General features: G+C 33.5%; 1 protein-coding gene across 1 annotated transcript; it reads left to right on the plus strand.

Moving 5' to 3' along the window:
* The first annotated feature begins 23,067 nt into the window (after positions 1-23,067).
* LRIG3 (leucine rich repeats and immunoglobulin like domains 3) lies at positions 23,068-80,280 on the plus strand. The gene is made up of 19 exons (XM_052000786.1): positions 23,068-23,629; positions 29,517-29,588; positions 29,885-29,959; positions 57,493-57,624; positions 58,326-58,469; positions 59,409-59,552; positions 59,926-60,069; positions 60,525-60,668; positions 61,995-62,075; positions 64,087-64,158; positions 66,312-66,383; positions 67,275-67,438; positions 70,524-70,844; positions 71,705-71,986; positions 73,384-73,836; positions 74,779-74,934; positions 76,509-76,652; positions 76,759-77,034; positions 78,546-80,280. Exons 1-19 carry the CDS (start codon positions 23,379-23,381, stop codon positions 78,773-78,775), a joined length of 3,357 nt encoding a protein of 1,118 aa, XP_051856746.1. The 5' UTR covers positions 23,068-23,378; the 3' UTR covers positions 78,776-80,280.
* The last annotated feature ends 63,899 nt before the right edge of the window (positions 80,281-144,179 follow it).

Raw genomic sequence — 144,179 nt, forward strand, 5'->3', positions numbered from 1 at the left:
TGAGATCACAGTTGAGCAAAAGAACTTATCCAGAAATTGTGCTACATCTGGATATGAACTGGGTAGTACTAATGCTATCTAGTCTAACTGAGTTATGTTTTGAGCCTACTCCCCTAAACACCATTGTGTGTAGGAGAGATGTTAGGTGTTAGTCTCTGACCACCTAACAAGAGGGAAAACAGGCTTAAGCTAATGTTAATAGAGAAAAAACAAATCACAAACCATTAAGGGTACTGGAACCCCTTAAGGGTATGTAGTCTGCCTGGCTTTAGTGATGAAAGCCACAGCAGGACTATACAAAATCAGTCCTGAGACTTAAATAACCCACAAGAAAGAATGTTGGACTTCACATAAATGGAATTATATTCTGTAGAGCATCTCTTTGTAGAGAGTCACCATGGAATAGGTCACTTGCAGAGAAAGTCTCCTCACCACATTGCTCTTATCTAAATAGCTCAGTCTGAGTCAAATACTGGCAAGGATAAAAATCTAACTTAATCCAACCACAAGTGACCTGAAAATAAAAACTTATCTGAGCCATGCCTTTGACTCAAGCTACTTATCTTCAAAGAGTTAAAATTTGAAAGCACTGTGTGCTTATTCTGAAGAATAAATTAACATTTTCTGTTTTTGATCATTCCCTTATTTTAATTTTTGAAGCCTTTTGTCATTTAAATGAAGCATATGAAGTTTTTCAGAGCGGCAACATGACCTAGTGATGTAGAGCTGACCTTAGAGTAAGGAAGACCTGGATTCCAGTCACACTTTACTTACATACTAGTAGTATGACCATGTACAGATCCTTTAATTTCTCAATGCCCCTATATAAGTCAATAAGTTTCCTTATTATACACTGGTGCTGCAACTTGCAGAATACTTCTTGAATTGCATTGGTGCAGGAAGTTTCCTCATTGATATGTTCCTATACCAAAGAAATCACAATTTTGTATACATGTCAAAAAAGTAACATTTTATTCTCTGATATTAAGCAAATTCAAACAATTTGAGGTGTTTCTTTCAAATATTCTGAAATTCAAAAAGCACTATTTGCTCACTAATATTTTAGCATTGTACTACAATGACAAGAAGTAGAGGGTAGAAATGAGAGAAAATTGATTGAGAACCAAGGAAGTCCTGCTTCAAGATCCATTTCTGACATACTTGCTGTGTGATCACACAGTCACACACAATTGGCAAATCACCACTTCTCAATACCCTCTTTAGTTCTCCAACATCACAAAATGCAGAATAAATGCCCATATGCCTTCAAAAAGAGAGAATTTCTTCACCAAGGAGTCCCTACAATTCCTATTCTAAAACTCGAGAGAAAATACTGAGATTTCCTATGGTTCTTTGTAGAATTATATCACTCTTCGTAGGACACATTGCTCAGAATTTCAAGAAAACATCCATCATTAAAACTCAGTCATTTTAATTCCACATCAATGACATCACTGGGAATAAGTGAAATGCTTTTCACATGTGAGAAACAGTTGCTTGTGTAAGTGAGTTTATCAATATTACTGGCTCAGAAAAAAAACTATAGCTAAAAAAAGCAAAGGATTAGCTTTTAGCTATCATAAACACTTCATTTTTCTAAAAACAATTTGAGTAAGATTTTCAAATGCCAAAGTCCTCTTCCTTCTCTAGCAGAGTATTGGTATTTTCTTTAGATATTTAGAAGACATAAACATTCTAAACAGACTAGTAAACCTCAGGGAAATTTCTTCATCTATTGGCTAATTTTTTCCACTAATAAAAATCCAATAAATTTTGCTCGAATTTAACATTTTGTACACTGGTTGTGAGGCACACAATAGTCAAGATCTAATTCAATGCCCTCTGGGAATTCTGTAAAAAATCTGAAATTGGAGCTGGGTTAAGGTACCAGTCACAGCCAAAGGCTGGTTTACTGATGGAAACAATTATCCTCAGCTATTTAGAGAGAAGAGGAGAGTAGAGATTGGAATAGTGAGAAAAGTAAAGCAGATAAGAATTACTTAAGTGCCTGAATATCATATACTATGTAATTTCTTATGTCCAAATAAATTTTGTGATTTCTTCAGCATTATCTCATAAGTCAAGTATCTCTTACTAGTTAATGTATATAGATCAACCCCTTTCCTTCCTTCATCTATATAGCATCATATAAATTAAAAAGATGAAAAAGATTATCTATAAGGTTCCTTCCAAATTTTGGATCTAATACCTTTGTCCCAAGAAGTCTCTAATGAAGCCCATTCACAGATATAATGAGAGCAATGGCAGGATTCCAGCATGAAGGGAAAATACAATTAGGAAATCATAGATACTTCTTGACTTAAGAATTTACTATATCATTTTACTTAAAGGGTTCCCTTCAGTGTACCCTTATCAAAAAAAAAAGTATTATAGAGTATTGATGAATGGATTCTTTTGTATTTATTGTTTGTACCATCCTTTTAGTTTATATAACCTGCTTGGCTTTACAAGTTACCTTGTATGGCAGCAACTGTCTTGTTCTTCTCCCATAAAATCATAGTTCAATATTTTAAACCAATTTGGTGACACTGAAAGACCATGAGACTTGAAATAAGAAGATATTGATTTAAATCCCAACTCTCCAATCTTTCACCCTAAGAAAATCACTAAAAAATAAAACCACCTACACATAATTGAGATTTATATTTTTTATTGCTTAGTTGTTTCAACTGAATAGTCCGATATCAACTCTTCATGCCCCATTTTGTTGGGGATTTTTTTTTTTGGAGGGAGGGAGACAAATACTAGAAGGGTTTATCATTTCCTTCTCCAGTTTATTTTATAGATGAGTAAAGAAGACAACAAAAGTAAAGTGACTTGCCCAATATTCCACAATTAGTAAGTTCCTGAGACCAGAACTGAACTCATTACAATGAGTTTCTGATTCTAAGCCCCAGGTTCTATTCACTGCACTACCTAGCCTCCTGATACTAGATAATGGATGAATTACAGAATTTGAGAGTAGAAAGATATGTCAGTATTAATCAAGTCCAATCCATTTGTGAAAAAAAATTCCATGATAACATCTAATGTAGTCTCCAAATTAGAAATAGTCAAAGGCATGATTTGTAATCAAGTTTTCTTTATTTCAAGTTCAGTACTATATCCATCGTACTATGTTGATTCTCCTCTAAACCTCAGTTTTTTCATCTCTCTTAACCATCTCAACTATATAAAGTATCTATGCCATACTTTCTAATTGTGGTATTCTGTGATTAAGATTCAAGGATTCAAGTTTTTATTAGCTTCTTTTGAGACTTCTTTCACTTCTATAAAAACAAAATTATAACTAGAATTGGGCAAATATGGTTTTACCCCATAACACTGGTCTCTGGAAGTACTTACATTACATCAATACGATAGAAACAACTGAATTTAGCAGTCAGTAACAGCAATTAACGAAAATTAAAAATTACTTGTAATTATAAATCTCATATTCTTCCTTTCCTTTGACAAGTGAATTCATCTTAGGGTTCATTTCATGCTACTTGATGTAGTATTACAATTACTAGTTAGGGTTTTGCTAATAAATAGTTTCTTAAATTGCTCTTAAAGATATTTGTGATCTTATTGAGCTAAAGATTGTGATCAACAATGAATCTTGCTTATCTTGTGTAGCTTCCAGAACTCTCCACAGAGGGTTATCCACTCTGCAGGAGGCCTTTCTTCCAATATCACAAGAATAATAATGGAGCACTTTGGCTATCCCTCTATGATCCTCCATTCTTGCCACACGCAAGCAGACCATCATTTCTTCCTGTCATCCAATTCTTTTATGACTTGATTTACTGCTATTCTTTTTCCATTTTTCTTCTATTTGTAGTACTCCTTCACATTTACTCTTGAATGCCCTTGGAATTACTTTACTAGGATATCTTGCCAGACTGCCTACTTTATGAGATGATATTTTACAAATAAGCTAATATTCTAATCCAACACTGCCTTTTATGAATTTATATTCTATATCATGAATTACTATATCACCAAAAAATGATAATCAAATCTCTTGTGATAAGCTTCTATAAACTTACTCTAGATACTCTTCCAACAACAAACTTACAGTTTATCACTATAGCTATACTAAAAACCTGTACAACTTAGAAAGAGCTAGTATATATGTTTGTGTGTATTTACATAGATATGTGTATATATATATATGTGTGTGTGTGTGTGTGTACACACAAATGCATACACACACATATATGCATGTATGTACAAATATGTATTGTATGTATTTTTTTTAAATCAAGAACTCAATACCATCCTATATCATGATGGAGAGTAATATACTATACAAAAATAAATTCTGAGGATCAATTAGAGAGTTCCTAAAGCTAGCTAAAGGTAGAAATTTTATTTTCCATGCTAATTTGTGCAAAAATGTTGCTCTAATTTATAGGAAAGTTTGTGTTGGAAAATAATAATTAATACACATAACATCTTTTTGTTTTGTTTTGTTTTAGATTCATCCTGACTCTTTGATCTATATGTCAGGTTGCCCCAAATAGGCAAATACTTTGAAAGGTTTCACACACACACACACACACACACACACACACACACACACAGAGCACAGATACAGGAAGGCTGGTAATTCTATTTCCTTCCACAGACCAATAATGTAACTGAGAGAAAACTTTTCTCTCTTTCATAATTCTAATATGAAGGGGAAAAGACTGAATCATTCCACATTATGGGATTATAGTAGATACCAACAAAAAGAGTTGAAATCTATTTTGAAGATTTGCAGAATTTAATTTGCTCTCACTCTTTGAACTTTCAGAGTTCTAAAGGCTGATTGTTTTCATTAACTTGCTATATAACTTATACTTTTATGTAGAATATGTTGTGAAGATGTTAGGAATAGTTACCAAATATGGGTTGCCTGAGGATATTTAAGTTTACTTGTAATGGAGATAAACATTCTGCATTTGAAAGATTTCTATAAAACTTGAGAATTGTTTCTGCCTTAGGCAAAACTTTCAGAAAAGTGTTTGTGTATCTGTAATCAATGTACTTAAATTATGCATAATTTTGATTCTATATTTTGAGTCTTAGATCACAAGAAGTCAAGTATAATTACTTTCAAAATAGGGAACCTGACATCCACCTTGGGAGGTGTACCATGCATTTATTAACACACTAAGAGAGAGATCAAAAAATATGATGAGATTTTAAAGTGCATATTGCTTCTTGCAAATCTTCTAATATTAAAATCTAAACTAAAAAAAACATTTTGGGGGAAGGGGGAAAGGGAGACTACTGACTCACTGATAGTAAATGTAATTATTAATGGTTCCTTAAACTTATCGAAGAGTATTTTTGTTGAGTAAACTAGAAATATAGCTTGAAGATACATTTTGGTTTCTAAACTATTCATGCTACAATAAATAATGTTCTTCAGAAAACTGACCACATAAGCTTTATTTCTTTAATAATGTATTTAATAATTGTAACTTTAAAAATTTATAAATCCCTTATGCATATAGCATCTTAAAATGAGAAATAGAAAACAGTTGGTATTGCTGTTGATGTTGAAAGAAAACTCAAGCTATGGGATTTTTAGCAAAGAGAATGATATGAAAGATTTCCTTGGAGAACATCTCATTAAAGGTAAAAAGGAGTGCCAGAAGAACTAAAGATTTAATAAAATTACACGGGAATTCTAGTGAGTTCATCCAACTAGTTCAGGACAGAAGATATCCAGGAATTCTCCAATATTCTCATCAAGTATATGATAGAGAGGCCTGAAGTCGGCATGCACTTCAGTAAACAGAGATTTAAACCAGCAAGATTGTAATCACAGTTTATTGGAGCTACAGCTGGGTAAAAGTCAATTTTTTTGTAGATGGCCATACATGGAGAGACAGAGGTACCTTTGCAGCATGCATCTCAAGGACCCCTCACCCTGAGGAGTCCTAAATTACAGTAAGTTCAGTCAGGGGCATATCAGGAGGCAAATCAGATGCCATTAAGGTAGGGTGCAAGAAGAAGGAGATGAAGATGGCCATGGGACGGTTGGTATGTCTAAAGATAAGTCAAAGGAATAAGAAGATATGTCAAGAAAAAAGTGACACTATAGATCACTGATCAGGGAGATAGAACCCATCGTGTACTTATAAGAGCTGTGGAGAGCTATACTAGAGGACTCAATCAACTCCACACATTGAGGCTTAAGGCCATTGTAACCTGCAGTTTCCTACTGGGGCCTTCAGGGCCATAGCAAGGGATGGAGGCAATTTCTAATTGGGGAAGAGGAATCAGCCAAGTGAGATCAGCCAAGACTATAACTTGCAGTGTAGCATCTAGAGACTGAGACAGAAACCAAGGACTGAGGCAGAGGATGAGCTGGTACAAGCCATCTCATTCAAAGTGGGCACAGCAGCAGCTAGACAACTGAGAAGAAAGGCTCCAATGAGGTCTACCTATCCCATTCAAAAGTACTGAAGGGGACTGACTTAAATCCCAAATCGCAATCCAAGAACTGAAAATGAATATATTAGTAAACAAAAGAAAATTCCCATTATTATGAATAAATACTATGGGCTAAGAAAAGCACAGAAAACAGCAGTTCTACAAACATATAAACAAAGTCTCAGAGAGGGGGGGAAATAGCATACTAAGGACTTTACAAGGAGCTGGAAAAAGTCAGGCAAGAGCGAAATAACCTCATAATGAATTAAATGAGAATTTATGACAAAAAAATTAAAAAATAAATAACCTGGGTGTTAGAAAACCAAAAGCATAGAAAAAAGAAGGGAGCAAACATAATTCAATGATAAAAAGAAAAATTACACCAAAATCAAATGATTCTTTCCCCATCTACTTTTTCAAGGTTAAAAAAAATAGTATTGGGAAAAAAGGGAGGAATTGAGTCATATGAGAAGGATGCTTCCCAACTTTTGGCAAAAAGGTGATGGAAATTTTGTGCAGAAATGACAAACATTTTCATACATAATGTGTCAATGTTTTTCTTAACTAGTTTATTCCAAAGGAAGGTTTTTTTTTTTTTGTTTTTGTTTTTTTTTGTTTTTTAAGGAGAGGTTTTTGTAAAAGAGATTAAAGAGAGTGATAGTGATTAAAAATAAAAGAAAGAAAAAATTAATCAATACATTACAAGATATATGCATGGGTAATTTTTCAGCATTGATAATTGCAAAATCTTTTGTTCCAATTTTTCCCCTCCTTCCCCCCATCCCCTCCCCCAGATGACAGGTTGACCAATACATATAAAATATGTTAAAGTATAAGTTAAATACAATATATGTATACAAATACATTTTCTTTAAAAAAACAAGCAAAAGATAAAGTTCATGTGGAGGATACATAACTGAGAATTAATTTTTCTTAAAAAGCCCATTAAAGAAAAAATAAAAAGCCCTAATATACACAAGAATAGAAATTGTGAAACCTAAAAAAAGATGAGCAGAATTGAAAACAATGACAACAAAAAACATTAAAATGTAATTAGTTAGGAGATGGATTTTTAAAATTAAAACAATAAACTGTTAGCTAATTTGTACCTCTTAAGAGATAATGAATTATCAAAATAGAAAATTAAAAAGAATTCAAAAGAAAGATGCAAGGAAATTGTTAGAGACTATCTTCCCCGATTGTATTCCAATAGACAACTTAAACAAAATGAATGTAGACTTATGAAAACAATAGTATAGAATAACCTAAGAAGAAATAATTTAAACAAATCAAATTGTGGGGGGTGAGAAGTCAACAATTCATAAATTAATTCCCAAAGAAGAGAAAAAAGTCCACAAGTCTAGATTGATTTAAAAACAAATTTTAGCAAACATCTAAATAATAATGACTTTCAATGTCACAAAAATCGTTTGCAAAAATAGAGAAATCCAGTATCCTACCAAATTCCTTCTATAAGACTAATATGCTTATGATACAAGTACATAGATAAGGTAAACCAAAGAAAGCAAATTATTGGACAATGCTATAATAATAACAATAAATGGCTAACATTTGTATATTGCTTACTTTGTGTCTGACACTATGATAAATTCTTTACAATGATTTTTGAATTTGATCTTCATAACATCCCTTACAAAGTAGATGCTATTATAATTCCCATTTTATATTTAAGAAAACTAAAGCAGACAGAAGTTTGATTCAATTGTCTAGTATTATACAGCTAGCAAGTATCTCAGACTAAACTTGGACTTGGACCTTTCTGAGTAGGCCTACCACTCAATATATATTATCACCGAGTAGCCTCAATTAATATTTCTATTATGAAAAGTCATTATGAAGACTAATTACTGTCTCTTCTGTTGGCCAAAGAAGCTTTTGGGGTTTGAAAGAAGAGATAAAAGGGATGTCTGTTGACTGGGGAATGGATGTAAACAAATTATAACGGAACATTAATATAAGAAATTATGAGCTAGATGGTTTTAGAAACATGGAAAGACTTGCATGAAATAAGGAAGAGCAGAATGAGCAGAGCCAAGAGAACACTGAATGAAGCAGTAGCAATATTGTTTTGAGAACAACTTTGAGTGAACAGGTGATTCTGACTATTATAAATATCCAAATTAGCTATATATATAGTTTTATTTCTTAAGTTCAACATAAAAATGAAAATAAGTAAGTAAATAAGGTGACAATAAACAAGGAAGAAAGGAAGAAAGGGGAGGAACTTAGTTTTGCTAATAAGGAAGTTTATTAGTGAAAAAAATATAAATAAATGTTATCTTGGAAAAATAGCTGTAGAAAGATGAAAATCATTACCTCCTCACTTTAGATGTTCTGTTTGGGGATACGTAAGGTGATCTTTCAAGATTCCCTCCCCACCCCAACAACCAGAAATGCTACAAAGTCTGAATATAAGACATTTGAAAACTTGGTAAGAAACCAGGGATTCAGGGCAGTTAAATGGTGCAGTGGATAGAGCACCAGTCCTGAAGTCAGGAAGTCCTGAGTTGAAGTCTGAGTTTAGACACTTAACACTTCCTAGCTGTATGACTTTGAGCAAGTCATTTAACCCCAATTGCCTCAGGGGAAAAAACAAAAGAAAGAAATCAAGGATTCTAATTTTAAGAATGAGTATAAGAGAGTGGAAATCTCACATTGAAACTGTTTCCATACCTCCAAAAATCTTATTTTTAAAAATTTTTTAATGATAATTCTGAAAACATACTACTGCCTGGTAGCAGTAAGAAGATATAGAAGTATGAACAGAATTGCTTCAACAATGGATTTGGCCACTAGTATTTTACGAATCAGATACCTTACTAATTTGGTATTAAGATTGTACAACACACAGAGATACACAATAGCATACAATACAATACAATAGCAATAAATAACTTCTTTGGGGTTTTAGAAGTATAAATTCATTCTTAGACAAGAGTTCTGCTCAAGTGTGCATTCAAGAAATCTAGAAAAAAACATTCCATTGGAAAGTCTTTAGAAGAGACAGGATTTTTGGGTAAATATGCATGGTGATTCCTTTTGACCTCATGATATAAATTCTAACAGACTTAGCTATATTAGAGATAATGTAGTAGAAATTTCTTCAGTGAAATTTGAGGCAAGGATTATCTGCAAATCCATATCACAGTGACATTACACTTGGATTTGAAAACTGTACTCATCGGCTTACAATTTTGTTAAGTTTTGTCAAAATAAATTGTCAAAATGTAGCTCTACATTATAACAAAAATGATTTTATACCATTTTGAGCAATCCTTAGTGAGATGTACTATTATTAAATGTTATTATAATAGATGGACTATTGTATAATACTGCTGGCTCTTTGCAAGGAGGGATTATTTTATTAATTGCATAGGCATCCCTAATGCCTAATATAGTGCTTGGCATATGATAATTGATTAGTAAATGTTTGGTTATTGATTCATTTTATTCCACTAAATAATGGAAAGGAAATAGCTCCTGTTAAAAAATGCTTATTGTGTAGAATTTGTATTTCTGCCTTCCTCATAAAGTGATATGACTATGGAAAGCTCCAAACTGAGGAGAGAAATAACCTTAGGCTATTTGGCACCCACTCAAGTCTATGAATCCATTGAAGCTAACTGAAGATTTAGGTTATTGAAAGTTCCTAATGGCTATAAAGGATACAAGAATTAGAGAAAGCTCAGAGAATCTGTAGCAAGGAAGGGTTAAAAAAGGGCCAAGACTGGTTCCTAATAAATAAATGAGTATAAGGTACCTTGTTTTATCACATTCCTGAAAAGCTTCTAGTCTATCCTGGTGTGTGTGTGTGTGTGTGTGTGTGTGTGTGTGTGTGTGTGTGTGTGAATATAGAAGGTGAGAGAAAAGGAGAGGATGGGGAGGGAAGAGGAAAAGAGAACAGGGGAGGAAAGGAGAGGAAAGGAAAAGAGAAAGGAGGAAAGGAGAGAAGAAGAGAGGAGATGGAAGGAAAGGAGAGGTGAGGAGAATGAAAGGGAAGGACAGGGGAAAGGAATGAAAGAAGAGAGGAGGGGAAGGGAGAAGAGGGGACAGAAAGGGAAGAAAAGAAAGGTGAGAGAAAGAGAAAGGGGGAAGGGGAAAGGAAGAAAGGAAAAGGAAAAGGAAGGGAAGAAAAAGGAGGGGAAAGGAATGGAGGAAAGGGAATAGGGGAGGGGCAGGGAAAGGAGAGGCAGAAGTGGGAAAAGGAGAGGGAGAGAGAGAAAGTCTAATTTGGATGCTACAATAACTGTGAATCATAGATTATAGCTTTTATTATCTGCATTTTAAACATGAAGAAATTGTCTCAGAGATGTTGTATAATTTGTTCATGGTTACAGAGCTACTTAAGAACCAGTACCAGGATTGAAACTCAGATCTTCCTGCTTTAAATTTAGCAGTCTATTCACTATGCCAAGCTCACCATATGCTTAATTTGTGTTTAAGTGAACATTCAGATAACTGTGTTTGTTTTACATTCGAGTAATATCACAGTTGTACAGCTTCATGAAAACAGAAGGGTGGTTATCTTAATCTATCTTTGCTTCCTTTATGTTGCTTAAATTTTCTAATTTTCTACCTCTCTTTCTACCTCTGCCACCAACCTGTGCAAACACACAAACACTCACACACACACATACACACACACACACACACACACACACACACACACACACACTTTATACTTCAGTTCAGAGGGCTATTTTAAAACGCTTTAATGAACCAGTTAATGCTATGGTTAAGGTTACATGGTCCAGCAGCTTTGCTTTTGGCAACCTTATCTGGACTTTTTTGTGCTTTTCTTCCTCTTGCCTTATCACAGTTACCTTTTCTACAATTCACACTTTACACAAATGGTAGATTTTGTAGCAATGTTCTAATGACAAAAGAAAGTACTAAATGTTTTACTTATTCCTTTCCTTAGATGTCTAAACTGACAGCTTAACACTTCTCTTATATTTTATCTGTGAGTCATTGCCCTTGCCAACACTCAAGATAACAAAGAATCATTCATGCCAGAAGAAGAAAGGCAGACCAGACTGGGAAGGAAATAGGGGCTGTATTATAGAGTAAAATGGATTTTAACATTCTGTTTTGAAAATGAATATGATATGTCACTCATGTAGACAAAGATATAAATGAGAAATGTCTTAGAGATCTGAGTTACTTCTGTTGCAAAATAAAATTAAACTTCTAGTTAGCCATTGGAATGCTCAAAATGATTCTGTGTGGATTGTGGGAATTTTCAAAATATTATTTCAATCCAATTGAATAAACATTTAAACAAGTGCCTATGGTCATTGACCATAATTCTCCATGTCACCTTTGTTTGAAACCTAGGTATTATCTTCAACTCTTTATCCATACTCACCATACATATACAATCTGTGGCAAGTGCTATAAATCTCTCATTTGTGTCCCTTTTTCTCTATTCACATAGTCACCAACTTTCTGTGGGCTCTCTCCATTTGACATCTGGATTATTTTTTCCAGTTGTTCTCTCTGCCTCGGATATCTCTTCTTTCTAGTCCATATTTCATTCAGTTGCCAAAATGATGCTAAATTACAGATCTGACTATACTATCCTCCTATTTGATAAATTCCCATGGTTTCCTATTACTTTCAAGATCAAATATGTTCTCTGGCATTCAAAGCTCTTCATAACCTATCCTCTCTTTCTTTTCCAGTCTTTTTATACCATACTCCTCTTCATATAATCTACATAATATAATGTAGTGACACTAGGTTCTTTACAATTGATGTAAAAACATAGTCTGTCTCTTGACTCTCTTTTCACTAACCCCCGTGATTGGAATGCTTTCTCCATATCCCAAATTCTATCTTCCTTGGTTTTTTTTTTCAAATCTCAACTAAAATCTCTCCTTCTTCAAAAAGCCTTTCTCAGTCTCCCTTAATGCTAGTGTCTTCTTTCTATTTATTGTTTCTGGTTTCTTAGCTATCTTGTTTGGAGATAGTTATTTTTATATTATCTTCCATATTTGAATGTAAGTTCTTTGAGACAGGGACTGATTTTGCCCCTTTTTTTTGTATTCCCAGCACTTATTACAGTCTTGGCACACAGTAGGAGTTTAATAAATGCTTTTTGAATTGACAACATCACTTCTTGAATATTAGACATTGTCCTAGAAGCTAACAACAACAACAAAAGCAAAAGTGTTCCTACCCTTCAAAAAACTTGCATTTGACTGAGCATATATTGCTTAATTTCAATCTATATATTAAAATATATTCAGTAAAGAAATGTGTCTATATGCATGTATATGTGTGTATGGAGATTACCCCTTTTATTTTGTTAATTTGCTAATCCAAAGAGGCAAAAACAAAAACAACAAAGGTGATATATATATGTACATATATATAAATACACACAATATATACATTTTTACGTATATGTGTATTTGTGTGTTTGAGTGTTTGTGTATGGTATGTGAAAATACTAAGAAATCTGCTTTTAGAGACAAGGTATTTATTCATGATAAAGATGATTTTAGCACTATGTTTGACAGCATCTAATATCCACATAACTAAGACAAGTCCTTTGGAAAAAACATGACCTCTGGTACTCTTTTGTGACTATTGGACAAACATACACGAGCTTAATTATGGTTTAGCCAACAGGAATGAGGATTTTGTTAATTATCTTAAGGCTGAAGTGAGATTTCTCAATGAAGTGACTCTTATTTAGATCAGAATATGGGTCGAAGAATTCAGAGGTGACTGGAGACATAAAGTCTTTATTGCCCTTCTCTTCTCTATAATGCCAACTATTGCTTTGAAGATTAGAAATCCTTCATTGTCTAGATAAGGAGCCAAAGTTTAAAAACTTTTCAAATTCCCAAGTATGTATCTCTATTCTTTCTGGAAGAATGCAGCACTTCTTAAGCAGTGAAGAGACATTATTAACTGGCCTAACTGATAGGTGTTGATCAAAAGAGAAGTGGTTTTTCCCTGTCCAACAGAAAAACAACCCATCCAACACTGGGATCATACCCATTTAGAAATGTTTGTGCTATTATTCTTGAAGAAATAATAGGGTCCAAAATTTCAAAGCTGTGAATTACCTGTGCAAACTCAAGCAAATAATGTTCTCTATTTTTCTCCTTTTTTCCCCTTCCAGTTCTCCTTTTTTCCTATAAAATGCATGGATTGGATTCATTGACCTCTGAGGTTCCATCAAGACATTATGGAATACTAAGAATGAGAAGTTGTATCACACTATGTTTATTATTATTATTTTTCAAAAAAAAAAAAAAAACTACAGTTCAGGAGGCCTGCCAAGTTCAGAGAAGCCTTGGTTAAGTCCCAGTTCTGCTATCAATTATGTTTGACCTTAATTTGAGCAAGTCACTTAATCTCTTTAGGCTGAGGTTTCCTCATCTGTATAATAAAAAAGTTGAATTAGGTGATTGCTAATTTCTATTGAATCTCTAATTCCTAGGATTTTAAGTTTTTCTCTGATTTATCTACCAAATTTGAGTGACTGGCCTAAATTTCCTTACCTATCTTATCTTTTTTCTTTTGATGACTATGGGATTTGTACTTTCCAAAATTTCCATCCTCATTCCTCCTTTTTGTTTTCTTATGTACCATTTTCTTGGACTATTCCCCATTCTTAAAAATTGGGTCTCTGGGTTGGGCAAGCAACCATGGATTCAAAGATGATATGTGGACCCACATATTACTATATTTCTAACATGATAATCCTAAAATTACCATATCCTAAGCCCCTACAACTGTACTTGCTTTTAATAATAATCTAGTAGAGCACAATTAATGAGGGAGAGGACAGAAGGGTGACTTTCTCTTAGTATTGCTGGCAAGATTTTTGCCAAAATCCTTCTTATTAGCTGATCTTTCACTTGGAGGATGATTATCTACCCAAAAGCCAAAATGACTTCAAAAAAGGCCTAGGAATAGTCAATGTTGTACTTCCTGCCCAGCAACTGCAGGAGAAATACTAGGAGCAAGACCTTTGATACCATCAGTCATGAGGAACTTGTGGAAGATCATGATGAAGTTTGGTTCATCAGGGAAGTTCATCAGTATTATGTGTTAATTTCATGATAGTATGCTCACACAGGTTCTGGATAATGAATGATGTTCCCACACTTTCCCAGTTAACAACAAAGTGAAGCAAAGCATGATGTTGTCAGACAACATCAATGAGGACAAAAATGGCATCAAGATTAGCTATTGCAGTGATGGTAAATTATTTAAGTTGAAAAGGGTAACAACAAAGACTAAAGTGTAGGGTGAGCTGGTGTGTGACTTTTCACAAATGATTGTGCATTCAACATAGGCTCTGAAGTTGAAATGCAATAGAGTTTGGTTCTATTCTCTGCTGCTTGTGCTAATTTTGGCTTGATAATTAATCAAAAACTAAAACAGAGGCTAATATCAATAAAAGCACTATGCCATCCATCTATGCAAATCGAAAAAAATTCACTTACATTAGCAGTGTACTTTCCAGGGATAGCCACATAGATCAAAGCTTCTTAATCTGTGAGTCATATGGGGTCACATAACTGAATGTGAAGGAGGTGAAATTATGTATTATTAGTAAACGAACTATTTTATATACTTATGTGCCCAGAGTCACATAAAAATTTCTTGGGTGAAAAGGTATCACAAGTGGAAAAAGTGTAAGAAGCCATGACCTAGATGAGGAGGTAGATACCCTAACTGCCTGAGCTAGCTCTGTGTTGGGAGATTCCAAAGAACAGTGGGGGGAAAAAGAGATATTAGGCTACCTATAAAACTGAAATTCTACAGAATCATTGTGCTGACCTCATAGTTGTATACCTGTGATATTTGGATAGTATACCAGCATCATGTCAGGAAACTGAATAGCTTCCATTTGAATTGTCTTAGGAAGACTCTGAAGATCACCTGGAAAAATAAGATCAAACACTGAGGTCCTTTCTTGAGCTATAATGCCAAGCATTCAAACTTCATTATAGAGATTGTAACTTCAATGAGCTGGCCACATTGTTCAAAGGCTAAACAAATGTTTGCTTAAAAGACTATTTTATGGAGAACTTATACAAGGCAAATGTTCACACATGGATCAGAAGAAGGGATACAAGGATACTTTCAAAATGTCTCTAAAGAACTCTCTAGAGAACTTTGAGATTGATAGTGAGACTGAGAGAGACTGGCTGCATGTTGTGCCCGCATCAAAGAAGGTGCTGTGTTCTATGAGTAAAGCCGAATTACAGTAGCTCAAAAAAAATGTGAGACATGCAGATTTAGAGCCATTTCCAATTGAAATATACGTAAGAACTATTGCTCTGTGGTAGAATTCTGAATGTTCCAATTAGCCACAAGTCACACTGTACATTAATCCCCCATCATGATGCCATTTTGGTCCTCTTTGAATATGAAGGAAAACAACCAACTAACCAACTATGACTTTTTGGGAAGAAATAAAAAAATAAAAAAAATCTCTTCCCCATCCAACAACTATCTATATATTTTCTCCAAACTGTTAGAGGTATATTGCCCAACTTCTAATTATGCACACATGAAACTCACATAAAAAGAAATATCTCAGGACTAAAAATAAACACAAGCACAATTAGCTTCCTCAAATTTAACTATCATTTCTACACAAATGAGTTCATGAATCTATATATCTAGCCCAGGTCTTTCTGCTACACTACAATAACATATCTCCAAATGTGTCTTGGTCATATCAAACATAATTAAAACATATCAAACAAACAAAGATGTCTTATAGATATCTTAACAATCTCCATGAGTTAGCAGTGAGATGTGGTAGCCAAAATATCTAATGGGATATCTTAAGAAGTGCATAGCTTCCAGAAACATAGCCACTGTACTGTGCTCTCATCAGACTAAATCTGGAATATTTTGTTCAGCTTTGAGGATCATAGTTTAAAGAAAATGTTATTCAAAGGAGAGAAGAAGATATCCCCATAAAGAGCCTTAAATCTCTGATATGTGAGGATCATTGGGAGGAACATTGTTTCTCCAAAAGAAAATTCAGGAGGGACATGAGAATTATTTTCAAAGCTTTGAATAACTTCCACAGGGAGAAGAATTCAATTTATTCTGTTTGGCCCAAGAGTAGAGTATTTAGAAATTACAAAGATGCAAACTTAGGCTTAATGCCAGAAAAAACTTCCTAATAATTAATACTGTCCAAAAAGGAAATGGATTCCCTCAAGAAGTGATTGGTTTCCCCTCCTGGGAGGTTTTCAAGAGGTTGAATATCCAGTTTTATGGGACTGTTATACTGGGGATTGATTCCATTTTTGTATGAGTTGGAAAAGATAGACAACTGAATTTATCTTCCAACTCTCAAATTCTCTGATTCTCTGATTCTGTGGTTAGATAATATGAATAAAGCAGGTCAAGCTAGTTCCCATAGTGTCCAAGCATTACAGAAGAAAATTTCCAAAGACAGTATGTAATTACTAGTCCCTAAGTCCTTTTCTCTACAAATCTAGTACTTCAAAATATAGGTTAACACCCAGGGCACTGAACATATGCCCAGTTTCCTTTTGAGATACATTGGGGTATTGAAAATATGCCATCTTAACCCATAACAATAGAACTGTTTAAATTTGGTAAAAAAAAAAAAAAAAAAAAAAAAAAAAAACTATAACTGACATGTAATTAGGGACTATAGTGACTAAATGGCCAAATGTAAATGACATAGTTTAAATAAAAGGCTTTCATTAAATCCTTTTCAAAGGACTCAAACTCTTCTCTACTACTTCAAGAATGAACCATCATGCTCCAGGGGGCCCTCTTTCCCCAACTGTTACAATGTCAGCATGCACTACAACTCTCTGAATATTCTTCACTTTTCACCAACTTTGAACATTATCCCCTATCCCACTCCAGGCCTCTTTGGATCTTTCTTCAACCAGAAAGACTTATATCTATTTTAATTTTTTCTCTAAACATTTTCATTTTGTTAAATATTTCCCAATGATAATCAAAAAAAAATTAACAACCATCTTTTAAAATTTGGAGTTTCAAATTATCTTCCTTTTCTCCACTATTCTCCCTTTCCCTGAGAAAGCAATCAATTTGATAGTGATTAGATATGTGAAGTCATACCAGAAATAGTTCCATATAAGCCATATTGCAAAAGAAAACATAAATAAAAAAGTAATAAAATTAGGAAAGAAGTATTTTTCAATTGTATTCAGAGTTGATTAGTTCTCTCTCTAAAGCAGATAGGACTTTTTATTAGGGGTCCTTTGGAATTGTCTTGGATCATTGTCTTGCTCAGAGTACCTATGTTATAGTTGATTATCCTTATAATATTACTACTACTATATACAATGTTCTCTTGGCTCTGCTCATTTCACTTTGCATAGATTCATGTAAATCTTCTTAAGTTTTCCCAAAACCATTCTGCTCATCATTTCTTATAGCACAATGGTATTCCATCACAATCATATACCAAAATTTTCTCAACCATTCACCAATTAACAGGCATCTCCTTGATTTCCAATTCTTTTACATCACAAAATGAACTGTTATAAACTAGTTTTCTATGAACAGGTCTTTTCCCCTTTTCTTTGATATCAGTACTAGATTATTGAGTCAAAAGGTATGTATGCACAATTCCAAATTGCTCTCCAGAATGCTTGGACTAGTTTACAACTCTTCCAACAAAACATCCCTTCAGCATTTGTCATTTTCCTTTTCTGTCATTTTAGCCAGTAATAGATGTGAGGTGGTATCTCAGAGTTGCTTTAATTTGTGAAAATGTTTATGTATTTTAAAAGAAATTTTCTTTAAAATTTCATCTAAAACATAAGAATAGAAATGATTGTTTTCTCACTCTAAATTTCTTCTAAGCTCTAAAATTCGAATTTTGAGTTGTATAAAAAGAAACACTCTAGGGGCTACTGAGAAAGAGCAAATGGAATCTTTATATATCACTTACTCACTTTTTTCATCTTTTTTTAGTTCCTTGTTCCATTAGCAGAAAATTCCAAAATTTTATTCTGTGAATTATAAGAGAAAACATCAAGAGGCAGGAAAAGTTTAAAACAAAACCAAAAACTTTAGTATTATTTATCTGAGAATTAGCACCATCATTCAAAGTTCCTGGCCTTCTCTTCTGGATCAGGTCTAATTCAGTCCAGTCTAGTGGTTCATGCTCAGGACTGAAATTTAATGAAACATGTGAAAGAATGATATATCACAATGAAATGTTTATTTAACAAGGTAAAGCAAATTCAATAAAGATATAGCAGTAATTCAAGTGACTCAGTACTTCATTGTGCCTGTATTTATTATAGTGACAGTGTCTATTTAGAAAGATGTTTGATTCATGAAGTACTAGGGATTCTATCAAGCCTGTGGAGTGCTGACTTCATATGCTGGACAACTCAGGCAACCAGGAATTTGTAGGCCAAAAGCCAGTTTCCCTGGAGCAGCAAAGGCCTAAAAATTGTTTCCATGCTTTTAGGGAAAGCCTATACAAAACAAGCCTATAAAAAATAAAAGATGTTCCTACTATATTCAACCCTTTGGTGGCAAGGCCCTAAAAAGCTGCTAAGTGAGCTTCCACCACTTCAAGACCTTATGGTCATTACAAAGTAACTCTGACCTCAGGGATGTGATTGTCTAACATAGAGTTGGAGGAGGAATTTAGGGCAAATGAAAGGGGGAAAAGAAAATATCAACAATCTAATGGCCTCTTAAATAAAACAATATATTTCACAGAACTGATATCAGGAATCAACTATAGCAGATATCATGAAAAAAGATGGTAACAATAATGGGAACAGCAGCAAGATTATTAGGGCCATTGCCCAAATAATACTACTTCAGGTACAATAACCAATCCCTATTTAGTTTTGGGGTCACCTGGATTAAGGTAGATTAGAAATCACAACCCTCTTACCCACAATCTATCCCAGGGTTTCAGTTGACCAAGAATTTGCCTTATACTATTGTCTATGTGGGTGTTCTCTACCTATCAAAGACTTCTTCTCTTTACAATGTGGCACAAGATTTTTGCCCTGTTAGAGGATTTTCCTTCTTTTTTTTTTTCCTGACGCCCTCTTCCATTGAGTAAAAAAGGAATCAAAAAGGAGATGGCATGTAATATTATAACATATTAATCTTTCAAAGATAGAAATTCCACAAGGGACACATTTTTTAAAATAAAAAAATTTGCTTAATTTTAACTTAAAGTGATTATATTATCCCATGTTCAATTTAACATGGGATTATAGCAAAAAGATTGTTTAATAGAATATGTAGGATGTTGCTGATATGTTCCACAAACAACTATATTCTGTGAGAATCATCTAGAAAAGTTCCTCTTTTGGTCCTGATACCAAAATAGAGTGCCCTTAATTGCTTAATCTTGTTCTATTTAGGCTCAGGCCAGTAAATCAGATCCAGGGCCACTACACAGGCAATCAGGAGAGATGACGATCTTATTATTACAGGTCCAATTGCATATATTTTTCTCCTATTTGGGGAAATGACATTTCCTAAGAGCTACATTACTATAGCCAAGGGCCACTGACTAGGAGAAAAAGCAAGGTAACAAGCCAGGGATTCAAGGTCTCATATCTTAGTCAATTTTAACCTCTTCATGAAGAATATTTGAATGCACAATTCTCTTGAAAAAGGACCATTTTCCCTACCATTACTCTACAAATTTCTTAGGGGCCTTAAATTCTATTTTAGCCATGAACTGAACATAAGCACAAATTCTTTTAATTAAGTTTTCTCCCCAATTAGGCTGTGACTGTTTCAATTTTTATATGTATCTCCAGGCATTAGCATAGTGCTTAGCATATAGCAACTGCTTAATAAATACATTGCTCTCCTCCCCCGGCTCTATCCATTTCATTACAGCCTACTTTTAAAGAAATGCAATTTCTTGTAAAGGTATCATTTGGTGATTTTAAAGAAAAACTGTCCTAGTTTGTGTGGGAATGTACTGGAAAGAGCAGACATGTGAATGTGACTAAGTTAATGGATGCCATCCGGACAGTTATGTGGGGAATATATATTTTCTATATTGAATCCATAAGCTTTCTATCTTCTCCTTGGATTTTAGTAGAATAATGTCAATAGCTTATTATGTACAATATTTATGTCTTTTATATTTTCCCCATTCACTATATTCTCCCAAACTTATCTCAATGGACTGAATTCTAAGTTTTCTTAGGATTTATCTCACTTCCTTTATCCTTCACATGAATCACTATCTAATCTAGAGCCTTTTCCACCATAATAATCTCTACTGGTTAGTCAATATTTTTTCATTAGTGCAGTGGGAGAGGCTGTCAAATGTTCTTAGGAAGTGAAGGGACACAATCTGTGGCAGTTATGAGGAAATTTTCAGGATGATTAGGACATCCTCAACTCCTTTTGCAGGTGAAAATAAATAGTGCCTAACTAGCCTCAGCCACAGGAAAAGAGAAAGGTTTTTAATAAGATTGATAGCCCACTGCCCTCACTAAGGCCTTGGTTACCTGGTCAACAGCATTGATGAGGTCAGGAAAGGATACAACAATCAACATAACAAATATATTCAACTTCCTGTAATCCAGTGTGGGCTGTCAAGTGCCATTAGTCTTCTTTACTCTCTTTTTAAGGGAATTAATTGCACAAAGTACTTTAGTCATCTTCATCTTCATAATTAAGGAGGAAATGTCTTCCACATTCACCCTATCTTGGACTCAGTAGTTTAATGGTATAGCATGGGCAATTCTAAGGGTTTGTAAATTGGTCTTACCTACAATGACCAGTGCAGAAATTGCTGTTAGATGCCCATACAAGAGCAACTAGGTGGTACAGTGGATAAAACACTGATCCTAGAGTCAGGAATAACTGAGTTCAAATCTGCCTTCATACATTTAACACCTGCTATGATTTTGAGCAAGTCACTTAATTCTGACTGCCTTGCCAAAAAAACAAACAAAAAAACACACCCCAAAAAAACAAAATAAAAAAAAAAACCTAAAGCAAAATAAACAAATGTCCTCATACACTTAGTCATTCTCAAGAGTTTATACAGTTCATACCCAATATATACTTATCCTGATTAGTACTAATTACTGAAATGGCAATCCATACAAAAATCTTTCATTCACCTTTATTTGCATAAAGATATCCTTTATCCTTTCCCTTGGTTATTTGTTCCTATAATTCCCAATGGAAACTGAGATGGTCCTTATGAATCCTTTGAGGGGTTGGTTGGTCTTATACACACACACATATATCCACATAGATGGATATACACACACACACATACAGAGAGAGAGAGAGAGAGAGAGAGAGAGAGACAGAGACAGAGAGACAGAGAGACAGAGAGACAGAGACAGAGACAGAGACAGAGACAGAGGTTTCTCTCCTTAGGCCATCATGATTCTCTTATATGGGTTGAAGTTCCTTCATGAGGCTACAATTAGAATAAATTGAGCCTTGGTGAAACCTCAGCCTTTTCTTCAAGGCAAGGATTCTTATAACCTGGGTCCTGTGAACTTTAATACACACACACACACACACACACACACACACACACACATTTTGATAACGTCAATACAATTAATTTCTTTTCCTATGAATTTTGTCTTAAGCTTTAAAAAAAAAATTCTGAGCTATTCATAGCCTACACTAGACTGCCAAGTAAATGTATATGATAATAAATAATTATATATAATAAGGGGTCCATGGCATACACACAAAAATTAAGACCCCTACCCTAAAGGTAGTCATCCCATAAGTACCTCAGTTCTAGATACAAAGTTCCCAGTGGGTCAGGACTACCTAGTGGAGTCAGGACTTTCTGCAATGGTCTAGGTCAAGCTTAGAGGCAGAAGGGCCATTCATACTCTTATTTTCTGTCTCCTCTATAAAGAGGTCCTCCATAGGAGCCAAAAGCTAAACTTAAAAGTATTTTCTCCAGGACACCAGGGTGGGGCAAGTAAAGTAAAAACCAGAGTATGGGAAAGGAACCTGACCCTCTCATTAGAGGCCAGGTTCTCCTAGGACTGAATCTAGTCCAAGCCAGAACATGGGGTCAGAGAAGATAGAACTCTTAGAAGGGTGAGAGATAGTGCAGTGGACCATTCCTTCTGAACTGCTAATCAGTGTACGGTTGCAACTTACTTTACTGTTAAATATAATAGAATAAAGTTACTTTGTGGAAACTAGCTTCGAGTTTTCTTTGAGCTGGAAATGGAGGATTTTCTGATTAAAAAGGCAGCACTGATGTAGGAAGATAACTGTGTCAAACAGTCCAGGCAAAGTTTAGAACATTTATTTTTGAACTAACTTCCTTTGGTCGGTTCTAGTGAGTGCCCCATCTCCTTGTTCTTTAGGGCAATTCGACATTCCACAAAATAAGGAATAGAAGCAATTCCCCGGTCAAACTAGAGACGTCTCGCCCAGGATGCCAGCAAGCATCGCTTGGAATTTCCTACAATCTCAGCTCCACTTTATCCCTTGTCCCCTCCCTTTTAGCCTTGTTTTTGTCACGTGGGGGCTCTCTTTGGCCAATAGGAAGAGGTGCCTTGGTTCCTTTGGCTCCCCATCTTAGCTGCTCAGGTTTCTCACGTTGCTGTAGGGTAGGGAGGGGGAAAAAGTTTTCTGGGGGAGGGAGCGAGTTTTGGAGCGCGTAGAAAGCTCGGAGTGCAACTTTGTAGCCCTCGGAGGCTCTGTCTGCTTTTTCTTGCCAGCAGTCCGGAGGCATGAACGGAGTTCGTTGTTTGGAATAAAAGAAGAAAGTGTGAGTGAGTGGGGGGCGTGCGTGTGGATTGTCGAGGGCGCAGGAGTTGTTGCTGAGTCCGTGGCGTGCGTGTGTGCGTGTGCTTGTGCTTGTGTGTTAGTGTGATTGTGGGGCGGGGGCTGTTGAAGCTCTGGGCCAAGCGGCACAGTGAGCCCCCGCGATGGGCCACTCGAGGCTCCGCGCTGCCGCCGCCTTGGAGATGGGACTGCTGCTCCCCACTCTGTTGGGCTTTATGGGTTCGGCCGTGGGGCAGAGCAGCAGCAGCCAGAGGGACGGCGGGCACCCACCCCCGGGTGTCTACACTTCCCCGCCATGCCCTGCTCCCTGCCGATGCCTCCGGGACCTGCTGGACTGCAGCCGCAAGAGACTGACTGGGCTCCCGGAGCCTCTGCCGCCATGGGTAGTGCAGCTGTAAGTACTTATTCTTCCGGGACTCGTCCCTGATCGCATTCCCTGGAATGCGGCTCCAGCCCAGGTCCGTGCTGGGACCAGTGCCCGGGAAGGCGCCTAGGTCTGGGCTCACTTTCCATCCGTCGTCACTGGCAGTCTGCTGGATGCTTTTATTGGTACCTTCTGGCTGGTGGTGCTGCGGTTGGGTAAGGAACCCCTTCTCTTGGGCTCCCAATACTGATTCTCCAAGTAGAAACTTAGCCAAGAGGACGGGGTCCAGAGGCAACCTGCCGCCTCCCCAGAGTTACTGTTTGATCCGGGGTTGGGATCCTGCGGTTAAAGTTGATTTTCTGACTAATATCGCGCCCTTCTTGGCCTCTCCATTTGCCCAGTTACCAAGTGGGCTCCACGTTGCAATTGGCAATTTGCGCAGTTACTACGTGATCCTTTCTAATAGTTTTCGTGCAACAAAGGATCTGTTTGTTCTTTGCCCCTGTTTACCGTGCTATTAGTTCGGAATTTTACATAAGGAAGCCTTTAGACTTCTCTACTCTTATGGTTCTTAATTCCTGGTTAGTTTTTTTTCATGATGGTAGAAAATCAAATGAAATTAAGGAGGGCCTGTTGCTTAAATAGGTGAACTGCTTTTAGCAAGAAGTGTTTGAAGGACATGGTGGGTTAAAAAAGAAAGGGGGATCAAGAGTTATATGAATTGGCCTACAATTTAGGGATTTGACATTTGAAGGCAGCAAACCTAATACTGGTCCACATGAGTTGCAGAAAAAGAAAGAAAATGTTTAGTTATTTGGAGATCCTTCCCAATTCTTCTCTCTTGGTTTTGGAGACTTTAAGGCCTACTTTTTTTTTTTTTTAATAGGTTACTATATTTTAAAGTAGTTTTCCAGGCTAACGAGAAAAAAAGTGCAGTCTTAAGGATTGAAATTAGGCCCACCAGAGCTCTGTGTGGTGATCCCAAAATTAGTTTTAGTTTAAATAACTAAAAATAGTTACTTTTAATTTTGAGAAATTACAGTAAAATAAAGTATTACACTTTTGTCCATCATGTTTCATAGTTTTCTAGAAGTGGAAATTTTAATTTGGTTGTTTAACACAATAAATTATTTTTAAAATAATGCGTTGTGTTTAACAAAAGCTTAGTCCATAGAGATTTGGGGTGCATTGGTATAATTTGTGTGTGTATACATATGTATATATATGTATATATATATATTTTTCATCTTTGCCATCAAGAGGACTAGACTAGCAGTTTTATTGATTTCAATTTAGGTGCAAGGTGCTTTCCTAGGTTATGGCAATCAAAAACAAAAATGAAGTCAGCACCTGCCCTCAAGGTGCCTTCATTTTATTGTTCAAGAATAAGATTTAAGTTCTTTAAAAACAGGAAGACGTCCAATTAGTTGTGGCTAATTCTGTTCATTTGCCTCATCTGGAGGTCATGTTGCCTCATTCATGAAAAGTGAATGGCTCTATTGACGACATGTGGAACTGAACATTGAAATGGTAAAAGGTGGGCACCAATGAAAAACCCAGACTTTAGAAAAACAAAATAAACTTCTTTTTTTGACAAGTAGGCTGAAAGTGTTTTTCTCACTCACTGAATCTAATTAACATAAAAGAAATTCTTTTAATCCAATTTAAATTTGTAGCTGTAATCCATTTTTTTTTTGGGGGGGGGGAATCTGGGAGGGAAGGGGGAGGGTAAATCTGTAGAAACTCTTAAAAAACATCTGTGTCCCTTGGTTGTAAGTTGTTAAACCAAAGGGAGTTCAATAACAATTTAAGCATTGTCTTAAAAGTGCACTGACCTAATTAGGATTTTGTTTTGCAGATAATTTGGTGGTGCACTAAAAACAAATTGCAATTTATTTGGTTAGTGCAGTCTTTGATTACATTTCCGGCCTGTAGTAAATTGTCTTTCTTCAAGTTCACATTCCTGAAACTTATGTGAAAATAAGTCCCACTTGTATAAATAAGCACAGGGTCTGTTGTCAGAAACCCTGCTGTGATCACTCATTGGACAGCTGTGTCATTCTTGTACTTCTGTGACTTTTAACCATCTTTGTAGGTGTCACCAACCGTGTGGTCCAAATTCTTTCATGTAAATGCTTCTTTTGTTTGTGGAGAAAGCTTTAGGGGGGCCCTCTCTGCACTTTATAAAGCAAGGGAGTGGGACAACATGTGGAATTGGTCTTTGCAAAACCTTTTCTATTTTCTCATTTGAAAGTCTTTGGCAGGGTGTAAAGAAGACACCTACTGCTTATATTTTGCATAATTAGAAAAGCTTGGAGAGGGTATAGAGATAAATGTTTTGTTTCTAAGTCTGAGAAGTAAACAAAGAATTCTTATTGTTTCTCTGCATTTTATACTTAGTGTGAACAAATTAACACCTTTTTTCCTTAGGGGATTGAACTAGTGAAAGTTTGTCTTTTCATGAGTTTTTTTTTCTTCTTTCCCCTTTAGAAGACTTACAGAATAACTTTGATAGTTATCTTTTGTTTAGAAAGTTGCTATCTAGTGAATTTGCAGTTGTTTGTAAATGATGACATTTTTAAAAAAAATTGCTCAATTGTAGTTTTGACCTGTTATAATATTGCCTTAGAAGCATCCTATGAAAAGAGAGGGACCAGTTGAACTGAGATCGTAAACAAGAGTGTTTTACTTAGTCTTTCTTACAGAAAGTAAAATTAATATTTGAATGAAAGTGGTTGTTTAAGAATTAAAAACTGATAAATATTTGGGACAACTTTGTTTACAATTTTCTTTAAAGTTGGACTTCAATTTACTTCTAAAGTATATGCTTCCAAAGTGCTCTGAATCTTGTTAGAATGAAGGTTTCATAGCCAGGAGGGGAAGAAATTGTAGCTTTGCCAATCTCAAGTATTATTAAATTCTCACTGGAATTTTAGAATTATTTACTTTATCACCTAGGAATTTTTGAGATCTACTTGAGGCTCAAGTGAACATCCAGAAGGTAGTCTCTCCTAATGTTACATCTTCAGTTTGGCCTCTTTTGCATCCACTCTGTTTTTATGAGGATTGTCAAGGGGGAAATGGCCTTTATGGTTTTCACAGCTGTTTTTCTGTATTTTCCAGACTAAAACTTGAACATAGCAGGCTGATTTATGAGTCACTTTGGATCACTGTCTTAAAACAGCTACAGCCTGGCTTTTTGTTTTTTAGCCTTACAGATTTCTGCTGAATTAGCAGCTCTACAGGCCCCTGTGGGATTGATTAAGAAGCTGTTGCTGGATTTGCATTTTAAAATTTGACTTGGGAGTCAGGTTTCTGAATGCTAAAAGGAAGAAAAATCTAGCTCTAACAAAATGTTGTAAATTAAATATTTTCATCTTGTTCACTCTCTTGTAAAGTGTGAGGAGAGAGACTCCTTGAAGAGGCTCTCCTATGAGAGGTCTTGATTTTAAATATTTTGCTCTTTAAGATCTTAGTAAATATTTAAACTTTCTTTCCACCTGTTTCTCTCCCTCCTCAACTTCCCCCAACACACACACACACACACACACACACACACACACACACACTCCTCATTTTTTTCCTTCTCATGTGTTTAAAAAATAGTTGACACAAAGAAGAAATGTTATGCCTTTTTGAGAAAGAATTGAAATTGCCGATAGAAAATAATACTGAATTCTTTATCTTAAAGCTATGTTTGAGTATAGTTTGGCTATAATATGAGTTTACAGTGAAGAGAATGTGGCCTAAGCTGTGAAATAAGAGTTTCTAAATCTAAGCTGTAAGAAAGCTAAATTTAGGTACTTAAAAGTTTCTTAGCTTTAAGTCTTTAGTAGTCTTAGACTCAGAAATAGAACCTCAGGAATGGAAATATTGGACAAGTGTTCCCATCTTCACCTGGATTAGAGATAACTTTATCACTTGCATGTGCTCCAGTCCAAAAGAAATGCTTCGTACTTGAGAAGCCTGTTGTTGGGGATCTCAGTAATTTATTGTCATTTTAAAGTGACCTTTATTCCTCATCATTTTTGGTTGTGCAACATTAGTTAATGTGAAAAGATTAAATTATTTTTTGACTAGTTTTTCCCCTTTCCTTCAAAAAAAGAAATAATGTGAATTTTTTAAGGCACTCAATACTCTCAGACCCATGCTTATAAATTATGATTCTTCTAGTTGTGTTCCCTTCTCTTCTCCTCATTTAAAATTTCAGAAGTAATGAAAAATACAGATGTATAGCCTAATCATAACTGTAGTCTTCATTTTGACAAGCATTTTTCAATACCTACTATGTGCATCATGACATTTAAAGGTTGTGACTATAGAAAGACAGTTAAATGGCCTTAAGAAGCTATATATTGACTTTAATTGGCCTTGCAGGTAAAGCTCTGTTTTCTTTGATGTTTTTTTTTTTTTTGGAAAATTCATGGGAAATCAGTGAATATCAATGGTGCTAAAAACAAGCACAATTTTTGCTTGAAACATAATGTGAATTGTTCTGCTCACGGTTCTCTTGATCGACTCCAGATGGATGTGTGCTTGAGCTGTAAGTGAAAGTGTCTGGCTCCACTATGGTGATCATGCACAGCAGTGGTTGTAATTGCAGGATTTTTATAGTTTAAATACTCTGCCAGATTTTTTTTTCATGTTATAACCCTAGCAGAACAAATCTACTCATGTCTGTTACTGTCTGGTAGGTCCTTAGGCAAAAATGTTTTGAATAAAACCTTAGTGGAATTTTTGAGGTGAAATGTAGAAATCTAGTATTGCTAATTCTGTACTGGTAGGTTTGCTAATAAGGAATTTGACATCCTTCTTAGGATTTTGAATGTTTCTCATATGCCCACCATAAATGAGTAGTATCTTCTACAACAAACGTTAGTTATCTACATGGTTAATTAGTATTTTAAACATTGAAAGAATTGATCCTTTACAAGCTGGTTAACCTAAATTGGAGGGGAACTCCTCCTCAGACTAATTTCTAGCTTGAATTTTGTGGCTTTCATAATCTGTTCAGTGGTTCTGTTTCTTCACACATGTTGAAGATACCTCTTTAGCATGTAGTCCTTAAATCTCTTTGGTTCTTAAATATTAAAATGACATCCTACAAAACTATTGAATTTTGTATCAAAAGTAACAATTCCTCCTTATCTTTTAATTGTTATAGAAATAGATGCTATAAAGAATCTTAAAATTTTTAGTAAAGAACTTTTTTTTTCCTACTTGAAAAACCCACATTTTCTTTTAACAGAATTTTTACAAATCATTTATTTTATTCAGTGAGTAATACAGTAGGTTGTTTTCCTCTTGTTCAATCTGTGCTTAACTATGAGGTTATAAATAAATAAACAAATAAATAAGGCTGGATTGAATAGTCCTAGGAAAGTAAGGACTGAAAATTTTCAGTTTTTTTTTTTTGCATAAATGCTGAGACTGTCAATAACAAAATAAATGAACTCAAGCAAACAAACATGTTTGTAAAGCAACGTCTATTTTGTTTGGCCCAACTAAGTGGTTTAATACTTAATTTTATGGTAATAAGATTTCTTCAGAGGCTGCAGTTTCAACAACCTGCCTAATTAGCCACTTTTTGAATGGCATGACTTCATCATATCAAGGAGAGGAACAACCGGTTCACAAAAGCTTGTTCACCAGGTGCCAAGAGCCATCTTAAAATTTGTGGGTTAAAAGCATTTTAAATTGCCAACCTTGTAGACTCATAGTTAGTATTTTTGTTCTCATAGTTAGTTCTCATATGTTAGTATTTTTGTTGTAAAGTAGTTCATGGAAAATATGTGAGCAAGTTTTATAAATTCTATCTAATGTTGATGGACATACCCATAATCTCAATGTAGATAGTTAAGCTCTATTAAATATGGCTAGATTTATTTATCCTAACTTTATTTCTGTTACTTCACAGGGACTTAAGTCACAACAAGTTGTCTTTAATCAAAGCAAGTTCTCTGAGTCACCTTCAACGACTTCAAGCAGTGTAAGTAATGTTAAGTTCTAGGTTATTTTAAAATTAGTGTCTAGATAAAGTAATATGACACAATTTGTGCATATATGTATAGACAAAGCTATATTTTAATTTATATATGTACATGTATATAAACACATGCATGCATGTGTGTGTGCATATATATATGTGTATATATATATATATATATATATATATGTACTTAAATAATGTTACTTGAAATTTGGGGGGATCATTTAAAAAAGTTTAGATAATCTTCACCATTATATGTTATCATTAGACTGATTTGCTCTTTATGGAATTCCTAGGAAACTGAATAACAATGAATTTGAGACCATACCTAATCTGGGACCTGCAGCAGCGAATATCACTCTTCTATCTCTGTAAGTTAATACACTGCTCTTTGATGTAGTAAGGTAATGACCTTCTACCCAGAGGTATCAGTGCTTAAAGTTGTAGAAAACAATAGTTTGTGGTAGTTGAGCATATTTAATCTATGACATAATAGACAGGTGCAAGTAGTCAATATATTCTGTTTTTCAATCAGATCATTGTGTTTTAGAGCCTGTGATTGTATAGTAGTTAAAAGTGACCTAACATTGTCATCATGCAAACATATTCTTGTTCTGGTCTACAGTCATTCAAATCACCTTCAGCCTTTATGTGGACACATTTGATGATGTATATATAAACCAAGGGCTTAATTCCAGTGGTGTTTAGTGCTTGGCATCTTGCCTGAGGACTATGGATTACGTCTTTCCTAGTGGAGAAAGATCAGCACTGTTTTTTGAAGAGTAATAGGACTTAGTAATAAGCCATCATATGTCTCCCAAAGTGGCGCCAGTAATGAAAGTCAGGATTTTGTATATAGATTTGGAAACATTGACCCAAAATATCAAGTTATCAAGTTAAAATTGAATATGTGGTTGAGAATATAAGTACTTTTGGCTACTCTGTTTTCTGTATAAGTTTTTCATTAAAATTAACAATATTTTCCAGTTTCCAAACATCTAGGCCAGAGTAAGTGTTTATAGTTGTACTTTTAAGATTGGTTTTGGTTCACTTTTAGAGGTATTTTAAGATAGAATCTTTCAAATGCACATACTTTAGTTTTATATAAATTCTAGAAATGAAAGTCAGTAAACAAATATAAGAAACCTGAATCACTTTAAATTATCTTTTAAAGCAGTGAAATTAGGAAAAAAAGAAGTGGAGTTCCTCTTTTAGATATATGTTAGGAGAAATAAGACATTTCTACTTGTTTTTCCTGGGAAAAGTTGAAGTAATGCAGTAAATTTCAAGGAAGCTGTTCAATTAATTAAAATGATTACTCTTCAATTGCTTACATCTGGTGATTTATAGAGGTTTGTTTTTACTGTGAGCCTAGGTCAGCTAAGTCCCTGGTGCAGCCACTGTGTCTGCAATCTTCTGTTTGAATAAGAACTAAATGACATCTGATACTGAGGTGGTTTTTCCACAGATTCAAATCAGAAAAGAAAGAAAAAAGCAGATGGTATTTTACCAATAGCTACTAAATTTTAAAAGGAATGTGTGTGTTTGTGTGTGTGTGCACGTGTGTGTCCACACTAATTTTTGTTACTCATTTTCTTTCTCTTTCACAATAAGCTAAGAAAGACTTTTTTAGAACTTTGTAAAATCTTACTTTTTGTCTTTTTTATAACTTTAGGCAAATTTAACTCCTGGGAAGCTACCATTTGACTCTGAAATCCTTGCCAAGACTATGGGTGATTGATTCCTTTAGATACTCCTTGAGGTCACCAAATACCTTATGACTGTTGTTAGAGGAACAAATCCAAAAAGAAAATTGGCTGTAGAGAAGATCAAATGTGGAATATTGTAGTCTGCATGGCAGTGGAGGAAAATCTTTTTTTCCCAAAAATATTAACTAGAGAGACTAGTATTATATTGGGGAAACACCAATGATTTTGAAGATATAATTAATAATCAGAAAAATAAGGATTGCATCTGAAAATTAGATGCTTTGATTATTTTGTATTTCTGAAGTCTTCCCCCATACATAAAATAAATTGAGATAAACATTCTCTCACCTTAGTTTTACTATCTCTTATGGTCTCATTAATTATTTCAATGATTATTTGCTCAGATAAAGAATTATGAAACAGCTCCACAGAAGCCAAGGATAATTTGCTCTCATGTGTTGATTTTAATGTAATAAAATTACCTGAGTACTTTTACCCTATTCCCCCAACTTTGAAAATTCTGAAAAATCTCCTTGTCTGATCTATTTTATTCACTGCCTATAAGTTTCATTAAATAATTTGCAACACATATGTTCTTTAAAAAATTATAAAACATCTTAACAGGTAAATGAGATGCTTCTTTAGAGGGAAGCACCTTTTCTTTGAATGGGAAAATTGTAGTTGGAAAACCCAAAGGCATATTTATTTCAATTAATAATGTGTTTTGACAAAATAAAAGGTAGTCAGTAAATAAGAGGAATACATAGGATTACTTTCAATCTCTCCTTTCTCTACTTTATTCTCTACATACCTGCCAGAACAATCTTTTAAAATATATATCTACCTGTTTCATTCTCCTGCTCAAAAACATTAAGGGGCCCCCCATTGCTCTAGAATGAAATATTAATTTTTAGCATGGCATTTAGGGCTCTTCCATTATTGAGCTGTCAAAATCTTTTTCCAAATGTATTTCATACCACTCCTCTTTATGAACTCAATACAAATTTCAGTTCTAGCAGAGATTAAGCTGAATTATATCTCACATATAGGGAATGGCTTTCCTAGAGACTGAAGGGTTGAGTTTCCAGAATGGGGAATTAGTATGCAATACTGGAGGTGTTTAGGAAGTCAGAGACAGTTTTTGAGCTGAAAAATGATATGAGTAGAAGTTGGGTCTTTAGAAAAGGTCTTTGGCAAGCATGGATTGGAAAGAGTAGACTGGAATTAAGACAAATCAAACAGTCTGTGTAGGAATTTGGGGGTACAACTGGATAGCGCATGGATAGAGTCCTGGGCCTGGAGTCAGGAAGACATTAGTTCAAATGTGGCCTCAGAGACTTGCTTTGTGAACCCAGACAAGTTATTTCTTATTCTCAGTTTCCTCATTTTGTAAAATGATGTGGAGAAGGAAATGGTAAATCACTCAAGTATCTTTGCCAAGAAAATTCCAAATGGGCTCAGGAAGAGTCAGACATAACTGAACAATAATAGGAGTTTTGGAAAGAACTGATGAAGGATACTGTTTGTTTAGAAGTGCTGAACAAATGTAAAAGAGATATGAAGAGCAGGGTGATGTTAGTAGACTGCATGTTGGATTTAGAATTAGAGAATCTGACTTCCAACCCTCTACCACTCACCTGGGTGAACATTTAGCATATCATTTACATTTTCTTGGCCATAGTTTCTTCTATACCATGAAGGGAATTATCTATAATCCCATGATATTGTGAGATAGAATCAATAAGACTTGAGAATTAACTTGAGAATTATAATCATGGGGTGGGGTGGGGAAGATGAGGTCAGAATCAAGGATGACTCTGTTGTTACAAACCTTAGTAACTAGGAAGAGAAGGGTGCCAGAAAAAGAAATAATGATGTTTGAGGAGTAATGGGTTATGAGTTATATAGTCATTTCTAATTTGGACATAATGAGTCGAGATATCTATAGGGTCTCTAAAGAGAAATCTCCAGCAGGCAGGTGACCAACTGGAACTGGAGTTCAAGAGAAAGGACAGACTAAAGATTTGGGACAATTATTTGACAAAATATTTTTAAAAAATGTTTTTGATGACTGCAATGAGTGCATTGGTGTTCAGTGGCATGAAAATTGCTACAGTTAGAAATTACCATTAAGTCATTAATAAAGATGATATGTAACAGAAGTTGCTTTTGTGTGTTTCCCTCAGAATTCAGAGACACACAATATAATTGTAGGTAAAATGCAATTTAAGTAATATTCAGATATGTTTTTACATCTACTTCCTCATTAACCTTTGTTGATATTTAGCTGTTCACTTTCATTCGGTGAGCATCTTCTGATCCACTTACTAACAGTCAAATTATTTTTGAATACCTGCTTTGGGCCAGCAATAAGTTTAAGTATTTTTATTGTAGAATAATATATAGGTATTTTTCTTAAGGAGCTTATTCTATATTTGCTATATCAAAGCATATGTATAATAAATGAGATATATCAGTAAAGGATAGAAGGGATGATTCTTCCAGGTTTGCATGCTCTTTCCCTATTTTTATGGTAAATTTTTATTTTTATGCTTTATATTTAGATCTTTACATATCTGAATGTTTCTCCCTGCTGTTTAGAGAGCCATCTTTTAAAAGGGGAAGGGAAAAGTTCAGTAGAGCTAGCCAACATATCAAAAAATTTTGACCTCATTCAGTGTTTCGTTCTCACACTTCTGCATAGATTCATAGAGTTAGAGAGAGAGAGACAATGATTTTTATCTACTTTCTTTGGGGACCAACTGGGTATCTACAATTAATTTTATAGCATTCAGTTTTGATTATTTTGAGTTTCTTGAGGATAGGGACTTTGTTTTGCCTTTCTTTGCATCCCTAGCACTTAATATAGTGCCTAGTACATAGTAGGTGCTTAGTAAATGCTTATTGACTGAATTGTTTCCATTTTCATTGTTGCAAAAATATATGTCATTTTTGTGTATCTATTTCATTTTGAATGAGTTCCCATACATATTTCCATGTATCTCTGTATTCAGAATTTCTTGTAGTATAGAAATAATTCATTACAAAACTGAAAATTTAAAAATTTAACAATTAAAAAAAATAACACTTAGTTATTTCCCTATTGATGGGCTTTGACTTTCCAGTTTAATGCTCTTACCAAGCAAAACAAGCAATAAAAACCTACTATAAATATTTTTGGTATATATGGGGTCTTTCTTTTTGCCTGTATTTTTACTTACAGTACTATGCTTTTACCTCCCTCCTGACTCCTCTCCCCCCCCAAAAAAAATCCACTATATACATTTTGGTATCTCTGGTTCTTTTCTTTATGTCCTCCTTGGGACATAAGCCTAGCAATGGAATGTTTGAGTATAGGTATTTTATTTATTTCTTTTGCATAATTACAAATTCATTTTCAGAATTGTTAAGACCAATTCACAGTTCCATTAACAGCGTATTAGTATTTCCTTCTTTCAACAATTCTTCCATCAGTAAATATTCTCTTTTTTTTTGGTCACATTTCCCAATTTGACTGTATATATGGTGAAATTTATATTTCTATCTTTTAATGGTGATTTGGAATATTCTTTTGTATGGTTTTTAATGGTTTGTTTTTCTTTTGAGATTGTTTATTCATATCCTTTGGTTACTTATCATATGAGGATTTTCTGTTTCTTGAAATTATATTGATGACTTTGTCTATACTTTGATTTTGCTTCTTAGAGTTTATGTTGTTTCATGCTTCTTCAAGCTCCCACCACCACACACACATATCCCTTATAGAATATAAGACCCTTGACTCTTTCAAGTTTTGTCTTTATATCCTTGAGAATTATCTTGTACATGAAATAGTAAATGTATTTATTGAGGAATTTAAACAATTGAATATGGAAATAAAATTGAAATATATTTGAAACTACATATTGAAATTCATTGTATTAAACATCATAAAAATATGAACTCCCATATTTGGCTTATTAAATAAAGAGACATCGTAGTATAGACTAAAGAATCCCAGAACAGAACTGGGATACCTGGGTATTCTGTTTATCTTTCTGATCTTATACATGTCACATGACTATTTTGAGGCTAAGTCTCAGGAGAAAGAACAGTGGATTTAGGATTATAAAACCTCACTTCCTGTAAAATCTTGAACAAGTGACTTATTACCCTTACTGGCCTTAACAACCAACTAAACATGAAGGTTTAGATTATATCGCCTCAAGCTTTAGCGCCCTTTCAGATCTCAATTATTTAATTCCATGAAAATGAGAGTTAAACTGTCCCCCCCTGCCAACCTCCTCCCATATGAGATAATCTATGAAAATAGTTTGTGAATTTGAGTTTATAAATGGTAAAGGGTAATCTTTTCATTTATTTATATATTCATTTATTTATCTAACTACAGAGTTTCTTGAGTGTAGGACAAAACAGGAAACTTGGAAGCTGAGACTGTGGATAACATGAAATTATTGGGGTTTCCTGAAGATTGCATAATGAAAGCATGTTTTAGAAAAATTATTCAGTAGGCAGCTTGGACATAGATTGTGGAAGGGAAACCCTGTAATCCTAAAGATCAGTTAAACTGTTTAGTAATACAGGTGAGAAATGATGAGGGACACTAGACTTTGGAAAAGAGAAAAAGCTGACAAAAGCTGACAGTTGAGTGACAAGCTATAGAAGACAAAAGAAAATTGACTCTAAAATGACCATTACTTTTTGGGGGAGGGGGAAGGGTGCTACAGATAGAATGGTATGCCAAGAGCAGAAAGGAAAAAGATAGGGGAAAAAAGAGTTGGTCTGAGGGCAGTTGTCTGAGAGATGCCATAACAGAAGGGAAAGAGAGCTAGCTTTGAAGTCAAGAATTTCTGGGTTATAGACCTAAGACATACTGTCATTGTGACACTGGGCAAGGAACTTAACTTCTCATTATTTTGATAGGCAACTTTAAGGCTAAAAGTTGAAAAGAAGGCACAGACTTGCATTAGTGGAGGTATTTTCGTCATCCAAGAATTCTCTATGTCAATGAAATTTCACCCTAGTGTAATTTTTAAAAATCCAAATTTGTTACTGCATCAGTGTTGTAGAAATATATCTTTACTAATGCAGATGGGTAATTCATTTATAATTTAGTTTTTGAATTGCCTAGGGACACTGAGAAATCATATGATTTGTCCATGGTGACCCAGCTAAGATGGATATCTATACCAGGTTTTTTAATGCCAAGACTGAGGGTCTTTCTACTTGCCTTACTTTTAAGATAATATATAACATAGGACATTGATTATTTAAAATTTTGAAGGAAACAAAAAAAAAGATGCTTTCTACCTCTGATTTTCCTTTTGGCCACATTTTTAGCTTGATTGATTCAGGTAACAATTCAGTCACAAATAAGGGCTAATTCAGGGACACTTTTAGCCTAAGCACACTCTTCTTACATCAGAGTACATTTTGTATGGCTTTTGAAATAGAAATAAAAAGAAAAAAAAGCAGGAGAGGATATTGGGAATGGTGATATAAACTCTGACATCAGAGGACTTGATTTCAAATTCAGCTTCTTACATTTAGTTGGACACATCTCTAAAATGAGAGGTTTGATCCTATGATCTTTTTTGCTTTGTGCCCCCTGACTTTGCCTTAGACTCTGCATTGAACATATGATCAACTTCTCTGAATGTGTATTAGTCATTTTCTCTCTCAAGAACAGTTCTCTTCTTATACTAAGTCAATGGAGGAGGATATAAGAAGTTTATATAGAGAATATTGTTTTCCAATCAAGTTTTTCAGATAATATCCATTTTTATTACCTTTCTTCCCTTTATACTTCAAAAGTGAGAGTGAGTAAGAAATGCTTTGAGACAAGAAACATTAGACAAATAAAATTTCTCCTCTTGGTTATAACTAAACTTTTTTGACTAAAAAATAATGTATTTTCAAAGGGAAAAAAAAGCACAAAATATTTATAGCTACTCTTTTTGGCAAAGAATTGGAAATTGATGGAATTCCTGTAAATTAAGAAATGGCTGACCAAGTCATAGTATATCGTTGTGGTGGAATATCATTGTATTGTAAAAAATGATGAGCAGAGTACTTTCAGAAAAACTTGGGAAGACTTATATGAATTGATACTGAAAAACTGCAGAACCAGGAGAACATTGTATATAGTAATAATAATATATGATCAACTATGAATGAAAATAAAAACTAATAAATTAAAAATAGTTAATTTTGATCAAATTTCATTATATTATAATGGTAATTGTGTTGTTGATAATGACACTTTTCATTTAGCTGAAAACATTGCAAAATAAGACAGTTTTAGGAGCTCAAAAGGAAAGATTTTTGGTGTTTGCTAGTCATTCTCTTACACTGGGAAGCTAGATGTCTTGCTACAGTTCCAATGGAAGTCAGAGCTACTACAGCTCTTTCCCCCATTAGTGGGGAAACTTGCCACAGGGATAGAAACTATAGTAAGAATTGACTGGGTGTGGATAATGGCTGGCATTGGATCAGGCAGTTGAAGTCAGAAGTATATGATATTCTGCTATCTCTGCATTGCATTACATTATCTCTGCATACAGTGAATTTTATTAATTAGCATACATTTCTGATATTATTCCAACATAGCATACACACACACACACACACACACACGTGTGTTTGTGTGTGTGTGTGTGTGTGTGTGTGTGTGTAGTTTGACAGAGAGATGGATTTTATTGATAATAAGACAGTTTTTTTAATTTTCTATACTTTAATCAAACTAAAGTAATTTTTCTTGTTGGATACTTTATATTGATGGAGCCTCATTTCTGCAGTATGGATGCTTCTTCTGCCATGCAGATCAGTCTCTTCATTGTCTTACTATAAATATCCTTCAAAAGGCAAGCATAGATATATCTAGTTTAGAAGATAAACATGCATTTTAATTTATTTTTAATTTTATTTTCCATTCCAAATTCTCTTTTTTTCTCCTCTGTCCTCCCCTGCCCCTGCCCAGTATGAAGGGGGAAAAAAGCCTATTAAAAATATCTGTAGTTATGTAAAACAAATTCTTGCATTAGCTATGTTCTCCTATCCCCCACAATAAAAAGAAAGAAAAGAAAAGAAAGCATGCATTTTTAAAGTGAAGGTAGATTTTGAGAAAATAGTGAATATTTATTTTTTCTGTAGTTAAAAAAAGTAAGCAGATATGTGGGAAGACAGTGATGGTAGTGAGGAACTATTGCAATTTTTATAGTAGCTCCTACAGGAAGAATCAATAATCTTGAATCTATGCTCTCCCCACTCCTAGAGGAGGCTAGAGTGAAGATGAACCAGTATGAAAACATTACCATTGATGGAAACTCAATTTGGAAATTGAGACCCCAGTAATGATGAATCATTAGTTTCATCTGTATATACAGTGAACAGTATTTGGTTAGGAAAATAGCAGCCCTTCAGTTAAAAACAACAAGTGTTGTTTTATTTAACTAAAACAACAAACATATATTCTGAATATTTCTCAATAACAAACATAAGTGCTTCTAACAAATAGGCTAGTATTTCAAAATTTTAATTAACATGTAACTTAAAAAATACAAAAGTAGCCAATTTCAGCTTGGACAATATAATAAATTCTTTTTGTTGTTGTTGTTTCTTTCTTTATTCTTAGACTTTATTCTTAGAAAATAAAAGATGAATTTTCTAGGTTTTGTTTGTTTATTTGTTTCTTTAACAGTCTCTCAACTTAAAATGAAATCAGTACCCTAAAATATTTTATATATTTTCAGGAGAAGCTACTTTTTGTCCAGATCTCTATGTCTATGATGACATGTGTGATTAATTTCCTGAGGACGTGTGTATATAATTTCAGAAGATCTTTTAGGGAAAACACATCATGACAAATTTAAATAATTTTTAATTTGACCTTGGAAGACTGCGTTTGAATATCTGCATTGCTGCTTTTACCTCTTTTTAAACCTTTTATGAATCACTTATGTCTCTAGGATTCAGTTTGTAAAATATAACTGAGATTATCTATGACTATTCCCTGTTCAGTCTTTTTTTCAGTAGCATCTGACTTTTCATGGCCACATTTGAAGGTTTATTAGCAGAGATACTGGACTTTGCTGTTTCCTTCTCTAACTCATTTTAAAAGACAAGAAACTGAGACAAATATTTAAATGGCTTGCCTAGGATAAGTGCCTGAGGCGAGATTTGTGCTGAGGAAGATGAGTATTCCTGACTTTTAAGTCCAGAATCCTATCTACTCTTCCACTTAGCTGCCCCTGATTATTCCTTACAACTATAAAATGTATGATAATACATTTGTTCTTTAATTGTGGACAAATTACTTTTATTTCAGGAATCTCAGCTTCCTTACTACTAGTAGTAGCATTATTGACTTCAAATGAGGTAGAAGATAAGAGCGTTTTGTAAACTATGCCATCAATAGGCAAGTGATATATTTTTTAAAAATCCAGTTGAATAACCTTTTGGAATCCATAAAATTATTACTGATGTATACCACCATCTGATAGAACTTTTCAGAGAGTTTGTGTTGTGTTGTATCTCAGCTGCTGTATTTAGAAGTGTGTTTTATTAGCTTAAAATATTCCCTTCCCAAAGTCATAATACACAATTTGAAGGGGAAATTTTTCCTTATTTGTTTTTCTTCAATTTTTACTAATTCATCCTTCTCCCTTTCCACTTTAAAATAGCAGCCTTTGCTGGCAAAATGTTTTCATTAAGTAGACTATGCTTTGTTAAGAATGAGACCTTTTTTTTTTTTTTTTTTCATCCCTTACTTTTTAAATGCTGACCTCTAAAAATCACATAAAATCTTTATAGTAAAGAATTGCTTAAGGAAACAGAGACATGTTAGGAAATCTACATTCCAGTTAGCTTTGGCACTAATTACTTTGAAACTTGGAACAAATCATAATTTTGGGGAATTTTGAAGATTAATGGAGGTGGTCAGTGTGGGGAGTGGGAAAGTCTAGACTAAAATCTGTGCTTGCATAATTTTCATCAATTTTACAACAAAATATTCCTAACTGAAGAAGAAATAGTAAAAAAAAATGGATTATTACTTTTGTCTTTCCCTTTGTATGTTTGGTTATAAATACAGATCTTTGTTTTCACATAATGAGTGTGTGGGTGGCCACCCATGCTGCAGTGCCTCAAAGTTTTCATACAAGGCATATTGACACCTATTTACTCTTTAGTTTGGATTTACTTTCTTCAACCTGCTCTCAACATAATGAGGTTCCCAAAGTTTGAAGTCCCTTTACCATACATTTACATTTAAAACTCTCCAAATCCCACTCAGCCTGTTATGAGGGCAATAAAATCATTCTGACTATTACTTTAATTCTTTAGCCCCCTCCAGTATATTTCAATTGTATACACATCTGACAGTGATGCCATTTTTAATCCTAAACATAATCATTTCTTTAATAATAAGGTAAAAGAAATAATAACAATATCACAAGTACTCACATATTAAAGTAACTTCAGGAATAATAAATATATCATAGTTCATACATAAACTTAAGTCACATCAGTCAGCATTTAAGGAGGAAAGTAAGCATGAGCACAAATTTGCTTAGCAAACACATGAGTAAGGAAAATCCATCTGCTTGGGTAACTAACAACCGTGGAATTTTAAATTTCTTTGTCCTCTTTGTGTCTTAGTAATTGTCCAGAAATGTTGCTTGGATTTGGGCTAAACAGATGCATCCACTGCTAAGCTGATCAGCACTGTTTTCAAATAACATGATATCTCAGTCTCACTAGTTGATTTGGGTTAACTATTATCAGGCTATACTTAGGTTATGGCTAGTAGTCAAATTATCATCTACTTTCTATAACCAGATAAATTCCATTTATCCTATCATCTTATAATCATCCTAGTGTCCATATTTCCTCAATTATTTTTGTTTAAGTTCTCTAATTATCTATAAATCACTGAAACATATAATGTTTTCCATTTATTCCAATTAGTTACATTCTCCAATTGGTTACATTCTCCAACTGGTTACATTCAAGATGATCAACTATTGTTTCAGAATTCTTAGACTTTACTGAAATAATTCTTTTCTTAGAACACTGATCTATCTATACTCTAGAGAAGGGAACTCTCAATTCCAGCTTAATTCAATAATTGCTTTTCCCAGAAGCAGACCAGTGGCACAGTCTAGTGAGTCATTACTAGCTTACACACATACAAAGGTACACATGCTCAGTGTTTGATATTTTCCCATATGTTTATGCTGTATATTATATATTATACCTAACTAGAAGATATTTATATTCTATAATGATCTTTTTGAGTTGTAACCCAGAGCATCAAAGAATTTAGAAGTATAAGAAACCTTAAAAGTCAATTGGTATAGGTTCTTTTCTGAGAGTACTCTCTGATGTACATTTTTCAATATGTGTTTTTCAAATTGCAATGTGTTAAATGCTGGGGAGACAAAGATAAAACAAGATACATAGCTGTTTTTAAAGAGCTTACATTCCAATAAACAGTAAGATAAAGGCAAAGATAATTATATTAAAAGTTACAAAATGGAATCTAAACAGAATTGAATAAAAAATTCAGGAATGAGGGATTGCTTATAACTGATGGAATATGGAATCATGGAAAGTGGTCCCTGAGCTATGCCTTTAAGAGGGGAAGAGTCTCAAGAGGTAGGGGATGAAGATTAATCTAAGCATAGGGTTGAAGCTTGACACAAGTTACTATGTCATATTTAAACCATGTTATAGAGGCTTTCTTATATATAAACATTTTAATTGAATTTAGAATGAAAGTCAAATACTAAAATCCATTTTTTAAACAAGTTAATGGCTTGTACTGAAAAGGGTCCTAGAGTTATTGTCTAAAGATCTAAGTTTGATTCTTAGCCCTGCTCTTACTTGACAGATGTTTCTATATGAAATATCTATATAGAAAGAAAGAAAGGAAGGAAGGAAGGAAGAAAGAAAGAAAGAAAGAAAGAGAGAAAGAAAGAAAGAAAAAGAAAATACCTAGATAGATATCTTAGATATAGGACTTCTTAAATTTTGTTTTGCTATCTTGGGATCTCTTTAGCATTGTCTAGTGAAGCCTATGGATCCTTTCTCAGAACAATGTCTTTAAACGCATAAAACACATAGGATTATAAAGGAAATCAATTATATCAAAATGTAATTATCAAAATTTTAAAAAGTTCACAGATCTCCAGTTAACAACTCCTGGTGAAGAAAGAGTAAGCTTAAGCATCTCTCTGAATCAGCTTCCTCATCAGTCTTTGCTCCTACAAAGGGAAACCAGAATTTGTACTGCTTACTCCATTACTAGAATATTGTGAGGGAAGTGCTTTGTAAAATTTAAAGCTTTGTATGAATATAAAATGCTCTTATTTCAGGTTCTAGAATTAATGTCGTACTAGCTCTTAGTAACCTTTTTTTCTAAAAAGGCCAATGTTAAATATTTTATAGAGCTAGATAAAATAGCTGGTAAATAATTATTCAAAAATTATATGTCCTTCAGCAGTCTTATTCACTTATGTCTTTATTTTATATAAAGGACTAATCATTTAATTTTACGCTTTTATATCAAAGGAGAGTCAGTTGTTAGATGTACTTAGAGTAGCCCTTTGACCCTTACCTTTTAAAGCATGATTTGATTGACATGTGAAAACTCTTTTGATTGTCCCTAGAAGTTCAGTATCAAAACTGTAGATGTCTTTATTGTGCATATGGATGCTACATGATAATTATCTTTTGTGTTAACCTGGCTTCTAGTTGAAAGGAAATGGAATTGACTTCTATTTTTACACATCTCTTTTTTTAAAGTACCCCTTGGAATAATTTAAATCCTAATCATGAATCTGGCTCCTTTGCAGAGGTTTCCTCAGTTGGCAGCATTCTTTGATGCCATCAGGCCAGCCTAAACAAGTTTTCTTTTAATGAGCCTTTTTAATTGTCTTTAAAGTGTAGTAAAGGAGAGAGCTTATTTTTATCTACTCTAGAGAGGTCCTTTCCTTCACAAATCTCTTTATTAAAGAAAACTCTTGCTACTTTGGAGACAAATAGCTTTTTTTCTATATGAATTTATTTTAGGCAGAAATTTGCATTTGATATATAACACATATCCCATAAAAAACCACACACATATACATATGTGTATACACACATACATAATCTTATATGTGTGCACATGTATAGATACACATATACAAAAAAAACTTTAGTGTAAACATGCCAAGTTTAATTTCTTTAATAATTTTTAATGCTTTTATACATAGTGCAACTTATGTAGAGAAAAACAGCATTTTCAAATAAGCCCCAATTTCAAATCTGCCCCAATTTAAATGTCCATTGTATTTGCAAGATATCAGTTTATAAAAATGATCATTGACTTTACCAGTTTATAATTTGCATTAATTATTGGACTTAAGAGATCTAGCCAATAGATTCTAAAACGTGGAATATTAAATGATGTGACAATGCCTTAACATGAACTTTCTGTGAAAACACACACACACACACACACACACACACACAAACACACACACACACACACACACACTTTAGAAGGGTGCTATATGTGCACAGTTCCTTCCAAAAAGCTAGAATTGCGCATCTTGGCATGTTACAGCTAAAAGGCCTAAGGCTGTGTCTTGTCTTGTGCAATAGGTATGAGACAGTTGCCAGGTGTTGACAGTTATTTCTTATTCATATAGATGCTGTAATTTGGTTGGTTAAGGAATGTCTTTGTGAAAAAACCTGACATTCTAGTTCTTCAGTAACAAATGGAACCCTAGATTCTTTGCTTTCTTCCTGGGGTACCCATAAAAAGAGGTGATCATTCATTTTCATCTGAATACTCCACCTAAGAAGGCTTGGAAGACCTGAAACAAAAAAAGGCCATTTCATGCTTTTTAATATTTGATGAGGAGTTGATGGAATAATTGCTTCTGCAAGTTCAATAACTGGGAAAATAGATTCATGATGGTTCTTTTTAAAAAAAATTAGCTAGTCATTTATACCATACAGTAGTCAATATAGGTGCTATTGGAATTCCTAAATTAGAAGACATTCAAAAGAATAAGAAAATATTTACATAGGAGAGTACCATACCAATCCATTTTAGGTAGTGATTATCAGAAATTGATTTTTAAGAACTGACAAAGCATCTCTTGCTTCTTATTGGTTCTGTGCTCTTTGATGAGTTCTCAGATTTCTCTGAGTAGTATTTTTCCCATTTATAAAATGTAAAAGTCGGACTCCATAGTTCCTTCCAGATATAAAATTCTATAGTTCTCTAGAATTGATTTGTATTGCCAAAGGGTTTTTAATAGAAAGTGCTAAGTCATTGTATTTGTCTAGCCTGAACTACTTCTTAGTCAGGTCTTTTACTGGTTCTTTGAATGTGACCTTGAAACACCATATTTTCTTTGGGCTGTTCTTCATTATATAAAACCAGCATTGTGATTTATCCAGTGATACTTGTGTGAAAGTAATGTTTATTTGCCCAAATTGGTCTTGAAAATATGTGATTTTTTAAAAACATTTGGATTTTTGGTAAGATAATACTTAAAAAGTTTTGCAGAATGCATGCATTTATAAAATTCAAATGTGAAGACATAACTTTTAAAAAGAGGTTATTAAGCCATCACTGTCAAGTCTTCACAATGTTGGTTTGCCATTTTTATGACTTTCATATAATGTATATAAGTATATATTTGTTCTTTAGAATTTTGTTATTTCAAGTATCATCTTGCCTTATTGGGAGTTGTAAATGAATTGATTTTATTTATTTGGAAAAAAATATATACTCAATTTATAAATAGTGATATTAATAGCAGTATAGATGATTGAATGCCTTTTTCCCCTAGTAAAAATATTTGTATATTGGAAGTTTATTCTCTTATTCCCTATATATAAAATTCCAAAACTCATAAATATTTTTTCCTTTTGATCTTTTCTCTGAAAGAACAACTCAAGGCCATCCTTTTCGCATTTGCCACACAATTCAGGGATAGAATAGCCCCTGAAGACTTGTGTTCATATTAAATGGTTCCCATTCTGTTTCTTTATGTAGATTGAATTGCCTTTTGCTTTTTTTTTGCTTTCATTCCTGACACCGGCTGAGAAGAAGTGGCTGTCAACCCAATGCCTGGAATCATAGATTGATAGTCAAACTGGAGAAAACTAGTAACCATACCATTTCCATACTCTCATGCCCCTAAATCTATCACTGTATTACTGTACTCAAAATCTGAAACAGAAGTGGTGGTTGACACTTTGTTCCTCATCAGTCACTTTCCAGGAATCTGGATGGAAGCGGGGAGAGCATCTGACCATTTTTGAGAGAACTGTCAAATCATCATCCTAGTCTGGAGGCAGATGTAGAGAACTGCACTGCAGCATCCTCCTGTCTCCCAAAGGAGATTAAACAATATCATAATAAGTCTCCTTTGGGCATGTGAGTTCATGTATAGATATTCCCCTTTTTTCTTCTCTTGTGAAGATATGAGGTTTTCCTATAATTGTTCATGAAGTAGATAGGGGTAATTGATCAAGGCTCCTAATCATTTAAAATCTGAAGAGCTTATATTTGCTTATAGTTGTTCCAAGTGCTTCAGTGAATTAAAGGAGTTGAAATCTTGGGAACATTTTGTTTTCATAGAATATTTTAGTTGAGTTCATTTTTCTTTCAGTTTTTGAGAATGAATATGCTTCAGAGGAAACAAGGAACTAGAAGCTATTTTCAAAGTTACATTGGGAAGCAAATTCTCAGAACTTATCCTTTACCCTGCTGTTTGGTTATTAAAACTGCTTTCAACTTGAGGTGACAACTTATCAGAATATTTGGCCAAATAGGCATATTCATTTAATTTTTTTCTAATACATAATGTTTTATTTTTCTTTCTTTACATGTTAAAAATTTTAATTTTTTTTTAATTTTGAGTTTCAAATTATTTCCTTCTCCCAACCTCCTATAAATGGTAAGCAATCAAATATAGGTTATATGTGTGCAATCACAGAAAAAAATTATTAGTCATGCAAAGAGAAAATTCCATTTAAAATAACCATAGACAGTATAAAATTCTTGGGAGTCTACCTGCTAAGACAAACTCAAGAACTATATGAATGTAATTACAAAATACTTTTCATATAAATAAGGCAGATCTAAACATTTGGGAAAATGTTAAACTCATGAGAAAACTGAACTAATATAATAAAAATGGTAATTCTACATAAATTAATCTATTTATTCAGTTCTATACTCCATAATTTTTAAAATAAGAAATTCAGTTTTCTTCTGGTCTCTTAATTTTATCAGTCCTGGTGTTGCTCAGTTGGCTAGGGAACATTTATATCAAATAAATTTTCTTTTGATTAAAGGTTTCTGAGAAGTAAATCCTTGCCACCATTTTTAATGTTAGGTTCCCTGTTTTTGTTCCCAGAGAAGGTAAGTAAAATAGTAAACCATGAAGTAGCATATGTATTAGAAGTATCACTTGACAAAGTTGGCCATAAAATGACCTTTTTAATTGAAAGCCCCATTTGTACATTGACTCCATTGTGAAATAGGAAATAGGAAATAAAAATGGAAAACCATTTTTAGGGAACCTGCTTCTTAAGTACATTGAGTACATTGTGAAATGGAAATAAAAGTATCAGGGAACCCACTCTTTAATATATTTTGCCTGTCTCAGAGTTGCTTTTCCCTCAGCTACTTGAATTCACCTGATTCAGGGCTTCAATAAAAGTGTTCCCCAAACTACTGGCTCTTTGCAATGAGGCACTATCCTCTTGGCAAAATTTGTAATTTTTATTTGTTTTCTGAAGTGCTGGAGCTGATACCCCATTAAGTGTGAAAACTTGTTTTTGATTAGTGTTTATAAAATTTACTTCAGTCTAGAAGATTGATTTTATGTATCATTCAGTGTATATCTTTTTCATTAAAATAAAATTCTATTTGGCTTACATTTTTTTCTCCTCTATATGTCATTGGAGGACATATTTTTATACTATAATTTTCCCCCTGTTTTTCTGTGCATCAGGAAAGGTGCAATTCTTTCAACATGGAGCTTTTTTTATTGTTTTGTTTTCCTATTATAACTTTAATTTTTAGCTGTGGGTTGTTTTTTTTTTTTTTTTTTGGTTACAAAGGTCTTTTCTTGTAATATATCTCTCACAGTGTTAACCACAATCAAGGTCTTGTATATGATAGGTGCTCAGCACTGTTTTTTGAATGAATAGATGAATTCTGTAGATAGATCTTTTTAAATCTGTCTGTTAAAGTACATCAGTTGACATAAATTTGCCTGCTCTTTCAAGGTATTATGTTTTAATGTAAGTGTTTTGAATCTGTCATCTGCAAACATTCTTTTCCTTAAGGGAAAATTATTTTAACAGCTATTTAAATAAAAATTAATTTTCTTTGAAATGTTATACATTTTATGTATTTAAAATGTGATTTCAAGATGTATATAGATTTTCTTAGACTATCAAGAGGGCCCATGACACAAAAAATATTAACAATGCCTGTTTTAATCTATTTTAAAAATATTTTTTTGAGAACTTGTTCTGTTTCAGAGAGTTATCTTTTAAATATGGGTCTTTAATGTCATGTTTCAAGCCATTGGTTGGGAGAAATCTTGGGGAGTGAGTCAATTAAAAAAACAGCTAGCCATCTCTCAGTTATTTAGGAAAAAAATTATTCAAATTGTCCATTGACATTTGTTTGGTCATTATCCCAATTTCTTCTTCCATAGAAGTATATGTCTGTGTTAAACAGCAGAGGAGCAAAAATTCAGAACTGATAACATTTGTTGCTTGTTACCAGCACTGCTATGTTGCACAAGTTCAAATTGTTGGTTGAAGGAAGCTCCTTTGATGAGTTCTGAATTTTATGAATTATTTTATTGAGAACTGTGACTTAGCATGTGTAATTGAAATGCTGTAGAAACTAAAACAGATATTCAATGGACAGTTGAATGTAGCATCCTAGCAATTTTTCTTGTTTATGCGTATCTTTCTCTTACAGCAGTATGATCAAATTGTGTGGTGGATTGCAGGGGAAGGAAGGATTTATCAAGGAAAACCTAAAAGAAATAGGAATTTTTATTATTTCTTATTGCATTAGAAAATAGGAACTTCCTGTCTTCCTCGGATATCCTTATCTATTCCCCATTTCCATCCCAATCATAATATTTGACCATCAAAGGATAAATATAATGTTTTTTAGAAATTAATTAGAACTTAATGTGCTTCATAAAATCAACAACATCAAAATATTCTTGTCTTTGGCAGAAGAATTGAAACACTTGCCTAATCATGTCTTGAATAAAAATAATACAATTGTTTACATGACATTTGGTATTATTGTAGCTAAGTATTGAATATTAAATGTTACAAATGGTAAAATTACTGAGCTTTTAAAATATGTTTCCAGAAATTTAAGTTAAGGATTTAAGTGTTATTGTGGGAGAAGTAATGTGGTGCACTGAGCTGGATTCAGGTCTATGGGAGGTAGCAGTTATGTGAGGCTTGTAGGTAGCACATTGGATTAAGCTCTCGATCAGGGGTCAGGAATACATGGATCTACATTTGGTCTTAGATTCTAACTAAACTGTGTGATCCTGGGTAAATCACTTTAACTTCTGTCTGCCTCTGTTTCCTCAACTGTAAAATGGGGATTTAAAAAGCACCTACCCAACAAAGTTGCAAGGATCAAATGAGATCTGTTAAATGCAATAACTATAAAAATGTCTATTTTTATATAATTGGAGAACTACATCATGAAATCATAGGAACTCTTATTGCTTTGTACTTTGGGGATTTGAGAAACTTTGATCTTATCTTCTTTATTTTCCTCTTGCCCCCCCTAATGTGAAGCAAGGCTCCTCCACATACCCCATTTAGTTAGTCCATGTCAAGGGGCATCTTGCCAATTAGTTGGAAAAGTAACTTGAAGCTAGTGTTTGGACTTAATTCCATTTCATCAAGACAAACAAAAAATTTTGTGATACAGGGACCATTCTCCTGTTAGTTTTAAGGAATTTTTGTTTTATGGGGCAGAGCTGACACAAAGACAGCCCTGTGTAAGGTACGTCTATAACTGAACACTTTCACACTGCAAATTAGGAGGCGTGCAGTTCAGGAAATTGTTGGCTTTGGCTGGAGCACACTTTTACTGCAAGGAAAATTTTATTCGTCACTCAAGTAATTGGCAGTTTTAATAACTTGTTAATAATTACCTTATAAATAAACTGATGTATAAAGTAAATCTGGTATGACCTGTTATCTACCTTGTAGCCTTTATTTGGCCATTGCGATAGACACCTGTGTGTTCTTTTTTCTTTCCTCTCAGAATACTAATTTTTGCATTTATCATTGAGAAAAATACTTTTAATTAGACATTATTATGTTTTTATTATTGTTAGATAATGGTAACTATACTAGCTGAAGCCTGGGGGCCGAAATCTGCCCAAAACTTGAGAGAAGAGAATGGCTGGAGAGATGTTTTTAAGTGTGGATATAATTAGGATTAGTATTTTGCATGTTGAAGGACATTCTGGTAATATAAGTATTTGAATTACATATTTGAAAGAGGAAAAATGGTCTCCCCCCAAAAAAAATCTGGTTATTTTAACCAATATCTACTGACCCCAAATCCTGTGGCTTGTCTTTTGAATTGAATCCATTTCACTGGCATCTAAATTCACTAATTGTATCAATCCTATTTCTCCATACCTCACAACTAGATCAAGGAGGCTCATTTCCTGGCAGAGCCAACTCTGAAAAATAGGCAGAATTCAAACAGGTCACAGCTGGCATTCATTTACACTTGAATCTAAAGAAATATTTGTTTAGGGCTTGTCAAAATCTGAAGGTCTTGATAATATATGACTTTCACTTAGTACTGTGCTGTAGTGAGAAATGGAAGAGTTGTGGAATTCATTGAAAATGTTTATATATGCCTTTTATTTTTATGTCATATTCATTTCTAAATAGCTACCTTCCTCTTATTCTTACTGAAAGAGCCCTCCAGTTGTGATGTTGTCTATGTTTGGCAGACTTAGGGCATTTGATACCTATTGTTCCCAATCTCTGATTTCTGGGTTAGAGCTTTGTTGGTCATTAAACTTACACTTTTGGTTCAGTTTTGTTTTATTATTCTTTCTGTTTGCATTGTTCTAGTTGTGTATATTGTTCTCTTAGATTTACTTAGGTACTTTTTGAAATGCATAGAATTCTAAGACAAAGTTCTTAGATCATGAATGTCCATTTAGATAGAGTTTTCAACTCTTTTGCCAGTTGGTATGACTTAGAATCAATTTTCATCCAGCTACAATTTTGCTGCTATTTTTAAAGATAATCAGAGAAAATTCTGTCATCTTTGGCAATATGTTTCAGTATAAGTTCTTAGAAAATTATTTTTCTGCAAGTAATATATCATAATTGCTTATGTTTGATTTCAAATTCATTTCTTCTTTTTACCTCTCAATTCTAATAGTTTCTTACAAGGGTTTTCAAACTTTTTAGAACATACATCCTTTTTAAAAAAATTTTTGTGCATATAGCCTAAAATAAAAAAAAGATGGATAGATATAAATCTATCCATCCATCAATCTATCTATATATGCCCCATATACATGTACAAATGTCTTAATGTTATGAACATATACATGCATGCAAAATAGAAACTAAAAGGATGAGATAACTACAAAAGCAGTATTTTTTTAAAAAATTGTTATTTTGTTTTAATAGTATAAAAATGCTTGGCTCTCACTAAAGATTAAAAAAAAAACTAAGAGCACTGTGATTATATACGGTTTCATTCTTGTTGAAAATCCTTATGTGATACTTTATGATATTTTGAAGGTCAGTTTATTTTGATGTATGTTTGTCATAATTGGAAAATGATATCTCCCAGAGAATCTGAGATTCACAAAGAAGATGTGTTATGCTAGGCTGTACCAAATAAATCATGATACTTATATTTTCAAACACAACAACCGTTTTTGTTGAAATTCAGCTACCAAATGTCCATCTTCACAGCCACTGGGAAATAATAATAACAATAACAATAAATGTCTGACTTTTTATAACATGCAGGAACTTTGCTAAACACTTTACAATTATTATCTCATTTGATTCTCCCCAATGACCCTGTGAGTTATACGTCATTATTATCTCCATTATACAAATAAGAAAACTGAGGCAAAAAGAAGTGACTTATTCAGGGTCATGTAGCTACTAAGTACTTGAGACCAGATTTGAACTCAGATCTTCCTGACTGTCGACCTAACATTTCATTCACCATGTCACTTTCCAGGAGGTTATATTCTGAGATCTGGAACTTATCATAGCAAGAGCACAACATGTCAGGGTAGACTGTGTTCCAGGTGGGAGACATTAATTTGATTTAAGTCTTATTTTTAATTAATTTAAGTGGAGAGTCTCAAGACTAGGGTGTTACATCTGAGAGCTGTTGAGACTTCTTGAACATTGGCTATAGAAATTGCTTTCACTTTTTGCTGTTTGCTGCTGTTTTGTTTGCATTACTGTTGCTGCTGTATTATTACTGTGCTTCTTGGCAAATCCTCCAGGGCCAATAAAACCCACTTATGTTCTTCTAAGGGTTTGCTTGTCCTACTGCTTGATATAGGCAAGGGGAAGGGATGGAGGGTTGGTAAAAAAAATAACTACCTGCCCTTCTGACTGACTTGGAGGAAAAGGGACAGTTGACTACCCAGTGCAGCACTTATAGAGGTGAGGGGATAGAGAGTCAGAGACTAGCTTAAATACTGTGACTTGGTTGCTTCTACCTGCTTGCCCATGTGTCCATATGTCAAGGGACCAGCAGGCATGGCTGAAAATATAGCATAGCTCACATGGACTTCTTATGTTTTTCTTTCTATTGTTTTCCTCCCAAATAATTATGTATTGTCTGGAATACTCCCAATTGTGGGATCTATGGGGTGTCAGATAGATATGAAACTAGAAGATGAAATCTGCAAAATGAGAGGGACTTTGACAAATTTGGAAAAAGTTAGCACTCCTTCTAAGGTGGCACTGAAACCTGTTGCTGAATTATGTTTGGTTCTTTTGGCCATCGCAACCTTATTATTCAAAAACCACGTTTCTTTTATCCTTCTCCTTCTGCAACATGATTTAACTATTTCTAACTAAACTACTAGGTCTTCCTCAAATTTGTCATGTTTCTCTCACTTCCACACATTTGTATACTCCCTGTGCTTGTTACTGACTTTATTCTCCTCTCTATATTGGATCTTTTCCTTTAAGATTCATTCAAATATCCTCTTCTTTGTTAAGCCTTCTCTAAGTTTTAGAACATTTTGTGTGGATATTTACTTTCCTTTTCCCCTTAACTTCCCCTCCCTCATCTCACCCCACTAGCTATCTTTTTGTAATTATGTTTATGTGGTATGAAAACTACCCATGTAGCAGGGATAAATGGTTCTATAGAGTGACCACACATACTGGGAGTTCATCCCTCTTCAACCTGCCATTTCAACTCATGATGATATAATTTACAATATGAAGTTTTATAGCAATCTAAGATTATAATGGATATTTTATTTCTTAATAAATTTGCAACATTTTCTCATTAGCTAAATGTAAGACCTATTCTAATTTATTAAACATTAATTTTTCATTGAACCTCCTTTCCCGTTTTAGTAATATTACTCATTTGTCTGTTTAAATAAATATTAGTTATTATATATATGCATATGTTTTTCTCATTATTTATGCTTTTGCTTTTTACATTACATATAATGAAAACTATAATAAATAAAAATATAGTGATATATTAATGTTCACAAAATTCCATTTTTAATCAATTGTATTGCCATAGGCATTGCATGCCTTTAAAATACTTATATTTGATCCCACTTTTCTGGAAACTCAGTCCCAAATTGTTCCTCTCTAGATAATTTTATTGTTGTTCTGTTGCCATGAACCCATTTGTTGTTTTCTTGGCAAAGATAATTGGAATGTTTGCTGTTTTCTCTCTAGCTTATTTTATAGATGAGGAAACTGAAGCAAACAGGGTTAAGTGACTTGCCCAATATTCCACAGCTACTAAGTGGCTGAGGCCAGTTTTGAACTCAGGAAGATAAATTTTCCCAAATCCTGACCAGTCTATTAAATGAATACAAGAAATAGTCTTTCTAAAATAGGCTATCTTACTAGACTTCCCATAGAGCCTTCTTAAAGTACTTTACTACAACACTATTAAAATAGTTCCAACAGGGAGAACTTTCTCTTTACTCTCTTCTTCTATTCACTACAGATTCGTGTCAATTCATTTTTAACTGGTTTTTCTACTTAGTTCAGCACAATTGTTCTCTTATTATTTTCTCTGCTCTTGAAGTTAAATTAACAGTAGCTGAACTCTTAACTGTTTCTAATAGAGACAATAATAGTTTCCTTGAGAGGGATTAACATTCACTTACCTGTAGATGCTGTCATCTTTGCAATAAAGATAGGGATATTTTTGTTATTTTTCTTTGCATCCTCAGGGCATTACATATAGTAGGTTCTTAATATATATTTAATTGAATTGAAATGGAACTCTTATTACTGTTAAAGCTACTTGATAGTAAGTAATATTAGACACAAAGGGCAGATAGGTGGCCTATCTTCCTGAGTTCAAATCTGGCTTCAGATATTAGCTTTGTGATCCCTGTTTGCCTCAGATTGATTATTTATGAAATAAGTTGGAGAAGGAAATGCAAAACTACTCTAGGAATTTTCCCAGAAAACCCCAAATAGCATCACAAAAAGTCAGGCATGATTGAAGTGATTGAAAAACAAAAATATTAGACACTAAATATTTTCAAGACTTTATATCCTTTATTTCAGATTTTTTTCTTTATCATCATTATAGAACTACATCGTTTCTTCTCTAGCATGAATTTGAAACAGACTAAGAATATTTAGCTGTATTTTATTTGTAGGAGAAAGAGGCAAATGATGACTACATTCTAAGTTATTTATATGCATTACATATGTTCTGGGAAAAGAACTGAGAGGTCAATACATACTCACCACCATCTCTTATACCATCTGCATGTACAGTTCTATACTGTACTTTGAGAAGATGTGCTTTTTAATGATAACCATCAAGCATTGTAAAATTATGAATTATTGAAAATTGATGATTTGGGCATATTCACTAGTCTTAGGTAGTAACATAGATGGATATATATATATACGTTAGAAAACTTTCAGTCAACTGGTTTCAAATACCAGTTTTCTAAATTTTCTTTTACTTGAGGTTTTATTATAATCCTAATTCCTTTAGCAATTCACATGTGACTACATGAGATATGTTTTCAGAGTCTGTCATTTTTATCGGTGTAAGCAATACCTTTTATCAATGTAGATTAAAATTGTATCTGAGGAATTAGTTTCTAGAGTATATCTAAGACACAGAGAAGTTAAATGATTTACTTATTTTCATCGTTTCTAGAGTATATCTAAGACACAGAGAAGTTAAATGATTTACTTATTTTCATCTTGCTAACAAACATCCAAGGTGGGGTTTGAATCCAGAATTTTTTGGCAGCTTTTTCCCTTAAAAGTTGTTCATTCCTGGTGATTTACCTTTGTAAATATGTTGGATCTCTCTTAAAAATGACATCTTAGCTAATAGAACAAGCTCTTTCCCTACTTGAATTCAGCCAGGCATGATAAGGATGAAACATAAATCAGTCTGATTTCCATGTTCCACTGGGTTTGTTTTGTAAGCTGCTCCACAAAGGAACTGGGTTAATGATGACTTTCTGAACATTTTTACTTCAGTTCACTGCATTAGCATACATAGTCTAGTGTTTAAATCTTTATGATTGTTAATGTCGTGAGTGATTTTTTTTTTTTTGCCTGCTTATGCTTGGCAAGTTAGGAGACTGTGCTTTTCTGGAATGCCTTTTGAGCAATTCCTAGTGTGCACCTGGTAGTTCTGAAGAAAGATGTAAAATGGCAAAGTAGGAACATGGCTGCTTTCTACTAATACAACATTTCACAAGGAAGAAATAGCAAAGGAGGCATATAAAAAGAGTTAAAACACAAAAAAAGCCAGTGGCAAAGTCATATTTTCATTATGCAAATTTTAATTATTCATAAAAGCAATTTATTTAATACCATAAATCTTAGCTGTAGAACCAGGACAGAAGCATTAAAGGACATTTACTGTAATACCCTTATTTTAGAATTGAGTAAATTGATACTTAGCTGGCATAAGTGACTGCCAAAACTTATCTAGATAGATTTGAACTCAGGTTCTCTAATTCCTAATCTAGCATTCTTTCCATTATCCCACATAACCTACCTCTCAGTTGCATGGGTTCTCATGGTCATATATTCCAATTCCTATTTGAACAAGAGTTCTTTCATAACATACCAGATGAGTGGTCAACCTCCCAACTTTTGCTTAATAACCTCTGATAAAGTAGAACTGAGCTCCTCCTGAGATAGCCCATTCCATTTATGAATATCTCATTGTTAGGAATTTTTCTTATATGTCAAATTTGCCTCTTTGTAGCAAATAGCAATGACTAAGTTTTGCCTTCTTTGGCCTTGGAATAGCCCTATCTCAATCTTTTTTCCAGTATAATTATCCCTAATTCCAACAATTGATTATCACATGAAAATTTGAGGCCTTGTTATATCCATGGTGCTTTCATTGAAATAGTCTCTAGCTTACATATACATTTATATAATAGTTTGTATTTAATAAAGCATACTTATATATTATCTCACATATTCCCATTTTATAGATGAAGAAATGCGGACAAGTTGCATATGTTGTCTAAACCTAGGATTAAATAGCTTTTAGGTGGCAAAGTTATTTAATGTTGATCCTTTGAATCCAAACCCAGTATTCTTTCAGATACAGACCACTAGCTAGAGAAAACATTTATTAAAGTCTGAGTTGCAAAGCCATATTGAATTTAACTGCAAACTAATGGGCTTCATGTAGCCCTAGGATCCTATCACAGTAGACTATGGGAAATGATTGAGACCAAGAGACAAGAAGAAAAGAATGAAAACATTGTGAAAGGTATAGAGTAGATGAGTCAGGTTTTATCTTAAAGTTAATTACTAGGTTTTAAGAAATATGAGTTTAGGTAATAAAAATTAAAAATATGGTAAAAATTTGTGAAGGGCAAATCCGTGTATCTTGGATATTGGAAATTTTCCTATTTTCAGAATGTTAACTATCAGTATACTTTCCTCCAAGAGCAGCATTGAACTGCTTATTTCTGACTTATAGCTATTCGTATGAGGCAGTGGCATATAGCTTAAGAAGCACAGAACTTGTTTAGAAAACCTGGATAAGATGAGTCTCAGCTCTGTCTCTTGATGGCTACAGAATGTTGAGCCTATTACCTTGAACCTTTTGAACTTTAATTTCAAATGTAAATGAATATGATGATATTTGTACTAACTACTTCAAAGGTTTTTTTTTTATTTTGGAGGAGAGAGGGTTTTAAACTTGAAATCACTTTATTAACATGAGTTATTAATATACCCAGTATGGCAGTGCTTCATGATCTCATTCAATACAGATTTCTACCTATATTTGTTTTCTTGTATAATTTTTAAAGGATTCATATCCTCTCATAATTATCTTCTGATCCATCCAACATGAGATTGTGTTTTCCATTTAAGATAATTTAGCATTCTTTTGGTACTAGTTTGTAGATTTTGTGCTGCCCATCCTCATGTTCTCTCTAATAAGTAACCTACCATCTTTTCCAGTGATGTTTCCTGAATTGCATAATTTAAGGTGCTTCACCTGTAAAATCATCATTGCTAATGTTCTTCAGCCATCTTTGGCCCACGATGTATCTCTTTATTGACATTTAAGTCATCAACAATTTCAGTTCTTTTGAAATTATAATCTGGACAGTAGAAATTCTGTATTTTGGTTCTTCATATTTAGGTTGTTAGACTAATCTCCTCTGAGTATTGATGAGTCCCTGTATTAATCCTACATTATGAAAACAGGAAATTCCTAATATCAGTAGACACCAATATACCAGTTAGTTGACCATAATATAACTCAAAAATGATAACATGATAATGGTGATAAAGGGAACAGGTATGTTAAAAGTTTTGTTATTTCTAACGCATCATAAGAATGTGAACAATTAATTACATCATCATCAACTATGATATTTTTTAAATTCTAGGGCCAATAATAAAATTACTGAAATTTTACCTGAACAACTAAAACCATTTCAATCACTGGAAACATTAGATCTGAGTAGCAACAATATTTCAGAGCTCAAAACTACATTTCCTGCTTTACAGCTTAAATATCTGTAAGTATTCTTTTGAAGTTGTTTTTTTTTAAATATCTAAAATATAATATTTGTGATAATTTTGGTACATAATTTTCTACTATTATAAGTGGTTTAATTTAGATTTATAGTAATGTGAAGGCCATCAATTGATTTAATTTTGAAATTAATAAATTTCTTATAGACATCCTTACCCTTTTTGGCTAAGAGAAAGCAACAGGATTCAAGTAAATCCTATTTTGAGAGTGAGAAAAATCTTCACAATTTTTTTTTATTCTACTACATTTGATTATACTAACCTCTGCATATTGTCCTGATCAGTTTGTATTATTTCATGCTTTCCAGAGTATCAAATTGCTTTTATTACAAAATGTTGTTAATTTAAGATTTCTTCTGCAGCTAGTTCTCTACCTCATACCCAGAATTTGGCTAGTTCTCAAATGAATGGTTCTCAAACTTTTTAATCTTAGAATCCTTTCCTTAATTATTGAGGACCCCAAAGAGCTTTTATGTGAGTTGCATTATATTCACTGTAATAGAAATCAAAACACCTTAGTATCATTATGAAAACAGTTTAGACCAGTAGAAATGAACAAATGTCTATTGTGTCCAGGGGCAGAAGGCTTAAATTCTACAGTAATTCTCCTTACCTGGAGAAGACTCTTTTCTTCATGGACAAAACCAAAAGAAGGGAAATTCATCTACAAACTTACTTTTAACAGGTATATAAATAGCAACCCAATCAGATCCATGGAAGCTGGTTCCTTTGACAATTTGGCTAACACTCTTCAAGTACTGAAACTGAACAGGAACAAAATCTCAACTATTCCCCCAAAGATGTTTAAACTGCCCCATCTGCAACATCTGTAAGTATAATGTACCTTTTAGTTTTATTTTTGTCCTTGCCAGTTCTCAGAGCTTCATGAGTCGATATTACTATGTCCAAAATGTCTTAGATGTCAAGAGGTAGACTAAAGAATAGATATTGTCAATACTGACCAAAGATAAAAACACAAACAAATAAAAGAAAACCCCAAAAAACAAATTTCAAGTCTTCCTGTTGAAGAAAACAAGTTCTATTAAAAATGATATTTGATTGTTTAAGTAATTGAAAACATCTTTCTTGCTTGCTTATTGTCATAGCATTTTTTAAAACTGGAGAGTAATTAGTGACCTAAGATTTGACTAGATAAGCTTGCTTGGTCCAGGGGGCTATATGGAATAATTACAGTGTTTTAATTTCAAACCCAATTCTGAGTTGCTATTTTTAGCAACCATTTTTTAAAAACCATTTTTGGTTTTGAATTTATTCTCAGTGGACCAAAATTTAAAAATCAAGGAATAAGTTATATTTAATGACATTTTGTTATAATTTAATAGATTTTATTGTGATTACAAAAGAAAATTCCTTTTCTTATAAATTCTTAATAAAAATGTTTGGGTTTTTATTTAGTATCTCAAAGAATCCATGATTTCATCATTGTTGACACTTTCCTCAACTAACTCACATTCAAATTTTTAGTCAGTGGTTTATGGTTTGTTGTTATCAAAGACTTATCACTAGCTGATAAACATTCTCCAACCATCTGGGGAAGTCTAGACTGGGTCCTTGTTGTCGATCCCATATCAAGATTTGTAGACCTTGTGGTTTATCAAGCTATCCTTTGAGAACCCAGCACCAAGTTTGGACCATAATAAGGAGCTGGAATTGATCTTTTGTAAAGGGTGACTTTCTTATTGGTGCTATATCACCTATTACTGATTTTGATCTTGTCAATTAAATATATAACTTATATTTTTTGTAGGGAACTGAATCGAAATAAGATTAAAAAAGTAGATGGACTCACCTTTCAAGGACTTGGTGCTCTGAAATCACTGAAAATGCAAAGAAATGGGATAAACAGACTTATGGATGGAGCTTTCTGGGGACTTAGCAACATGGAGATCTTGTAAGTATAAATGATTACAGTTTCCTTTTAGAGTTTCTAATCCTAGAATCATTGAAGACAATTATTAGAGCTGGAAGGAAACTTAAGAAATATTCCAGATCTTTCCCAGAGGGCATTATATTGAATGTCTCTTGATTATTTTGTTTTCAATAATGTTTCAATTACTAGTAAAGAGAATTTGTAAATATATCTTTTCCTCTCCTTTGATCTCTTGATATCCAAACTCTTTTTTTGCATCCTCAAATTCCAAGTACCTAACAATAACAAATATATGTGATCTGTTGTAATCATATATGTCTCTAATATGTATATGACAAGACAGATGACAAAATGGATATTTGAGTTCTCTCTTTGATTTTTATTTTGGATGTAGGCAGTTGGACCATAACAACCTAACAGAGATCACCAAAGGCTGGCTTTATGGCTTGCTGATGTTGCAGGAGCTCCATCTCAGCCAAAATGCCATTCACAGGATCAGCTCTGATGCCTGGGAATTCTGCCAGAAACTCAGTGAGCTGTGAGTTGACTTTTATTCTCTTCACTATAGAGTTCATGCCAAAACAAGAGCTTCTTAACATTGATCTGTGAGCTTTCCCTCACTAAGTTTCCAAGGTGACAACACCTACCTTCTCTCCCCTCCTTCTTTCCCTCCCATCATCCATATCATCCATCTTTTACTACTCCTTTGTTTCCCCCCTCCTTTCCTCAATTGTATTGGGATAAGTTGAAGCCAAGTGTGTCTATTTAATTGTGCTGATACATGTGCTGAAATATTGCCACGGTCATTTTCAAATGAAAAGAATCTCGTTTGTTTAATTTGCTTGGATCAGAGATCATGCACAAGTTCAGTATTATTAAGGATAATTTTATGAGGATTATTGTTATAATAGCTATTCTGCAAAAATAAAACATTGTTTTGAATTGAATAAGGAACATGTTATTAACATTGACTCAATTATTTTGCCTTTGCAGTGACCTGACTTTCAATCACTTAGCAAGGTTAGATGATTCAAGTTTCGTTGGCTTAAGCTTACTAAATACTCTCCACATTGGAAACAACAAAGTCAGCTACATTGCTGATTGTGCCTTCCGGGGGCTTTCCAGTTTACAGACATTGTAAGTTACACATTTTGCTTTCAGAAGATGAATTTAATTGGTTCCTAAATGTGCCCACTTATTTCCAAGCAGCTTTTCTTTGTTGTGAAGGAAATGTGAGCAACCTCAGAAATAGTGTCTTAATCTTTCCCAGATCAGATTTATATGTATCCATATGTGTTTCTTAAAAAGATTAAATAGGACAATGATGAGAGTGTTCTTAGTGATTACAATGTTGTCATAATCTCAAGGAAGTTGATGTAAATGTCTCAATAGGAAACAATTTCAAATGAACTAATTTTCCTTTATAAGAATTATAGATGAAAAATAACTAAAGGCATAAATGTTATGGGACCACTAAAAAAAGGGTCATATATTGACAATATATTTAAGTTTATTTCTGTCTTTAGAGAGAAATGTAGCTAACTTTATTAAGCCTTTTAAATATATCAGGAGTTAATTTACCTTGCATAATTTGCTTTTGTCTTTTGCACATTAGAAACATTTTGTTCTGTTCACTATTTGAAACATTACCTAATTGAAAGCTACTTTGTATGCTTTGGCATACACTGGCTTGTGTGGTTGGAACAGTGGTTTTAATGTTTAACCAACTTTTTGGAACATCTAGGTTTTTAGTATTCACCTCGTCATCTGAACCTATCCACATTAATAGGGGGCTGGGAAGCTCCTGACTGACCTTGCTCTGGTCAAAGGAATCAGTAAAGTATTTAATATATATAACTGTGATATAGTAAGAACAGTGCTGGTTTTGCTTTACATTTTTGTTACTCTAGGCATGTCATCTGATATGCCTACCTCATTTCTTTATTTATAATGTAGAGATAATAATTATTATATCTTGGATTCTTAAAAGGCTCAAATGAGATACTATCTACAAAGTACTACCATGATATTAATATCATTTATATAACTAATATCATTTATATAATAATATATATTAAGATTAGCAAAATCTTAATCTCATTTGATCCTCACAACAATCCTATGAGATATGTATTATTATACTCATTTTATGGATGAGGAAAGGGAGGCAGAGAGAAATTAAATGAAATCATTAAGTACTTGAGTCAAAATTCAAAAGGTCTTCCTGACTCCGAATCCCATAATGAATCTACTTTGACCAAAATGTTAGTTGTTCTTTAAGAGCAAGGATGTGTTTTGTTTTGTTTTGTATCCTTAAATTTAGTAAATACATAATGGATGCTTATTGAATTAAATAGCCTTTGATTTGTAATTAAAAACCTGAAGATTATAGCTCTTTCTTCTTGATGTACACATGTGAGTGATTCTTCCATCTCTCATTGTAAAATGCTTTGTTTTTCATAGGGATCTAAAAAATAATGAAATCTCATGGACCATTGAAGATATGAATGGTGCTTTCTCGGGACTTGACAAACTTCGTAGGCTGTGAGTCTGATTTCTTTTCTGAGTTGTCTCAGTCTTTCATCTTAAGAAATTTATTATTAAGTGAAGTCACATAATAAACATCTGAAACTTAATTTGTGACTGGTTGCTTATTGTTTTTTTTCCTTCTTCCCAGAAGAATTTTAGACACAATTAGGGGAGCATTATATATTCTTCTTGTTAAGTTCAAAGCAAGACAATATCAATAGCATTTTTTAAGCATGTCTTCCTATGTCATATATTCATATCCCTAGAAAATAATTTGATTGGGAATATTATCTTTCACGTGATGATTGCCAAAATAATCTTCCTACTGTCACTCTTCTTCAAAAGCATTCAGTGACTTTTCTTTATTTTATAAAATTACCTTTCCCAGGCCCTGTTCTCTCTTTGTAGGCTTCTTCCCTACTCCTCCCATCACAAACTATTTTCAAACTGTATTGTAAGTTGTTCCCCCACTTTCTGGGCAACTATCCAAGTCCTTTCTTGCAGTTAGAATGCATACCTTAACACATCTCCACACATCAGAATTCTCGTTTTTTTTTTTTTTTTTTTAAGGCCCAACTCTGGTGCCATTGTTCTCTATGAATCCTTTTCTGATCTATTCTTTTCTGTATCATCATCTCATGCCTTCCCCAAGAAACTGAGTGGTTTCTGTTGTCTGTACTCTTGTAGGGGATGTCTATAGGCCCTATTTCCTTAAAAAAATTTAATGTGAATTTAACATGTCAGCATTAACCAACATGCATTTTTTATGTAAAAAGAACAAGAAAGGAGATTGGATAGGAAATTGAATTTCTGTTACCTATATTTTAAAAGTATATCTGAGTAACTTTTACCTACACACATAGAGTTAAACAAATCACCTCACCCCTATCAATGGAAAACTGGACCACTTCTAGAGAGACATGCAGTATCTGGACATCTTTATTTGTACCAAAGCCAAAGTGAGTTTCATGTCATACATTCATAAAGGAAAAAATAAAATGCAAGAGAAGTTCTTTCTCTTTTAAAAGGCTGCTTCATGGGTGGCTCATCCTGGCTCAGTGGTCAATATCTGATTTGCTTCATTATCTCAAAGCACAAAGTACTGCAGGTGATGAGTCAATGTACTTAGCCCAAGGTTACATGGATCACTAGTTTCATTACATAGATATGAATGCACACACATATACATACTCACAGTTTAGTAAAGTAGAAAAAAATTTCACGTGTGATTGTAACTTTGGTTTTTAAAGTTCATATGCAATTAAATTGCTTTTTATTTTAGGGAGGGTGTGAGACAGAGAAAGAAAAATTTAGAACTCAATCTTATTAAAAAGAAATGTTAAAATTGTCTTTGTATGTGATTGGAAAAAATAAGTCTATTAGAAATAGATTTTATATACCATATCTCCCTCTTTTCCCCACCTTTGGGTAGATTATAAACTTTCTTAGGGCTGAATAGTGGTGTCTTTTATCTCTGTGGCTTCAATACTGAGTAATATTTTGCACAAAGCAATTATCTAATATTATCTATCAAATTTAATTTATATAAAAGATTATTAATTTTGAATTTTGCAAATTTATCCATAATGGGATTGCTCCAAAGCGTCAGGGAGTTAATTGTCAGAGTACAGAACTATGTTGCTCCCAGCAAGGTTTTTAAATAGCAATCCAGTAAAACAGCATAAGATGATATATGATGCCTTTACATGGAAGAAAATGTTATATATATGAAATTTCTATCTTGTTATTTTATTAAGCATTAATCATCAAGTTTGAGAGCCCACACCAAATTTGTAAAAATATTTATTAAATTGTTTTATTTTAAATTTATTATTTTATTATTATTATAATTTTATATTTATTATAATGGACATAGCAGATGAAATGACATTTGTTTCAGTGTTGAGAACAGAATTGGGGAAAATTATTGGGAACTTAGCTAAAATTAAAAAAAAACATTTTTGTTAGGATTCTCAAAATAATTTTTATTGATTGTTATTCTGTTTTGTATCATATTTGTTTTCAGAGTACTCCAGGGAAATCGGATTAGATCTATTACAAAAAAAGCATTTTCTGGTTTAGATGCACTGGAACACCTGTAAGTAAGGAATCTTGTAAATTTCTCACTGTTGGGCATTTTAAAAGTCAATTATTTCTGATTCATTTTTACAAAAAATCCCAGAAAGATAAATTTCTCTCTATATTAAAATTGTGACTGTAGGCAAATCCCTTGATCTTTCTAGCTACCATGCTTTTTTCTGTAAAATGAGGGTTTGGACTCAATAGTCTCTAAGTTTCTTTCTAGCTCTAAATCTCAGAAATATTTATTTGTATCTTTGTTCTAGCTATTTCCTCAGGTTATTATAAGGATATATGTTTTCCAGGAATGGTAATGTCGATTTTTTTAAGTGCACTTTTTGTGAATTTTATGCAAAAGGTAAAATATCTAACAATAAGTGAAGTATAGATTGTCACATTTATTTACTCCCACTTGTATGACAGGTCTTCAGATTCACTTTACTAGGCAAAAAACATAATGTAGAAGTCAACTGGAGAAAAAGAAAAGGATTGGGTGCATGTTACAAAAAATAATTTGCTGTTCTATTTGTTATTCTGTGTTGTACAGCTGTGTTCATATAAGCTACGTAGCTAAGCTTCCTTTACTCCTCCACAGCTCAACAGTTTAGTTGAAAATAAAATTGAACTTGCTTAAAAGCAAAAGAAGGCTGGCAGTAATCGTTCCATTTTTTACAAAGCCTAAAGAGCTACAAGGAACTCTTTTTGGTTCAGCTTTAAGAAAAATCTCTGTGTGCTATTGGCTGAATTATATAGCAATTCCCAAGAAAGCCTATGCTGCTTTTGTACAGCTGGAATAGTTAGGAAGCTTTCCCTTATCTTAAGATGAAATCTGCTTCCTTGTCATTTTCCTCCATTCATCCTTGTTTTTGGCTTTTAAAGACAAGCAGCACCTAATCTTTCTAGGCCTTCTTCTGCTTAGACTATCACATATTTTAAAGGTCCTCATTATACCTGTTGAATCTTCTCTTCTCCCAACTAAACATGTCCAGTTCTTTTACCAAAACCTGTATGTAGAGGTGTTTTAAGTTTCTTGATTCTGGAAATCTCTCTGGAAATTTGTTTCTCTGGAAAAACATTGATTTATCTTTGTCTTTAAAATCTGGCACCCTCACTTTAGCACATAGCATTCTAGATGTGGTTTGAATAGGACAATAGAACAAATATCCATGACCTCTTGCTTTGGATGCTAAATTAATGAAATTTAAGATCATATTATCTTTTGACTGCCATATTGTACTATTGACTCATGCTTATATTGGAGGCCTTATTTAAATCTCTGAGTTGTATCCTAAACCAATAGTTCCTTCATGCCTCCCAACATTGCCTTCATCTTGTTAGTAAAATTTTTGAAAACTAGTACAGGTAATTTCAAGTTAGTCCCCTTTCTTTTCATTATTTTATCCTACTATTCTAGCCTGTTTCTCTTTTTAAATATCATAATTATGTCATTTGGTAAATTATAATTGAGTGCCAGCCCTGAAGTCAGGAAGAGTCATCTTTTTGAGTTCAAATATGAATGTATGACTACAAGCAAGCCATTTAACCCTCTTTGCCAAGAAAACCCCATTTGGGGTTTTGAAGGTTTTGAAGAGGTTATGAAGGTCAGACCTGATTATAAAAGAAATCAATTAATAACAAACTTGGTACTATTTGCAAATTTGAGAAACTGGCCTTCTCATTCTAAATGCTTGTTAGAGATTTTGAACTGAGTCTAGAACAAATTTCTGTTACTCCACTTGGGAAATTCCCATACTGCCATCCATCTATCCAGTCCATCTCTATATTTTATACATAAGGCAAGATGGTAGCACAATGGAAAGAGTACCAGACTTAAGTCAGAGGACATGGTTTCTGTTCCTGGTTCTTGTACATCCTTGTGCAAACTTTCTATGCCTCAGTGGCCTCCTAGACCAAATGACCTCAGATATCTCATCAGCATTTCAATGTTTTATTCCATAAGCGTGTGTCAAAGACTGCTGAAATTCACATAGACAATGACAGTGGCAATACTGTGATATGTCCATCTAGGAATCTCATCCATAATTAGATCTGATAAGACCCTTGCTTCCCCACAAGTACTGAGTACTCAGAGACAATGCCTGATCTGTTTTAGAATTTTACAAGGAATCAACACTGATTCACCATATTTATTTTTTGTATATCTCTTTTCAGAGACCTGAGCAACAATGCAATCATGTCCTTGCAAGGAAACACATTTTCACAAATGAAGAAACTTCAAGAATTGTAAGCTTTTATTTTTCTTTCAGATTGTTCTGAGCAGTACATAGACCATAAGATATGCCAGTGGGTTTAAATGAGATTAAATGAAAGTACATTGTAAAGCTTTAAAGAACTACACAAATGTCAGTTCCCGCTCCCCATAATATTATAGTCCTATACCATAAGAAATACCTTGACATAATGTAGAGAAAGATGGGCCTTGAAATCAGGAAGATTTCCTGATTCAGGAATTCCTCTTTACACATAACTGGCTTAAGAATCCTGGACAAATCATTTAAGCTCTCAGTGATCAAGCCTACTCACTATAACTATAAGTTGCAGAGGATATGCTGACTTGCCAATATAGGTTTAAAAACTTTCCTCCTCAGGTAGTTTTCTATATCAGTAAAATCACAGGTCTGATCTTTCTGCCTGTCACTGTTATTCCAGATAGTGTGACAGGACAGCCACAATTTTAATAGTATTATTTCTATTACCAAATACTTGGCAGATCTGTTCTTTATCATTGTGGCTACTCTTCTAAAGAAAAGGGTCATTACTTACCCATTCTTGTCTAATCTTTGAAATTTGATTATGTCACATAAGAAATAGAGGTGGGAACTTCAGAGGAGGATGATTAGCTAAATCCTGAGTTCGATCAGGCAACATGGCTGTAGGCAGAAGTTTTCTGTAGTGAATTTTTATAACACCAGCCTACACAAAAAGTTAGGGGGCCAAAAAATGAATTACACATGTTGTTGCATCATAATAAAGATGATCCAGAGAAGGTTACCAACTTGGGATATGCATTTTCAGCTTTAAAATGCATCTGCTTGATATTATTTATTTGCATTGGTTGACTTGCAGAAATATGCATTTCATAGGGAAAAACTTGAATATAATTACTTTCCTCAGGCATTTAAATACATCGAGTCTTCTGTGTGATTGCCAATTAAAGTGGCTTCCACAGTGGGTGGCAGAAAACAACTTTCAGGATTTAGTTAATGCCAGTTGTGCCCATCCTCAGCAGCTAAAAGGAAGAAGTATTTTTGCTGTGAGTCCAGATGGCTTTGTTTGTGGTGAGTACAACTATTCTCCTCCTATCCTGGTTTTCTTCTCCCTGCCCAATTTAAGAATATGGAAATGTAGATATGAGTTTGCACTGGATCCTCTCCATCACTGTGGAGAATACTTGCAAATAGACAATATATTGTCTTTCAAGGAATCTTGAATTATCTGAATCTATATATTGTGTCACCTTATTGATCAAGAGCTTGTAAGGTGGCATGGCAAATCAGACACCAACTATGTGACCCTGTGCAAATCACTTATCCGTGTTTGCCTTAATGTCCTCATTTGTAAAGTGAACAGGAGAAAGAAATATCTTTAGTATCTTTTCCAAGAAAATCCCTAAAGGGGGTTGCAAAAGGTTGGACACAACTACAGTAACTCAACAACAAAAACACAATTTGACAGTTATTGGTTTTTTCTGTTGCCTTTTATTTGTATTAATAAGCTCTGAAGTTTTTTCTATGACCCCATTATTTTTCCCTCTAGTAACCTTGTTTTCCAGTCCTATGATGTCTTCATAGTTGCGTTGCCTCCAGCAAGGATCTCATCTATACACTTTGTTGTATTCAGTTGCTTTGTGTATTTCTGTTCTTTATTACAGCCATTTCTACCATCTACATAGTGCAATTACATTAGGTTCCTAGCATGGTAGTTTCACTTCAATGATAGAAAAAAAATCAATTTATTACAATTTTTTAAGAAATATTTTCCATTTTATCTATTTATTGTACTCCTTCCATTTTTTTAATCTTTAAATCCCCTTGAAATGATTTGCTTATTTGAATGTCTTGCCAAACTTTCTTTAAGCTGGTTTTACCCTCTGTTATGTCTTTTTTGTGAACTAATATTGCTTATAATGGTGTGTCATCTTTGTAAGATTTTACAAGTTTATGTTCTAAGTATTGTCTTTGGCAACCACTTATCTCCATTTGACATGTAAGTCACACTTGTTAAGGTTTTTTTTTTTTCTTTTTTATATGCCTGTTGATTGACTTAACATAAGTTAAACTTGATTACAAAATGATTAGAATCAGACTGTCCTTTCTATTGCTGATGTCCCATGAGGCAAAGGAGAAAAAAACAAGGGAAGCTGAAGATCAGTAAATAGAAATGTCATGCTTCTAGATCATCAACATTTTCTAAAAAAAAAAAATCATCACTAGACATGACAAAGCCAAATAACATTACTCCTTCAAAAAATGAAACATTATATTAACAGAGATTAGATAAGACTACTTGTGGATATGAGATTTAATTCTCAATCAGCGATTATGTCAAACCATCAACTTATCAATTTATTTAGATCAGAATTTAGAAAAATCAAGAAGAAAAAATAATAATGAGAAAGAAATATGCCTACAGTGGACAAACTCAATCCTGAACAATGTGAAGAAAAAATTTGAAGTGAAAATAATGGTTAAATGAACTTCATATTAACATATGGTTACTAGGGACCTTTTTGATACTTCCTCATTGTATATTTGAACATTGATCTAGATATGAGTAAAAGTGATCAAATCCCTACATGTCAGGAAAAATTAATTTCAATTATGGCAAGCCATTTATCAGACTCTAGTTATATTTCTGAAAGCATAGGATGGGGATTTCGATTAATCAAAAATATTCTCTTTGGGATTTAGACATTATTGAAAAACTTAAGTTCAAAAAGTTAATTTTGGGGGAGGGAAGAAAAGCAGGAAACTGAAAATAGCTGCTTATAATGAAGAGTTACATGAATGTAATTTCCCTTATAGTACCATGAGGTGGTATGATTGATTCACTTTTAAAACCCTTGTGTTGAGATGACCTGTTTGACCATTATTAGGTTTGTTTTTAACACAGTATCCTTATTGTTTAAATATGGGATGCCTAAATGATTGAATTATAGTATCACTTCTGCTTTCACAAAATGTGGAACTAGTTGCTAACACTCCAGACAAATGACTTGTTTTTATTTCCTGGACTCCATGCTCTGGAGATCATACTAATGATTAAGGCTCTAGGAAACTGGAGACATTAAGAATGATGACCATGAGTTTAATGTGTTTTCTTATCTAGTTTCTTTCTAAAAATTACATAAGTAAAATTATTTGCATCTCGGGGTTGACTGTGTCTTTTCTGATGGCAATCAAGTGGCATCCTCTTATCATGTAGAATCAGAAAAGGGTATTACAGTGGCCTAGAATCATAGCTCTAAATTGTTAGACAGGGAATGGATCCTGCCTTGAAGATTAACTAGCTTTGTGACTGTGCCTCAGAGCATATAGCACCATGCCTGGGACATAGAATGAATTTTTTTTTGATTGATTGATTGATAATATCTTCCTCCAAAGGCTGTTGTAAGAGTCAATTGAGATTATGTATATTAAAAAACTTTATATAAGTGTAAACTGAAGCAAGCAGGATAAAGTGACTTGCCTATGACCATACAGCTAGTAAGTGTTTGAGGCCATATTTGAACTCAGGAATATAACCCATTTTATCTATGCACCAGTTAACTGCCTTCTAAAAACAACAACAACGACAACAACAACAACAACAACAACAACAACAAAAAACTTTTGCAAAGATCAAATGAAATCATGTGTGTAAAAGTATTTTATAAATGTAAGTTATTATTACTGGTTAATTAAAAAAAACTAATCTTTTCTGCTTTCAAGTGAACTTAGTTAATCAAACATTGTAACCTATAATCTACTTCTAGCAGATAGTCCCCAGCTAAGCTTTTTAATGGTTGTCTTCATTGCTTAGAGCATTCTCCCTTCTCAATTCTGCTGATCTCCTGGCTTCCTCAAAATCCCAACTAAAATTCCATTTCTACAGGAAGCCCTTCCCAACCTCTCTTAATTATAGTACCTTCTCTTTTAATTGTTTTCTGATTCCCCTGTATATAATTTACCTTGTGTATATTTGTTTCATGTTGTCTCCCCCATAGATGGCACATAGTAGGTACTTAATGAATGTTGATGCATTGATTGAATTTAAAGATATACTCTAAAATATCTCCTTGATATACATATTTGAGTAGTCTATAGTCTTTGGACCCTTATGTTCTTAATTTTTATGTTTCTTCTTTGTTTATTTTAAAAATAGATGATTTTCCTAAACCTCAGATCACAGTCCAACCAGAGACCCAGTCAGCAATAAAAGGCTCCAACTTGAGTTTTGTCTGCTCTGCTGCTAGCAGCAGTGACTCCCCAATGACATTTGCCTGGAAAAAAGATAATGAACTACTCCATGATGCTGAAATGGAAAATTATGCACACCTCCGAGCCCAGGGAGGTGAAGTGATGGAGTACACTACCATACTTCGGCTGCGTAATGTCCAATTTACCACTGAAGGGAAATACCAGTGTGTCATTTCTAATCACTTTGGTTCATCGTACTCTGTCAAAGCCAAGCTTACTGTAAATAGTATGTAATTCTCTTCTTACTTTTGTATATAAAAAGACTAATTGTTGTAGAAAAGTCTGCCTCTTTAACTTTTTCTTTTCCTTGTCATTACTTCCAACTTGGGTCTTAATGTGATTTCAATGAATGATGTTGCCATTTTAGTGTCCTGTTCTTATAGGTCATCATGTTCCCATTTGTGTTAGCTTTGTTACATAGATCTTTTGTAGCCAGTTATATGAAGGAGTGTGAATTTAAGAAAAGAAAAATAGATCCAGAATAGAATCATGACATTTGGGGTCTGAAAGGAACCTTAAGAATCAAATGACAAAATCACAGATTTGGAAGGACCTTCAAAGGTCATCTAATTCAACTTGTCCTCAACTGAGAATTATTTCTCCAGCAAAGGATCATACAGACTTCTCTTGAAGACTTCTTGCAATAGGAACATCCTAAGGCCATCCTTTTTGGTATCTTTAATTGTTAGGAAATTTTTTTTATATTGAATCTAAGTTTTTTTCTCTTTGCAAGCTTCACATATGACCTTTAGACATAGGGCCAAACAAACAGTCCAAGTGTCCTTAAAATGCAATAGAAATATCTGAAATAATTCTAAATGGGGGAGTCAGAAGACCTGAATTTACTATCTACCTGTTACTAGCATATAACTTAGGATCAGTCACTTAACTTTGCTAAGCATAGTTCTTTCCATTTCTAAAATGGAAATAATTTTTTATTTACCTTGACTATATCACTAGGCTGTTTTGAGAACCAAAGGAAATAAACTGTAAAACTCCTTTAAAATTAGGCAAACAAGATCAGATTGTAAGGTGGAGTAATTACAAGGATGGCTAAGGTACTAACATATGCCTTTCTGATTTTAGTGCTTCCTTCATTTACCAAGATACCCATGGACCTTACAGTTCGGGCTGGAGCAATGGCCCGTTTAGAATGTGCTGCCATTGGCCACCCAGCACCACAGATTGCTTGGCAGAAAGATGGTGGCACAGACTTTCCAGCTGCTCGAGAAAGACGCATGCATGTTATGCCAGAGGATGATGTATTCTTTATTGTGGATGTGAAAATAGAAGATGTTGGTGTTTATAGCTGTACTGCCCAAAATAGTGCCGGGAGTATATCAGCAAATGCAACATTGACTGTTTTGGGTGAGTTGAACCTTAAGATTCTAAACCCAGAGGGTTATGGGACTAAGCGGGTACAGAATTATAGTGTACTGGCTGTTTCCCAAAGAGTCCTTGAGGATGACTTAGATGAAAAATTTAGAGTAGTGTGCTACCCCTTTTAAAGGGCTGTGTTATGGAAGGAGACCTGCTCCTGCCTTTTTTACTTTTGTTCTAAGTGCTGTGCAGTCTCTTAAAATAATCTGGGTTGTATTTGACTTTGCATCATGAAAAAAGGTTAACTCTGGGTTAAAGTAGGTTACCTAATAACTAAAAGCAGGGGCAGCTAGATAACATAGTAGATAGAGCAGTAGGCTTGAAATTTGGGAAGACTCATCTTTATGATTTCAAATCTGGCCTCAGACGCTTAACTAACTGAATGGGCAAGTTATTTAATTCTGTTTGCCTCAGCTTCCTTATTTGCAAAATGATCTGGAAAAGGAAATAGCAAATCATTCCATTATATTTGTCAAGAAAAATCCAAGTGGGTTTATGGAGAATTGGACACAAATGAGATGATTGAAGAACTAAAAGCAAATTATTAAAAACTCTGGCTACTCTTTTTCTTCTTTACATACTGCTGTGAGAACCAGTATGGAATTAAATGGGCCCTTTTTTCTTCTCTTTAAGGCAAATTACTTTCTAAGCTTTAAAGAACTATGCAAATGTCAACTGCTTTTATTAATAATATTGTTTTAGCTTATGAGAAGCAGCATGACTAGAGAGCCTGTCTGGGAATGGGAAAAACCTGGATGTAAAGCTCACTTCCAACATATACTGACAGATCTAGTACTGTAAATTATGAACAAAAGATAATCATCTAGAGAAATAGCTCTAGAAAAGGTAACTAAAGTAGTCCCAAATTAGATAGTTAGTTTTAAGAATTTATTTTTAGTACCATGAAAAATGATTATCAGCATTTTCTTATAAGATCTGTTCAGAAAAAGTTTCCATGTAAAAACTGACTACTTAGATTAAACAGCAGACAAATATAATATTAATTTATTTTTCTAAACATTTTAACTCAAACAATAAAAAGATTTTGCTTTAGCTTTGCTGCAGTTTCCTTTGCTATAGAGTAAAAACAAAACAAAATACAACAAAATTGAGTTGAAACACAGGAGTTAGCTAAATATTCCATCTTTGTACATGTTACCCTAGTTAGGGAACACTAGTGGATGAAAAAGATAATATAAAAAAAAAGATATAATAACAAATACCATTTACTTTCAGGTAGAAAAAAAATTTAAAAGAAAATACTTTATCAGTTGAATGTTGCAAAATTCAAATTTTAGCTTAAAACAAATTCTCTTACTAGATCTAGTGATATAGAAAACTTAAATATGTGAGATACTGAAAAAAAAAACCCAATATCATTTCAGAAACTCCATCATTTCTGCGACCATTATTGGATCGAACTGTGACTAAAGGGGAGACGGCTGTCTTACAGTGCATTGCTGGTGGTAGTCCCCCACCCAAGTTGAACTGGACTAAAGATGACAGTCCTCTGATTGTGACAGAACGACATTTTTTTGCTGCGGGAAATCAGCTATTGATCATCGTGGACACAGATATGGAGGATGCTGGGAAGTACACTTGTGAAATGTCTAACACACTTGGAACTGAAAGAGGGAATGTTCGTCTTAGTGTAATTCCCACTCCCACCTGTGATTCTCCCCAGAATGCTGGCCCATCATTAGATGATGATGGATGGGCCACCGTGGGAGTTGTGATCATAGCAGTGGTTTGCTGTGTGGTGGGCACTTCCTTAGTGTGGGTGGTCATCATATACCACACAAGGAGGAGAAATGAAGATTGCAGCATTACAAACACAGGTGTGTAAATAGAATCTTGGCATCAGGTATAGCAGTCATGTGTTTTTGTGGTTCAGGAGTAATTTTCTCCTCCCAACATATTTGTGTATCTCTATGTCTCATTCAGTCAGAAGGGTGACTCATTTTGTTTCAGTTTGTAGGAATATGACCAGTAAAAAAAATAGCATCACTATCATTATTCTTTGTCCTACCCCAAGCCCAAAATGCATTTTTCCTTTGGCTTGAATATACATTTCAAATCACATATTGAAATACAGCATAATATATAATTTTTCACCATTGGTATCAGAAGGTAGAAAAGTCTCAGTCTCTCTTTCTTTCTCTCACTCTTTCTCTCTCTCTCTCTCTCTCTCTCTCTCTCTCTCTCTCTCTCTCTTGCTCTCTTTCTTTCTCTTTCTCTCTCTCTGTATACACACACACATATATCTATATACATATACACACATATATATGTGTTATATATTTAAGGTATTTTATCAGACCCTTTGTGGTCTTTGCTTGTGGGGATTTAATTTAGCTTATTGTATATCTAAGTCCTTTAATGTTAGTTTATGTTGTGTAGAAAGGAAAATCTCAATTTGATTTAGCACTTTTTTCAGGAAAAGGACTCTAAGATTAGATGAGATAATCCAAGGCTAACTTTTAAAACATATTCTATTCTCTAAATAACAGCCCATTAGCTTGTTCTAGAGAGAATTACTTGATCTAAGCCAGTTGTGTTAGAAGAACTTAGTTTTTATTTCATTAGGCATATATTCAAAAGTGTAGAAATCATTATAATACTGACCATTGTTCAGAAATAAATTAACAGGTATTATAACAGTGTTTTTAGATATTTTAGATATTGTGTTATTTGTAATGTAATTATTGATATAATTATATATAATATGATGTTATATAATATGTATGTTTTTAAATCCATTGTTTTTTTCTTAATCACAGATGAAACAAATCTTCCAGCTGATATCCCAAGTTATTTGTCATCCCAGGGAACATTAGCTGAAAGACAGGATGGGTACGGCTCATCAGAAAATGGGAGCCATCACCAATTTATCACTTCTTCAGGAGGTGGCTATCTTTTACAACGTGACAATAATGGTAGGTATTTGAAATAAAAATGGATGTCAGACTAAGTGCTTTACCAAGCACTGATGCACAGAAATTTAGTACCCAGTCCAAGGTCATTGGTGTAAAGCTGAGTTACGTAATCTTGCTTCTTCCACTATTAGGAAATCTTTCATTGTGTCCATGTACACCAAAACAAGTAGACTTAGTGAATTTAATTTCCTTCATGAAACACTAAAAATCCCTACTTTTATAAAATTAAATCTTTTTTTAGGCTATAACCATATTCTATTGGTCATTTAAATGAAAGTACTAGTTACTAAACATGTATTAAGTACTTATTTTCTAATAAGCACTGAGAATTTAAAAAATGAAGTCCCATCCCTCAAGGAGCTATTGTTCTTTAGAAGAAGATAGTGTGTGTACATATAAATAAATACAAAATATATACCCCCACAAGTGCAAGTTCCTTTTAGAGAAGTGGAGACATTAATAACTCTGTATATCCCAAAAGAGATCATGTTGGAAGTTACTCCAGTTGAACTCTCAAGGAAACTAGGAATGATAAGAAACAGAGGCAAGGAGATAATGAATTTGAAATTTAAGGAACAGATTATACACAGACACAAAGATAGGAGATGCAGTTTTGTGTGTCAAGGATAGCAAATTTGGCTGGACCGCAGAATGAGTGAAATGAAATGAGTAATAGGTCTAGAGAGGTAAGCTGGGGCCAGACTGGAAAAAGTTATATGTGCCAAACCCAGTACTTTATATATTTTTTAGAGAAAGTAGTGATAATTATCAACCCCCTTACTAAATCACTGGATTAGTATCATTCTTTTAGTATGAAAAAACTAATTCTGACTGATTTCTTTTTTTTGCCCTTTTTAAAGTAATATTTTATTTTTCAAATACATGTAAAGATAGTTTTCAACATTCACCTTTGCAAAACTTTGTATTCCAAATTTTTCTCCCTCTCTCCCCATCACCCTCCTCCCGAAGATAGCAAGCAATCTGATATAAGTTAAACATATGCAATTCTTCAAAACATATTTCCATATTCCTAACTTGGCTTTCTTCAAAGGAAACAGGGCTTCTTAATGGCTCTGAAGTAAGGTGATCTGGTTACTATCCCCCATAATCAGTGACCTCAGACAAATCACTTAACTGGAGATCAGTGGAAACTTCCCTAACATTCTTCTTTGACCTTAAGAAGTGGTCATAAATTTGCCCCAGTGATGCAGTTATTTATAATGATCTAAACAAAATGTTCTCTTATCGGAGGGAGGGAGAGAACGCAAACAGGAAAATATTAATTTATCGTTAGGTGATTTATTTGTGTGGTGCAGTAGATAGAATGCCAATGTTGAAGTTGGAAATTTGATGAGTTCAAATCTGACCTCAACTACTTATGAGATGTGTGATCCTGAGCAAATAAGTCACTTAAACTTTTTGCCTCAGTTTCCTCATCTGTAAAATGGAGATAATAGCACTACATCACAGAGGGGTGTGAAAATGAGATCATTGTAAAGATTGTAAAGCATGAAGCACAGTAGTATATAAATGATAGCTATTTTGACAATGATATATTTCTTTTTTATTTCAAGGCACTTGTCATATGGATAATAGCAGTGAAACAGACATGGAGGGTGTCACAGATCCATTCCTATGCCACTACCTGGGAACAACAGGCACTGTGTATCTGAAGGGGACCGTCTATGGCTCTGACTCTTTTGATACCTACCGCCCAGGTATGTAGATTTATAGCGTGAATAGAGATTGAACTGTCATGGTTCCCAGTGGAATTTCTAGAATTGACATTTCTCTTGTTTTTTTTTTTTTTAAACATATAAAAAGGTTGTAGCCCAGACCCAAGAACTGCCTGCTTAGATCATTATGAATCGACTTACATAAAGAAAAAAGAGTGCTACCCATGTTCACATCCATCAGAGGAATCCTGTGAGCAAGACATAAGTAGTGTTGGAATGCCATCTTCTATGAGTAAATTTGTCAACTCCATCTATATTCAAAATGAAGGACCGGGGATCAAAAGCTTGTCTCAGAACAAAAATACTGTGGATTTTAATGTAATCCAAGAATCATCACCTACTGCATCCAGTAATGCTTTTATGGGTGAGTTTCTTAGTTGACTTAAACTATCAGGAAAGCAAGGCCCTTAGCTTATAGCACAGAAATACAGTAGAAAATTTAAATGCCAGATTTGTAAAAAAAAAAAAAAATGATATATTTAAAATTGGAATGTACTTTTAGAGGTCATCTAATTCAAACTACTCATTTAACAGATAGGGAAATTGAGGTTCTAGGAATTTAAGTGACTTGTGCAAAATCATAAAGATAGTACGAGGAAGAACCAGGATTTTAATAGCATATATAGCGTGGCTTTTACTACATCATGATTTTTCTTATGGAGAAATAAATTAATTTGTGATAGTGTAAATATTCTTTTAGGGATATTCAAAGAAGAGGATTTTTTTTTTACTTTGTTATGCACTTAATCTAGATTTGAGAGAGTGCTTTTAGGAGCTTTTTGGGAAGCACTGTGTGTGGTAGCCCCAAAGAGATGAGTGTTCAGGGAGTGGCTTAGAAGCTCAGCCCTTCAGCCATGTGGAAAAAGTGGTTTTGGGCTACAAAGTACTTTGGGGTGGAGCTGAGTGTACAGCATTACTGTGGTTTGGGATGTCTGGTAGCTAATAACTGAACCCACAGAAGAAGGGTGGGAAACAACGGGTCTACCTAGCAAGAAGAATTTGATTCTTTCTGGCAGAAAAGATCATCAGAGCTGAATGCCAGCAACTGGGAGGCAATAAGATATAGGTTTTGGTATTTTTCATTTAATCAAATATGACAGGAAGATGAGAGATGACAAAGGATGAATGCATTTATTAAGTGGGTAGGAATAAAGAAGGATGGAAAACACCCAATTTCCTAAATTCCATTATATAGGTACCCCACCCATATTGTCTGTCTACTAGGGGATAAACACACCAGAGGTAGTCATTGAAAATTTCTGTTTAAGAGTTTAGGGACCTTAAAAAAATTAAATCTTTTTTATGTTTAAACCTTAAAGCGCTATATAAATGCAAGTTATGTAGGTAAATCTAGGATTTCATTTATTAAATACTCCATCCACCCATCCAGATGCCAAACACTCCAGGTTTCCTCACCCTGTCTTGCCTTCTGCTCACTCTTTTCCATATTTTAAGGATACATTTAGGCTTTTTACCTATTTAGTCTCATTCTTGATACTTATCCCATCTCTTCATCCTTGAAGCTGCCTTTTATTGTTTGTGTGTGTTTGTTCAGGCAATTGGGCTTAAGTGACTTGCCCAATGTTAAGTGTCTGAGGTCACATTTGAACTCAGGTCCTCCTGACTTCAGGGCTGGTGCTCTATCCACTGCGCCACCTAGCTGCTCCTGAAGCTGCCTTTTAATAGCATTTTTAGAATATAAGACAATATTGATAATCTGTTGTACATGCATATATATCTTTTCAATTCTCTTTAGGTCTTTCACAATTTGGATTCTTCTGAGGTCATAGAGTTCCATCATTCAGAGCTACATTGCATCAGCATTGCAATTTATTATAATAATCATTTTTTGTTGATATGTGTTCTTCATTACAGGAACATTTGGAAAGCCTCTTGGGAAGCCTCAACTGGATGCTTTTTCAAGCTGTGGACAGCCAAAAACTTTACATATGAACCCTCATGAATCTCAAGACTATTATTCTGAATTAGAAGAAGATGGGAGAGAGAGGACAATTTTTCAAGGAGAAAATCACACGCATACCTATAAACAGGTCTTGGAAGGCTATAGGACTCCTACTTTTCAGTCTTATAACCTGGATACATAGCTGCACTGGTATTAACTATTGAGTGGAACCAAAGAAATCTTTAAACATACTACCTCAAGCAGACTTTTATTTAAAAGAAAGAAAATCCTAAGACTTTAAAGGAAACTGAATTTTTAAAGGATACCCCAAGATACCTATTTATACAAATTCTAAAAACTGCCAAAATGTTATAAAATTTTATACAGGGAATAACTTTCATATAAAAATATCATTTTAAACTATTTTATAGCTTTGTTTTATGCAGAATTGTATCTTTTGTAAATTAATGGTATAAATATCATGACTATTTTATGTATTTTTATAATGCCAGATTTCTTTTTTATTGAAAATGAATACTAAACCCTTAAAAAAAATAGCACAGTGTTCTTCCTTCTTGGAATGGAGGTGGCTCAAATTTTTTTTTTCTCTATATAGGAGATGTAATTAAGTGTGGGTCTATGTGTCGAAAAGTCCATACAGATGTAGTTATCATAAAAAATTTGGTTTTTAACTTAGATTTTTAAAACTTCTTACCAATTTTTATCCAAAACATTTTCTATCTCACAAATGAACGAATATTATATTTGTTACATTAATGAGTCTCTAAATATATGTGATCAATGTTTATTGATGAAGGGTATGTATTAATACAGCAGAAATGGCCAAAAGCACTTTGCTATTCCACCAATACATTTATGCACAGTTTAAGCTGTACCCTAATACTTTGCATTGTTCAATTTTTTACTTTTTCAAAAGCACTTTTACATTCATCATCCATATACATTTGGAGAGGGGACAGTCGTCATGTATTGCATTTCTTTCTCTTTTATCCCCATTTTACAGATGAGATAACTGAGACAGATTTGCCCAGGGTCATACTCAAAAATGTATGAAACCAGATTGGAACTTTTAATTCTCTTTTACTCCAGGCCCAGTACTTTCTATCACCCCTGTGCCATCTAGTTCCCTCTCCTAAATGAATATGTTATCTATTAAAGAGTTGTTGTATCTGGATGATTCTACAATTGCACATCCACCAAAGGATTTTTCATGGTTTCCTAGAATTCTGAGGAGAAATGTTGCTTATAGAATACTTATGCTGAAGACCAAATACCAACTGTAATACTTAAAACTATCAGAAGATTCAATCAACAAATCAAGGAAAGTGGTTTTAAAATATTTGGTTTCTATTAATGGGGCTGATGTCAGGAAGACTCATCTTCCTGAGTTCAAATTTGGCCTTAGCAATTCAGTATCTATCACCCTGATGAAGTCACTGATACTGTTTGCCTCAGTTTCTTCATCTGTAAAATGAACTAGAGAAGGAAATGGCAAACACTTAAGAAAATCTTAAATGGTGTCATGAAAAGTTATACATTACTGAACAACAAGTATTTGGATGTAGGAATGGGAAAAGGTGACCACACATGAAAAATGAATGTAATTCTTTGTTTTACAAAATAAATTTCAATAGGTGGAAATGGTTAAAGGAAACAACTTATTAAATTTGATAATTCCCAAACCCATGATTTTTGTTTTTGTTTGGTAAATTCTTGTTGGTTTTTTAAAGTTTAAAGATCAAGCCTTTTGACAAGGATCTAATAATATTAGTTGCAAAAAAAGTTACTAGTATAGCCCATGCATATTTTTAGGCCTTAGTACTTTGAAGGTGCAAATTTATATACTTGTCAGGTTTCTTTGAAACTAAATGGAAAGCAGCTGCTGGTTTAGTTCACATCATTACAATTGCTTTTCAGAGGAAAAGTTGGAAGCAAAAGGTTCCCCTGCTGAATATATCTGAATTTTAGAACTTTGTTCTTTGTAAGCCAGAAACCTGGCACCCAGATTGCAGTATAACCTTCCCCTTTTTATTTAGACACTAGAATAGTAAGACAGGAAGTTGATCCTTCCTTAACCCACCAGAGACCAAATGCAGAAAATGGATTTTATACGCTTCAGCTTATAATATTTCTAGATTTCTAAATATTGCCATTAATTTGTCTTCATTATTTCCAGATGTGATGACAGATATTAGTAGGGGTATTATTCCATGAGTATGAATTGCATTGTGAAGTATCAATTCCAGATTTAAATAAAAATTTAATTCTACAATGCATGAAATTTAAAAATTAGATTTGTCCTCTAAATCAATACAATTCTGACTCCTTGCTTACATATTTTTAAACATTTGAATCAATGATAACACAGAGGATCTAGAATAAGATTAGGAAAATACATTTGGCCTTGCTATTTATAAGAGTTTTAATTTTAGAAGTTCAAATGGAATTATTAATCAGGATTTTCTATGTGATCCATAACTAAAAGTAGATTCCTAAAATACTATGGGTTTTAATTGTACGTATATGAAGTAAATTGACCATTCAATGTGAACCTTATTGAGTATACTAACTGGAGTATTCTCATTTTTAAAAAAAGCATATATTTCACATAAGATCAATTAAATCACCTTGATGGATATGTACACATCCTTTACTTTGTTCTTTATATTATAGGTCACATTGATGAGAAAAAAAGAACATTTCTCTATTTTAGTATCAAACCCACACTCAAATTGGTGTCCTTATTAATAAAGATAATCTTCCTGATCACTTGATTCAGAATCACGATGCCTATCTTTCCTGTGTAACTCTTGCCCATGTCTCCTCATAAGTTTACCCAAGGAAATCTACCCAATATTCTGAGGCATTCCATGTATTCTCTGACATGAAAGGGATACAATCAGGTAATTTATGTGTTATCCCTTGCTTCCACCACATGATCAGCCCATGTGTGCTTCTTTGACAAAATCCTTTTTACTATTTCTCAGACTTAATTCCTCATTTGTAATGAATTACATGCAGCCTACTGACACCCACCTTGAGCCTTTCTATTGCCTTTGTGTGCTCCTCAATTTAAATTATTTCAAAACTTATAGAGAGATCTATTATGAATTACAGGTAATGTAAAACCAGAAGAATTTTGATATTTGGAAGATGTGGCTTTGTCTCAGGGAAATTTTTGAGGTCATTAAAATAACTTTTCTGTTTCCCAAAAGCAGTAATTTAGTCTATTTGCCTGCTCAACTCTGGGCTCTACTTATTATCTCTACATAATTTTCTGCATTAAGATATTCTCTGTACTGTATAGGAAAACATTACAAAGTACTAATTTTATCTGATAAATCAAGGTAGGTTTTTTTAATATGTTAGAGAAAACTACATTTTTAATTCTAATGTTTTTTGATTTTAAAAAAGCAAATATCTGTTATCAATTTATTTTTTTTCTAGCTGTTTTTCCAAGTCTTCATATTCAAACTTACCTTTCAAAATAGTGATGATTTATGCCCTCTTTTTTCCCTCGAAGATCAAAGTTCACATAGCTGTTTCATTCTCATAGTCCTGAGAAATACACAGTCCTTTAAACATATGAAGTAACTTTCTACTTGTTTAGTGGTTGTGGCACCTCAGGATAATTTTGCCACCATTACTAGTTCTATGATCTTGGCTAAGTCATGTCCCATCTCTGGCTGGGACAAAATAGACACCAGGAATAGACTTAGTTAAAGGAGGAGATTAGAAAAAAATGTTCTCTAAGTTTCCTTCCAACTAGCAATCTATGAGTTGGAACACAGCTGTAAACTCTTTGTTCTCTCAGTTCACATTCCTATGATCAGCAATGTATGGAATCCTATAATGGGATAAGTTAGACCTTTAAAAAATCATTTTAGGCAGCATTCTGTTAGCATATTGAGCTATATAGTGCTTTGCCAAATATATATATATATATATATATACATATATATATATATACACACAAGCTTCAAAGGTGTATACAGTTCCTTAATTAATTAAATAAATTTTATATTTTTATATAGATTTTTATAATACCTTTTAATACACTTTTAAAATATCTTTTTTTTTTACCAGTATTTACCTCTCCAAAAGTCAAATAAGCTGAAGAATATTCCTAAAGCAAAATATAGATAGGGTTTTTGTTTTAACATATTTGTGTATGACCATTTATGTTCATGGATTTTACTTTTGGGTTATGGGTTGGGTGTTTGTTTGTTTTTTGTTTGTTTATTTGTTTTCATAGAGTGAGGAGGAAGGTTATTTTTTCATTGTTATCAGAAACTTACAAAGAAGAAACTTCTAGTCAACTAGATTGGTACTTTTTGTGTAACTTATAATCTTGGTTACTGGAGGAACTGAGAAGATAAAAGTAATATAGCTATATGGTGTTGCAAAAAGGACTTGAACTCAGTTCTTTCTGACTGCAAGGCCATCCCTCTACCCATTTCAGAACACTGCCTCTCGCTCTTGTTTTTACCAGGTTTAAAAACTTCTCAGAATTATATATTATGGTCTTTATTGCTACATGGGTAGCTCAATGTTTAGATTTTTTTCCTGGAGGATAAGTTTACTCATGTTTTATTAAATTGTCTCAATGGCAATTTTTCTACTACTTAGAGTTTTATGTCAATAAACTCAATGTCAATGATACTCACATTGTTATGAGATATTTAGTGCTTTTTAATTTAGAAAATACATGACAGAATGTAGTGCATGTTTGTTTTGTTGTTTAGAAAAGGTGTTAGCGGTCAAGCAGTTCAACCCCAAGTTTCAGAGATGAACTATGGCTGAGAGAAATTTAATGCCCGAGTTAAAGTCACAGTCTGACCTAACTATTTTGCATCTCTGATCCTTGAGTTCCTCATTTCTAAAACTTAAAGGCTGTCCTGGAAGATAACATCTAAAGATTTCTTACAGCTCCACATCTATGATCCTAACAACAAACTGGGAGGTAGGTGTTTTTTTTTTCTTCTTGTATGCTTGTTTTAATTTTTTTTTTCATTCTCCAAAGTTCAAAATAGCCTTGTCTTGCTCAGCTTCATACCAGAAATCAGTTATAGAGCTAGGATTTGAAGCTAGTAATCATCTGATTCCATTTTGTTTTGTTTTGTTTTGTTTTTGCTGAGGCAATTGGGGTTAAGTGATTTGCCCAGGATCACACAGCTAGGAAATGTTAAATGTCTGAGGCCAGATTTGAACTTAAGTCCTTTTAACTTCAGGGCTGGTGCTCTATCTACTGTGCGATCTAGCTGTCCCTCTGATTCCATTTTGAGTACTCTTACATTGTTCCACTAATGGAACTAATTTGTCATTCAAGTTATTAATCATCTGTTCTGGATTTTGATGTTCTAAAATTCAAAAAATATATCTCCCAGTATTTTATTTTTGAATATTTTATTTTCCCAATTATAAGATAAAATAATTTTAATATTTATTTTTTTTTAAAAATCTGAGTTCCAAATTCTTTGCCTCTCCACTTCCTCATTGAGAAGGCAAACAATTTATCATGTAATACCTGTATTGCTGTGCAAAATATATTCCCATATTAATATATTGTGTAAGAAAACAGAGGCCAAAAAAACCCAAAATGAAGTTCAAAAAAAGTATGCATCTAACTGCATTCAAAAATCATCAGTTCTTTCTTTGGAGATAATAGTATTTTTTATGATAAATCCTTCAAAATTTTCTTGGCTTATACTATTGAGAATCATCAGTCATTCAAAATTGATCATTGTGCACTATGGCTGTTATTGTGTACACTGTTCTCCTGATTCTTCTCATTTTCCTTTGTATCAGTTCATGCAAGTCTTTCCAGGTTTTTCTGAAAGCATCCTGCTCATTTTTTGTTATAGAACAATACAATTCTATCACAATAATATACCACAACCTGTTCAGCCTAAATTTATAATCCTTTGCCACTACTAAAAAAAACTGCTATGAATATTTGTGTACATATAAGTATTTTTTATTTTGTTTTATCTCTTTGGGATCCAGTAGTATTGTTGGATCAAAGTGTATACATGCTTTTTTAGCCATGGGCACAGCTTCAAATTGCTCTTTAAAATTGTTTAGAATTGTACAATTACATCAACAATGCATTAGTGTTCCAATTTTCCCACATCCTCTCTAGCCTTTACTATTTTATTTTTTGATCTTATTAGCCAATATGATAGATGTGGGGTGGTATTTCAGAGTTGTTTTAATTTAAAATTCACTAATCAATACTGTTTAGAGCATTTTTTCTTTTGACTAAAGAAATCTTTATCTGAAAATTGCCTGTTCATATTCCTTAACCATTTATCAATTGGTTAATAATACTAGATTTATAAATTTGACCCAGTTCTCTATATATTTGAGAAATGAGGCCTTTATGAGTGATACTTGTTATATTTTTCACAAATATTACTACTTATTTTCCTCCATCCTATTTTCCCATTATTTAAATTACTCTCTCTTTCTCTCCTTTCATCCTGTCCATCTTCAAGTGTTTTGCATCTTATTAATGCTTTCTCCATTCTGCCTCCCTTCTGTCAATATCCCCTCTTTCCCTACTGCTTTTTTTAATTTATATGTATCTATATGTACGAAAGATTTCTATACTCAACTGAGTGTATATATTATTCGCTTTTTTAGCAATTTTGATGAGAGTAAGATTCAACTACTTCATCAGGATTTCTTGAAAATTCATCGAATTCATTGGATATTTATTTATTTTTCTCTTGAAGGATTATATTTTTTGCTGAGTAGGTGATTTTGGTTGTAATTCGAGCTCCTTTGTTCTCTAGAATATCACATTCCAAGCCTTCAGATCCTTTAAGGTTGAAACTACTAAATCTTGTGTTATCCTAACAGTAGCTCTATGACATTTGAATTTTGTTTTGTTTTGTTTTGTTTTATGGCTGCTTGCAATATTTTGACCTGAAAACTTTGGAGTTTGACTATAATATTCCTGTGAGTTTTAAAAGGGGAATAGTGTATTCTTTCAATTTCAATTTTACTCTCTCATTCTGAGGGTCTGTAAGTTTTCAGTTCTCCCGAGGTTGTATGATCTAAGAAGAGGTGATTTTTACTACTCTGCGGGTCTATGCCCTTGTCTGTGAATGACCACAAGGTTTCTTTTGCTCTCTGGAACTTTGACCAGGGTCTCTTATTCACTGTGGCCCCAATCTCTGGTATGCTACTGCTTCTCTTTGCTCTAAGACTGCAATCAAAAATTGTGATTTGAATCTGCATATAAGTAATGGAATTGAGTCCAGGATCCAGTGCCAGCAAAGAGACTCCTCTAATATTCTTCTGAGCAATTGTCCAACCCACTTATTTTCTGTGGACTGAGAGATCTGAAAACTGTTTCTGCTGCTCTTTTAGTTGCTCTCAAGGCTCGCTGCTGGTTTTCTGGGACAGGTTCTGCCAACCTGCACTGTATAGTACTCAGCTTTCATCTGCTGACCTTCTAAGTTGTCTTGGGTTGGAAAATTGTTTCATCCCATCCTTTTGTGGGTCATTCTAGAGCTTATTGTGAACTATATTTTTATAGTTGACTTGGAGGAGAATTGTGGGAGAGTTCAGGAAGGGCCCTACCTTTTCCCACTATCTTGATTCAGTCCTCCCTAATAATGTTAAGAAAAGAGAGTATATAGTGGGGGGGGGGGGGGGGGGGGAGGGGGGAAGAATATACAAGGAAGAATAAATGATATGCAATGAAGAATAAAGATATGACGGGAGCTATTTCTCATAACTGGAATGAACCAGAAGAGAGCCTACAGACTTGGTAGTCGGAATAGGGAAAAGGTATAGTAGACATATCACAAACCTCACTTTTTCTGAACAAAAGGATAGCTATGTTTTCACAAACATATGTACACACACATAGAGTCTTTGGGATAGAAATATATTGAATTCAACTGGAAAACAGATGAGAAACCTAGATGTGAAAGTGACAGATGAAGGAGAAATGCCTAAAAGTAAAATCATCCTCCACTATGGAGAACAGAATTTTTTGGTGAGGGAAATTTTCAGGAAAGAAAATGTAAGAACCAATAATTGATATTTAGGAGGAGTGAGAGATAAGGAAGATCAGACCACTTCAATTATGAGCTCCTAAAGTTTATTACATTTCCCCCTTTTTATCAATTTCTTTATGAAATTGAAGAAAAAGAGAGAGAGAAAAATTGTGGGGATATAATGGGAGAGACTACAATTTATCATAATAACTGAGGGTATAAATAGGATGAACTCAAATATGAAACAAAACAGAGTATAAGAATAGACTAAAAATAAAATCTAATAACATATTTGTTTAAAAAATATTTGGAATATAAAGATATACAAAACATTGAAATGAGGAGCTTTGGAGAGAATTTACTATGAACAAGATGAACTATTTTTTCCCTTAATAGGTTTTTTAATATATGTAAAGAAAGTTTTCAACATTCATTTTATAAGGTTTTTGTGTTCCAAATTTTCCTTCCTCTGTCCTTTACCTTCCCAAGACAGCAAGCAATCTGATATAGGTTAACCATGTGCAATATTTTAAACATATTTCCATATTTGTCATGTTGTGCAAGAAATTAAGCATTTTCCCCCAAGTTTATTGGAATTGTTTTGAATCACTGCATTGCTGAAAAGAACCAAATCCATTACAGTTGATCACCATATAATGTTGCTTTTACTATGTACAATGCTTTCCTGGTTCTGCTCACTTCACTTGTCATCAGTTCATATAAGTCTTTTCAGGCTTTTTCTGAAATCAGCCTGCTCATCATTTCTTACAGAACAGTAATATCCCATTACATTTATATACCATAACTTATTCACCCATTCATACATTCACTAAGGGGTATCTACTCAATTTTCAGTTCCTCTTCACTACAAAAAGGACTGCTACAAACATTTTTTTGCACATGTAGTTAACTTTTCCCTCTTTTATGATCTCTTTGGAATATAGACCCAATAGTGAGACTTCAGGATCAAAGGAGAAAAACAATTTTATAACCCCTTGGATATAGTTCCAAATGGCTCTCCAGAAAAGTTGGATCTGTTCACAACTCCACCAACAAAGCATCAGTGTCCCAGTTTTCCCACATCCCCTACAACAGTTATCATTATGCTTTCCTGTCATCATATCCAATCTGAAAGGTATGAACTGGTTCTTCAGAGTTGCCTTAAAGTGTAGCATTAGAACAATGTAGCATTTTTCCATGTGATTATAAATGTATTTAGTTTCTTCATTTGAAAATTGTTCATATTATTTGACTATTTATCAATTGAGAAATGATTTGTATTCTTATAAATTTAAGTCAGTTCTCTATATATTTTATAAATGAATTTAGTGTTTTATAATTGACTATTGTGTCTTATGTACCTAACCTATTTCACTGATCCACTACTCTCTTAGCCAATATCAAATGGTTTTTCATATCCATTGCTTTATAATGTCGTTTTAACTTTGGTACATTTAGAACACCTTCCTTTGCAGTTTTCCCATTACTTCCCTTGACATTCTTGGCATTTAGTTATTTTTTCCTAATTCTATAAAGTAATATTTTGACAGTTTGATTGTTATGGTACTGAATAAATAGACTAATTTAGGTAGAATTGTCATTTTTATTATATTATCTCTGCCTACCTCTGGGCAACTGACATTTTCCCAGCTATTTAGATCTAACTTTATTTGTGTGGAAAGTGTTTTGTAATTGTGTTTATATAATTCCTGGCTTTGTCTTGGCAGGTAGACTCCCAGATAGTTTGTATTGTCTATAAGTATTTTACATGGAATTTCTCTTTCTTTCTCTTGTGCTGTGCTTCATTGGTAATTTATAGAAATGTTGGTGGTTTGTGTGTGTGTGTGTGTGTGTTTTTAATATGCTGCTACTTTTCTAAAGTTTTTAATTGTTTCTAGTAGTTTTTAGTTGATTGGTAGATTCTTAGCTTTAGTTGATTGTTGCTTTAAAAAAAAAAACATGAATAGTAAGGCAGGTAGATGGTACAGTGGATAGAGCACAAGTCCAGGTATTAAGAAGACATGAGTTCAAATTCACCCCCCCAAACACTTGCTGGCTATATGATCCTGGGCAAGGTACTTAGCCCTGATTACCTTAAAACAAACAAATCCCCTAAAAAGGAAAACAAGGTGACAGAAGAAAAAAGCTAGACATGGTTAAGAGAAATAAATAAATATTATATTAATCTTAGTCATCATAAAAATAATATAAATGCTTAATATATGTATACCAAAAGGTATGTTATCTATATATATATATATATATATGAAATGTTATATATTTATATATGTGTTATATATATATATATATATACATATATATATATGAAATGTTGATTCATTTATTGATCTATGGTATGATTAGCTATTGAAAATATAGAGTTGCTGTTTTCAAGGAACTACATTACTAAATCCTACTCCATGAATTCAGATACACCTTGTAATTTTATGTTTCTTGTGTTAGTTAAGGGGGAGGATGTATCTGTGGAATCTCCTAGCATAATATAATGAATTCTGAATTTCTACAGAGAGAACAGGGCTCCAATTCCAGATATGCTACTTATTTATTTCCTGTGTAGCTTTGGACAAATCAGTTGAACCTCTTTATTCTTAACTTTCCCCTGTTAACTGAGGGAGGTGGGACTAGATAATTTCTAAGGGTCATTTCAGGTCAAAATTCATATGACAAATCAGCAGGTAAGGGAATGATACTCAGGTATGTGCTTATAAATGTTTAACAAGTAGTTCTATGGGGGGGGAGTATACAGGACACACTTTAAACTTTAATCTTCATTATTAAGACTGTCTTTATTAATTTTATTAAATTCGAATGAACCATAATTTGTAGCTTTTGCCAATTTCTGAAATTTGAATGCTCATGCTGAAAATGCAAAATTTGGCTCTCATAAGGAGGTCTGAGCTAGTGCCAGCAAAATCCTGAATGTGCTTCAAGCTCCTTTCCAGTGTTGCATTTTTAAGATTGCTGTAACTATTTCAGAAAGATTGAAAAAGAATTCTAAATTGGCCTAGCTTTATTCCTACTAACCTTAAAAAGTCCAATTTAAATTCTTTTTCTTTATTATTGTGCTATAAGAAATGACAAGCAGGATGATTTCAGAGAAACTTAGAAAGACTTAGATGAATTCATAGTGAAGCAAACTGAACCAGGACAATGTTGTTCACATTACCAGCAATATTATTCAATGAAGAACTATGAATGACTTAAGCTTTTCTCAGCAATACAATACTCCAAGATAATACCAAAGGATTAATGATGAAATATAATATCTATCTCCTGATATTGACTGAACATAGGATATAACCATGCTATTTTTCACTTTCACTTTCTTTTACTCTAGTCCTCTTGTACTTTTATGTAATTTCACATGTATAACCTATAGCTAATTGCTTTTCATCTCAAGAAGGAAGGAGGGAAATGGGGGAGGGAAAGAAGGAGAGAGAAGTTGGAACTCAAAATTTTAAAAATGTTAAAAATTAGAAAAAATAATTTTTTATTTTTTCCTGGAGCTTTTCATGATCCCTTTTTACATGTAAGGATTTTTCCTTCAGGATCTCCATATATACCTCTTCAATGCACTAAGCATGAAATATTTGTTATATTGATCTATTTCTGTTTTATCCCCTTCCTACAGGCTTCATAAAGCTAGAGCTACAATTTTACTTATGCTTTATATCTCTGCCATCTTAGCACAGTGCTGTACACAGAAAAGGAGCCCAATATGTGTTCTTGAACTAATAAATATTGTTAAGAAACCAACAGAAAGTTAATAAAATGGATATAGGACATATAACTAATTTTTTTCTTTCCTTCTATACCATGCTTTATTTCCTTTCCAGTGCTTTATCCCAATTTGGACCTCTCTTTGGACCAGATGTTTCTAAATGGGCTGTACTGATTTATGTTTATACTCGAGGCAGAGGGATTGGAGAGGGGATGGTATATTTAGAAAGGAGACATTATGCCAACTTTGTGTTTATTTTAAATGAAGTCTGTCACAAAGGAGACGTTTTTCCTCAGGAAAAAAACTGCCTCCTTGAGCCAGGTGTTCCATATAGCTAAGTTAAAACATGTCTGTGAAAGTCTTAACATACTCTACTCCACAACAACTAATAAAAGTTTCTGTTGGCATTCGTCAACTTATCTGTGATTTTAAGCCTGTTGCTTATTTCCAGTTTGGTTTGTAAATCTTCTTCCTTCACATACTGCTAAGTAATGTAATTGCCCACTTCACTCCCCATAGTTTTCTCCTTCTTCATATATTTTAAAGTAAATCAATTAAGGGCCTGACAAGGTCTGCATCTTTCCACAAAATACCTTATTGCTGGTGCTAGCTCTCTTGAGTCTATAGACAATTTTTTTTTCCCCTGCTGCTAGAGATCCTATTTCTTTAGGCTGCTTCCAAACTGAAGTGCCCATGTCTCTGTACCTATGTCTCTTTTGAATGCATTTTGTATTTCTGATGCCTTCAATTGCTCCTCATACTTTCACACTCATTTCCCAACTTGTGGATGGGGAATTTTCTGCTATTTAAAATAGCTCTGTTGTTAGATACTATGAGCAATGGGAGATAATGGAGTAGAGGAGAGAAAGTCTACTTCTCCCTCTCAAGTATGAAGAACTACATTGTCCCATCTCTTTGTTTTTGTCTCCATTGCCTCCAAAAGAGTTATGACTCTTTTTTAAAAAAAATTAAATAATAGCTTTTAATTTTCAAAATATATGCAAAGATAGTTTTCAACATCCATCCTTACAAAGCCTAGTATTACAATTTTTTCTCTCTCCCTTCCCCTCATGCTCCCTAAACAGCAAGCAATCCAATAAATGTTAAACATGTGCATGTCCCTACAGTCTTCTTTCTGAATGCAGATGGCTTTATCCATCTCTGTTGGAATTGGCCTGAAACACCTCACTTTTGAAAGAGCCACATCTATCAGAGCTAATCATCATCACATAACCTTATTGTTGCTGTCTACAATGATCTCCTGGTTCTGCTTATTTCACTTAGCATCATTTCATGTTAGTCTCTCTAGACCTCTCTGAAATCATCCTGATTGTTTCCTATAGAACAATAATATTCCATAACATTCATATATCATAACTTATTCAACCATTCTCCATCTGATGGGCATTCACTAAATTTTCATTTCCTTGCCACTACAAAGAGGATTGGAAAAACATTTTTGCACATGTGGGTCCTATTCCCTTTTTTATGATTTCTTTGGGACACAGGCTCAGTACAGACACTGCTAGATCAAAGTTGGATAGCCTTTTGGGCATAGTTCTATATTGTTCTCCAGAATGGTTGGGTCAGTTCACAACTCCACCAATAATGTATTAATGTCCCAGTTTTCCTACATCCCCTCCAACATTTATCATTATCTCTTTCTGTCATCTTAGCCAATCTGAGAGGTGTGTAATGATACCTCAGTTGTCTTAATTTGCATTTCTCTGATCAATGGTAATTTAGAGCATTTTAGCCCATTAGAAATGGTTTTAATTTCTTCTTCTGAAAATTGAATATTCATATTCTTTTACCATTTATCAATTGGAGAATGGTTTGTGTTTTTATAATTTTGAGTCAATTATCTATGTATTTTAGAAATGAGATTTTTATCAGAACTCTTGAATGTAAAAATTTTTCCCCTTCTAATCTTGTCTGCATTGGTTGTCTTTGTACAAAAACTTTTTAATTTAATATAATCAAAATTACCCATTTTGCATTTTAAAATATACTCTAGTACTTTGGCCACAAATTTCAAAAATAGACTATTATTTATTCTTCTATAATTTGCTTGTAGTATCACTCTTTATGTCTAAGTCATGGACCTATTTTGACCTTTAGTATAGAGGATGAGATGTTGGTCAATGTGTAGTTTCTACCATATTATTTTTCCATTTTCCTAGCATTTTTTGTCAAATATGGAGTTTTTATCCCAGAAGCTGGTATCTTTGGGTTTATCAAACACTAAATTACTATAGTCATTGACTATTATGTCTTATGAATCTATCCTATTCCACTGATTGAGTATTCTATTTCTTAGCTGCTACCAAATGATTCTGATGACCACTGCTTTATAACATAGTTTTTTTATGTCTGATACAGCTAAACCACCTTCACTTGCATTTTTTTCATTATTATTTCCCTTGAAATTCTTGACCTTTTGTTCTTCCGTATGAACTTTGTGATTATTTTTTATAGCTCTGTAAAGTAATTTCTTGGCAATTCGATTATATATCATTGGATAAGTAAATTAATTGAGTTAAATTTTTCATTTTTATTATTTTAGTTCAGCCTGCCCATGAGTATTCGATATTCTTCCAGTTGTTTAGATCTGACTTTGTGTGGAAAGTGTTTTGTAATTGTAATTTTATAGTTCATGACTTTATCTTGGCAGTAGACTCCCAAATGTTTTATATTATCTACAGTTATTTTAAATGGATTTTCTCTTTGTAACTCTTGCTGCTGGATTTTGTCGGTAACACATAAAAATGCTGATGATTTATGTAGATTTATTTTGTACCCTGCATAAATTGTGACTCTTAAGGTTTAACCTGGAGAAAGCTCAATCATGGTTTGTCAGAAGATTCAGTTTTTTTTTCCTTTTCTTTACTTTCATAACTTACATAAGGAAATAGTTTGCATCTTTTAAAGGAATTACTTAGAATTTTATAGTTAGTTTAATTTCTCTTTTTAAAATTCTTTGGGGGTAAATATATCCTAGTCTTTTGAGGAGGAACTCCTTTACGCTAAAAATATCTGTGAATTAATCTACCAAAAAATGCCCAAAATTGTATAAACATATATTTTAAATCTTATAATAAAAATAAATGATGATGAATAAATGAAAGAATGAATATTTTGGAACATATAGGTTCTTGAAAATTGTAGTGATGCCCATTAATTGGAGAATGGCTAAACAAGTTGTGGCTATAATCATAATGAAATACTATTGGACTATAAGAAAAACTATCTTGATGATCTTAGAAAAACATGGATAGACTTGCACAAAATAATGAAGAGTGAAATGAATAGAACAAGAACATTGTATACACTTAGAGAAAAAGGGTTTTAAAAACAACTTTGAGCAACTATATAATTTTGACTAGCATAAATATTCAAATTAATTACAAAGTATCCATGAGGAGATACTATCTACATCCAGAGAAAGAACTGATAAATAGATGTACTTGTAGAATGATTTTACAGATATATAAATATATATATAATGTTCACACACATATTTTTGTATATACATGTGGATGTATAAATATGTGTGTTGTGTATATAAATAAGCATATATGTGTTTATACATACATACATATCTAAGTCAATTGATAACTATCTCTAGGATGGGGGAAGAAAGAAAAATGACAAAACTTATATGATAAGTTTATTACATATTTAAAAATAATAGTGAGTTAAACATAATGGATTTGCAGTTTCATGTGTAAACATCTCCCCCCACACCTGATTCTACTATTTTATGGAAATATTTAATTTAATTAAGTTCAGAATATAATAAAATAAATGAATGGATAATATGTATGACTGGGATGTATCAGTGCAAAAAAAATGATATGGCTGCCAAAATTAATGTATAGATTTAGTGCTATGCCAATCAAACTATCAAATAAAAACTTTATAGAGCTAGACAAAAGGATGATGATTTGTTTTAGAGGAACAAAAGATCTCAAATGTTAAGCAAAATAGTTCAAAAGTATGGGAACTTAAGGTGATTATTACTTTAAGACCCCAAATTATCTAATAATGAAGCAATTATTAAAACTGGTAAGAAAGACAAAGACAGGGAGACAGATAGCTTAGACTAGACAAAGAATAATTAGAAAAAATTGATTTTATAGTCTAAAAATATAAAATCACAAAGAAATCCCTCTTTGACAAGAATTGCTCAGGAGCCCTCATCAGTGGAATTTCAATTTATCATCAGATGATAAATACAACTGGTTCAAAAGCAAAGCATGATGATATAATAAAAGCAGTAGCTACAAACATTTTCCCTTTAAACCTGACACCTTCTACTGCTACAAGTTCACATGATATCCATGATAAAAGAGAGAAGAACCTTAAGAGTATAATATTAAGAAGGAACACAAGTGATTAAGGTTACTCACTACTCCAAAATGTCAATGTGCCCTCTTTCCTGTGGATACTTCCCAAAGCCATCCACTATTAGGAAGAATGCTATGCTAGATCTCCAGAGTTGGCTTCTCAAAAGCTACGGTTGCTCTTATAAGGACATAAACTAGCTCTCTTCTCTGCCAGGGATCAAAAACCTTGAATTTGCTTCTAACTCAGAAAAAACTGCCTCTATAGCTCTATTTTTGAATGAAATATATCTTTCTGACTCCTCAGCCATGTCTCTAACTTCACTTCATACTTATACTTCAACTGCTTCATGAGGTATCACCTCTCAGAGAGGGGGGAGAGAGAGAGAGAGAGAGAGAGAGAGAGAGAGAGAGAGAGAGAGAGAGAGAGAGAGAGAGAGATTGAGATTGTAAAGGAATTTAACCTGTGATTGTATCTTGTGACTAAATCACTTGAACTAGAGATGAGACCAATTCTCTCTCTTTCTTCATTCTCTTCTAACAATTAAACTTTTTCTGTTCCCAGCAAGTTACTAGTGGTGTTTTTTTTTTAACTAAAGTCTGTATTAATAATTACCTAAAATTGCTAAATTTTATTATTTTGAAATCAAACATCCATATTATTCATATCTGCTTCCATACAAGTAATGGACACAGTTGTGCAACATATTTGTCCTTAAATGTTCAAACATGTAAATGATATCTCAAAGATAACTGATAGGATTCATAAAGGACAATCAATATAAAACTCATTATCCATTTATAATTTTGAAAGAATACAGATAGGATAAAAGACAGCTAGGTGATGTAGAAGTTTATCTGGAGTCAAAAAGCCCTGATGTCAAATCCACCCTTACACATTTGTATGACACTTCAAGTTACTTAACCATGTAAAATGAGCTGGAGAAGGAAATGGCAAACTACTCTAGTAACTTTGCCAAGAAAACCCCACACAGGGCATAAAATCTATCTTACCCCACAGCAAAATAAAAGGGGAATGGGATATGGAAGGAGGGGAAGGTGATAGAAAACAGATTATATTGGGGGAGGGAATGGTCAGTAGCAAAACAGTTTTGAAGAGAGAGAGAGGGTTAAAAAAAAGAGAAAATAGAATGAATGAGGAAAAATACAGTTAGCAGTAGTAATTATAAGAATAATTTTGAAATGAATGTCTTTGATGGTTCCCTTTATGTTTGAAAAGTGAAGTCTTGAGTCAAATTTATTAAAAAAAAGATTCATACCCTAAATGATAAATGATCAAAAGATATGAATTATGCCCAAAGGGCTATAAAATAATTCATATCCTTTGACCTAATAATACCACTACTATGCAAGAATCCCAAAAGAGAATTTTTTTTAAAAAGGAAAAGAATCTATATGTACAAGAATATTCATAGAAGCTTTCTTCTTAGGACAGAGAATTTGAAACCTAGGTGATGTCCATCAATTGGGAATAATTAACTAAATTGTGCTATATGATTATGATGGAATATGATGGGAAATGATGAGCAGGAAGCTCTCAGAAAAATCTGGAAAGTCCTCTATGAACTCAAGCAAAGTGAAATATATTGTGTACCAAAGTTTTACAAGGGTCAACGTTGAAAAATTATCCATGCATATATTTTGAAAATAAAAAGCTTTAGTGGAAAAAAAGAAATATACTGTGTACAAAGTAATTGCAATGTTGTGGGATAATCAGCTATGAATTACTTTTGCTATTCTTAGCAATACATTGATTCATAACTACACTGAAGGATTTATAATGAAAAATCCTATCCATACTCAGAGAAAGAACTGAATGTGTCAGAATACATATTGAAGCATTCTCCCCCTCTTCCTCTCTTTCTCCCTCTTCCTCTCCCTCCTCTCTGTCTTTCTCTCACTGTCTCTCTCCTTCCCTTTCTTTTTCTCCCTGTCTCTTTCCCTCCCTTTCTTTCCCCCCCTGTCTCTTTCCCTCCCTTTCTTTCCCTCCCTATCTTCCTTCCTTCCTTTCTTTTCCTTCTTCCCTCTCTCCCTACCTCTTTCTTTCCCCTCCCTCCCTCCCTCTCTCCCTCCTCCTTCTTCTCCTTCTTCTTTTCCTCTTCTTCCTCTTCCTCCCCTCTCTCCTTCCCTCTCTCATCCCCTCTCTAACTCTATTTTTCTTGAAGATCTTTTTTGGGGGGAACTTTTCTTTCACAACATGACTTTTGTGGAAATATTTTGCATAACTTCACGTGTGCTTTGTTAAAGGGGGCTTGGGTGGGGATAAAGAAGCTAATTTAGAACATAAAGTTTTTTTAATAGCTTTTTTATTTACAAGTTATATGCATGGGTAATTTTACAGCATTGACAATTGTCAAACCTTTTGTTCCAATTTTTCCCCTTCTTTCCCCCCATCCCCTCCCCTAGATGGCAGGTTGACCAATATATGTTAAATATGTTAAAGTATAAATTAAATACAAAATAAGTATACATGTCCAAACAATTATTTTGCTGTACAAAAAAGAATCGGACTCTGAAATAGTGTACAATTAGCCTGTGAAGGAAATCAAAGCAGGTGGACAAAAATATAGGGATTGGAATTCTATGTAATGGTTCTTGGTCATCTCCCAGAGTTTTTCCTCTGGGTGTAGCTGGTTCAATTCATTACTGCTCCATTGGAACTGATTTGGTAGAACTCAACGTTTTAAAATAAATAAACGAAAAAGTTATTTTAAATGTAATTGGTGGGGGGGACAAATTAAATAAATAAATTGGAAAACCCTACACAGGGTCACAAAGAGTAAAATACAATTGAAATAAGTGAACAACAACAGATGGGGGAAAGGACTTAGCCTATGATTTTATTAGTATACAGAAATCCAGTATGAGTTGGCCCTTTTGTTGCAACTTATAGTCTTAGGGAACTGCCCAGAGCACTAATAAGTTAACAAATGACTTCTCAGAATTGCATATCCAGTATATGTCTCAGGTAAAACTTGAACTCGTGTTTCCTTCCACTTTGAGCCTAGGTTTCTGTCGACTATGATGTGTTGCTTCTCTAAAATTAGTTTAAAAACCAAACAACAATTTTAACTTTCTTTCTATAATACATATTTATAGTACATGGACATCTAAGGAGTGTCCAACATAAGAAAACATGGGAATAAGAAAGGGAGGGAGGGAGGAAAAAAGAAAGGAAGGGAAGGAACAAGGGAATGAAGCATAGAAGAAAGGAAGGAAGGAAGAGAAAGAAAAGGAAAGAAGGAAGGAAAAATCCTTTAAGAATATATGACCTAAACTGACCTCAACATAGATAATAACAGATTTTTATTAAAGTAAGATGTGTTTTTTTATACAGTAAGATGATGGCAAGAATGTTTCAGGGGTCCTCAAACTTTTTAAATAGGGGCCAGTTCACTGTCCCTCAGACTGTTGGAGAGCCGGATTATAATAAAAACAAAAACTTTGTTTTGTGGGCCTTTAAAATAAAGAAACTTCATAGCCCTGGGTGAGGGGGATAATCGTCCTCAGCTGCCTCATCTGGCCTGCGGGCCGTAGTTTGAGGACCCCTGGCTAATGTTTTTTTTAACACAGGATCTCAAAGAAAATAGTTAATTAAAACTGGTTGAATTGATCTGACAATGAGATCTTGAAATCAATGAGTTTATTTCCTAAACATCCAGGGATAAAATGTACCTTGATTTTTGGGAAAGATAGTGCAAAAAATAAAAGCAATGATATATCAAAATAAGCTCCATACATGGGGAAACAGCATTAATACTTAAAATCCATGCATATCTTGTTCATTGAATTGTAGAATTTCCTAGATCAAAGAGCCATTTTGCTCCAACCAATTGATTATATATTTCTTTCTTAACAAGATAATGCTGGAAGCTCTGAAATATAAGGGAATGACAGCCTAACAAAACACATTGGATGTGGAGCTAAGATAGAAGAATGGCAAAAAAACCGTACACCTCTTCCATCCTCAACAACTCTTCCACAAAGATCTAGAAAGTGTACCAGACTGAGTATTGATCAGAAAATCTAAGAAAAAAATCACAGGATTATTTTTTTTTTCATGCTGGGCAACATAGGGAGATAAAGGGTTTGCAGATATGGGGATGAATTCCAACTAGACATGGTTGTGCAGAACTTTCCAGATTAGGGTAAAGCTAAGCACAAAGACTAGAAGCCTTAGATCCTATGTAAAAAGGGATAATCTTGTGTTTTTAATAGGTTGAACATTCTTCTATACACATTTCCATATTCATCATGCTGCAAAAAAAAAATCAGATCAAAATGGGCGAAAAGACACAAGAAAGGAGAAAAAACTCAAGTAAACCAACAGCAACTCCCCCAAAAAGGTGAAGATACTATGCTTTGATTCACATTCAGTCTCTATAGTTCTCTCTCTGGATGCAGATGACTCTCTCTATCACAAGTCTATTGAAATTGTCTTGAATCATCTCATTGTTTTGTTCTACTTCCTTCAGTTATCATCAATTCATTGCTCATCATTTCTTATAGAACCATATTATTCTATTGTATTCATATACCATACATTATTCAGCTATTCCCCAAATGGTGGGCATGCACTAAATTTTCAATTTCTTGCCACTACAAAGAGGGATAATACAAATATTTTTGCACATGTGAGTCTTTTTCCAAAAGTATGATCTTGTGTAAGACACAAGTATAGATACTAACTGGCAGTTCTGTCATTTGCAACATCATTTCAGGTCACAGATCCAGGGCAGATAGAGGAGGGGATTTCATGATAAAGCAATGCTGTGAGCCCTAGGCTATGTACTGAACAATAAACAAATTCAGAAGCAAGCAGCAGCTATGTAGTTGGGATCCCACCAATACACTGAGGTCTTAGTTTCACCTCCCAGCAAAATCTGAAGCCTGCAGCAGAATAACTAGAGTAGTAATCACAGATCAAAGGGAAACCTGCAGTTCTGCTGGTTTTAACAAGCAGAGCTTTTGAGCTGGTTGATAGTAGCTGAGTCCAGCTGCATTCTACTGGAATTCTAAATGGGCTAAACCTATAGGTATGTTGCTCAGATCCAAATCCAGTCAGAAACTTGCAGAAACCAAAAGGGTTTTCAACAAAATTGCCTGTGGATTGCACTACCTTGGGATCAAATCTTTCTTTTTTCAAATCTTTCAAATCAAATCAAAGCTTTCAAGCCTCCAGACTGAACTATCTCTGAGATCCTGTGATAACAGCATTCAAAACTTAAAGATAGTAGCAACAAAGATCAGCCCAGACCTTCCCTTCAGAATTGCTCAGAACTCAATGATAACAAAAAGCCTGAAATCAAGAAGTAGACCAGAAGAATGATCAATCAAAAAAAAAATCCCAGTATAAAAAGCTGTTATGATGACAACTACACTCAAGACAGAAACTCAGAAGGGAAGAATGACTCCACTACATCTACAAAAAAGGGGTAAGGGAAAAAAAAAAAAGAAAAGAAAAGCCTGAAATTAAAATACAATTTGAGCACAAGTTCAATTAGAATTCCAGGAAGAGATGAAGCATGAGTATAAAAAGTGTTTTCATAAATGAGAGTTCAAGAGGAAGAAACTGGAAAAGAAATGAAAACTATGGAAAAAGTGGAAATAAAACTAGCAAGCTTTACATGAAAACTATAAAATGTTACCCAAGCAATAAAATCCTTAAAATTAACTTGAGTCAACTAGAAGTTAAGGACTCCATGAGAAATATTCCAACTACGTTCAGACTAAGGAAACAGAAGAAAACATAAGGTATTTCATAGCACAATAAATAAATAAATCACCTGAAAAATTGATCAAGGTGAGATAATTTAAGAATTATTGCACAATCTAAACAGCATCAGCAAGAAGAAAAGAAAAATAGAGCCTAGATAATGATCTTTCAAGGTATCATAAAAGACAATTTCCCAAGTCTTTTAGAATAGTGGAATAAAGTGGAAATAGAAAGGAACTGCCAGTGACCTACTGAAATAAACCTCAAAATGAAAACTATCGGGAACATTAGAGCAAAATGCAGAACTTTCTCGTTAAAGAAAAAATACTGCAAGCAGTCTGAAAGAATTCAAACACACAATTTAGCAACTACCACTATAAAAGAGTAGAAAGTTTGGAATATGTTATTCCAAAAGACAAAATATGATTTACAACCAAGAATAATTGACCTAGAAAAACTGAATACAGAGTGGAAAAAATGAATCTATAAGAAAATAGAAATTTTAAGCATTTTTGATGAAAAGTCCAGATATATGTAGAAATTTTAAAATTTAAAAAACATAGGAGTTAAGAGAAGCATAAAAAGATTGACTATTTACATTTTAATATGGGGAAGTGATGTATGTGTGTGTGTGTGTGTGTGTGTGTGTATGTGTGTGTGTGTACCACAGAACCCTCTCACTATCAGGTTTTGTAGAAGAAATCTAATCACACAGAAGGCCTATGAGTACTTCTGTTATGTTTTGATAATCATAAAAGATGAATGAAAAGGTAGAAAAGAGGAATACATTGTGAAGTGAGAGGGAGAAGAGAAGTGGAGATGATTATCACAGTTGGGATGCTCAAGTAAAAATCTATACAAACAAGGAGGAAAAAGAGGGGTGCAATGGAAGAGACAATATTTGCATCTTGCTGTCATATAAACTGGCCAAAGAGGAGAAGCATACATACCACATACACACACACACACACACACACACACACACACACAGGCAGACAGACAGACAGAGAATGACGTACAGAAATTCACTTTATTCAACAAAGAAGAGAAAGGGGAGTAGTGAAATGAAGGAATGAGAGGGAAGGTACATGACAAAAAATGCTATCTTCCCCCAGATAGTGAGGTTGTGTTCTCAGGAAGTATAATGAGATGCATTTTTTAAAATACTCTTTTCAAGTTCGTCATCAGAAATCTCATCATCAGGAAAATGGTCTCTGCTTTGGTACCCTTAGTACACTCTTGCCTCTTTCTTGTTTGACTGGAGGGCTAGAGAGAAGCATAAATTCCTTCCCAAACTTTTCTTTCTATGAGTTTCAGAATGTCCAACTCTGCATTTCCTTCAGAAGCTCTGCTTGTTTCATCTCTACAAACGTCATATCCTCTGGCAACTTTTTCCCTTTTGAGCTTCTTTTTAGCTACTGTCTTTATGGATCATAAACTTCATGAAGTCAGGGACTCTCTTTTTCTTTTTTGTACCCACTGTGCTTAGCACAGTTCCTGGCATGTAGTAAATGCACAATAAATGTTTTTTGGCTATTAATATTAACTATTGGACATGGTCAGTGAGGAAAATTGTTTTACTTTATTATGAAGATTTATTGAAAGGATTTTGTTGACTTTTTCTAATGGAATGGGAGTGGAAGAAAGTGAAAATATATTTGTTAATCAAAACATTAAATTAATTAGCAATTTATACGTAATAGATTTCAAGTTATACATAATAATTTCAAGTGCAATCATCTTTTTATCATTATCTTTTTCATACTATGTTATAGAAATGTTAATTTTATTCAACATAAAATTAAATAAATGTAAAAAAGAAGTATACATGCTATATTATATATAATATATCTATATTCATACATAACATATGTGTGTGTGTGTGTGTGTGTGTGTTTTATAACGAAGTAGTAACAAAATAAATCTCTTTGGTCATGTCCCATTTTGTACTTCCTTTTATTTTATTCTATGCATTAAAAATATTTTATCAATTATCTTTTCTAGGTTATGTATTATGACAGTGTTCTTCTTCCCATAGAATATTCCATTTTAACAAATATGAATAGTCAAAATAAACAAATGAACAACACCCAAACATCAGTCTACTGGCCATGTCTGAGAATTAGATTTATTCTTCACTTCGACTTTTTCAGCTTCTTTTAATCCCAAGTGATCTTGGCTCTTAAAGAATCACAATATCATAAATCTAGAGTTAGAAAGGACCTTACAAGTAGTTGAGTTCAACCTGCTCATTTTACTGATGACCTGGGAAGTGCTAGCACAAGATCATGTAATCAGAGCTAGAATCCAAATCCCACTCTTCTATGGGGAACCACAGCCCTTCCACAGAATTACTCAATTCACACTCATGTGACAGGAACATAGAAACAACAAAGACAAACTTCTAGTTAGCAAGAATCACCAATCAATCAATTAATTAAATTAATAAATTAAAATTAAACATTTAATTTAATTTAAATAAATAAACAAATAATAAAATACTAAAATAAATTAATTAAATGAAAGAATTATCAATTAACTAAAACTGGATGTCAATTTGTGGTTATCTACTTCCAATTTGCTCTTACTAGCATCATATTGGTATCTTGGAGATTTCCCTCCCGTATATGGATGCTAAATTTCTCCCTCAGATGAGTTAATATTATATGCTGTTTGCTCCTGGTCCTTGGTCTGGACTTAAACATTCTGGCTGGAATGCAAAAAACACGGTATCAGGGCTTCCCTGAATACCAAATTAGTTATTTTCTAGGAAGATGGCTAACATGCAAAGCATCTACCTTATCTAATTTTGTGAGATAGATACAGTCAATGCTAATTTGTTCACTTGGCAGATAGAGAATAGCAGAATGGATTAAAACCCAGAATTTTATATTAGGTTGTTTACAGGAAACAAATTTGAAGCAGAGAAATACATACAAAGCAAAGGTAAGAGGCTGGAGCAAAATATATATGCTTCAGCTGAAATAAATTACAAAAAACAAAACAAAACTAGGAGTAGCAATCTTGATCCCAGACAAAGACAAAAATAGATCTAATTTTAAAAGATAAGGAAGGAAACTACATCTTGCTAAAAGGCATCATAGACAATGAAGTACCTGGTAGTATGACATTCAATTTCTTAGACAAAAAGTTAAACAAGTTACAGGAAGAAAGACAGCAAACTTCTAGTGGGGATGTGCTAAAATGTTCGTGGCAGTCCTTTTTATTGTGGCAAGAAACTGGAAATTGAGTTAATGCTCATCAGCTGGAAAATGACTGGATAAGTTATGGTATTTTTCTATAAGAAATGATCAGCAGAATGATTTCTGAGAGGTTTGGAGAGACTTGCTTAAACTGATGCCAAGTGAAATGAGCAGAATCAGGAGATCACTGTATATGGCAACAACAAGATTATATGATGATCAATACTGATGGATGTGGCTCTCATCAACAATGAGATGATACATGCCAGTTCCAATGGTCTTGTGATGAAGAAATCCATCTGTACCCAGAAAGAGGACTCTGGGAACTGAGTATGGATCACAGCATATAATTTTCACTTTTTTGATGTTGTTAGCTTGCGTTTTGTTTTCTTTCTCATTTTTTTCCTTATCTGATTTTTCTTGTGCAGCATAATATTGGTGGAAATATGTATAGAAGAATTGCCCATGTTTAACATATTTTGGATCACTTGCATTTTAGAGCAGGAGATGAGGGGAAGGGAGGGAAAACATTAGAACACGAGGTTTTATAAGGATGACTGTTGAAAAATATCCATGTATATATTTTGAAAATAAAAAGCTTTCATTGAAAAAAACTATTAGTGGGAGATCTCAACCTTCCCCTCTCAAAATTTGATAAATCTAACCAAAAAATAAACAAGAAGGAAGTTAAGGTAGGGAACAGAATTTTAGAAAGGTGAGATATAATAGACCTCTGGAGAAAACTAAATGAGTATAGAAAGGAATGTGCCTTGGTGATACATGACATCAACACAAAAATTGACTATATATTAGGATATAAAAACTTCATAATCAAATGTAAAAAGGCAGAAATATTAAACACATCTTTTTCAGACCATATTGTGATTAAAAAAAAAAAAACAAAGAGCCAGAGAAAGATAGGTTAAAAATTAATTGGAAATTAAATAATAAATCCTAAAGAATAAATGGGCCAAACAACAAATCATAGGAATAATAAATAATTTCATCAAAGAGAATGGCACTAATGAGATATCACACCAAAACTTGTGGGATGTAGCCATAGCATTCCTTAGAGGAAATTTTACATCTCTAAATATTTACATTAAATAGAGAAAGAGATCAATGAATTGGGAATGCAACTAAAAAAAAAAAACTAGAAAAAGAACAAATTAAAAATCACCAATTAAATACCAAATTAGGAATTCTGAAAAACAAAGGAGAGAATAAAATTCAAAGTAAGAAAATTATTGAACAAATAAAGCCAAGAACTGGTTTTATGAAAACAAAACAACAATAAAATATATGAATCTCTGGTTAATTTGATTATGAAAATAAAAGAAGAAAACCAAATTACTAGTATCAAAAATGCAAAGGGTACATTTACCACCAATGAAGAAAAAAAAATAAAACATTAAGTAGGAGCTTTTTTGACCAATTTTATGTCAATAAATCTGAAATTTAAGTGAAATGGATGAATATTTACAAAAATTTAAATTGCCCAGATTAACAGAGGAGGAAATAATATATTTAAGTAACCCCTTTTTGGAAAAAAAAAAGAGAAATTGAACAAGTCGTCAATGAACTCCCTAAGAAAAAATGTTAAGGGTCAGGATTTACAAGTGAATTCTACCAAACACTTAAACAACAATTAATATCAATATTTTATAAATGATTTGGAAAATAGTCAGAGTCCTACCAAATTCTTTTTATGTCACAAATATGGTACTGATACCTAAATTAGGAAGAATAAAAACAGAGAAAGAAAATTATAGGCCAATTTCCTTAATGAATATCGATGTAAAAATTTTAAATAAAATATTAGCAGAGATGTAGCAATTTATCTTTAGGATAATACATTACAACCAGGTGGGATTTATATTAGGAATGCAGTGCTGGTTCAATATTTGGAAAACCATTACTCTTAGCTGACAATATATTTGACAAAATCAACAGAAATCATATTATTATCTCAATGAACACAGAAAAAGTCTTTGACAAAATGCATTCCTATTCCTAGTAAAAACATTAGAAATCATAGGAATAAATGCAGTTTTCTTTAAAATGATTAGCAGCATCTATCTAAAATCATCAGTAAGAATTATACATAATGAACAAGTAATTGAAGGAATTAGAATAGTCAATGAAGAAATAAAACCATAACTCTTTGTAGATGATATGATATTATAGTTAGAGAATCAATTAAAAAGCAATTTGAAATAATTCACAACCTTAGCAAAGTTGAAGCATATAAAATAAACCTACATAAATCATCACCATTTCTATATATAACCAACAAAGCTCAGGAGAAAGAGATAGAAGAAGAAATCTCATTAAAAGAAAAAGTACACAATATAAAACATCTGGGAGTCAACCTGCCAGGAAAAACCTGGAAACTATATGAACAGAATTAAAAAACACTTTTCACACAAATAAAATTAAATCTAAATTACTGGAAAGATATTAATTTTTTAGGAGTAGACAGTGCTAGTATAAGGAAAATGACAATTCCACCTAAATTAATCAACTGAATTAATTAATTCAGCACCATAATAACCAAGCTACAAAGTATTTTATAGGCCTAGAAAAAAATAATAACAAAATTCATCTGGAAGAACAAAAGATCAAACATATCAAGAGAATTAGTGGGGGAGGGAGAAACGCAAAGGAAGATGGCTTAGCTGTATCAGATACAAAACTATATTATCGAGTGACAACCATCAAAACTATTTGGTACTAGCTAAGAAGAGAGTGCTGGATCAGTAGAATAAGTTAGGTACACAAGGCATAATAGTAAAGCACTATAGTAATCTATTATTTGATAAACCCAAAGACTTGAGCTTTTGGGATAAGAACTCACTATTTGACAAAAATTTCTGGGAAAACTGGAAAATAATATGGCAGAAACTAGATATAGATCAACATCTCACACTCTATGCCAAAATAAGATTAAAATGGGTCTATCTTTTAGACATAAAAGGTGACACTAGAAGCATATTCGTTGAGATAGGGATAATTTATCTGTCAGATCTATTGGGAAAGGAAGAATTTAAACAAACAATTATAAACATTATGAAATCTAAGATAAATGATTTTGATTACATTAAATTAAAAAAATTACACAAATAAAACCAAGGCAATCAAAATTAAAAAGAAAGCAGAAAGTTAGGAAACGATTTTTATAGGCAATGTTTGTTTCTAATAAAGACTTCATTTCTAAAACTTATAAAGAACTAAGTCAAATTTCTAAGAATACAACTCATTCTCAATTGAGAAATAATTTTAAAAAATGAACAGTTTCAGATGAAGAAATTAAAGCTATCTATGGTCATATGAAAAAAATACTCTAAATCACTATTGATTAAAGAAATACAAATTTCTATTTACTCACCTATCAGTTCACCCCTATCAAATTGACTAATATGACAGAAAAGGAAAATACAAATATTCAGGAAGATTGGGAAAATTGGAGCACTAATGCATAGTTAGTAGAGTAGCAAACTGAACCAACCATTCTAGGGAGCAATTTGGAGCTATGCCCAAAAGATTGTAGAACTGCATACCTTTTAATCCAGCAATAATAATTCAGCAAAGAGATCATATAAAGGGGGAAAATATCCACATGTACAAAAATATTTATATTAACTCTTTTTGTGGTGACAAAGAATAAATTGAAGTATGGCTGAACAAGTTGTCACACATAAATGTAATGGAATACTATTGTTCTATAAGAAATGATGAACAGGCAGATTTTAGAACAACCTGGAAAGACTTACATGAACTGATGCTGAAAAAAAGTGAGCAGAACTAGAAAAACATTGTACAGAATAACAGTGACACTATGCTATGTTCAACCATGACAGATTTAATTCTTCTCAACAATTCATATATCCAAGACAATTCCAAGGCATTTGTCATAGAAAACACTGACCATATCCAGAAAAAGAACTATAAATGAAAGTGTACTATTTTACTTTTTAATTTTTTTCCTTTCTCAAGGTTTTTTTTTTCCTTTTGTTTTGATCTTTTTTTCACAGCATGACAAATGTAGAAATATATTTAATATGATTGTACATGTATAATCTATATCCAATTATTGTCTTGGAGATGGGTAAGGGAACAGAGGAAGAAAGAGAAATTTGTAACTCAAAATCTTAGAGAGATGAATGTTGCAAACTATCTTTACATGTAATTGAAAAAAATACCATTAAGTAGAAAAAAATTTGCTAATGAGCATAAAAAACATAATATGGGGGAACCAAAAGTGGGGCTTTAGATTCAGTTCTGGGGAAAAACAACTGAACTTTTGGCTCTATTTTGGAAAAAAAAAAGTCAACTTATAATGTTTTATAATTTTATATATTTATTGAGTCCCTACTATATTCAAAGTGCTTTATTAAATATTGTGGAAGAATCAGAGACCAATGTACTGAACATTTCTTCTCTCTTGGAATTGAAAAACCATTGGGGGAGATCAAGTATAATGTGAAAGTGCATTAAGACAAGTATTAAAAAGCTGTTTTCATCCTGAACATCTGGCTGAGGAGAATACAGGAAATGTATATGGAAAAGCCGGGCCTTAAAGAATGAACAGAATTTGGACAGGATTTCAGTGGGATGTGGGATTCCCATTTCAGTGAAATTCACTTAACAGCTGTTTCCCTTGTATATCTCAACTCCAGCCTTTGTCCCTTCAAATTGATCTTTGTACATCCAATCTATATTTGGAATGGCTCATCCATGCCTTCCCTTCCTAAGTCTCATAGAATCTCCCAAAGCATTACTCAGGTGCCAAATTCTACATGAACACTTTCCTGATTCCCCCAATGCCCCTTTGAAATTAAATTTTATTTCTTTGTATATAACTTCTATTTACTTTTTGTACATGTTGTCACATGGTATTCTCCACTTCTATTCCCCAATAAAATTAAATTCCTGGAGGGCGGGGATTTCACATTTTTCCCCCTACAATCTGACACAAATCCTTATACATGATTGGTTGTTGACCTTTATAATTGAAGAGGACCAAAATGAAAATCTATGGATCAAGATATAATGTGATTGTGATTGATCAGACCAGTATGCACTGGGAAAGCTCTCCCACAGGCCAGTGGAATAGTTCATGTGAATATCTGGAATGGAGATATCTCTAAATGTCTCACATTTGTTTTTAACTACTATAATTCTACTTTGCTCATAGAATACAGCACCTTCTTTGATGTAAGCATGCTATTCTGATGATCCTGTGCTAGTGTTTCTCATGTCTCACCATTGACTGAAAAATTCTTCAAAGAGACCTTGAGAATGTCCTTATATTGCTTTGTCTGATCTCAGTATGAATACTTTCCTTGTGTAGATTCTCCATAAAATAGTCTTTTAGGCAAATGTATATTTGGCAATCAAAAGAACATGACTACCCTATTGGAATTACGCTCTCTGCCATGGAGTTTTAATGCTTGGCAGGTCAGCTCAAGAAAGCACTCCAGTGTCCAGTACTTTTTCTTGCTAGGTGTTCTTCAGAATCTTCCAAAGACAATTCAAATGGAAGCTATGCAGTTTCCTGTCATTGTTCTACATGGTAGAGCTTTAATTTTGTAGGCAATCTGATATATCTTGTCTCCCATACTTTCCTTTGGAGCCTTCCAAAGACTGAACTGGCTCTGTCAATTTGTGTGTCAACCATTTCATTTATAGTGCTAGGTGGTATAATGGATAGCATAAGCATTGGTCTTAGAATCAGAAAAACTCATCTTCCCGAATTCAGATCTGATCTCAGATCATCAGTTGTGTAACCTTAGGCAAGTAATTTAACTCTGTTTGCTTCTGTTCTTCATTTGTAAAATGAATTGGAAAAAGAAATGATAAACCACTTTTTTATACATGTTAAGTGCTTAACCAATTTTAGTTATTATTTCATTGAATAGGGAATGCCTAAGGGTCTATAAGAAGATCATCAGGATAGGTCAAAAATAGGCAAAAGAATTTAGAGTAGTAAGATTGCAAAGATAGTTTGAGTAAAATTTTCGAAGATCATATGTATTTCCCAGTTTACCTTGCTTGAATAAAGAGAGGCATGAGGATAAATATCCTGAAAACATAACTACTTTTTATAAGCCAGATTTTTCCACTGACACCTCGAGGACTCTTTACCTACTTACTTCCCTATCCCAGGAGGAAAATAGAGAAAAGCAAGACACAGAGATGGCATGACTTGCTTTTCCCTCCCTATATTGTTCAGTATATTTTTACATGGCAAATAGCAACCAAGATCATTTTAAGATATCACAGGTGACAACAGAGAAATCATTTGTTCAGGTTAGCTTTAACAAGGAGCTACAATCAATGCAGACTTCATTGATTCACATTCAATTTCATAAATATATTTTCCAAACCAGATGAAATAATTTTGCCAGGATGGGAGACAGACTCTCTTCCCAGACAGTATGTAGAGAGATAATATTTCCCTAGTACACATATGTTCTTTCCCCCTCATCTCAATAAAAACATTTTTCTTGAAATCATAAATGGACTACATTCTGATGAGGAGACCATACATGGAATTACTTTCAAACAGCATCTGTAAAGGTCACTGAGCTAGTGACCAGATGCACAGGTGTATCCTCTCCCAGAGATCTTGTGCAGCTTATAGAAGGAGCCAAAGACCACAGTTCAGCCACAAATGAAGTGCCTCATAGAGGATGAAACCTCAGCAAATGGCAAGTTTACTCAAATCATTTTTCCCTCTGTGTTTCTGCATAAGTGCATATAGTATATTGCTTCCTCTTATTTCTCCATCTTGGAATTCTTAATTCTTTTCAAGGCTCAGCTCAATTGCTATCTCCTACACAAAGTCTTTGGGGATGCACTTAGATGTTAGTGCTTCTTTCTCCAGGTCCAAATTATTTTTTATTTCATTTGTATATAGCTTTGATACAAGATATATATATATATATATATATATATATATATATATATATATATATATATATATATATATGAATTCATATTTCTTGTGTTCTTCAGAATATAAATTCCCTTATGGTAGAGATTGTTTCAGTTTTTATTTAGTATAGTCTGGTTCATAGTAACTAACAAATGTTTGTTAAAGTGCACGGAATCCAATCCTAGCTTACATTTGTTGTTCAATTATGTCCAATACTTTGTGGCCACTTGCACACTAACACTGTCCAAAGGGTTTTCTTCAGCAAAGACTCTGAAGTGTTTTGCTCTTTCTTCCTCTGGTGGATTAAGACAAAGAGAAATTGAGTGATTTACACAGGAACACACAACAGTAAGTGTCTGAAGACCAATTTGAACTCTGGAAAAGGGGTCTTCTTGACTTCAGTACTGGCACTCTGCACTATGGCACTACCTAGCTACTCCAACATGACAATATTAGCTTAAATTCATCATTGTGAGGTTCATCAATTCAAAAGTTACGTGAGGATCACCAGGACAGACAGACATCTCCCCATGTTAGATGAGTGGAACTGAGATTCAGCAAGATGGCAATTTTCTTGAAATGATTGCTTTGCTTTGAAGTGAAGCTTCAAAGTTGGAATCCATTGGAATTCAGAACTTTAGATTGTTTTTGACTCGCTGCCTGGGCTTCCTTCAGACATGTCCCCCTAAGCTGGCAGTTCTGCCAAGTTTGTGGTCCCTGACTAGCTCAGGTACAATTCAACTAGAACCAGCGTGTGAGCAACTTGCCATAGTCATGAAAAGATCTTTCCTTGAATGGAGATGTTCAGTGAAAGCATGATTCCTCCTGCTGATACCTCAAGAATATTTCCTGAGTCAGACCCTGGCTTAGAATTTTTGGTTTGGCCTTTGTCTGATGACTTTTTATTTGTTTAATCGAGGGGATCCTCAACCTTAAGTCCAGAACAAAACGGTTTTCTATTATCTTTTCAGAACATAGGGTGAAACATGCCCTTTCCTAGCCAGAGGAGCTTCTTCTGAGAAAAATCAGGTACTCAACCTGCAGTATGTTTAGAAAGGATTTTGTTTTGGTGTTTAGGCTCACCATTACCTTAGCTCCACCTTTTAAAAGTTTCTTAGGATATTTATCTTTTACTTGGCTGCTGCATTGGCAAGGTAAGTTTAGGAGTATCTTAGAGAAACATGTTCAAATGAGAATCTAATCACACTAATCACACATTCATTATTCACAACTTTTGCTTGTATTCTGGTAAACTATTGCTCACTCCCCAGCTCTTACCTATTAGCTATAATGCAGAAAGACCCAAATTGGATCATTTTTAACAGATTCCTGTGATCTCCCCTGATCACAGATGTGATACTTGTTTCCAGATCCAGATACAAATGGACAGGTAAAAAGGGGAGTAAAAGTAGCTCATATGCAATTTGTGAACAACATGATCACAAGTGCAATGTAGAAAAGAAGGTTTTTGATTGGTGTGGTCTTTTGAAAATGCCTTCTAAGAAACCTAACATTATTCTCCCAATACATATTTATTTATATGATTCATAATTTATGGAATAAAATAAGCATTTCCATAATAGATTATAATGAAAAGGTGATTGCACATGAAATTAAAAATCTAGAATGTGAAGATCTAGAATGCTATTTATTTTATAAAATTATCATGTAAATTTCTTTTTTTCCTTTTTTCCTTCAGTTCCCCCAATACCCCAAGTGCCATAGAGATGGGTATCATTCTATATATGATGTCTGTGTGTGTGTAAAATTATTCTGTATAAGCCTATATTTATCAGTTCTTTCTTTGGATATGGTTAATTCATTGTCTTATATAGTTAATGTGAGTATTTATAATAGTCAAAATGACTTTTTTCATTTAAAATCATTCTTTTATTTATTTTTATTAAAGCTTTTTAATTTCAAACATATGAATAGATAATTTCCAACAATCATCCTTGCAAAACCTTGTGTTCCAAAATTTTTGTCCTCCTTTCCCCAATTCCCCCACCCCTAGATTGCAAATAATCCAATATATATGTTAAACATATACAGTTTCAAAGTCATTTGGAAAACAATATTGTTGCTACTGTATACAATGTTCTCTTGGTTCTGCTCATTTCTCTCTTCATTATTTTGTACAAGTCTTCTCATTTTTCTAAGATCATTGAGCTCATCATTTTTATACCACAGATATATGTACAATATCTTATAATGATAACTTGCCTCAAAAATATAGTTCACATCAGTGCTCAGTTATGCCTTATAATGTAGGAGACTATTTTGAACAAGGTACAAAATTAATGAATGCATGCATGAAAATGAAAAAAAAAATTATTGAAGACTTACTTTGTATTAAGTATTGTGTTAAGCATTGGGAAAAGAAAAGAGAAAAGCAAAATAATCCCTGTTTTCAACAAGGTCACATTGTAATTAGAGATATAATACATAAAAAGAGGCTAAGAAGAGTGAAGTTTACTTGTGGGCTTGAGTAAACATGGTCTAATAACTCATGAAATGGAGGGTGGAGCATAGCTACAACTCACCAGTAGTTGGTTTTAATGGTGTCATGGGAAATGTACCTTTTTTCACCAAGATAGTACCCTTTTTGATGGTTGTGAAGCCAAGTTGGGAGCAAGAATTTAGTTATTCCTAGGGCTCATGAATTTAGGATCTTGTGCTGTGTCCACTGGAATAATAGAGAAGGTGGTGAAGGAAATAGTGGCTGTGGTTTTATTCTTCTGGCAAATGCTCCCTCCTGTCTCCCTTACATGGTACTTTTATTGCTTCTAACAAGCTTGCCTATCCTGTGTATGACATGGATTGTTAGTGATATGAGAAGCTATTTCAGCTGTATGACTATTACATATTCTTTTTTCCACCTTATACCTATGAATCCTTGTTTTGTTTTGTTTTGTTTTTTCTTCAAAAGTTTTGGTAATTGTTTCCTCTTTGAATCAAGAAGTATATCTATTCTAGACACTATGTCTACTACACCAGTATTTGCCCTTTTTTTGAGAAATTTTTTTTGTTACACAGGATTCAGTTATGATCTCTATGTTGATGATTATCAAATCTATTTAATCAACCCTAAGTTTGAGATAATGAATTTCTAATTGCCTATTGAACATCAAAAATGGATGTCCCATAGATATCTTAAAATCAATGTATTCAAATATGCATTTGTCTCTTTCCCTCCCCTAACTTCTAAATTTCTCTATTACTATTAACAATATTACTGTTCTTCTAATCACCCGGGTTTACAATCTAAGAGTCACCTTCAACTTTTCACTGTCATTTCACTTTTATAAGTAGTTTGTTGTCAAGTCTTGTCAACTTTATGGATCAGGTTATACAATAGTACTTAAAGAATCAAAATCATGGGATAACCACAATAGAAGCACATGGATAACTTATGCTGCAATATATTACAAATGATTTTCTCAATATGTTATGAGAAATGACATTGTCATTGTGATCTCTGACTTAAATGAGGTAGACCAATAGTGTTACAAAAATAATGGAAATTTTATATCCATCAGTGTGGCAAAGTTTAAAAAGCCTAAAATAGCAATTTTTTTTAAATTTTATTTTTTATTATAGTTTTTTATACACAAAACATATACATTGGTAATTTTTCAACATTGACCCTTGCAAAACCTTCTGTTCCAACTTTTCCCCTCCTTCCCCCAACCCTTCCCCTAGATATCAGGTAGTCACATACATGTTAAATATGTGAAAGTATATGTTAAATACAATATATGTATACATATAAAATAGTAATCATTAGTGTAGTTCTAGGAGAATAGCCACACTGATGGAATATTAGTGGAGTTAGGATATGGTCCCACCATTCTAAAAAGCAATTTGGAAATCTCCTCATAGTCTATATAGAAGACAACATGTGTTCATATAAGTCATATAATTATAAATAGAATAAATATATATAAAAAAGATATGTTCTATTTAAGTAGACTACATATGTATGTATATATTCACATATATGTACACATTTGGTAAAGGAGGGAAATTTGAGGGGCTTGGGAAAGAGAAAATGTAGGAAGTAGTTTTTATCCTGTGTAGTGGAGGAAGTTAAGGATGTATGAGCCAAAAATGAAAAGATAGTATATTCCATATAGGAGAAGCAGAAAAGTCATGGAAATTGAAAATAAAGGGGCATATATTAGTCTAATTTGATTAGACTATAGAATACACATAAGTAAAATGTTTAAGAAGACCTGAAAAGCAATAAGGATTTAAATGTTTTTCTTTAAATGTCAAATAGAGGAGTTTATCTTTTATCCTAGAGGTAATACAGAGCCACTGAAATTGAGTAGGGAAATGGCATGGTCAGAACTGCACTTTAGGAAAAATCACTTAGGAAGCTATGTGAATGATGGATTAGAGTGCGGAAGAAATTTAGGCAGGGAAACCAATCAGAAGACAATTGCAGCAGTCATGGGGAAAAAAATAATATGATGTTTGTATGAGTGGAGATAAGAGTATATAAGTGAAATATTGTGGAGGATCTAGGAATTAAAGCATTTGGCAAGTGATTGACTATGCAAGTGCAGTAAGAATGTGGCTTTGAGGAAAATATAAAGCTGCAAATTATTGGATTAAAAGGATGGTGGCAGTGCTCTTGGTACCAATAGGAAAGTTTGGAAGAGGTGAAGGTTTTAGGGAAATGATAATGAATTTGGTATACTTTGTAATACCTTCAAAGTAACTAGTTCTAAATTCCTTGATTGTTTTTATTTCTATTTCAAAACCCACATTTTTTACATTACTATTCTTCCAGTTGTATTAAGTCTAGAATCTTGGAATACTTCCTATTTAAAGAAGCAAAATCCTGGGTTATCCACAGTGGAAAGATAAATAGTGAACATATGCTACAATATATTACAAATGATGAATTGATCACAAGAAATAACACAGTAACATTGTTAAAATCATTTTGGATCAGTAAAGAAGTTTGTTATAAGGAAAGACATATGTGGAAGAGAGGGAAGTAAAAAAAAATACCAGAAGGAAGAAAGAAAAGTATCAATGCCAGAGAAAAAAAAATACATAGAATAAAACAAAAAATTCAGGAGACACAGACAGTTTTGGTTTGTTACATTTAATATATTTATTAAATTACTTAAATCCACTCTACTAAACTTAATAAAACACCACTAAATAGTACATAAATTCATGATTTTCCATTTAATCCTCTTCTTATTCTTTATATATTAAAATGTTCATGTTAATTTATAAGTTGCTAAGTTCTTGTTTGAATGTATTTGTCATATTATATAACGCATATATAATATAAAGGGTAAAAGATCATTAGCCATTAGATAGCCCATGTGGGGCACTGTTAGCCTCATAATATTAAGAAATCTGGAGGAATGTTTCTAGTTTATCTTTTTCCTCTAGAAGATTTATGGGAGAACAAGAGTTCAAAAACATAAGAATTCATAGATAGGTTGTGATTTTTACCAACAACAATGAGGTAAGAGATCCACTAAAATATACTATTTGGTATGATCAGTTGTCATTCTCTGAGTATCTATACTATATATAATACAAGATGGCACAATAAACAGAAGGCCTATTTGAACAAGGACAAATCATTTAATCTATCAGTGCCTCCAGAAATTCTCCAAGAATATAAATTAAACAAAAATTTCAGTCTGAATTTATGGAGGAAATTTCCACACCAGGAGAGTTCATGGGTGGAGGTGGGAGTGGAGGCCCGGAATTAGTACCTGTGATTTCATTGATATAAGGATCACCTAATGAAAAAATAAAAAGCTCTTTATATCAATGGGTCTTTGACTCCTAAAGAGTTATCTGAGACATTGAAAAGGAGAAGGACTTATCCTGGTTTATACAGTCTATATATACTAAAGATGAATTACATGATCAAAGAGTATGAACAGACAATTTTCAAATGATGAAATTAAAGCCATTTTAGTCATACAAAAATGCTCTAGTTCACTATAGATTAGAGAAATGCAAATTAAAACAACTCTGAGGTACCACCTCACACTTCTTAGATTGTCAAAGATGACAGAAAAAGATAATGACAAATGATAACATTTATCATTTACATTTACCATTCTGGAGAGCAATCTGGAATGATGCCCAAAGAGCTATAAAACTGTGCATACCTTTGACCCAGCAGTTCCAGTACTGGGTATGTATCCAAAGGAACTTGTAAAGCAGGGAAAAGAATCTACATGTGTAAAAATGTTTGTAGCAGCTCTTTTTTTGTGGTAACAAAGAATTGGAAAATTAGTAGATGCCCATCAATTAGAGAATGGCTGAATAAGTGTTGATATATAAAGGTAATGGAATAGTATTGTTCTATAAAAAATAATGAACAAGCTGATTTTAGAAAGGCCTGGAAAGATTCACATGAACTGATGCTAAGCAAAACAAGCAGAACCAAGAACACATTGTACAAATAATAACAGTAAAAATGTGTGATGATCAGCTATGAAAGACTTAGTGTTGGAATCCTTACTAACTGCTAACTAATTAGAGTTGATCTAATCTTACAAGAAGATGTTTTGGCCAGAACCTGAAACAAGGTACTAAGTAGAACTAATTAAGACAAGGCTTGTGTTCCCACCTTTACTCATTGGGAGTCCACAAGTATGCTAGCTTCACAAAGTACACTTTCTAACTTCAAGGGAGTCCACACCTCCCTTAAAGCTCATTGGGCCAGAGAGCACTATGGGAGAAAACCCATAATCCCATTCTCTCAGAAGAGTCAGATAAAAGGCCAGCGATGAGGGATCTATGGCAGAATACATTTTTTCCTCTTGGCTGGCTGGTCGCGCTGGACTCGAGAGGAGCGACTTTGGTGCAGAGAACACTTTGACGGATTTCAGTGGAGCTATGCCAGAAGCCCTCTCTCCGGCGGCAAGTTGGTGGCTGGGCTCCCCAGAAGGAGAAAAGAGAGACATTCCATCTCTGTGTTGGTTGGAGGCCGAAGAAAGCAGAGGCAGAGGCTAAAGGACAGAACTTTTGGATTTGGAGACATCCGAAGGGCTCTAAGCCTCTAAACCGGCTGTGCTTTGAGAAGAACAAGAACACCAACATTTGAACTCTAACAACTTAGTTCTTCTTAGTGGCTCATTGATGCAAAGTAATTTTTTTTAAAATTTAATTTTATTTAATAATAACTTTGTATTGACAGAATCCATGCCAGGATAATTTTTACACAGCATTATCCCTTGCAATCACTTATGTTTCGTTTTTTTCCCCTCCCTCCCTCCTCCCCCCCCCCAAGATGGCAAGCAGTCCTATATATGTTAAATATGTTGCAGTATATCCTAGATACAATACACATTGATGCAAAGTAATTTTAATAGACTTTGGACAGAAAATGCCATCTTCATCCAGAAAAAGAACTATGGAGACTGAAAGTAAATCCACAATGCTATGTTCACTTTTTTTTTCTGCTTTTTTTCCTCTTACATGGTTTTTCCCTTTTGTTCTAATTTTCTTCTCCCAACATGATTCATAAAGCAATATATATTAAGAATAAATTAATTATTTAAAAAGATGAGTTAGAATTACACTAGAAGAAAGTTATTCTTGAATCTGAAACTTGTTTTCTATCTACTGTGTCATATTACTTCACATAAAGACACATATATATGTGAGTATGTGAATATAAATATAAAGATTGCATGACCCAGTGGATAGAGTTTTAGACTTTTAGTGAGGAAGTCCTGGATTCACATCCTACCTTTGATACTTTTATATTAGCTGTGCCACTCTAGGTTAGTTATTTAATTTCTTTAAAAGGAAAAAAAAACTTACTCTGCAAACTCTTTGAGTTATGGTAAGAATCATGTCTTAATTTGTAGATTCATAGACTAGCAAAGTGTCTTGCTCAATAGGGCCTTGCTCAATAAATGTCTTTTGATTGATTTATTTCCCTAGTACCACTTTGCAAACTGAGGAGTTATCTTACATGTAAAGAGATTTTCAATTTGATGCTACAGAGATGTACTACATTTGATCTTATCACTGTCATGCATTTTTCCTTCCTTCCTCTCCCTCCTCTGACTCCATTTAGCCTTTGAACCCTGGTGGTGCAATAAATCTTAATTAATGGTAATGGACTTTTCAATCAGTAATTTACAAGGAAAATGATTGTTGTTTTAAGTCACAGGGGAGACACTATTTCCTATTGCAACCAATGAGAAAATTTACTTGTGAAGAATATTATACACGAAGTGGCATTGTAATAAAGCTAATCTCTGATTTTCCCAAGCAAAAAAATAACACAGATCCAGAAGAAAAAGAGACCCCCTATTGTCTGTGAATTACGCTTTTGACTTTCTTATCTTACTTTCCTTGCTTCTTGCACTGATTGATGTGAAGTTATCATTGGTTCCCTACGCCCTTGTATCAACAGGCATATGTGAGCATCTTTGAAAGAAGCCAATGCAGCAAGTGAGATCTGCTTACAGCTGTAGTGAAGGTTCAGCAGAATTGTTAACAGTCTTTTTATGTGGCAACAAAAACCTTGAACTAAAGATCCCATAAAATTGAACAAATGATTGTTTGTAATTGTAACCAATTGTAAATTGTAAATTACTGATGTTGTCCATTTAATAAAATCAGAGGTCTAGTGCTCCCCTCTTGACGGAAGAAGTGAAAGAGGAATGAAAGGAGAGAAGGAAGGAAGAAAAAAGAGGAAAGGAGGAAAGGGGGAAGGGATGGAAAAAGAAAGAGGGGAAGAAAGGGAGGAAGGAAAGAAGGAAGAAAGAAAAGGAGGGAGAAAGTGTGAGAGGGAGGGAGGAACGAAAAGAAAAAGGAAAGAGGGAAAGGAGGGAGGAAGGGAAAAAGATTGAAAACAGAAAATGATTAATATGTCAAATTCAGGAAAATTTGGACTTTCCAGATATGGTGAGACATACCGTTAATCTCTTAATAAAAAAATTTTGGATTACAGCTAGAAAATGAGGGTTACATTTTCAGTGCCAGTGGTTTGATTTGTTTTGCTTAAATATATTTCTTTGTTATACGGGAAAGTTCTATGGTGAATAGAATCATTGGAGAATGACAATAATGTAAAAGAGAAGAAGGAACATTAATTCTGGAATAAACTTGTTAAACAGTTGAGAAGAACTGCTTTCAAATAAAGGAACCTCTGTTGAAGCAGCTATTCCTCAACTATGAAGAGCAACAAATTATGAAGTAATAATTCCATTAAAGGATCCAAATGAAAGCCAACATTTTTACATGAAATTATAGTCCTGTAATTCACCAGAAAAAAATGGAAGTTCTAGGTTTTATGTAATATGTGACCTATATAAAAAGCAGCTTCCCCTTAAAGGTCATTATCAACAGCGGGGAAAAATGCTTCTTTTTACATGGTCACTATATTTTTCGAAAAAATTTTTCCAGGGAATGGGTAAAAGTAAATTAGAGAGATAAGTGAAACCTGTAGTAATTTTATTTATATTTCTGTGAGGAAGCTGAAACAAAGGAAGCTGTAATTTTCAAAAGTAGAACATAGTACTTCCCAAATAACCATGGTCAACTCATTACACCTTTACTTTTGTCCATCAGCCCTCACAAATTCAGTCTTCATTCATTTCTGTTTTATATTAATGTGTTACTTTCCAAGGATTCCTCATCACTTTCTGTGTGCATTATATCTTGTCTGAATTTTACAGTGGACTAAGGAAAAGCATGTAGATACTGACATAAAAATCCTGGGATACATTCTTATTTTTACTGAAATTCCTGTTTTCCCCTAAATTGGGAAAGTAATAGTATAATATAACAGAAGAATTTCTGAATCAGATCTAAATTCTAATCCCAACATTGTCAGTAAGTAACTATAAGACTTTAGACAAGTCATTTATTCTAGGTTTCATTTGTAAAATGAGTATGTTGGACCAGACAATTTCTAAGAGATTTTATTCCTTTTTTAAAATGCCCAGGCTTATTTTATGAGTTTCTAGTATTTGTGGTTATTGTATACATTAGAAAATGACTCCATGTTTCTATATGTAAAAAAGACCTATATTTTTAAAACCAATATTCATCTAGTGTTCCTGTATAGCTTTGAGTCACGGTGGATTTCAATGTCTGAAGAAGTAAAATTGAGAATCAATCCCCAAAATAGCAGATTTAAATGAAAGGTGTGATCAGGTTACAACCTATTACAAACAAGAAATTATGAAATAAAATCAATACAAAGCATGTTGCCAAAAAATGTGTGAGTGAAGAAAGGATGAGTTCTTCTCATGACAAAAATTAAAAACAAGCGTTTGGTAGCCTGGGTGTACCATTGGTATTTTCAAAATGGTCATGAAGCAAGTCCTCATTCTCAATACAAAAAATAGGCTAAGAAATGCATAGATTAAAAAAAAAAACTTGGAATAATAAAATGGATTAAATACTCAGTCCAATCTAATATAATTCAATATAATTCAGTACAATCAGCAGCTACTAGATAGATGCTTGGATTCTGGAAATAAAAAAGAAAATTGAAAAAAAAAACAACTTTGTCTTCAAGAAACTTACATTGAACTAGAGAAATAAAACATGTAAACAGAAGGGTAAATGTAAAATAATTTGAGGAGAAAGCACTAACATTTTCATGTAAGACCACTGCACTTTTGTTAAAAGGACAAATGAATTACATTTGCTGTGTTTTTACAATATCTATTTGAAAATTTGTTTTTTTTTTTGCCTTTCTTTCTCAAAAGAAAGAAAAATTTATTAAAGTTTAAACACACAAAGCAAAGTGATATTAATAAATAGATAAGGCTTTCATGGATTGCATTAGTAATTCTACTTTTACTGTTTGTTTCTTATACCTGGTGGCCTGAACATTTTTCTCTTAGGAGAATTAAAAGTGTCTTTAAGAATGTCAAAATTAGATACCAAGAGAGTTTGCTGACTAGAATTTCATTACTAAGCAAGTAATGAGGCCTGAGCTACAAACCAAGCATGGCCAAAATACTTATTGAAACTACGTATGAGAAAATGGCTTCAATTACTTCTCTGAGGAACTCTGAATTATGTAAATTAAGAGGTGAATCAAAAGAGTGAGTTTCTGGATTTACTCAATTTAATTTGAGGCACTATTTTGGGATATTTCAATGTGTATTTCATCCAGTACACATTGATTAGTAGGTAAAATGTCACAACCACTTTATGCTTCTGGAAATTCTTATGACTTTATGTTGATGATAGAGAAATAAGGAAAAAAATAAGGTCTAATATCTACATTGAATTGAAATCAGTTACTGGTTTTGAACCCTGAAGGAATACCATATTTTTTGTAAAAATTGATAGTAATGGTAACAGCTCACATTTATTTTGCATTTTAAGTGTCATGAAGCACTGAAATCCTGATTTAAAAATATTTAGTTGGTAGTATTATAGATTCTTGCAGAGAGAATGTTATAGTGCTTAAAGAGCTGGGCTTCGACTGAGGAAAACCTGAGTTCAAATCTAATCTCTGATATTTACTAACTACAACCTTAAGCAAATCTTCCCTCTTAAGACAATAATAATATGGTATCAGTTAGGCTTGTTGGTCACTGAAATCTCTTCTATTTCAGAAATTCAGTAACTTTATGATTCTGTGTCTTATGTAACTATATAGGGCTTATCTAGGTCATTCATAGGTAATGAATTGAATTGGTAGAGCAAATTTCCATGCTAGGAGTTCATTTACAAAATTTCATAGAGGTATAACTTCTGCTTATCATGGTGCCAAGGTTTTCTTGGAAACTTGTATACTAGAATCTTGTTATTCCTTTGTAGCTTGAGACCATGTTCTGGTATTACTTCATAAGTAAGCTAGTCATGTGATAAACCCTTTTTTGGCACGTATTCATTTGGACATAATAACAAACTCACCTTTAACTAAAATCGGCTTCTAGGAAATAATTTTATTGTAAAGCTACAGAGGTACAGATTTTATTTCAATATATAAAAAAGAAAAATTCCTAACAATTAGAAATATTCAAAAATAAAATGGCTTGTCTCAGGAAGGAAGGCATTTCCTGTCACTGGAAGTCTGTTGTTGTTCAGATGTGTCCAGCTCTTAGTGAATCCCTTTAGACTTTTCTTGACAAAGATGTTGGAATTATTTGCCATTTATTTCTCTACTTTATTTTACAAATGAGGAAACTAAGGCAAATAATGTTAAATGACCTGTCCAGGGTCACATAGTTACTAAGTGACTAAGGCCAGATTTGAACTCAGAAAGATGAGCTTTCTTGACTCCAGCCAGGTACTCTATCCACTGTGCCACCTAGCTGTCCCATGAGGTCTTCTATAGAAATATATTAAAATATTAAATAATCACTGTCTGGTGATGTTAAGGGCACTCATGCTTGAATGATTTGAGTTAAATTGTAATTATTAGAGTTTTTTTACACTTAATGTAAAGATAGATTTAAAATTATGTATAATTTATGAAAATATATAAAAATGCAAAACATATAAATATAACATATAAGAGTATATATTTACTTCTTGGAAATTCTTTATTACCTAGTTGTGGCCTCCTTGGCCAAGTAGAAAAGTTAATCTCTCACCCACTTAAAGACAGCTATCATATCCACTTTAATCTTCCTTTCTCTACTCTACATTCCACAATTACTTTAACCAGTGCTCAGATATCTTTTCTCTAAAAGCCCTTTATCATCCTGGTTGCCCTCCATCAAATACTCTTCAGTTTTTCAAGATTCTTTGTAAAATGTGTTGCTCAGAGCTGAACACAATGCTCCAGTATAGTATGAACAGAAGCCAATATAGATGGATTATTATCTCCCTCTCTTGAAGGAGACTCAAGAGGAGAAGGAGATTGTCCTAGTGAACAATAGACTTATTATCTATTGAGTCTATTCTTAGACTCAGGAAAACCTAGATTTGAAACCATTCCTGACACTTTTTAGCTTTGAAACTGTTCAAGATACTTAATGCTGCTAATCCTCAGTTTCTGAAACTATAAAATGAGAATGATAATAACTATTGCACTTGCTTCTCCGAGTTGTTTTAATGATTAAATGTGAAGGTTTCCTATTGATGCAGATGTCTCTCATACTGATTTAGTAGACAAATCATTCAATTTCACTAAGCTTTGGTTTCTGCATCTACAAAATGTAATAGATCATTTTTTGAGGCTAAATGAGATTTTATCTTTATTTCTATTTGTAAACTGCTTTGAAAACAAACAAAAAAAATTTCACATAGTCTAAGGTTTCGTTAACTCTTTTGACTGCAATATTTCATTGTTGACACATTAACAACTCGGAGGAAACTCCGAGATCATTTGTAGACAAACTGTCCTCTAGCATGCTCATAAAGTTTATTTTTTTAAATTAAAGTCTAACTTTATAGATATCCCTAATCAACCTCAACTTATAAAATTTAATACAATATTTTAGATTGTCACATTTTTCTGGGAGCTTGATTTTCCCCCCCCAATATGTTAGCTATCTGCAAATGTGGGTGAATTTCTATGGTAAAATAATTAAAAATATTAAAGTGATTGATAGAATATTAAACAGCATTGAACCAAGCCCAGGTCCCTGAACACTTCATTAATGACCTCATTTGGAGTTAACATTGGTTGGTTGGTTGTTGTCCATGTTCTAAGAGGACTAAAGTTATGTTACCATATTGGGATCAAGATATAATGTGTCCAACTATTGCTGATCAGACCAATACAAGTTCAGAAGACTACTTCATGTTAGGGAAAAAATAGTCATTATGAATATTTGGAATGGAGATGTCTCTAAATTTGTACACTTCACATTTCTTTTGAGCTACTAAACTCCTAAGGAATGGAACCATCTATTTAACTAGTTCGAAATCTCCCTGACCATATTATTATTTGACTGATATTTCCTATCTTGTTCATAAGAATATCTGGAGAAATTTTCTACCAAATCTATACAAACTCTCAGTATAGCACTTGAACTACCATTCTAATAAACCTGTTCAGCAACAAGAAAAGGAAGACAGATTAGTTAGGTGTGACCTATTCGTGAGAAGTCATCCTCTGCGGGCTTTATGATTACCAATTTCTTATCTAGATATTTGCTAATCATGCCTTTCATTTCACTAAGAATGGAAGTCATTTACTGTACTAGTTTGTAGACTTTATTCACTTAATTAAAAAAAAAGGATATTTTCCTTTTTCTGATTCTGTGATGTTTGTACTTTTCCTTGTGATCTCATAACAATAATTAGGCAATTGCTCAGCATCACACCTGCCTTTTCAATACTCTCCTATCTAATTTTGTGGGATGTGTGACATTAACTCACCTGTTTCCCTTTTTACTATCTCTCCAATTCTTCTAAGTATTGATTCAATCGTTTTTGTTTTATAACTTTTAGTCCAAAGATCATTCATCCCCTTTGGCTGAGAAAAACATACATCAAGAGTCATTATGATGCTACTAATCACACAGAGCAATAGTTCTAGTCTTTCTTTGAGCCTACTATTTCTATCAACATAACATTTTAAAAAATGTTTGGTGGTGGTGGTGGTGGTGTTTTTAGCTTTGAGGCTCAGTCTCAATGCATTCTGAGTTTAGCATCCCTAACATTTTTATAGAATCATGCTATAATTCTGAATTCATTTTCCATTATTTTCACTTTTCCATTTTCTGTAATTGTCCCTTTAAAACTTCAAGTTGATTGATGAGTAGTTCTTTGTGTATTTCCATTTGGCCTTTTAGAAAACTTTTATCTTCTGGGGGTGGGGGTGGAGGGAGGGAGGGGATAAGTCAGAACAGAAGTGAGTGCAAGGGATAATGTTGTAAAAAATTATCCAGGCATGGGTTCTGTCAATAAAAAGTTATAATTATGAAAAAAATAAAGTTGCAATAGAAAAAAAAAACTTTATCTTTCTCTTCATTGAAAAAAAAATTGTGTCTTCAGAGTTTTATTCTTTGGAACTTTTCATTCTTCATGGGTTGACTTCCCCTTGAAATTTAGTATAGGGGATGCTCTCTGAAAATTTAAAAATTAGTTCTCCTTAGTCAATAAAATCTTGCTCCACTTTGTACATGCTTGTACATGACATTTTCCCTCCTGCCTATGTGCTTTTGGACAGACTATCATGAATACTCTTCTCATCTATCTTATAGAATATTCAGTTTTCTGAGGCATCTAGTTGATGTAGTGATGAAAGAACAGAAGGACCTGAGTTCAAATCCGATTTTGGACACTTAACACTTCCTTAACACACAGAGTTCTGTGTGATTCTGGGCAATCACTTCATCCCAATTGCATCAGCAACAAAATGAAAAAGAATATCCAGTCTTGTTCTGGGTTGACCTTAAGTGATACCTCCTACATGAAGCCTTTCCTAAGTAGGTGTTATTGTTCTCTCTCTCAAGAAAAAATCATTTTCTATTTATCTTGTATATATGTTGTATTTATGATCTACATATATACTGTTTCCTTTCAGTAGAATATAAACTCCTTGAGGCCAAGGACTGTTTCTCTTTATCTTTTCTTATCTAAAGTTTTGTGCCATGACAAAAACTTGGAAGGAGCTTAATAAATATTTGTTGAATTAAATTAAATGTTGTCCTTAGGTTTTGAGGAGAACTTCATGACATGGCTACTATGTGAGATAGCATTTCATAAAATATTGATTATCTTTTCAGTCTTTTAGAGCAAAGCTTTTCATATGGAGATAGTCTAATGAGTTGTGCTCTTCCAAGATTGTTTTAAGGGATTAGCAAGAAACTAATAATACTTCTTACATCTCCATTACTCTTTGTATTGTCTTTTAGCTTGTTGGCAGGACCTAGCTAATTTAAGAGATGGTGATTAAAAATGTGGTAGGAAGACCTTAGAACACTGAATTATGATGGTATTAATATTTTACATCTTTTCCTTCTTTCTGCTGATCTTTTGTAAAAATGAGTGGTCTTGGCGTCTCTTCAGAGAGTCAGCAAATGACCTAGGGGAATGGAATTCTTTTAAAGTCTATATTGTTTTATTTTCATATAATTGAAGAGTTTGGTGTCTGACTTAGATAGGCACAAGCAGTCTACAGAGTTTACATTCAGTTAAAACGAAGCCACTTAGTTTAGGACTGGTTTGGACTGCCAATTGTCAACTAGTTATATTAATGTATTCTTTTTTCAATCCTTTTTATACCTTAAGTGCAGAGTAGAAATTGTCCTTTCCTCCAAGTTTTACCACGGGCCAGTTAAAATCTGCAATATCTTGGCAGCAGGATACCCCTAGAGGGCTAATTTTATGCAACCATTCACTCTTTAAACTAATTAAATCTATATGACCCCTCCCTCCACCCACACACAAAACAGGTTTCTGTGCTGCCTCCTCCTCTCTTTGTGAGATTAGTCTATCCTCATATTTTATCTGGGCCAAGACAGATTTAAACTCAGATATCTTTATTCCCTGCCTCATCGTGGTTTTTTTTTTTCCTTTCCCCTACTCACCCCCCCCCACAACCCCATTCCTCACCACCACCACCCTGCCCCTTTTCCCAAAATACTAATGGGTAACCATTCCAGTGTTTTGTTTTGTTTTTCTGTATCAGGATGTGTTGTGCTCAATTCTGTTCTTTCCAAAGAGAGACTGAATTTTAAAGTCTTGTTCTTTTTAAATATATCATATGTATGGGAGAAATAGTATCTCCCAAGTGGAGTCTTTCTGAGAAGAATATCAGTTAGAAAGGATTTTGCAAGTGTTTAGCATGAGTTCAGATCAGGTTAGGCTGCCTTGGTAGATACTGGCATCCACCTGAAGTAAAGAAATAAAAATAATTGCTTTGTGGAAAAGAACCAAGTGAAGAGATACATCTTTTAGGTACTTTGAGATGAAGAAATGCCATTTCTGTGCAGTGTTACCTTCTTAGCATCTATAACCCAGATTCCTTCTATCACCACCCCCACCCCGTTTTATTTTTCTTCTTCCCCTCTTAACCTTCCACCTAGTTCATCTGTACCATGTGAATCTAGTAAGTCAATAGTGCTTATGGGACTGGGTCATTTACGATATCATATTGACCATAGGAATAAAAAAAAATAAGCTTAATGTATTGTTTTGAGATGCTACAGATTTTTACATGTGAACCTCAGGAGTAAAAGGAGATGAATGTTGGAACTTTATTTTATTCCTACACCATTTGAAGCCAACTCTATCTAGAATACTTTATTAATTGCTTGGATCAGGTAGATTCATTTAGCCTTTTTTAATAGCCACTCATTTACTTTGCCATTTTCATGGTTTTCTTTAGCACTCTCTAAAGGGTGCTATTCTTCTATGACAGATGGATATTACTTTTACAGCAAAATGATTTAAACAGGAACATATATGTATGTAGATATTTCTGGCTGAGGAAATACCTCAAGTGAGAAATGAACCGAACTGCTTTATTTTTTAAGGAAACCACAACAGATTAACAATTAGATAACAATAAAATATAAGTGGAAATAGTTAAGAAATTTTCATTTTAAAAATTTTGTTTAATTTATTATTTTTAAAGTTATATAAGTACATTCCTTTTAAAACATATTTCCACATGAGTCATGATGGGAAAGAAAAATCAGAACAAAAGAGAAAAACCATGAGAAAGAAAAAAAGAAAAGAAAGGTGAAAACAGTGTGCTTCAATCTATATTCAGTCGTTATAATTCTCTCTCTGGATGCAAATGGTATTTTCCTTGCAAAGATTTTTGTAATTGCCTTGGATCATTGAATTGATGAGAGGTGAGAAGAGCTAAATCTATTATAGTTGATCATCATACAATCTTGATATTGCTGTATACAATGCTTTCTTGGTTCTGCTTCCTTCACTCAGCATCAGCTCATATAAATGTTTCCAGGCTTTTCTGAAATCATACTATTTATAATTTCTTTCCAAAAAATAGTATTCCATTACATTCCTATGCTATAACTTATTTAGCCATTCCCCAATTGATGAGCATCCACTCTCTTTCTAATTTTTTGCCACCATAAAAAGAACTGCTACAAATATTTTTGCACGTGTGGGTCCCTCTTTTAAGATCTCTTTGGGATACAGATCCAGTAGTGACATCACTGGATCAAATAGTATGCACATTTTGATAGCCTTTTGTGTAACCTTTCTCTTCAGAAAGGTTGGATCAATTAACAACTCCATCAGCAATGCATGTGTCCCAATTTTCCCACATCCCCTCCAACATTTACTATAATCTTTTCCTGTCATCTTAGCCAGTCTCATAGGCATTAGATGGCATTTCAGAATTGTTTTATTTTGCATTTCTCTAGTCAATAGTGATTTAAAGCATTTTTTCCCATATGACTAGAGATGACTTTAATTTCTTCACCTGAAAATGTTCTATTCATATTCTTAGACCACTTATTAATTGAAAAATGACTTATATTCTTATAAATTTGATTCCATCTCTGTATATTTTAGAAATGAGGCCTTTACTTGAAACATTGGCTGTAAAATTTTGTCCCACCTTTCTGCTTTTCTTCGATTGGTTGCATTAGTTTTGTTTATACAATTTTTTTTAATTTAATTGATCAAACATCCATTTTGCATTTTTTTAATGTTCCTTGTTTCTTAAAAGGAGAAATGGTTAAATGTCACTTCATTAAGTATTAATCAAGTACCTACTATGTGCTAGTTTTTGGGTTGCATGCTGAGGTGATATTTAAAAAGTCACTTTTATCTACAATCCTATGAAATTCATTAGATAAACATTTATTAAGTGTCTACTTTGTTTACAACATTGTTCTAGGTATTAGAGATGCAGAATTGTCCCTGTTCTTAAGTACTTTAGAATGTAATGGGGAATAACATCATACAATTAAATGTAAGACAAGGTAGCTGTGGACAAATCAAACTGAGATTTCGATTCAATGCCTTAACAAAAGTTAAGATGGAAGAAGTTACTTTTTGCTTGAGAGGAAGAACGAGGTAGATGTGGAGGTTTCAGAGCCTAAGGTAGGTGAACTTCGGAGGGAAAAAACTATTAATTTTAACAGTAGCAATGTGAAGGGAATGCTTTTTTCAAGCATGGGGGTGGGGTAACCTGCATAAATGCTAGGAGATATGAGAGAGCAGCTAGAAAACGCAGAATAGCATGTAATCTGCTTGACTGGAATGTGGAGTTTATTAAGACAGTTAGTGCAAAATAAGACTGGAAAGGCAGGTCAGAACCTGCTTATGAACAGTTTAAAATGCCAACTGAGGAGTCTATTTTATCCTAGAGGAAACAGGGATCCACTGAAAGTTCTCACGGAGAATATGCCCAAGTTTGGAGCTATGACCTGACTGTTTCTACAAAAGAATACCCTCTCAAACCCCTCAATGAGACAGTTCCTGTCTCCTGGTGAGCTTTTCCCAAAATGGTGCTCCGTATTAATATAAACAAAGCTGGAAGAACAGAAATTCAGGGGTTATAGCTGGGGGAAATAAAATGGAGGAAGGAGGACTTCTTGAATCCAGAACCTATGTGAAGTTGGTTAAGCTTTGTGGGGACATCTCCTTCTGTTTATATCTAAAACACTGTATTTCCTTTCTTTAATGGAAGTGAAATTTTTCACCTCTTTCAAGAAATCTATTGGGCTAATGATCACACTTCTTATTTCTGTGTATTTTCACTTTTGACCCTCACAAGGCTCCTGAGGGGTTAAACAAGGAATAAATGATTACTTTCACTTTACAGATGAGAAAACTGAAGTAGTGATGGAGGTTTGGCTACTTTGCCACTCTTCCTGATATTAGAAGTATCTTTCTATTATTTTCATACTTATTTGTCAGGGAGTTATTTCAATGACATTTGAAGTTATTTCTTACAAAAGAACAAGAAATATAAGATTATTTGGGATCAAATAGTAGAGAATCTCATATAGTAAATACATTTTGGTTCTGTCTTAGACTGAGATGCTAACTATGTGACCCTGGACAATCTGCTTCTTCTTTATGGATTTCAGTTTCCTTAATTGTTAAATAAGAGAACAGAATAGAAATCCTGTAAGGTACCTTTCATGCTAACCTTCAGGGATTCTGAGACTACATGTGTATTTATGCCTATTTCAACATCTGTAGAGATTCAGACTGAGTCCCTCACCTTAAAGAATTTATAATCTACTAGGAAAGTTAAGACAGGAAACCATAACTATAATATGAAGTATAATATAACTATTGACATATAAAGTGTTTCTCATTGAGAAACTACATTGAGTTGATGGGATCAAGGAAATAATAACTGGGTTGGCTTGCAACAAGAAGCAAGTGCAGTTCATTCAAGCAATAAAAATAATGCTTACTTAAATATTACTTATTGTGCCAGGTGATTTTCCAGGCATTGGGAATAGTTGGTATAGTGGATAGAGTGTAAGACAAGGAGTCAGAAAGACTTCGGTTCAAATTCCCTTCCAGACTTACTAGGTGTGTGATTCTGGGTAAGTCATTTAACCTTTGCCTGCCTTTGTTACCTCATCTGAAAATGGGAATAATAGCACCTGATTCCTAAGATTGTTATGAAGATGAAATGAGGTAATATCTGTAAAGGGCTCTGAAAACTTTAAAATACTATGTAAATCATGGCAATTAGTAATATTATTTGTTATTTTATTGTTATTATCAATGAAACAATCTCTACTCACAAAAACTTACATTCAAACTTGGGGGAACATTGTGATCAAATGCACAGTTATTAAATGTTAAGATTGCCCAATTTGCCTAGAATCCAAAGAATAGCATTCTACTGAATTCAGCAAGCTTTCCTTATCTATTTCCTATATGCAGAATACTTGACAGAAAACCCCTAGGATTTCCTATTCAATCTCCTGGGGAGCTGCCTTGATCCTGTGACAAACTGGGGTTAGGCTGCAACTGAAAAACTAGCCCCTCCTATTCCTGAGGGGGGATTTGTGAAAGAGGAGCTCACACCTGAGAGTGAGAATGAAGGAATGTACATAGCTACATGAGGGAGCATGGAGGGCCCCAGGCAATTAGGAAGGAGAAGCCAAAGCTACTGCTGTCACAATTGACAGCATCTTAGGGAACCAGTTGGCTGCCTATGGAGCCATGGAGAAAGACTGAACAATAGCCATGAGGCAGTCAGCATGGGACTCCAGGAGAGCAACTGAAGGAATGAATCATAAAGAAAAAAAGAAAGAATGAAAATAATTTATTAAGCACTTAGTATATACTAAGAATTGTAATAACTCCTGAGAATACATGGATATCTAACTCTAGTGATTTGTATGAATATGTATGTATATACATACATTGTTGTTCAGTCATGTTCTACTCGTAGTGACCCTGGGGACCATAGCATGTCACTTTAATCTATGTAGTCTTGGCAAAGATACTGAAGTGCTTTGCATTTCTTTCTCCAGTGGATTACAGAAAACAAACTAAATGCTTTCCCAAGGTCACACAGCTAGTAATGTCTGAGATAATGTTTGAACTCAGGTCTTCCTAACTCTCTGTTCACATCACACTAAAACACCTAGCTGCAATAGATAGGAGATACAGAGATAGATGGATATTGAGAGAGATTTTTGTTTGTATATTTACACACACACACACACACACACACACAAACATAGGCAAAGACAATCTCCTCCCTTGGACAAGTATTCTAATGGGGGAAACAGCAAATCTGGGTGAGAGGGAATAGGGGGAGTTGTCTCAGTTATTTGGGTGGTGAGTGGAACCAGAGGAAAGTTATATTAGTGTACTTTTTCCAGGAGCAAAAATAGAGTTGATTTGATTATTGTTGAAAAACTGGGAAACAGAAGTGGGTAAAGACATGAAGAATAAGAGCAAAGAGGCATTTGTCAAGAAAATGTTTCAGGGAGCATAGAAGATGTAGTAGAATACTGAGGCAAACCCCAATCAGGGTAGCAGGGCCCAAGGGCAAAAGTTTTAGCAAAAAGATTAAATATTTCAGGGTTTGGTTCCTGGACAAAGGAGTTGTTGAGAAGATGACTGTGGTGAGGAAGTAGGGAAGATAGAGCAGGTTTACTAAACTGCTTAAAATGAAGATTCCCTTCCCTTTCCCTTTTCCTTTCCCTTTTCCGGAAAATTATGTCTATTCTTTGAATAACTACTTTCTAAGTGTTTGATTTTTGTGTTCTTTGTTTACATATGATAATCACGGTGAATCATTTAATTATTAATCTGTATGTGTTCTTGCACAAATGCATCAAAAGAATAAGAATTGGGATGGCTGGAAAAAGAGGGAAATTTTTACAACTGTAGTTTCAGTTTTACTAGAGATTCACTCCCTCGAGGGAATTGGGGTTCAAACTTAAAAAAGGAAAAATATGTTATTGAATTTCCCATTGTATGGAAAGAACATGAGTCAGCACTTTATCCTTTTTTTAGGTAAAAATGAGTCAGCAGATTTAGTTTGAAGAGATTGTGACAAGGTAGGATTTATATAAGTAGTGCCTCACCCATACTTTTCCTTCCTATTGTCTCTCTTTCCTCTAGAGAGTCAGGAGTTGAGTGAGGTACTAGAGAAAAGACACCTGAGGAGAGAAACCGGGAAAAAGTAGGGATGGTGACTATCCAAAGGAAAAGGTATCAACCTAACACTGCATACCACCTCACATCATAGGTAGAAAAAATAAATAGAATCTATATCTATATACACACACATAGTATTATATGCATGTGAGTCTATATATCAAGTTATGTACATATATAGGGATATATAGATATTTTTACATCTTTCCATATATATATATATATGATCTATATCTATCTATCTCAAGGTATCTATTTCAGGGGCAATCAAGAAAAACTCCTTATAGGAAATAGATTTCAAATGAGCCTTGAAGAGAACTATATGTCCCAAGAGGCAGAGTTGAAGAAAGGGGCAATCATGTATAATCAACCTGGAAAGATAAACTTTAGCCAGACATGAAGAATTTTACAGAGACAGAGAGGCATTTGCATTTTATCCTGGAGGGAACAAAGACCCTTAAATGAGCAGAGGGATGAGAAAACCAGACTGGTGTTTTAGGAATATCAGTTTGGCAGTTGCATGAATATTGAAGAGGATAGTGACTAGACACTGGGAAGATTAGTGAGGACCATTGTTATGGCATAAACTAGAATGGGTGGATGAGTGAACAGAGAGAAGGATTTTAGGAAGAGATATTTAGCTGGAAGGGAACTTAAAAACTTACCCTCTCATTTTGCAAATGAAGCAACTGAACTTCAAATGGGAAAAGTATCTTGTCCAACAGCATACGGGTAGTGATGGAAAGATGGGATTTGAACTTTTTTGGGGGAGGAGTATTGTATTATACCCAGCCTTATTAAAAGCTATTGTCTAATTGTCCAAAAGATTCTTGAGGGTTTTAAGGTATTGGCTAATAAAAGGATTCTTCCATATCCTGTAATCACTCTTCATAGCAGGAGTTTAGACCTCATCAAATAAGCACTGGAGAACTATTGAAAGTTTTTGAGCAAAGCAATGGAATTCAACGACAGTCAAGGACTATGTGCTAAACACTATGCTGATATAGTCAGTGTGATACAGTAGAACGATATTAACTAGCAATGGTATTTAGGTCATTTGGAATCAGAAATTTTGATCCAAGCAATATCTTTTAAGAAGTAGGAAGTCATATATGCAAGAAAACTAGATCGGGAGTTAGGATTTATAGGTATTTGCTTTGCCTTTGTTTTTGACTAAGCGACCTTTAATATACAACTTAGAACTCCATTTCCTCATAAAGGGAGAGGCTGCTCAAGATGATCTTCTGGGTAACTTCCGTCACTAGCATATTCCTAGAATGGTGATGACAGAAGCTTTATATTAGTTTTTAGTCTGAAACTTCAACAGTATTTCCACCTCTTTTCCCACCTACCCCCACAAAAAATAGAGATTTCTCAAAGCTCAGCCAGTACCAATGCCTCAAATTCTAAAGAAAGCCTAATGAATTATTTTAAGCACATGGTAATTAAACATTAAAAGAAAAAACAATTATGATTAAAAAGATAAACCTATGTGCACTGGTTGTCCTTTATACTGAGATTATTTAACATCTACTTGATATTGCAAGAAGAAATCTGAAATATGTTAACATCAGTTACTATCTTCTATGAGATCTGTTTTTTATTCCTAGCATTTCTTCCAATGACTGATTCATTTTCTCTTTAATAGCCCTTGATGCCATTAACACATCAGGAGATTTAAATTTTCATGTTACTGCATAGAGTGTTTTGTACTTTTCCATTATAGGTGAAAAAATTGAAATCTCTGACTTATGAGTCCCAAAAACTTAGAAGGGCACATAGTATCCTGCCATTGTAGAGTCTAAATTTTATAGTCAGTGCAGCATTGATGACCAAAGGAGAACAGAATAGCAACTTTTGAAGGTGTTCTTCATCCTTTTATCAAAAAGAACCAAGGGCATTATGAGTGAAGTCTTGATGTGTATGTGAATTGATTTAAGTAAGGACTTATGAACATTGTTAGATGAAAAAAGAGATTGTCCCACAGTCATGCCTCATTTGATAAGAAATTGGTGGAAACAATGTTATAAAGGAACTGAGGTAAGCCTATGTCCCTGAGGTGTTTGGGCAAAATCTTTGTAGATTTGTGCTTTCTTTATCTATTTTTCTTTCTTTCTTTCTTTCTTTCTTTCTTTCTTTCTTGCTTGCTTGCTTGCTTGCTTGCTTGCTTTCTTTCTTTCTTGCTTGCTTGCTTTCTTGCTTTCTTGCTTTCTTTCTTTCTTTCTTTCTTTCTTCTGAAGCAATTGGGGTTAAGTGACTTGCCTAGGGTCACACAGGAAGTGTTAAGTGTCTGAAACTTAACATTTGAATTGTATTCTTTCTCGGCTGGTGTTCTATCCACTGCACCATCTAACTGATCCTCTTCTTCCTTTATCTTTGAAGGGAGTGTGCCTTTGTGAAACCCAATTGACATTAAGTAGTTAAGTGGAATTGAAGGTCTACTCATTCATGGCAACATAGCTTGTCAAGGCTTGAACCAGTGATAATAGAGAAGCGGATTATCCCAACTTCCTTCAGGATACTCTAGGTGACTTCACACTGGGAGAGTGGAACAGAGCATTATCATAAAATATAAGGTATGTGAACAAAAAGAGTATTTTTAATCTAAAATCTGTGTCTCCCTCTCTCACTATTCAGTACAGTACTCTACAAATCAGAGTAAAAAAGAAATATTTGTTAAATGAACAAATTAATGAAAAGGTATATACATTAATGTAGATAGGAATAATGGCTCTAATGGACTGAAGCACCTTGCTCCTAGTGAGAAAAACTTGTAATAATTGAGATAAAATTTCCTCTCCTGGAATATAGTTTTCTTTTTTTAATAGACAACAAACCAATAATTTAAGCTGAAAAGCTAAAAAAAATTTCCTGAAACTTAAATGGTACAGGTATATATGAATTTTTCTCCCTTTTTAAATATTTACTCAGGCTTTTCTTCTAAATACGAATAGAAGACCCTTATTTATTTCAGCATTTTCTTTAATAATTTTTATATAACAAGAGAAGGAAAATAGCACTCCAACCTATCATGAACATTTTGTTGCTTATCTTAATCAATAAATGGCAGATGATAATTCATTTGATTATTCTTTCATTACAGTAGCATGTGTGTGGGCAAGAACTAGGTCCAAATATTCATTCATTTTTTTTTTCTGCTTATAATTTTAGTTTCAAACTTCTAATATTGGGTTCAGCCAAAAGTCTTTTCTCAGTGGGTGGGCCGAGGTTATCCTTCTCTCTCTTCTTCATGTGTATACCTCTATTAGTGGCCAGTATCATATGATTCTATATATGAAAAGCTATACTTTTCTTCTGACTTTTGTGGCAAAATAAGTATTATTTAAAATTTATAATAAAAGTCTGTCAATATCTGGTGGAAAAAAGTCCACATTTCAATCAAAGATCCAGCAGATTAACTTTATTCTTTACTCTAGTTTCAACAAAAAATTAAATTTGGACACAACAATTCTCCTTGTGTGTTCTTTTCCCAATTGTCAATTCCAAATTGAGTAAATATAATAGAGCTCATATTTTTCAGGGACAGATTTTTCTTGGTGATTTTGTCATCTTATCCTTTTGGGGAGGAACTTGGAATATCATGGAAATTAGTTCTTTGCACAATTCCATAGATCAACATATCTATTGCTGAAGCTTTAAAAAAAAAAGTGAGATGTAGATAAGTTGGTAAAGCATCTATTGCAATATTATCAGTTGCATAAATGAAATCTCCTTATTCTAGCTAAAAAGAAACATTTCCTACCCAAAAAATCTTTTTTTAAACTGAAACTTTTCTTCCTTCCTTCCTTCCTTCCTTCCTTCCTTCCTTCCTTCCTTCCTTCCTTCCTTCCTTCTTTCCTTCTTTCCTTCTTTCTTTCTTTCTTTCTTTCTTTCTTTCTTTCTTTCTTTCTTTCTTTCTTTCTTTCTTTCTTTCTTTCTTTCTTTCTTTCTTTCTTTCTTCTTTCTTTCTTTCTGCTGAAGCAATTAGGGTTAAGTGACTTGCCTAGGGTCACACAGATAGGAAGTGTTAAGTGTCTGAGACTACATTTGATCCAACAGTAAGAGAGATAGATTTGTGTTATATATTTATATAAAAGCCACGCAATAACTATGGCCTAAATAATTTTTAAGGATTATAGGAATTTTATTTTTTTTTAATTTTAATAGCTTTTTATTTACAAGTTATATACATGGGTAATTTTACAGCATTGACAATTGCGAAACCTTTTGTTCCAATTTTCCCCCTCCTTCCCCCCATCCCCTCTCCTAGATGGCAGGATGACCAATACATGTTAAATATATTAGAGTATAAATTAAATACAAAATAAGTATACATGTCCAAACCATTATTTTGCTGTACAAAAAGACTCGGACTCCAAAATATTATACAGTTAGCCTGTGAAGGAAATCAAAAATGCAGGCGGGCAAAAATGTAGGGATTGGGAATTCAATGTAATGGTTCTTAATCATTTCCCAGAGTTCTTTTGCTGGATGTAGCTGGTTCAGTTCATTACTGCTCCATTAGAAGTGATTTGGTTCATCTCATGCTGAAGATGGCCAGGTCTATCAGAATTGATCATCATATAGTATTGTTGTTGCAGTATATAATGATCTCTTGGCCCTGCTCGTTTCACTCAGCATCAATTTGTGTAAGTCTCTCCAGGCCTTTCTGAAATCATCCTGTTGGTCGTTTCTTACCAAACAATAATGTTCCATATTGTTCATATACCACAATTTATTCAACCATTCTCCAATTGATGAGCATCTACTCAGTTTCCAGTTTCAGGCCAGCCTAAATAATTTTTAAAAATTAAAATGGAAGAATAGTCAAGAAAATGAAACCTCATATTTTGTTGTTTTCAAGAAAAATATCTAAAAAACAAAGACAGAATAAAAGAGAAGCTAAAACAAAATTTCTTATGCAGCAAGTGAATCTAAAAAAAAAAAACTGGAGTTGAAGTCAGTTTGTCAAAGAAAAGAAGCAAAATTAACAATAGCAATAGAGATCAAATGGGAAACCACAACATCCTTAAAGGGATCATAGTGAATCAATAATAGTATTAATCATATATGTGATACATATATTCATTCATAATTAAATTCATTTTTATTCATTCATAATTAAAAGTGTTAACCAAATTACAAGACATAACTCCTAATAGTAATGGCAAGGAACCTTGATATTCTGTTCTCAAAGTTAGGAAAGAAAATGAAGCCAAATAAATGGCAAACTATACAGCTGAACAAAGAACAACAAAATCTTTGAAATTCAATGCTGTAATAAGAGGGCCCAGTTTGGCTGTAAAGAAGAGAGTTGAAAAGCCACCTACCCCTTGTTTCTATTCAGAGGTTGGGGTAGAGGGAGAGATAGACTTAGTACACAGCATATAATAGCAGACTTTTTGATACCGTGTTTTTAGCAGTTTGTTTTTTTTTTTAATTCTAGCACAAGTGTTGTCTCTCTAGAAAAGGACAAATATTGCCTTGGGAAATATATGTGGCATAAAAACAAAAGACATCAATCAAATTAATTTTAGCAAAATTAAAATGACAATGATGTTCCCCAGGGTTAGTACATTAAATGAATCACGGGTAGTGATGTAGCAGGATTTGAAATTCATATATATGCTATACATTAAATTTCTGTGATACGAGCTCCTGTGCTTACATCTGTGCAATATAGGAACCTATTGACCAGTTGAAGAGGGTTAATATTATGCCAATGAAGGCATTTAAAGACTTTGTAAAGAGTAGACTAAAGAGAAGCATAATAGCATCATCAAATGTTTGAATGATTGAATATAATAACAATATTTCAATTTTTGGGTTTACAAAACACTTTGCAAGTATTATTTAATTTGATCCTAATAGCATTCTTATTACCTAGAGACTATGGCTATTATTATTTCCATTTTATAAAACAATAAACTGAAATTCAAAGCAATTAAATTAAGACTTGTCTATGGTCACACACATGAGTGTCAGAGAAAAGATTTGAAATCAACACTGCCAAATTTTAAGCCTAGTATCTTATTTACAATATCATGAGAGCAAGAAATGTTAGAAATCATTAATTAACTCATTTTTAAGTATACAAAGCTCAGTCCCAGAAAGATGATATGATATGACAAAAACTATACAGGGATTAAGGAACAGGTTTGAAACTCAAGCTCCATCCTATCAGTAGATCATAAAAAACATTCCAAGAACTATCACTATATAAAAAATATAATGAATTGATATAAGGAGTTTTGTAGGAGTAGTAGTTTTTCTGTCATTAGAATTCATCAAACTAAAGTCTTTTGTTAGTGATGGTATAAGTAGCATTCATGATTTGAATATCGATTAGGCAATATGTTATTTGAAAGCTCTTCCACTTTTAAGGAACAATTTTTCTAAATATTATGTGTTTGATGTTACAAATTATTTCTATTGATCTTTTCAGAACTCAAGACAACAATTCTCACATGGCCATACATTTGCCATACTAATGCTGTAAATGACAGATGTCATCAAAAAAGAAATAAAAATTACTTCATTAATTGAGATTTTCATATAAGTAGTATGTTGTAGACCAATATAGCATTTACTTTTCCTAAATGTTTTTATAGGATGTTTCTGACAAAGATAGAAAGTAAGTTTTAGGAGTTAAATATAGTAAGTATTAACATCAACATTAACAGCATGTTAATAGAACTACACTTTAGCCATTTACTTTTAATTTTATATGTCTTTGTTAAGTCATTAATATGCAACTCATCATATATTTTTGAGAAGATTGGGAATATGCCTCAGTTTTCAGAATGTAGGAAGTGTTATGACGATAACTCATGTAGATTCAAACAAACACAAATATTATTGACCTCATTTTAGACATGAGGAAGGAGAGGCTTAGAAAAGTTAAGTGATGTGCCCAAATATTCACTAAAGGTTGTAAGTAGTAAATGATGAAATCCTAAGTCATATTTCCTGACTCATACTTTAGTAGAAGATGTTTGAAAGATAAAGAGTAAAGTTGGAGATATATACTTTAATATCTCATTTTCCCCTAGTTTAGCATTACTTAGGCTGGATATATATTTGGTGGGTGGGTGAAGAGAACAGGGGACTAAAACTAACATTGAATACATGATTAATTTTGCTTCCGTATTCAAATAAATATTAATATAATGGATTGGGAAAAGCACTGATTATAGTCATGAAAAACCTAGGTTCCCATCTTATGACTAAGAGAAATTCACTTTATTTCTTTGGGCCTGTTTCCTTAACTACATAATCAAGGGGATTAGCTCCAAAGTCCTCTCTACCACTAAGTCCTATGAACCAATTTTTATATTGTCCAGTTGTTTCAGTCATCCATGTCTTTATACCCAGAAATTCCACTGCTAGGGAGGTCTATGCTGCAAAGAGGTCTAAAATATAGAAGTGAGTAACATTTGCACTAAAATATTTATAAAAGCACTTTTGTAGTAACTAGAAACAAAGTAGATGTTTATCAATTAGGAAACGACTAAGCAAATTTTTTTGCAAACTTTGAATTTAGTAAAATATTACTGTGTTGGAAGGAAAAATGAATATAAAAATACAGGGAGACATGGAAAGATTTATATGAACTGTTGTAAAGTGAAATAGAATTGTGGAAACAATATGTCCAATGACTACTTTCAGGTAAATTGTTGAAATAATAATAAAAACGAAATTGAAACTAAATGCTGTGCAATTACAGTAAGGTAGCTTGAACTCAAAAAAAGCAATGTGAGAATGCAGCTTCATCTTTCTTTGCAGAGGTGGGAACTATGCATGTGCATATATAGTCAACTTTGCTATTTTGATTGGTTCTGGTTAAATGTTTTTCATCTTTCTTTTATTGTTTTTTTATTTTTTTCTTATAAGGGTTACTATGGGTGAGGGATAGGAAGGAACATAATTGGAAATAAAGATGACTGAAAACAAAAGATGTCAATAAAAATTTAGAAAAATAAAAGAAATATAATACTTTTTGGTTTCTTAAGGCTTTAAAGGAAACGAATATTGAGGAAAACAGTATCAGGATTATTGATAAAAATCTACAAAATATTATAGAAATATAAATGTGGATAATTGAAATTTGATTGCTGCAAGAATAGAATAACCAGCTAAAGCCAAGTCAAGCTATTCTCAAATTATAGTGATGTTCAATAAATTATAAACAAAAGTCTTATTAGTCCCCAGATAAATATTACAATGCTTATCATATATTCACAGAACATAGATTTAATAATGCTATATAAAAATCAGCATGACATAATAAAGGTAATATTTTTCTCCATTTAAAATCATGTTTGGCAACATGGCCTATTGGATAAAGAGAGATTCAAATAGACCTAGTGTCAAGTCCTGTCTCTAACACAACATAATCATAATGAAACCACTGATCTTTTTGCCCCTTAAGGCAATTTGGTTTAAGTGATTTGCCCAGGGTCACATAGGGAGGAAGTGTTAAAGTGTCCAAGGTCATATTGTAACTCAGATCCTCCTTATTCCAGGGTCTGCTATGCACTGCATCATCTAGATGCTTCCATTTACCCTGTAAGTAAGTTAATCTTTAATACTAAAAGATATAGGTGTATCCTCTTATGTAAAATGTACATAAATACACACATACACATTTATTGTTGTTTTCCTTCGTTTTCTAACAGGAACAAAATGACATCACCATGTTAGAATCAAGCTGCAGTGTCTGACTGTGTCTGATCAAAGCAATATGAATGTTCTGATGCAGGTTCGATACAAATAGCCCATATGAATATTTGGGGTAGCTTCTCTAATTTTGTATATTTTGTTTTTCCTTTGGGTTAATTCAATTCTGCTTTGCTCATAGAGTACAACACTATCTCTGATGAGAGCATATCATGCTGGGCGCTCCTATGCCAGTGTCTCCCATGTCATGTAATCGATCCTAAAGTTCTTAAGAGATTCCTTCCGAGTGTCCTTGTATTGTTTTTCTTCCCACTTTGTGAGTGTTTGTCCTATATGAGTTCATACACACACACACACACACACACACACACATATGCATCTATATGAAATAAATGTTTTCTAAATTGTTTTTCTAATCTAAAATGTTATGATTCTATTTTTGTGATATGTATGTATTTGTGTGTATACTTGTAGGATTGCCTATATCAGTGTGGGGAATTTCTAATGTGAAAATGGCATACATTGTTATGGATCCCAACAAGAGCATACATTTAATCTATATGCATACAGAAATCCACACAGACACATAATACATATATGTATATACACATATATGAATATTATATATATATATATATTTATTTATTTATTTCAATAACTTTTATTTTACAAATGAGGAAACTGAAGCTCAGAAAAATGAATTGTCCAAAAGTACATAGGGAGTTTGGGTTGGATTCAGGATTCCTAATACTAGGAAAGAACTTTTCCCTTTTTTATTATTTAGCATGAAAAATCACATAGTTGAGACTAAGTTCCCAAACTACTACATCAGTATTTACTGAGCTGAAAGGAGTCCAGAGGAAGGGTTCAATGAGCAAAGAAGTTAATTAAACAGTTAAAAACTGGAAGCTAAAGCACTAGGTTAAAGGAAATAAGTTTGCTTAGTATGTGGAAGAAAAATCTTAAGGATGACTAGACTCTCTTCATATAATACACATTATCATGATAGGTAGAGTGAGAAATAGAGCAAGTGATGATGCAGGAAGCTATTTCAAGGTCCTTTGAACTTATTGAAACATTTTTCTCCCATCCAGCTCTGGTTCTCCTTATATCACAAGAAAGAGGAAAGACACAATTGTCTTTTGTCTTTGCTATAGGAGACAAACTTTATATTGCTCCCCAAATTAAATTTCCCCTTGGTTTCTAATCTACATTTTAGTGAGCTATTTCCCTTTATGGAGAATCCTACCAGAGTTTTTAATGTGGGCAATGTTTTTTTAAGGCAGCTCGTAATGAAACTTGACAGAAGCAGCTTGCTTTTCAAGCTGTTTGCTCATATTACATGGGTGGTTCCTGAATTTGTTTTTACATCTAAGACTGAGCTGCTTAAGATGAAGGAACTTGCCATCCTATTGGCAGGCACTCTATGGTGGTTTGGGTTTTCTTCAGGCTCAGATCTATAGAGGTATAGTCTAGTCAATATTTGAGTTGGGACCCTTAATATGCACATATTTGTCAGCTGTGGTATCTTGGAAAGTACACTAGACCTAGAGTCAAGTGCTAATAGTTCAATTCAAAGAAACATTTATTAAACCCTTGCCATGTGCCAAGTTCAATGTTAGGCATTGAGAATTCAGAAATAAAAAAGGAAAAGCCCCTGTCCTCAAGAATTTATATTCTATTGGAAAGCTTACCCTGATAGATCATCGGCAAGTTTTTTGATAGTGAATTTTCATATTTCTTCTTTGAGATCAAGCCAAGTCATTATAATACAGCATTTGACTTCCATTTTGTTCTTGTTGAGTTAGGGTTACAATTAGAATTGGAGTTAGAGTCAGATTTGGAAGTGAAATTAGGGAGTTATTCAGTAATTTTTGCCTTTTTGAATTTCAGATTCTTATCTGAATCCTTCTCATCTTACAAATCCCACCAAAGTAAATGAATAGCCTGATGCCTCCTCTAATTGTACATATGCTATCTTTCCTTCCAAACTAAGTTGCAATTAATTTTTTAAAAATTAAGTTGTATTTATTTTCTTTATATATACATATAAGGCATATGCTTATGTCCTACAAAAACATGAAACAAATTTTATTTGCAAATAACTTTTCCACTAGAAGGCAAATGCTCTTTGCAAGCAAAAATTGTTTCTTCCTCCCTTCTCCCTCCCTCCTTTCCTCCTCCTTCCTTCCTTCCTTCCTTCCTTCCTTCCTTCCTTCCTTCTTTCCCTCTTTCCTTTTTTTTTACTTTCTTTATTTCCTTCTTTCTTTCTTTCTTTCTTTCTTTCTTTCTTTTTTCTTTCTTTCTTTCTTTCTTTTTTTTTTGTCTTTGCATCCTTGGTGTCTAAGACAGTGCTTGACACATGTTAAGTAATTAATAGATACTTATTGACTGACTGATCTTTAAAAGGAAATAATTCCAAT

This window comes from Antechinus flavipes, chromosome 5 (assembly GCF_016432865.1).
Source record: "Antechinus flavipes isolate AdamAnt ecotype Samford, QLD, Australia chromosome 5, AdamAnt_v2, whole genome shotgun sequence".
Lineage (NCBI taxonomy): Eukaryota > Metazoa > Chordata > Mammalia > Dasyuromorphia > Dasyuridae > Antechinus > Antechinus flavipes.

Bases quoted from the DNA above. Each gene is read 5' to 3' on its own strand.
- LRIG3 (XM_052000786.1), top strand. From the start codon at position 23,379: ATGGGCCACTCGAGGCTCCGCGCTGCCGCCGCCTTGGAGATGGGACTG. The intron at 67,439-70,523 runs GTGAGTACAACT...TTTTAAAAATAG, and splicing joins TCCAGATGGCTTTGTTTGTG to ATGATTTTCCTAAACCTCAG. The intron at 71,987-73,383 runs GTGAGTTGAACC...ATATCATTTCAG, and splicing joins TGCAACATTGACTGTTTTGG to AAACTCCATCATTTCTGCGA.